This window comes from Mauremys reevesii, linkage group 1 (genome assembly GCF_016161935.1).
Source record: "Mauremys reevesii isolate NIE-2019 linkage group 1, ASM1616193v1, whole genome shotgun sequence".
NCBI classification, from domain to species: domain Eukaryota; kingdom Metazoa; phylum Chordata; order Testudines; family Geoemydidae; genus Mauremys; species Mauremys reevesii.
Genome location: NC_052623.1, coordinates 224,616,775 through 224,738,824, shown reverse-complemented (window position 1 = coordinate 224,738,824; position 122,050 = coordinate 224,616,775). Strand labels below are relative to the sequence as shown.

General features: G+C 50.0%; 3 protein-coding genes and 1 long non-coding RNA gene across 6 annotated transcripts; 1 reads left to right on the top strand and 3 right to left on the bottom strand.

Moving 5' to 3' along the window:
* Positions 1 to 1,189: 1,189 nt before the first annotated feature.
* LOC120372122 (alpha-2-macroglobulin-like protein 1) lies at positions 1,190 to 11,123 on the bottom strand. Its single transcript, XM_039488928.1, has 6 exons — positions 11,034 to 11,123; positions 9,287 to 9,500; positions 7,837 to 8,069; positions 7,451 to 7,519; positions 2,491 to 2,593; positions 1,190 to 1,230 (listed from the first exon to the last, which is right to left on the bottom strand). Exons 3-6 carry the CDS (start codon positions 8,065 to 8,067, stop codon positions 1,190 to 1,192), a joined length of 444 nt encoding a protein of 147 aa, XP_039344862.1. The 5' UTR covers positions 8,068 to 8,069; positions 9,287 to 9,500; positions 11,034 to 11,123.
* Positions 11,124 to 34,372: 23,249 nt separating this feature from the next.
* Positions 34,373 to 43,765, bottom strand: LOC120404397 (alpha-2-macroglobulin-like). 2 transcript variants are annotated; one of them, XM_039536852.1, is made up of 7 exons: positions 43,712 to 43,765; positions 40,271 to 40,323; positions 39,751 to 39,966; positions 38,715 to 38,867; positions 38,063 to 38,147; positions 37,397 to 37,517; positions 34,373 to 34,575 (listed from the first exon to the last, which is right to left on the bottom strand). In XM_039536852.1, exons 3-6 carry the CDS (start codon positions 39,761 to 39,763, stop codon positions 37,445 to 37,447), a joined length of 324 nt encoding a protein of 107 aa, XP_039392786.1. In that variant the 5' UTR covers positions 39,764 to 39,966; positions 40,271 to 40,323; positions 43,712 to 43,765; the 3' UTR covers positions 34,373 to 34,575; positions 37,397 to 37,444. The 2 variants fall into 2 exon arrangements, with proteins under 2 accessions (XP_039392786.1, XP_039392796.1); XM_039536862.1 differs by lacking the exon at positions 38,063 to 38,147.
* A 6,985-nt stretch (positions 43,766 to 50,750) lies between these two features.
* LOC120404367 (alpha-2-macroglobulin-like protein 1) lies at positions 50,751 to 100,304 on the top strand. Of its 2 annotated transcripts, XM_039536763.1 has the most exons (38): positions 50,751 to 50,875; positions 53,617 to 53,800; positions 55,125 to 55,166; positions 55,623 to 55,767; positions 56,489 to 56,541; positions 58,867 to 58,887; positions 59,409 to 59,577; positions 60,255 to 60,339; positions 61,384 to 61,507; positions 63,304 to 63,418; positions 64,745 to 64,854; positions 65,889 to 66,053; positions 69,321 to 69,554; positions 70,071 to 70,134; positions 72,003 to 72,148; positions 72,378 to 72,524; positions 73,618 to 73,797; positions 75,980 to 76,094; positions 79,897 to 80,017; positions 80,625 to 80,850; positions 81,503 to 81,629; positions 81,767 to 81,888; positions 82,217 to 82,268; positions 82,658 to 82,741; positions 84,015 to 84,191; positions 84,987 to 85,068; positions 85,192 to 85,348; positions 88,823 to 88,897; positions 90,685 to 90,847; positions 93,290 to 93,492; positions 93,894 to 94,109; positions 95,909 to 96,033; positions 97,056 to 97,146; positions 97,996 to 98,064; positions 98,298 to 98,400; positions 99,059 to 99,100; positions 99,752 to 99,826; positions 99,928 to 100,304. In XM_039536763.1, the coding sequence occupies exons 1-37, from the start codon at positions 50,808 to 50,810 to the stop codon at positions 99,775 to 99,777; spliced, it is 4,428 nt and encodes a 1,475-aa protein (XP_039392697.1). In that variant the 5' UTR covers positions 50,751 to 50,807; the 3' UTR covers positions 99,778 to 99,826; positions 99,928 to 100,304. The 2 variants fall into 2 exon arrangements, with proteins under 2 accessions (XP_039392697.1, XP_039392690.1); XM_039536756.1 differs by having other exon boundaries at positions 99,752 to 100,304.
* LOC120404400 lies at positions 61,102 to 65,917 on the bottom strand. Its single transcript, XR_005597975.1, has 3 exons — positions 65,793 to 65,917; positions 63,088 to 63,154; positions 61,102 to 61,400 (listed from the first exon to the last, which is right to left on the bottom strand). It is a non-coding gene; the product is annotated as an uncharacterized LOC120404400 (long non-coding RNA).
* Positions 100,305 to 122,050: the final 21,746 nt, after the last annotated feature.

The following is a 122,050-nucleotide window of genomic DNA, read 5'->3' as shown; positions in this document are numbered from 1 at the left end:
TTTTGGCTCCCGAGGACAGCGTTCTATCTGGGTAGAGGTGTATTGCCTATGCATTACACTAACATTTTGTTCATTACAATAACTTTTTGCCCCCGCAGCATCTTTCATCTGAGAATGCTAAAGTGCTTTGCACACATGAATAAGCTGAGCGTCACCTCACCCTTTGGAGACAGGTATCTTCCCACTCCCATGCCCCTTGTACAGATAAGGGGAAAGGAAAGTGCACAGATCAAATTATTTGTCCAGGGTCATCCAGCAGAGCCGAGAACGGGGCCTAGATGTCCAAAATCCAAGTCCAGTTCTCTGCTCATACACAGCCCTGTCTCATGAGGAGGATCCTGAAACAGATGTTCATAGAATATCAGGGTTGGAAGGGACCTCAGGAGGTCATCTAGTCCAACCCCCTGCACAAAGCAGGACCAATCCCCAGACAGCTGTTTGTTTTTTTACCCCAGTTCCCTAAATGACCCCTCAAGGATTGAACTCACAACCCTGGGTTTAACAGGCCAATGCTCTCTCTAAATACAGAGTGATCAGGATCCATTTTGGGACTCAGTAAAATCCTTGCAATAATGACATGGTCCCCTAACAAGTTAACTTGCTACTGAGTTCTGCAGCCACAGAGTAGAGCCATTGTTATGGCAACTGGAGGTGCACGACTCCTACTGACCAACTAACACACGCCCCAGGGCCTGAGCACTCAGGGACCCTGGAGACAGCTCTGCAGCCTTCCGTCATTCCAGCGCCATTTCCAGCCAGCCCCAAGCTGGGTAACTGGATGGCTCGGCGGGATCAGCATTACAGATTCTTTCATCTCCACAGCAACAAGCTCATCACCCCAATTTAAATACTGGCAGAAGCAATCCCCTTAATTACAGTCAAACCCCGTTTATCCGACCCTCCATTAAGCGTTTGTTCGTGCTAACCGGACAACCAGCACACGCAGGTCCAGAAGGGGGCGAGCTCCCCTGTGGCCACTAGAGAGCGCTGCAGCATTGTGCTTCCCCATTCTCCAGTTCTTTGGATTTATGTTGATCAGATAAACAGGGTTCTGCTGTAGGCCAGTTCCCTCCCACCCTCAACATGCTTTTACCCAGACTGGTGTTTTTCTTGAATGAAATTTTCAGGCCTCCCAGCGTGCGCCAGACAGTCACATACAAAGCATGAGCGGCTGCACCACCTACTCACCTCACAGGCAGGGGGCACCGTAGTCTGTCACAGCATTTTCTTCTGTAAGAGGCAGGGGAATTGACTATGAAACACATTTGTCAGAAACCATGAAAGAAGAGCCAAATGCAGTGCCAGCACACTTGCTCATAATAAAAAGAGGGCCTACCAATACCCTAGACTGGCTAGACTCAGAACTGCTCATCTGTGTGTCATAGGCCCTGCACTGGTATCAGCTATTGGAGATTTCCCTTTAGCTTGAGTGGTCAGGGCCTTGGCTTTTGGAGCAGTGCATTCCAAGCATAGTGACCTCCTCGGTGGCCACAGAGTTGGCCCAGAACAACACTACTCCCTGATATGTCTCTAGCTCCTCTCCTCTTGAAGATCCTAGGGCAGATGAGATATATTATTGTCCCTATTACCTAAACCACCCACCATTGTGCATCTGGCCTCTCTGGCTACATTCCCTCACACAAAAGGAAAGCTCCTTTTGGGTTCCATCCTGTTCTTTTGTTGGAAGGGTCAGGCCCCCAGAGGAGACATCATCAATCCATCCATTATGAAAGCACTGGCACTGGCAGCATGCCCTGACATTAGCAAGCTCTGGGCTCAGCTGGCTCCGCATGAAGAGCAAGTTCTACAGCCTTGGGTCTCTGGAGGGAAATCTCTGCCCATGGCCCCGATCTGAGTCACTCTAGCGCTCACTCTGCTGCAGTACCCAGACTGCTCACTGGGACACTGGAGAGCACACTCGACTAGCAAGTGTACAGCAGGGGGCAGGCCTGCCCAGGACGCAGTGCTGCGGGAGGGATTGGCCATTTATTAGCTAGCAGACAGGTCTCGCCAGCAGCTTCGATTTGTAGGACTCTGAAGTTCTGAGCTGCCACTACAAATTGCTCATTAAGGGCCTAATCCTGAGAGGTGCGGAGCTACCATGACAGGCATCTACTTGAAGGGACGCTGTGAGTGCCCAGCGCCTTGCAGGATCAGGCCCCAGACTTCTGCAGTAATCAGGGGCGGCTCTAGCAATTTCACCGCCCCCAAGCACGGCAGCACACCGCGGGGGGCACTTTGGCGGTCACCGGTCCCGCAGCTCTGGTGGACTTCCTGCAGACGTGCCTGCGGAGGGTCCGCTGGTCCTGCAGCTCCGGTGGAGCATCCGCAGGCATGCCTGCGGGAGGTCCACCGGAGCCGCCTGCCGCCCTCCCGGTGACAGGCAGAGCGCCCCCCGCGGCATGCCGCCCCGAGCATGCGCTTGGCGCGCTGGGGTCTGGAGCCAGCCCTGGCAGTAATATAGCCACTGGTCAGCAGTTCTGAGCTCACCCGACATGTAGTAATCATAGACCTTCACATTAGCAGGCTTCAGGTCCTTCACTTGGATGTCTTGCTGCATCACAAGGGTATGGTACTGAGAATCCCAAGTCAGCTAAAGAGCAGAGATGCAAAGGCAGACGTTACAGCCAGAACAAAGATCTTGTGTGATAATCCCTCATGTTCCCCTAGAGCCAGCCTCTACAGGGAGAGGTCACCCACCATGGCAATGCAGGAGTCTCAGGGGAGGAACCGCACTGTCATCCTAGTCCCATTTAGAGAGGCTTCTTTTCACTATACACCATGGTCACCCCTGATCCCAGCTGTAGTCCCATGGGCGCTTTCCCCTTTCTTTATACCTTGATGCTCAAATGGGCAAAAGTGGCCTTGAACTGTGGGTGCCTCTATTTGTGCCAATCTTTAGACACCTGGGGCCTGATTGTCCCCTGACATGCACCTTGTGCAGTCGTCTGAATGTTAGCACCAGTGTGAATGAGTGGAGACTTCAGATCTGGCAGCATGTTACATACTGTGGACTGGTGTAAAACAGAGACAGTGTGCAACTGTCAGAGAGACACAGAGTTTAAAGCCAGAAAGGACACCCCTCACGATCACCTAGTCTGACCTGCTGTATATCACAGGCCACCACCACCACTCAGCACCCACACACTAAACCCAACCAAAATGATACCAAGTATTACAGTCCTCAGGAGACTAGACTATTATGTGCCATAGGCAGAGTCTAGGAGGGACTAAGGTGCACCAGTGACTGAGGATTAAGTGAGATATACCCAGATAATCCTGGCATGTGACTCACACTCTCACACCGCAGACACAGGAGGAAAAAAACCAGGGTCCTTGCCAATCTGACATGGTGATGTTAGACCCTGAGCTTGTGAGCAAGACCCAGCCAGCCCAGCACCTGAGAGAGAGAAAATGCTCATTGCCACGTCAGCTCTGGCCCACCCTCCCCCAGTCTCATCTTCAGCTCCAGCCATCCCTGTTGCTTCAGAGGAAGGCGATTAACAAAACCCCTCCCAAACTACATTGGGGAAAAAAAAATCCCTTCCTGGCCCTTGCAGGTGGTTGGCTGAAGCCCCGAAGCATGAGCTTTAGGAACACAGGACATAAGCCAGAAGTGAGCCACAGGGCTGCTGAGCCCTGCCTCCACCATCACATACACCCCCATCATACAGTTACACTCATAAATTCATCCAGCTCTCTCTTGAAACTAATTCAGTGGTTCCCCCCCCCCCCACAACTACTGGGGGGTTGTTCCAGAACCTCACCCCTCTGATGGTTAGAAAACTTCTCATTTCCAGCCTGAATTTGTTCATGGCTAATTTACATCCATTTGTTCTTGTGCCAGCATTGTACTTTAGCTTAAATTGCTCTTCACCCTCCCTGTCATTTACCCCGATGTATTTATCGTGAACAATCAGCCTTTTTCTTGCTAGAATGAATAAGCCAAGCTCTTCCAGTATCATCTCATAAAATATGCCCTTCATTCCCCTGATCATACTAACAGCTCTTGTCTGCCTCTGTTTCAGTTTAAATTAATTTTTCCTGAAAGTGGACAACCAGAAATTGTACACAATATTCCAGATGAGGTCTTACCAGTGCCTTGAATAATGGCATTATTATTTCTCTGTCTCTACTGGAAATGACTCGCCTGAGACATCACTTCCCTGAGTGTGACACCTGATACATACTAGGATCACATTTGCTCTTTTCTCAACCACATCACATTGGTGTCTCATAGTCATCCTATGGGCAGCCCTCACACCCAGGCCTCTCTCTTTCTGTGCCCATCTAACTGATGAGCCCCCAGCTTGTAGCAGAAATTCTTATTAGAACCTAAGTGCATGTCCTTTCACTTTGTACTATTGAATTTTATTCCATTTCTGTCATTCCAGTCTTCAAAGTCATCCACATGTTCCTGTGTAATATTCCGATCCTCCTCTCTACTGACGATGCCTCCCAACTTTGTATCATCAGCAAATTTCCTTTTTTTGTGCTAAGGTCATTAATAAAATATTGAATAAGATTGGCCCCAAGACCGATCACTGAGGAGCTTTGCTAGTAACCTCACTCCAGTCCGATAATCCACCTTTCAGCATAACTATTGCTTTCTCCCCTTTAGCCAGTTCCTTTTCCACTATACAATGCTTGTACTGACCCTGTCTTCCCTAATTTAACTAGTAACTTCCCATGTGGTACTATGTCAAATGCTTTACTGCAGTCCAAGTATATTAGATCTACTGCACTTCCCTTATCTAAAAAATTAGTTATTTTCCCAAAGAAGGAGATCGGTCTGGGACCTTTGGTACACCCATACTGCATTGCATCCATTTACCTCTATCAGTATAATCATTCTTGCCTTCACAATTTGCTCTAAAACCTTGCATACTACTGAGATCAGGCTATAATTGACCAGATCACTTTTCTTCCCTTTTTAAAATAGAGGTATGATGTTAGCTATTCTCCACTCATATGGTATTACCCCCAAATAGGTGGCTTTATTAAAAATCATTGCTATGAGACTAGGAATCTTGTGCAGTTTTCAGTATTTTGGGATGGATATTATCCAGTCCCCCTGATTTGAGCACATTAAGCTCTTTAAATTTTCCTTCCACCTCAGATGTGGTAATTTTCAATTCTAGACACTCATTTCCAACAACTGTCCTGCCTTCATGCCCAGGTTCCACATTATCATCCTTACTGAAAACCGAGGCCACATCTAGATTAGCTTTGGGCCACATCTAGATTAGCTTTAATATTCTTCCCATCCACACTGCATAATGGCCCAACCTCATCCTTCCTTATTCACTTGTTATTTATATAACAAAACTAATAAGAATAGGCTTTTTTTTTAAATTTCCAAGGTAGGCGCTTGACTTTTAGCAATTCTTACTTTATGCCAACATTTTCTAGACTCCAAGCTGTAGCTTTCTTTACGAGTCAACCCCTTTTTCCATTCCCTATAAGCTCTCCGCTTACTCCTAATAACCCTGTTGAGGTGGTTATTCATTCTTCTGGGTCTATAGCCTTTTTCTACAAGTTTCTTCCCCTTACTTGGGATGCAAAAATGTCATGTAACCCTTCTGCCGGGCCGAAACGATAGCAGCAAGGGCCGGGTTCAATACATAGGGGTCCCTTCCCCACAACATAATGCAAAACCAGCTCGAGCCCCCACCCAGTGACCTGGGAAAATCTTACACTCACCCCTGGGCGCCTCGAAGAGGCAATACTTCCCCTCTCGCAAGCACAGAGTCTAGTGTAGCAGAAAAGGTTTAATTACATGACAAACAACAAGCATTAAACTGTGAAAATACCTCAGCTAGAGTTCATAGATCAAACCGTGAGCAAAGACCCACTCCAGCAAATTGGGCCATGTCCTTCTCTCGGGGCCCTTGAGTCCAGCAACCCCCAAACCACCCACAGTCCCAAAAGTCTCTGTCCCGGGTCAGTGCAGCCCCAGAGCTCAAGAGTCTCTCTGCAGAGGTCCCCCTCCCCAGCCTGGGTAGAAAAGGGGCACCTTACGTGGTTTGGGGCCAACTGTCCTGCCTCTTCGTGGGGTTCTGCTTCCACTAGTCGTCCCCGCAAACAGCTCCGCTCCGCTTGCTCTGTGGGCTGCTCTGGTCCACCAGCTGTCCTATGAGCCACTCCAGCTGTCCTCACAAGCTGCTTGGCTCCACTCACCCAGTGGCTGCACAAACTGCTCCACTCTGCTCTGCCAGCTGCTCTGCTCCACAGTATGGCTTCAGGCTCCCCGACTCATTAGCACAGTACTCAGTGCTCTCAGCTCAGCAAGTCCAGCTCTTCAGTGATTCCAGCTCTTAGTAGGGGAGCCCCAGTACTAGTGAATTCAGCTCAGTAACCTGCATTTAGATTCTTAAGGGAATCAAAAATTAACTCTGACATTCCACAGTGGAGAGAGGCATAGGTGGAACTGGTGCTTCTGGCTCACACAAGAAGCCTATACCACCAAGTACAGATCTCTGTCCCCAGCCTCTCTCTCTTCAATGGGTTTTGGAACCCATGTGCCCCAGCTAGCAAGCGCTATCCAGCTGACAATGAAACCCCCCATCACAAGACAATTTTGTAGTTCCCCATTTACCCAATCAGGGTGACAACATTTCATTCCTCCTGCCCCAATAACAACGAAATTGGGGCTCCCACAGCTATGAAAATAACCATCCCATGCTGCTTTGCGGTATGCTAAGTGGGGTGGGAGTGCCCATGCAAATAACCGAAATACCAATGCAACACTTTCCGCACTCCCCATAATTTACCACCAGATGTCAGGGTGGGGCTCATCCTGACTCTGCTTACAGTCAGATAGGTTTTGTATAGTTGATTTGAAGAAACTCCAAGCCTCTTCCACATTTAAGTCCTTGAGTTCATCAGTCCAGCTGACTTCTTTAACTAACACCCTTAATTTCCCAAAAGCTGCCCTTTTGAAATAAAAAAACCACAGCTCGTGATGACCTGGCATTGATCATCCTTCAATTTCATTTAAAAGGAATCAACTCATGATGACTCGACCCAAGGTTATTTCCTCTACAATGTCCTTACCTCACCACCTACTACAACCAACTGTAAAATTGGATCCCTTCTTGTTGGCAATGACATCCTGGTTGGATTGTGTGTGGGGACTGAATCTGGCATCTCTGGATCTAAAAGCATGAGCCCCTCCTGCTTCAGCTAAAGGATCAGGTCAGGTAACACAAAAGCAGCAAAAGACTCGAACTCTCTACATGGTCCAATCACTAGAGAGGAACAATGAGCTGCACTGGGTTAGTTGGGCCTGGTTCTTTGAGGTGCCGACCATACACTGCTCCAGGTGAAATCAGCAGGCACTATTGGTGCTCAACGCCCTTGCGAATCAGGCTATAGGTGTCTCAGGCTGGCGCTAGAAATTAGAGACTAGTTTATTTTAGAGCTAAAAGGAAGTTTGAGTTGAACTCACCTCATCCAAGTAGAGGGTGACCTGCTCGACTTCTCTTTCAATTTTCTTCACCGCAGGCATTTTATTTAACTGAGAATAGAAAACAAACCCAAACAAAGACTCCAGCATGGAACATCTGTCTCCAGGGAGTCTTGCCTGCATGCAAGCAAGTGTGATACATTCAGGGGAAGGTGATTGTCCTTGGTGACCAGAATCCCACTCCTAGAGTCCTGGGATGGACTGTGTGTGTTGTGGCCCCTGGGAGGAGAAGAGCTAGAACTGGCCATTGGAATGCACACAGACATTTCTTCTTACCACTTTGCAGATAAGCCTCCTCATGGATACAAACCAGTTTTCCCTGCACACAGACTCTATGGAGGCCTGTAGGTGGCTGGGTGCACACTCACCTCTTCCAAGGACTCTGTCACAGGGTTGTAGCCAGACAGCATCTTCGCCTCGATGAGCACCAGGCTGGTGGACACAGTGCCCAGTGTTGCTGCAGCAAGAGCCCAGAGATAGAAGAGAGTAACATCATCCTGTGATCCACGGAGCAGACGGATTCCAGCTTGGCCTTTGGGAGCCCGACAGAGAGATCTGCTTCTCTTTGTAGGCATTCTCCTGCCATCATCCCTCTCCATAACTGCAGTGTAATAAATACACACACTCCTGGATATGTACCCCCCCTATTTACTCTCCATAGCACCTCCCCTACCAACTGTGTGCCAAGTCTCAAGAGAACAATTTCCCAGTAGTTCCTGGTATTTGTTGCTTCCAGTTGGGTCTGGAGATTCACAGCAGGGAGATCTCACCCTCTCGCTGCCATGACGTCAATTCTGACCCTAACCAGGCCTGGGAAGGGCAGAGGAGGCTGGAGTGACAAACAGCTGGGGGTGGGGTGGGGGAGGTCTGAGGTGAATGCCAGGGCTGGTTCAGCCTGTGTGTTGTGCGTGTCCCTACACATTAGTGTTTCAGGGCCTAATCCTGCAAGATGCTAAACACTGCTGGCTTCCTGGGGAGCTGGGGGTGATCAGCACCGCCCATGTCAGGGCCGCAGCCTGGACCGCTTTACATCCCACAAGGTGAGGCTCACCCCAGGGCTAGTAACATCCATGGTGCTTGGGAGGATGGGGGAGGACCCTGTCCTAGGAAGACTGGGTCCGGAGCAGCACTTAGGCCTCCCAAGAGGAATGGGAAAGGGGAACCCTGGCTGTCTGGAGATTGCTACAGAGCTGGAGGCTCACAGAGCCAGAAGCCTCTGAACACAGGAATGGCGAGTGGCAGCTGCGGGTCTCCAATTGGCTGTGAACGGCGACAGGAAAGTGGGCAGCCTTCAGGCCGATGCACTCCGTCCGCAAAGACAGTGCAAAGGTGAGGGCGCTCCTTGGCGGGAGGGATGTTGTATCGCAGGGTGGCCTGTCAGGAGACACAGAGAGAGGCAGACATGGACAGAGAGCCCCAGTGCAGGGGCAGATGTCACAGAGCAAACCATGCTCTCCAGGCCTCCTGCTGTCTCACACAGTCGGGGGAAAGGACCATCCTGAGCATTGGGCAAGTTGGGTGGCTGCACTGTCCCGCTGTGTCTGGCAGTTGGTCACCAGGTCTCCTGGAAGACAGCAGCTTCTCCGGCCTGGTGAGGAGGAACTCCACCATCACTGACTGAGAGACATAAAAACCCCTCTTAGACCCCTAGCTACCCCATCCACCCAGCCCTTGGGACCTGGGGCAGGGTAGTTCCCAATTGCCTGCTCTCCAGTCCAGGCTGAATACCACGGAGTACGCTCGTCTCCTTCCTACACCCATGGCTGGCTCAATGGGGTCTTCCCCCAGAGATGACCCCTGTCCCTTGCCCAGCCTGACCTGGAGGAACAGGCACCCCTGGCCCTGAGCCTGCACTGTGTAGCTGCTGGGGATGTCTGGAAGCTGCGCCGTCTCAGCAGAAGCTGGTTGGTGTTGTTCAACTGGATCTCATGGCTGAAGCCCTCAGAGGAGATGGAAGCATGGAGGTCAGGGCCTCTTTGCTGTAGGTCTTGAGGCCATACAAGGTTAAGGCTTCAAGGGCAACCACAGTGTCCTGGGGAACAGACATAGAATCATAGAACTAAAGATCAGAAGGGACCATTATGATCATCTAATCTGACCTCCCGCAAGATGCAGGCCACAAAAGCTGACCCACCCACTCCTGAAATAATTCTCTCCCTTGACTCAACTGTTGAAGTCCCCAAATCCTGATTTAAAGACTTCAAGTAGCAGATAATCCTCCAGCAAGCGACCCATGCCCCATGCTGCGGAGGAAGGCGAAAAACCTCCAGGGCCACTGCCAATCTACCCTGGAGGAAAATTCCTTCCTGACCCCAAATATGGCGATCAGCTGAACCCCGAGCATAACATAACATAAGAACATAAGAACATAAGAAAGGCCGTACCGGGTCAGACCAAAGGTCCATCTAGCCCAGTATCTGTCTACCGACAGTGGCCAATGCCAGGTGCCCCTGAGGGAGTGAACCTGACAGGCAATGATCAAGTGATCTCTCTCCTGCCATCCATCTCCATCCTCTGACGAACAGAGGCTAGGGACACCATTCTTACCCATCCTGGCTAATAGCATGCGGGCAAGACTCTCCAGCCAGACACTCAGACATATGACGGGGGAAACAGAGTCACATGCTTTCTGTGAACTCCCATCCCTCCTCCTGCTCCACCCCTCACACAACAGCGAGGGACAACGTGGGGAGAGATAGAGGCTTCCCCTAGAACAGACGGCATGAGCTGGAGAAAGATTTCCCTCTCCCACCCCACATGTGCAGGTAGCTCCACGCAGCCTCCCAAACTAGGTAGTTTGTGTGATGAAGTGGGACTGTTCGTACTGGGGGCTGGGAATGCTGGGTGCAGATCTTAAGTATCTAGCAAAGCAAAAGGCCAGTGCAACCGAATGCCTGACACTCTGTCTCCTAGCAACTGATGGGCTGGGCACCTCCCCTGCAAAGGTGCAACTAAAGGTGTTGGAGACAAAGGGGTCAGGTGACCTCCTGGCCCGGGAAAGAAGCTGAGCAGAGAGGAGGGGCCGGAGGGGGTTGGGCAGACTGGAGCTGGCTGGGGAAAGAAGGGAAGCAGAGACAGGGCTCTGATCCCCAATGGGGGCTATGGGGCTCCTGGGGCCCCAAGATGGGCCTAACAGGGGGGATCCTGTTATCGGTGCCTGCAAGACCTGTGTTGGACTGCATTCCTGTCGTCTAAATAAACCTTCTGCTTTACTGGCTGGCTGAGAGTCCTTGTGAATCGCAGGGAGCCCGGGGGGTGCAGGGCCGGACTCCCCCACACTCCGTGACAGTTTGTTTCCCTCGGGACAGCATTACGGCCAACAGCCCATTGCTCTTACAGGCCCCCAGATCAAGGTGGGTTCTCTGCCTGTGAGGGAAGCAGCAGGTCACCTGGGTTGAGGCAAAGCCTCTGTAGGGTTTCTGCTGCTTGGTGAGCCACAGGGCAGGCTATCCAGTGACATGGCTTCCCCAGCAGTGTAGCTGGGCTTTGCTCCTGAAACACAGCTCAGGGGACAGAGTGGGAGGCAACACAGGGAGTCTGGAAAGCAGCTGGGGGTGCGTTGTACCATCAAGTCATTGTTGAAGAGCTTCCCCATGCTCTGGAAGCAGCTGGATGGCATCTGGCTCCAGGTCAGGGCCCTGACAGCATCCTTTATGTTCTGCTCATCTATGTGGATAAAGTGAGGTGCGTGTGTGAGGAGCTGGGAGCAAGAAGTGCAAGGAGCTGAGAGTGAGATGGTGTGCTGCTGGAGGACTAAGGAGTACAAGCGTTATCAGACACCAGGAGGAAGGTCCTGTGATGAGGATAAAGAAGGTGTTTGGAGGAGGCCCTGGGGAAGTAGCCCAGGGAGTTGTAGCTGTCATGCAGCTGTTACAGGAGCACTATAGACAGCTGCAATCCACAGGGCCCTGGGCTGGAACCCGGAGTAGAGGGGGGGGCCCGGGTTCCCCCCAAACCTCCCAACTCCTGATCAGACACAGGAGGAGTTGACCCAGACTGTGGGTTCCACCAGAAGGGAAGATCACTGAGGTGAACAAAATTGCCAATAAGCTCAGGACCCACCAAGGTAGAGGAGGAACTTTGTCACAAGTCCCAGAAGAACTGTTTCTAAAAGGACACAAATGTCATGGCATCTCCCATTGTATTTTGCATGTGGGGCAAAACAAACAGGCTGCCCCCCGATGTAGTATTGGGAGAGTAGGAGGGGGGAAATAGAAGCAACACAGACACAATAAAAAAGATCTGAAGCTTTCAGCCCTGAGCTCAGACACACCCCCTCCCACCAGGACATTTTGGAGCTTCTGAAAATTCAGTAAACAAAACAGGAGTCCTTGTGGCACCTTAGAGACTAACACATTTATTTGAGCATAAGCTTTCATGGGCTACAGCCCACTTCATCGACTGCATAGACTGGAACATACAGTAAGAAGATATTTATACATACAGAGAACATGAAAAGGTGGAAGTATCCATACCAACTGGAAGAGGCTAATTAATTAAGAGAAGCTATTATCAGCAGGGGAGAAAAACTTTTGAAGTGATAATCAAGATGGCCCATTTTGGACAGTTGACACGAAGGTGTGAGGATACTTTAACAGGGGGAAATAGATTCAATTAGTGTCGTAACCGAGCCATTCCCAGTCTCTGTTCAAATAAGTTAATGGTATCACATTAAAGGTGTCACAAGTACTCCTGTTCTTCTTGCTGATACAGACTAACATGGCTGCTACTCTGAAACCTGAAAATTCAGTGTTGTTTCTCTCCTCTGGTCCCTGCTATTCTAACCTCATGCCCCAAGTGCAGGTGGGGCCAGCAGGGCTGAAATCCCAGCTGCAGACCTGAGTCAGACGCTCTGTGTAGTGCAGTATGGACATGTCAGCATGACTGAGGGACCTAACTTGCAAACCAAAGTGTGTAATGCAGCGTGGACGCTTACACACGAGTTTGAAAACACCGAGTCTGCAAGCCAGGGTCCCACAAATCCAGGCTCGGCGTGCAGCTTAGATTTACCCAGAGAGCCATGGGCGTCTTGTGAGAGGATAAAGCATTTGCAGTCAGATTTTCAAAGGTGGTATCTGACGTTGGGATGCCCAGCTTTGGACACTCAAACATGGAGACTCCCCAGATCAGTACATCAGCTCCTGAGTGAGATTTCCCAGTGTCAGTTCAGAGCAGCATCAGAATCTCTGGACCACTTCAGGTTCCCTATACTTAGGACAGTGCTTCCCTGACCCGCTCTGCTCCTCTTTGCCATGCCTGAACTGAGCTAGACCAGCTCTCGGCTCATGCTCTGGGGATCTCTGCCTACCAGGTGTTTCCTGGCCCATGGCCTTCCCCAAAGGCACTATATGAGCCATCAACGTGCTTATAATGGAGCTGCCGCTGGTATCCTGTGGAGAGCCAGACAGACAGTTAAGATGTTTTGCAGCCGTCCCATTCTTTGGGTGAGCGATCTCTCTCCCAGTTCCTCTTTCTAATAATAATGTTCAGAGTTTTGCACCTGAGCAGCTCAGCCAAAGGGATCTGCAGAGGTATGTAAGCATTATTGTCCCCATTGTGTAGATATGGGATAAAGGAGGATTCTGCACTCATTTACACTAAAGTCAATCTGGAGTAACTCTTGTGACATCAGTAGAATTATGCCAGACTCACCCAGCTTGGAATCCAGGAGCAGGACTCTCCTTACAGCTTCATCATGTGATCAGCTTAGGGCTGGTCTAACCTAGAAAATTAGATTGAGCCAGTTTATGTTGCTCTGGGGTGTGAAAAGCCCACACCTCTGAGCAACGTAGTTAAGCCAATCTAAGGCCCCCGTGTAGGCAGCACTAGGTCGACAGAAGAATTCATCCATTGGCTTACCTACTGTCTCTTGGGGAGGTGGAGTACCGCTGCCAATGGGAGAACCTCTCCCAGCAGCATGGGTAGCATCTATACTGAAACACATCAGCAGCACCACTGTAGTGCTCTAGCTGTGCCGCTGCAGTATTTCTGGTGTAGACAAGCCCTTAGTGAACTCTCACAGCTAGCAGCCAAACCTGCATTCAGATCCGCTCACAACTTTCCAGGAAGCCAGCAGCTTTTTGTTGATCTCTGGGGTCAGCTGTCCTGGGCTTCTCTAGGTACCGTGTGATGAAGACATTGGGGGCGAAACGCACCATGTTCTGCTCGCACATCCACTGAACATCTGCAGGAGTCTGTCGATGGTCTGCAGTGCTGTCCCCATGATGTCTCCTGTGAGACTGAACCACACCATAGAGGGCTTTATAGATTTATGTACATAAGAATCCTTTTTGCTGGCATAGCCTGTGAAATAACCTAGAAACATAGAGCCTGATTCACCTCTCCCCTACTCTGGTGTGAATCAGGAGTCATGACATTAAAGCCAATGGAGTTACATCAGGGTAAAATTGGTGATATAGGAGAACCAGGGCCATAGGAGATATCATTACTGTTACAGATTAAGGACCCATCCAGAAGTCTAATGTCACACCTCCTACTGTGCTGAACCAGACCACAAATCCTACTAGTCCAGTATCAGAGGGGCCAAGGCAGGATGAGTTACAGGAAGGTATAAATTCCCCATAACGCATCTCGCTGTGCAAAACTTCCTCTTGGGGGACCGGGGGGGGGGGGATTTTCAATTGATTCCCAGGTGGAGCTCACTTTGTTCACTAGTGCATGAGGTTCCAGAGCCTTGGTCATTGTTATGCTAGCTAACAGCACTACAGATGTTGTTCTCATTCATAGGTCCACTTTTTAACTCTCTAAAGCCATTTTCCTCTAAATCCTGCAGCAAGGAGTTGCACAGGTTAATTACACTTTGCATGAAAAAAGTATTTGAGCAGTGTACTGTCCATTTTATCCTGCTCTCTTAGGAAGTAGCTTCATAATGGGGCTTCTCCTATTCAGATGCTTCCAAACGACATGCGTATATTTTAAATATTCAAAGAGTGTGTGAGAAAGAGGCTCACTGACTGGGCAGTGATCCTGCAGGGAACAATCTTGCATTGGCTAAGGGGATTCAGGGCAGGAGGATGGACAAGAAGGGGGCTCTGGTAACAGAAATCTTCCACCTTTAGCTCATACAATTCTACGAATGCTGATCATCACAGTAAGTGGAATTCCACCAGGGGTGAATTTGCTCCTCTGTGAGAAGATGGCATTAGAAGAAGAAAGTCTCCTGCTTTCCAAGAAGCCCTGGATGAGACAGACAGACAGTCAGTCACTCCTCAGCTAGAGCGAAAATGTGAGCTCTCTCTGACCCTGGCACCACATCCCCCGGTACAGTCAGAGTGATGGTCTCTGAAGTGGTGTTCCCTGAAAACAACAAAATCACTGGCCTGTCAGCATGGTGGAGTAACACGGGAGCCCAACCCACACTAAGCATCCCCATGAGCCCAGCCTCCTCAAAGGGCGAATGATATGTGGGATCCTCTGGCCCTGAATGCGCCAATAGTTGACATCAGAGTTCAAAAGATTCCCTGGACACTGATGATCTCCTGGGACAAAAAAGGCACCGTGAACATTACAGCAAGTTACACTGACAGGCCCGCGTAGGAACTCCCCGCACCTTCCCTGAAGCCGTATTGATGGGGGGATGAAGGTGGAGGGTTTGCCTTCTTCCAGGCCATGGAATGGTGCGGGGTCGTCTGTTATGCTCATGTGGGTAAGTGGATTAATAGCAGAGCAGCACAGTGTTGCTGGGGCCTCGTAACATGGTATCATGATGGCCTGATGGAGTGGATGCAGTTGTGCTGGGGCTTACTGGCAGAATGATATGGCCAGACATGTCTACACTGCAATGTAAGTCTAAGGTTTGAACTCAGGCTCAAGCCAAATCCAGGGCTTGGATCCAGGTGCCCAGGACCCTACAGGATGGAGGGTCCAAGCCTGAGTCAAGCTGGGACTCAGGGTTCAAGCCCTATTGCTTTGCAGTTTAGGTTTGGCCCCACTGGAATCATGCTTTGGGAGTCAGCCAAAAGTATCCCACGATCCCATGGGCTGACTTTCTTTGTCCTCCGGACAATCAACTTTTCCCACACGGCCCAAGAACAAAAGGCCAGAGTGGGCATATTTTGGGAGGGTGCTAGGAAGTCTGGGATAGGGGTGGTTGGACTTGGGCTCTCATAATGTAGTGTAGATGCTGGAGCCCCAGCTTGGGACCCAAGGTTCAACAATTCCTAACCTAGGATGACAAGGGAGTGTAGATGCTCAAGCCCTACGTTAACGAACCCAGGGTCTGCTAACTCGAGTTTTACTAATCCTGAGCTTACCCTGCAGTGTGGACATACCCTTCGAGGCATGGTGGCCCAAGCTGTCAGTGACAGGGTGGCATAGTGGCTCTGTGACATGGTTATTCAATTGTTCAGTGGTACCAGGAGCTTGTGCTGCCATGAAAGACCTTATTGTCTGACAGAAGCCCTCTTCCTGCAAACGTCCCACAGCTCCTGTCTGTCCCCTCTCAACAGGGCTCCTCTTGCCCAGCCCGATATCAGGGGGTTGCTGGTAGATCACATTATTTCTGTTTCACCTCCCATCTCCATGCACACATACGTGTCCAGTAGAACATCAGCCACCTCCCTCCCATTGCCAGTGCCCAGGAGCAACCCCCGCTACCTTTCGGGCATAGGAGGGAGGTGCGGGTGTTCTCCTCTGGCAGTCCCTCTGCCTGGTGGAAGAGTGCAAACAGGCTCAGAAGGGGAAATATTGACAGATAATAAGGCACCATAAGCACCACTGGGTCCCCAGAGCACCTAACCCAGTAACCCTCCTGGGATCCCCAAAATACCTCTCAGAGTGGCCAGGTATCTGTTAGACACCAAACCCTGGGGACTGCACAGGGCAATCTGTGCTCATCAAGAGACCCTAGTCAGCCTCACCACGAGGCATTGGGCAGGCCTGGACTGTCCCTGAGGGGGCTAACCAGGGGTTATCTCCCACCTATTCCCCGCATAAGTCAATGGCTCAGTGTAAGGCTGTGACTGACACAAAGTTTTTCAAACCCCATCCTCAGAGGTCCCCACAGCAGGACCTGACCTTGACTAGCAGGGGTTTAATCACTGTACCTTTCCCTCCTGTCTCTAGCACAACAGTCACGTTCTCTGTGCAAATGTCCTCAATTGCCTCAGCAGTGATGGTGAAATTCACCTCCCCTGTAAAACCAATTGTAAATATATCGAGCTATACCATCTAAAACCTGCACTGGAATTTGGCCAGCTGGATCCTTTCCTCCAGTTCACCCAGGCCTCTCAGTCCTGCCCTGCAGCCCCCTGCCATCCCAGTGCTGGGCTCCCCACACAGCTCTGCCAATGCCCCTCAGTCCGGCCCTGCAGTTCCAGTCACTCACTCCTCCTTACCCAGTTTTGTAGCCTTCACGTTCCAGGAGAAGGTTTTTGCCAAATCATGGCAGAGGCAGGCGGTGAATTCGACATTTGATTGCACAAACTCAAAATCCCCAGAGTCCTTTAGGCTAAGCAGGATCTGGGATGAGACAAAAGGGAAATTGGGATGAGATTTGCTTCTGCTTCTTTGCCTGATCCAGATGTTAGTCAGGCCCCTAGTCCCAGGACAGGGATCATTGGCATCTAGTGTGGCAAATAACCTGGGAGCAATTAATCCCCAGCGGACACCACAATTCCTGTGGAGCTCAGCCGTGCTGGAAAGGGGCAATGGGGGAGACTGGGGTGGGATGGCATTGTGAAGAGCTGTGTGGATCCCCAGAGATCCTGTTTCAAGGTGATTGAAAAGGTCTACCCTTCACTGAGGTAACACCTTGTCTGGATCTCTGTCAATGGGGAAAGTGGTATTAGAGGGCCCTTCCCCACAGATAAGCCACTTACCCCATGCACTGCATTAGGTAGCTGAACACTTTGACCTTTAGGGGGAATGACTCCCCCCGGATCACAGAGTAGGGCAAGGCCATTTCCACAAAGAAGAGCTTGAAGGTCCACAGGCTGATGGTCTCAGAGAATCCCAAACCACTGTGCTCTGAGGTACAGAAACTCATGGCCTTCCAGTCGGTGATTGTGTCAGGGACCGTGAGCGGCAGCTCAGCAGACCCCGAGTCACTGGGGAGAAAAGGAGAGGTGCTGTTCAGAATGGGGCTGCGCAACCCCCTGTCCCATCAGCACCCCACTGTTGCCAATACACTACAGTGGGCGGGGGTGGGGGGAACGTAAGGTTATGAGGGCAATTGCCACTTGATAATTAAGACTGAGGCTAGTGTTCCATTATACGTTTGATTTTCAACAGCTACTTCACTTCACCCGAAAGAACCAGCTGCCCTGAAATGTCACATGCTATAGCTCATCCTAGGGTTTTCCGGGTGATTCGACGGGGATGGGAGGGGAATCAGAAAGGAAGTGATGGTGTTTCAAAAATAACACCCCTGAAGTTGACTTTTTGGAAAATATCCCTGACTTTTATTGGCTCATGATATCTCCAAAACGGCCTGGCCTCCAAAGTCCACGTTTGTTTTGTTGGCCTCATTGAGAAGAGGTGTATTTAAGTGTTATGGGGTTTGTTTGGTTCTAGTGGGGAAATGACAAAGTGTAAGGAGCTTGCGATGGAGTGTACATACTCCACACTAACACAGAGCATGGGTGTAAAGAGAAGCCATAGGGCCCATCTACACTGGAGTTGGAGCTTGAGGAGACATACCCATGCTAGCTCCGATCAAGCCAGTGCACTAAAACAACGTAGCTGCCACAGAGCAAGCAGCAGGAGCGGCTAGCATCTTGAGCCCCAGGTAAATACTCATGTCGGCTAGCCCCTCCTGCTGCTGCACATTTTATCACATTAGTTCAACCAGAGCTAGCGAGGGTATGTCTCTCAGCTGGGAATTACACCTCCAGCTCCAGTGTAGACATCCCCACAGGCAGACTGGAAGTGGGAAGGCTCTCAGCAAGGGGGGCCCACCCAGCAAGGACCATATAGCTGTGATTGTGCCCTGGGCCAGATGCCCACAGACTGGATATCCCATGTACATAGAGCAATATTTAACATTTACACAAAGAAACTGAGCTGATACTTAGCCCAGGTTATGCGGCTGCAGCTGCTGACCTGAGCAGAGGTGAAGGTCTGGATGACGGGGATAGGAGGCCGAGAGAAATGCAGAGGGCTAGGAATCTGGGACTGTGGGTGGGGGAAACAGAGGCTTGGGGGAAGGACATTGAATAGGACACACATGCAAACATTTTGCAAATAGAAATTTGCTTTCAACCAAGACCCCAGCTGAAAATCCTGGCTGGGAGCAGTCTGCCCTCTCAGGCTCACTCCCTGGGATACGTGCAAATGACAAGTGCAACCTCAGCCAGGCCTGCGGTGCTGGGCACTGGAGCACACAGAATGAAAGATAGCACCTGTCCTGAAGTGCTCTCAGTCTAAACAGATCCAGCAGAGAACTGCTGTTAGCCCCATTGTACAGAGGGGAACTGAGCCCAGACCTCCTCAGCCCCAGCTAGTCCCTCAACCACAAGACCACCTTTCCTCTCAAGAGACATAGCAGCAGCAGCATTCCTCTGCCCCTGCTCCCATCCAAGCCCTGTTTGCCTGGCGGGGCTTGTGAGGTCTGAAGAGGAGACAGCCTGTGGCAATACAGCTACTTACTTGATGGGGACCAGACTCCACAGGAAGGTCTCTGGGAACCATGCGCGTGCCTGCACTGCCTCCTGGCTTGTTACTCTGTCTTAACCACGTCCTCCTCAGTGCCTGAAGTGTGGCTCACAGGTACCACCATAGCTAAGGTGAGGTACCTAAACCAGTCAGTGCTGGAAGGCATCACTAGGGTCAAGGGAACACTCAGCTGGGGAAAATAAAGTCACTGCTCTTTCTAGTGCCAATGGCGTTGTCCCACATCACACGCGCTGGGAATGCCACACCCTGACCCTTGGGGTGCTAGTGACCTGTAGTGAGCTCCCCATCTCTCCCTCTTCCCACTCTGATCGCTTCATAGGCCCTTTCCCCTTGAGCCAGGACCCCCTGAACGCAATCCCCACCTCCTCCAACCTTGTCTCCCTCAACAAGACACCTGATCGTAACCCAGCACCCAAACACATGCCCATACTCCCCTCTGAGGGACCAAGCCTCCTTACAGCTGCTTTGTGTTCTGCCTCCCTCAAAGGACCCCAGACTCCCACCAAGTGCTGATCTTTCCTTATTCTGTTTTCTAGACAGAGGATCCTGACCATTCCCACCTCCCAGTTGTTTAACCAAACCCTTCCCTCTTCTACCACTTCTCTCAGACTCTCCTCCCTTGGCCACACACTCACCGGGTTATCCTCCTCCCTGCTGCTGAAGCCCTGCCCCAGTTCCCCAGGCATGTGTATCCCAGGCCATCCACTTCCACACCACCAGAAACTTACCCCGCCCCTCCCGAGCTGCATGCATCCCATGAAACCCACCTGTCCATTTCTGGAAGCCCTCTCCAATATTCTGGACATGGTCCCATGTGACCAACATCTTAAGCCTCTTTCATACTCTCACTTTCCTTGGGCTATCCAGCAGCTCATTATTATCAAAGACAATAGTGATAAAACAAGACGTTCTCCTGAGGACTCCATGGTAAGTGGTCCCAGTGTGGCACTCAATGGGAGACTTGATTTTAAGGTTGGTTAAAAGTTTCAGCCCTGTGTTCTGGGTGTAAAGGAAGAGAAGGGAAATGCCAGGGGGTAGGAGGGGTGGGCAGCCAGTTTTCCTGGGGCACAAACCTGCTTGGTTTGTGTTGTAACAGAGCCACGACTGTCTGGAAGCAGGGCCCACACCATCACCAGTGCCTAGGCAACCAAATGAGCACAGCTGGCTCATAGCAGGCTGCCCGATGGGTGGGAAGGGTCAGCTTGCAGCAAGCCCGCTCTTGAGTCAAGCAGCAACAGCTGCTCAGGAGTAGCTCAAGCCAATTGCCCATGGTTGTGATGTGCCTGCTTGTTTCTAGCCTTTCCCCCAACCTTGCTCCCACTCTGCCTCACTCCAAGTAACCCGAGTCTGACCCTCGGCTCTGATTCTTGATCTCTGATTTTGACCCTGACCTTGATTGGGCTCTGATTCCTGCCTACTGACTCCTGCTGTAACCACTAGATGTGACTGCCCACATCCCAGTCAGGGACAATGACTTCTTAGGATGTCATGGCTGTCCCTCTGCTGCACTCCAGAGCCACTCAGAGCTTTACAGCAACATCTAGGCAAGAACTCAGAGCCTTCTGCACCAAAAGCCCAGGCCTTGACCACTCAAAATGGAGAATCCCCATCAGTTGTCAGCTGTATAGTGCCTATGAATATGAATAGTTCTCATTGCAGTCAACAGAGTGCAGTGGCTCACACATAAACTCATATATGTTCATCACAATAGCCTGACCTTTGTAATCTATTTCCCATATGACCTCTCAGACTTGTGCTCTCTCACTTGATCCATCCTTCATTACTCTCCTTTATCTGTTTCATTTACCTCCATCCCATCTTCCTATTACTCCCTCTTACCTCTCTTCTTCCCCTGTCTTTCCTCTTCTTCTCTCCCTCCTTTCCCCAACCTTCTTTCTTTCTTTCTTTCTTTCTTTCTTTCTTTCTTTCTTTCTCATCCTTCTACATCCCAGCCTTCCCTGCTTCCCTCCCTCCTGTCCAGAAGTCTGAAGGTCTGGCACTTTGAGTTCTGGTGGCCTAGGAGATTGAGATAAAGGGGAACTGGGAGCAGGGAAATATAAGGTTCAAGAGGTCTGTAGGACAATGGGTCTGGAGTTCTGGGGTATTAGAGAGCTGAGAGTGTGGGGCTCCAGTGATCTTAGTCCAGGACCTTAGGATCCAGGGTACTGGGAATTTGGGAATTTGAAGTTCTAAGTACTTGGGAGGCAAGTGATCTGAGAATTTGAGACTGGATGCCTGGGGGACGGGAAGGGCCACAACCTGGGAGTCTGGAGTGTGAGATTCTGGGGTCCTAGGACACCAGTTGAGGGTTGGGAAGAGACTTTACCTTCAAAAGTTCACATAGATCAGGTAGGGATACAGCACAGGAATAGGTGTGATAATATTCATGCATGAAGGGTGGAATAGTAGTTGTAGGAGGAGTTGTAGGAGTCTCAGTCATCCGATAAGGAGAACTAGAGGTCCCTGGAGAAGCAGAAACCTCAGGACTCCTCCTGCAACACCTGTGGCCATCACAGGGGTCATTGTAAGTGTCTCTGATGATGTAGGAGTACTCCTTGGGATAGCTGAACATACTGTATACCTGGAGACAGGGAGGGACACACACACAGGCAGGTGGAAATAGACAATATTAGGGTGGAGAGGCAGAAAACTTTCACACTCTAAGGATAGGATGGGAGAGTCCATCTGGGACCAGGCTATGGTAACAATGACCACACCAAGTTCATAGGTCAAAGCTGAGACCTTAATGCAAACCGAGAGAAGCTGATCTTTCCTATGGCCATAGTATGAGCTCGGACTCCACAGAAGGCATTCAAATTTAACTGACAACTCATTCAGAATCCCCAAAGCCAAGGCCAGGGGATGGCCTGGCTCTGGGAGATCAGGGAATAGTATACATAGCTGTCACCACTAGATCTGACCCAGTCCCGGGTCAGGGGGAGAATATACAAACCCTTTCACTGGGAGGGCCCCAATTCTAACCCAGGCTCAGGGTGAAGGGAGATTGAATGGCTCAGGAGAGCTGGAGACTGGTGTTTGAGCCCTTTCCTGTTTCAGGCATTGTTTCCAATCCAGCCCAGGCTGGGGGCACCTGAATGGAACAGGCTACAGAGTTTTCCACCTTTAGGGTCCCACTCTGGCTGTGCTTTAATGACCGGGTCCTACAGCATTTAATAAAGATGAAACAAAATAGGGTTCAGTCCCTCTGCTAAAGACCTACAGAATGTAACAGAGGATGACAGCCTCTCTGTAGAATGCTGAATTAAATCCCATAGGATGGTTCTTTTATAAGATCTCTCCATAGGAGTAGGCTGGGGGGGTTGGATTTGGGTTGAAGGTCGGGCTTAGCTTTTTTTCCAGACTGTGTCCCCAGTCACATTTCTAGTGACGTATATGGCCCCAGAATCCCCAGCGCCTGCAGCCAGAGGCGACACTGAAATATTTCTAACGTTGGTGCGGTTCAGCCTCTCCAGCATTGGAGTGACACACACTGGCCCTGGACAACTCTGCCTCTGACCTCATTAGAAGGACACTCTGGTCCACAGCACGGACGCTGCACAGGGAGCCTGGGGCAGCCTTCACCTGGAGGCAGACAGCCGATCCCAGGAGAACTATCTTCTGTGAGAAGCATAGCTTCACCTAGAATGGCACAAGGGGCAGGCACTCAGCAACGGAGAGAGAAAGACCAGCAAGGAGAGAGGCTGTTTAGATGGTCCCTGTGGTGACCGTCTTTCCTAGGCAGGTGACAGGCAATGAATTGTCCATTCCATGTGCTTCCATTCCCCATGTTGCACTCCCAACTTACATTGTTCCTGAAGCACTTGGAGACCTTCACATTGGTGCTGTCGGCAGCCACCAGGCCTTGGTGGAAAACACAGTAAACAAGTATGGTAGCTGAGGACCAGATGGTATTGACAGGAAGGCTGATGGTGAAGGTCCCTTTATATTGAGCTGCATGGAGAAGGAGACCCAAAAGAGAGAGGAAAGTTTAAAGAAACCATTATCACGCTGGGAAGTCAGTTATGGCACCAACATTGGTTGTAGCTCAGGCCTCAGCACATAGCTGGTGCAAATGGTCAGAACACCCCTGGACTTGGTCCATGGAATCTTCAGCCTTATATGCTGCTAACTTGAATGCCTAAATATACACAGGCAGAAAACTGTGTTGCATCACCATTAAGTTTACACGAGTAGAACCACCAGCACTACAGTTGTATGCAGAGTTCAAGTTCAGAAGGGACCATGAGATCATCCAGTCTGCCTTCCTGTATGCCACAGGCCACTAAACGCCAGCCAGCACCCACACACCAAGCCCAACAACCGCAAGTAAACCAAAGTGCCACAGCCCTCAGGAGCCTAACTATTGTGTCACAGGCAGAGAATACAAGGGGCTTAGGTGCACTAGTGCCCAAGGCCCCTGCAGTGGTGGGGAAAGGGTCTAATGAGACATACCCAGATGAGCCTGGCGAGTGACCTGTGCCCACATGCTGCAGAGGAAGGTGAAAACAACCCCCAGAGTCACTGCCAAGCTGAGCTGGGGGACAATTCCTTCCCAACCCCACACATGGCCATCAGTGTGGCCCTCAGCATGTGAGCAAGAACCAGCCAAGCACCTGTGAGTGAGAGAATGCTCAGTGCCACTCCGAGCACCAGCCCGCCCCATCCAGTGAACCACCTCCAGTTGTGAGCAGTTCTGATTCTTCAGAGGAAGGAGAACGCCCCCTCTCCCAGAACACATGGAGGAGAAAAGTTCAAAATCAGAGCTATTTTGATTGGACACATAAGTTACATGGTACGTTTCTGTTGGTTGACTGTGTGAGCTAACTCTGCTGGGGCGCAAATGCCTCCCCCATTCACTAGTTCCATTCACTTGTTGCCGAGTCATCCAGTTCTGAGAGATCCTTTTGTAGCCCTTTGCACTCTGCTGGGCCGCACATGCCTGAAATGACAAATTTTGTTGCATTTGTTTAAAATTTGCTTTTGAAATTTGCTTGCTGGGACATTCATGGGAAGTGAACACACGGGGCATGAACAGCTGAAATTAATTCATTAAAAACCCCTAGTGAATATTCCTGGAACATTTTTGTAATAGTCATCACAGTCCTATATAACTTTAGTGCCCTATGCTTTATTATGGCAAATTCTTTCCTCTCTAAGGTTTACTATTAATCATTTTCTTATAATCATGTAGAATACATAGAACAAGGTATATTCCCTTTGCTCACGCTGGCCAGTGCTTTTTTATTGTGGTATTTCACAAGATGTTTCCTCAAAGAATACATGGAGAGAGTTGGACTAGCAGTTTATACACAGGGCCGGCTTTAGCCGGTGTGGGGCACGATTCGTGGGGCATGTACTCTCCGGGTGGCACTTCGGACAGTGGTAGCGGGACTGCGGGGTTGCGGGGCTCTGGCGGGGAGAGCGGGGCTGCGGGGTTGCAGGGCTCCGGCTGGGAGAGCGGGGCTGCGGGGTTATGGGTCTCTGGCCGGGAGAGAGGGGCTACGGGGTTGCGGGGCTCTGGCCGCGGTAGCGGGGCCGCGGGACGTGCCGCGTTCAGATGGGGGAGCGGGACTGCGGGGTTGCGGAGCTCCGGCCGGGGTAGCGGGGCCATGGGAGTTGCCTCTCTTGGCGGGGGAGTGGGACCGCGGGGTTGCGGGGATCCTGCCAGCAGAGCGGGGCTGCGGGGTTGCAGGGCTCTGGCTGGGAGAGCGGGGCTGCGGGGCTCCATCCGGGGGAGCGGGACCGCGGTGTTGCAGGGCTCTGGTCAGGGTAGGCGAGGGGGGTGCCGCAGGACTTTCCAGGCTGCGACCGGGGGAGCGGGACGGCGGAGTTGCGGGGCTCTGGCCGGGAGAGCGGAGCTATGGGGTTGCCTGGTGGCGGGGTTCCGGCCGGGAGAGCAGGGCTGCGGGGTTCCAGGCCTCTGGCCGGGATAGCGGGGCTGTGGGGTTGCAGGACTCTGGCCAGGAGAGGGGGGCTACGGGGTTGCGGGGCTCTGCCCGGGGTAGCAGGGCAACGGGACTTGCCGCGCTCGGACGGGGGAGCGGGACCGTGGGGTTGCGGGGCTCCGGCCGGGGTAGTGGGGCCACGGGAGTTGCCTCTCTGGGCGGGGGAGCGGGACCGCGGGGTTGCGGGGATCCTGCTGGCAGAGCGGGGCTGTGGAGCTCTGTCCGGGAGAGTAGGACTGCGGGGTTGCAGGGCTCCAGCCGGGGGAGCGGGATCACGGGGTTGCGAAGATCCAGCTGGGAGACCGGGGCTGCTGGGTTGTGGGGCTATGGCCAGGATAGTGGGACCGCGGGGTTGCGGGGATCCGGCCGGGAGAGCGGGGCTGCGGGGTTGCAGGGCTCTGGCCAGGGTAGCGGGGCCTCAGGACTTTCCAGGCTGTGACCGGGGGAGCGGGGCTGCGGGGTTGCGGGGCTCCGGCTGGGAGAGCGAGTGTGATGATGCGGTTCTGGCGGGACCCAACTGAGAGTGCCAATTCAGGACCAATTGCTCAAACAGGGCAGTCACAGCCCAAGGCTGAGGTTTTTCCACCTCTAAGGCAAACCAAACCAGACAGACAAAAATGACTTTGGTTTCACCCCACTGGCTAACCACAAGTCACACAAGCAATTTCCTTAGACACTCCAGTCTCCCAGTATCACCACCAGTCCCACTCGTCCTGGGGATGAATGGTTATGAAAACCAACACCCCAATAAAAGGAAAAGGTTCTCTCGATCCCAAAGAATCAAGCCCCAGACCCAGGTCAATATACACATAAGATCTTACCCACAAATCACGCTGTTGCCAATCCTTTAGAATCTAAAATCTAAAGGTTTGTTCATAAAGGGAAAAAGGTAGAGATGAGAGCTAGAATTGGTTAAATGGAATCAATTACATACAGTAATGGCAAAGTTCTTAGTTCAGGCTTATAGCAGTGATGGCATAAACTGCAGGTTCAAATCAAGTCTCTGGAGTACATCCCCCACTGGGATGGGTCATCAGTCCCTTGTGTAGAGCTTCAGCTTTGTAGCAAAGTCCCTCCAGAGGTAAGAAGCAGGATTGAAGACAAGATGGAGATGAGGCATTAGCCTTATATAGGCTTTTTTAGGTGTAAGAACCTCTTTGTTCTTACTGTGGAAAATTACAGCAAAATGGAGTTTGGAGTCACATGGGCAAGTTCCTGCATATTTGCTGAGTTACAAGGCGTATCTGCCTTCTCTCCATGGGTTAATTGTGTAGCTGATGGTCCTTAATGGGCCATCAAGCAGGCTAGTCAGAGCTAATACCAACTTGCCTGGAATGTTTCCAAAAACACAGCATAAATTTGAAATACAGACAGTATAGATTCAATCCTCATAACTTCAACTACAAAAGGATACATACATATAGACAGCATAATCATAACCAGCAACCTATAACCTGGTCTTAGACACCTTATATGACCCCTTTTTACATAAGATTTGGTGCCACTACAGGACCTTGGTTGCAAACCATATTCTATATGGTCCCAGTTTATATCAATAATGTCACAGCGAGGCTGCGGGGTTCCGGGTCTCTGGCCGGGAGAGAGGGGCTACGGAGTTACGGGGCTCTGGCCTGGAGAGCAGGGCTACGGTGTTGCGGGGCTCTGGCCAGGAGAGCGGTGCTACGGGGTTGCCTGGTGGTGGGATTCCGGCCGGGGAAGCGGGGCTACGGGTTTGCGGGGCTCCGGCTGCGGTAGTGGGGCCGTGGGACTTGCCTCGCTGCAACCAGAGTAGCGGGACCGTGGGGTTGTGCGGCTCCAGCCAGGGTAGCGGGGCCACGGGAGTTGCCTCTCTTGGCTGGGGGAGCGGGACCGCCAGGTTGTGGGGATCCTGCAGGGAGAGCGGGACTACGGGGTTGTGGGGCTCTGTCCAGGAGAGCGAGGCTGCTGGGTTGCGGTGCTCTGGCCGGGATAATGGGGCCGCGAGGTTGCGGAGATCCAGCCGGGGTAGCGGGGCTATGGCATTGCAGGGCTCTGGCCGGGAAAGCGGGGCTACAGGGTTGCGGAGTTGCGGGGTTCCGACCGGGAGTGCGGGGCTTCAGGGTTGCAAGACTCTCGCTGGGTTAGCGGGGCCTCGTGGCTCCGGCCGGGAGAGCAGGACCGTGGGGTTACGGAGATCCAGCAGGGAGAGCAGGGCTGCAGGGTTGCGGGGCTCTGTCCGGGGGAGCGGGACCTCGGGGTTGCGGGGATCTGGTTGGGAGAGCGGGGCTGTGGGGTTGCAGGGCTCTGGCTGGGGGAGCGGGACCGTGGGGCTCTGGCCAGGAGAACGGGGCTCCGGGGTTGTGGGACCGCGGGGTTGCGGGACTCCGGGCCAGGAGAGCGGGGCCGTGGTGTTGCTGGGCTCCAGGCCGCAAGAGCAGGACCTCGGGGTTGCGGGGATCCGGCCAGGAGAGCAGGGCTGTGGCCGGGGTAGCGGGGTCATGGGACTTTCCGCGCTCGGCCGGGGGAGTGGGACCGCGGGGTTGCGGGGCTCTGGCCAGGGTATCTGGGCCACCTGGCTCCAACCCAGGGAGCGGGACTGCAGGGTTGCAGGGCTCCGGCAGGGGGAGCAGGACCACAGGATTGCGGGGCTCCGACTGGGAAAGCGGGACCGGGGGGATCTGGTAGGGAGATCAGTGCTGTGGCGTTGCGTGGCTCTGGCTGGGGTAGCGGGGCCATGGGACTTGCTGCGCTGGGACTGGAGTAGGGGGACCGTGGGGTTGCGGGGCTCCGGCCAGGGGAGCAGGACCAAAAGGCACAAGCTGACATTAACATTGTTTCAGTCTGTGTGTTACTTGACATCATGTATTCATTGTCACCACAGAAGGGAAGGGCTCTGCATAGACGGAAATTTGTCTGGGCATCAGTAGAAAATGTTAAGTAAAACTTGCTTTAAAAATTAAACCTGGCACTTTGTCATCTTGTGTCATCATTTTTATTTCTTAGCTTTCAGCTATTTAAGTGAACTCTCAAACTTTCATACTGACTATTTACTATCTGACATTGTGTCTCTCTAATCTCCTTCATAACCATCATTGACTTTTTTCCATTTTAATACTATCCCATAGTATCAGAGACAGTGAGAAAAATAGCAAATAAAGGTACATGACTATCTTTCTATCTCTATAGAGAATGATAGATATACATGCATCTGTCTCACAGAGAGATATGTGATGTATTCCCTGCAGGCACCTTGGGACCAATTTCATGACTTTAGAGGGACTGACTCATGATTGTTTAACTTTTGAGACTGGCAACAATGAAGGCTATTGGGAAAATTGTAGGTTACTCTATGGTTGGTTTAGTAGGTGGACAGCCGCTTGCTAGCATGATAGAGTCCTGTAGTAGTAGAGGGGAGCTGGCCTCCCATTTGCAGCAGTTTGCCTGCAAACTTGAGTTCCACAAAGTGCCCCAGTTCCACAGGATGGATGTTATGCCTGCCCCTGCTTTGGAACAGCCTTCAGTGTGCCAGACCCCCTGGGGAATCTACTGCCTCCTTAGGCTGGACCTCTGGTCCCTCAGCACCCCTGCTTCACACAGTGATCTCTGTTGAGCAAGTCCAGCTGAGACAGACCCCTTGTACAATCTTGGGGAGTAATGCACCTCCTCTGTCAGCATTGCAAGTAGCCTTCAGCCAGTGTTGTAAAACAGACAAGTTTATTAGTGGACTGGATCACAGCATAGAAAGTCCTTGGTTAGCACAGAGCAAAGAAAGTTACAGCACAGTCCATCCTGACTGCTTCCCGCAGCTGACACTTAACTTCCTCCTCATACCCCACAGTCCTTTGATCCCAAGCTGGGAGATGCGGCTCAGCCTCCTGGCAGAGAGACAGGGAATCTATATCACTCTGTGGTGGTGCTTGCTAGGCCATGTCCAGGCAATTGGATTCACCAGTGTCTTCTCAAGAGCTCCATTGATATGGAACCGTAGGCACCATTTACAGCTGGTCTTAGCCTGCCTCGAGAACAAATAGTCCCTTTTCACCCAGTAGGTAACTGCAGCACATAGGGGAAACTGATGCACACAAACTTCCTAAAATTATAGAAAATTCCCAGGTTAGTACTGCTCCAGCAGCACTTAGGATCTCAGCAGGGAGCTCCTAACATAATTTGGTTCTGCAGTGCTCCTGACTGACTCAACTTCTGTGGCACTGTAGATGAACTCTGCTCTTGCAGAGATTAGGTAATAATTGGAGATATACCAATCTCCTAGAACTGGAAGGGACCTTGAAAGGTCATCAACTCCAGCCTCCTGCCTTCACTAGCAGGACCAATTTTTGCCCCAGATCCCTAAGTGGCCTCCTCAAGGATTGAACTTACAACTCTGGGGTTAGTAGGCCAATACTCAAACCACTGAGCTATCCCTCCCTGGGGCATACTGGCTGGCCCTTCTAGCTACCAGCTATAGGAACATTTCCCCAGGCAAAAGGAGTGTTTTTTAGGTGAAGAAAATCCTTGTCCTGCCAGGTTGGGGCAATTCAGGGAGCAGAGCCGGCTTTAGGAGGCGCGGGGCCCGATTCGAACAGTTTCAACGGGGCCCCGGCCGGGATGACTTAAAAAACAAAACAACAACAACAAAACACATGTAAAAAACACATGGGGCTTGTACTCACCAGGCGGTGCTCCAAGTCTTCAGCGGCACTTTGGCGGCGGGTCCTTCACTCACTCCAGGTCTTCAGTGGCACTGAAGGACCCGCCGCCGAAGTGCTGCTGAAGACCCGGAGCGCCGCCAGGTGAGTAAAAATTAAAAAGGCGCCTCTAGCCAGGGAAGGGATTCTCACTGGGCATGGGGGCCTCTTAGGCGTGGGGCCCGATTCAGGAGAATTGGTGGAATAGGCCTAAAGCCGGCCCTGTCAGGGAGTAGGTTGTTCACGACACAACTCAGGTATCTGAATGCAAATGCACACTGGAGTCTTCCTGAAGTGTGAACCAAGCTAGGTTAGCAAAAACATCTGCTGTGCATGTATAATATGCAATTTTCAAATGCTAATGACTCAGCCAAACCTAATTCAATTTCTTCCTATACAAGACTGTACAGGGCTATTGTGATGCCAAATGGCAAACCATATTTAGGCATTGGAGTCAATAATGACTGAGGGGAGAGCTCCCCCTATTGAGTTCCCCCACCCTGCAGCACAGCATCCCCTAGCACCACACTGAGGCATTGGGGTCAGCACAGACTTGATAGGAGAGTGCTTCCTAATGAGTCACCCCCATGAGTTTCTACAGCACGCTGGCGTTCCCCTTTGAGGGCTCTCAGACAAGAACTGACCCAGGCCCTGGCTGCTTAGATCTCACATTCAAACAGGATCAGAGTCCCACAAGTTGGTCGGGGGCGGGGGGGAAGGAGAGAAGAAGAGAACAAAAGGAGACAAGACGGGATATTTCTGCTGCCATGTGGCGTTACAGCTGCCTGTAACTTGCAGTTCACTCTTGAACATCTATGCCCCCCTGCTCTCCCTTGTTGCTCGCAGGCTCTCTGATCTCTGCCCTCTCCTTCCAAATAGCTAAGATGGCCCAGATGGAGGGTTATTTTCTATAAGCTCTCTATTCTGTCACCCAGAAAGTAGCTGGGAGCTTACCTAGCTGGGCATCAAGAGGAAGTGTACTCTGGCCGTGGAGAACAAGGGACCCTCTGGCCAAAACCTGAGAAGAAACATACACAGATGTGGGCTGAGGGTGTCTCGTCTCTATGGTTTGCTGAGGTAGTCTCTGGGCAACCTCAGGGGAGGGATGTGCCCCCACCTCTGCTCACTGCCCCTTTCTGTGCATCCACCAGGTGGTAAAACTGCACCTGGGCAGCTCCCTCTTCCAGCTCCTTTGCCAGGATGTGATAGCAAATGGGGCCTGCTGCATGCTCCCGCAAGGCAGGCAGCATGCCCCGTGTGGGTAGATCTTCACTGAGCTGTTGCTGGAGGAATAGAAGGGCCTCAGTGAGCAGAAGGCCATGCTGTAAGATGGGACCACTTTTGTAAAGCTGTGCCTTGGGATCTCCAGCGTGGACTTTCCCTGGGACAGAGAAAGGGCAGTGGTGTGCTTTGAAGGTACTCCCAGTTCTTGCCCAGCCCCGCCTGATGCTGTCCACAGGGTGAACTCTGCACTGTCTCAAGTATCAGGGCTAGATGTCCACCTGACAAGGCTGGAAGGAGGGCTGTGGGTCTATCACCACCCTTCTGCATAGGGCTGGCATTTCCCACACAGCCCTGTTCAACAAGACACGAGCTGATCCACATCTGGCTGGTATGTAGCCTACTGTCACAATGGGCGGTACCATGGCAGTGTCCCTCCTCCCACTGGAACAGATCAGACCACCTGACTCTGGTATCCTGCCTGAGTTACTGGATGAGACCTCTGGTCCTTCTATGCCTGTCTTGTATATAGAGGCCAAGGCTGGATGCTTATGGGGAAGGTAAAAGCCATCTGTAATCAGGGGCGGCTCCAGGCCCCAGCACGCCAAGCACGTGCTTGGGGCAGCATGCCACAAGGGGCGCTCTGCCGGGTGCTGGGGCATGCCTGCGGAGGGTCCTCTGGTCCCGTGGCTCCGATGGACCTCCTGCAGGCATGCCTTCGGTGGCATGCCTGCGGAGGGTCCTCTGGTCCCGTGGCTCCGATGGACCTCCTGCAGGCATGCCTGCAGGAGGTCCACCGGAGCTGCGAGACCGGTGACCGGCAGAGTACCCCCTGCGGCATGACGCTGTACTTGGAGCGGTGAAATGTCTGGATCTGCCCCTGCCTGTAATGCATTTTTCCGACTCTGCAACAGAGTCAGAACTGCACCCCCCTCTGAGTCCTGAAACAGAACTTACCCACAGGGCCACCTTTCTTCTCCTTCACTGATGGCTTCAGAGCTCTTTACCTTGAGTCTATGTGCAGCAGCAGGTTCCACAGTCTGACCAGACGTTCCAAGAAAAGCTTTGCCTCTGATGTGATCTACACCTTCTGCTTCTTACATCCTAAGTGCCTCCTTGTTCTGCAGTTACAAGGATGGCATAGACTGTACCACCGGTGGGCATCCTCCACCCTGTTCATCATTTCACACACTTCTCCCTGTCTCCCCTTCCCATGCAGGATAGTCCAGCTCCCTCTAATCTCTCCAGCTGGCCAAACCTACAGAGCCCTTCCATGCCAGCCCAGGAGGAGTCACCACCTGGATGCCCCCAAATCACTGACTTGCAGGAGCAGATGTGGTGTCCCCCCCCCGCCCCTGACATTACCCCAAACCCTAGTTTTAGCAATGCCTTCCCATTTAGAGACAGCTTGGCCTATGGCACTGCACATGGAACTAGGGGCCAGGAATTACTCAGTGCTAATGCTGGCTCTGCCATGGACTTCCTCTATAGCCTCCAGCATGTCACTTTACTGCTCTGCCCCTCAGTTTTGTCCTCTGTATAATGCGGCTAATGACACTGGCCTGCCTCACTGTGGGGATCACCAATTAATGCTTGCACAGCCCCATATAAATGCAAAACATTCTTCAGAAGTTGGGCTTCACCTATGATGAAACCTTGTCACTGTCCCTCCATGGTGAAGTGTCCAAGGTGAAAGAGGCCACCCCTGTGTGGTCCATGAGGTAGGTCTCAGTCCGCATTTTGCCCCTGTAGTATAAGCGAGAAAACCCTTTGTGTTCAAGGGCATCCCACTGGCACTGTTGAGCTTCAGCTGCAAGAAGAGAGAACGGAAGCAGGGCATATAAAGGTGTAGACTTGACCAGCTACCCCCTCCCAGCTCATGAGTCACCCTGCAACAAGCCCCATAACCCTCCCCAACAGCTGATCTCCCCTTCTCTCCCCATCCCCCACCCAGGCTGACAACCCCATGAACAAATCCCTAACCCACCCCCACCAGTTTTGAATAATGTGACCAGCCTTAACATCCTCACCGAGGGAGAGAGTGAGAGATAAAGAGGCTACACACGAGGGGCTGTGGCAGCTCAGAGCAAGGTGACCCACTTTAAGGCCCTCATGACAACGGCATTCCCTTAGCACCTGAGGTTGGGCTTGCCTCTTCCTTTCCTAGCATCTTCCTAGCTCACTTACCCTCCCATGGTATGGTGCTCCTGGCTGGTAGTAGATATTATCCAAAAACTGGAGTGTATGATGAAGTTACCCTGCAGGTCTGAGTGGTGGTGTTGAACTCCAACCCTATGAGAACAGAGAACATGGGGGTGCACATCATGTGACTAAGAGAAGGCAGTCAGATTAGATGCACCCAGTATCATGATCTAGGAGATGGTCTGGGGGCTTCTCCATTCACACCTGAGAGTCATTTTCACAAGGCAGCAGAGAGAGCCTGTTCTATGTAAAGCGGGGACAGTGACATGGATCTGTAGGGAAATAAGCCTCGAGAAGGAAGGTGAGTTCATTATTGGAGCTCAAAGCAGGAAAGTTAGAGGGAATGGGATGAAACTGAGCAAGTAGGGAAGATTCTAGGCTGGCTAATCAGGAAACATTCGACCAGTGAGGGAGTCTATGAGATGGAGAAAGAACCTCCCCAAGGGAAGGGGTGGGTGCCCCATTGCTAGGGACATTTAGAACTAGCACACAACGCCCCAGAGAACAGCCTGTAGGGAACAATCCTGCATTATTTATGTGTGTTGGGGGAGGGGAGGGAGGGATAGGCAAAATGCAAGCTCCCAAATAACGCACAGCCAATGTCTGAGGAGTTTGTGGGACTGCTGAAAATATCATGGGTCTCCTGACCCATTCCCTCCCCATCCCATGCCGAAACACCTTTCCCAGATTACAATAAAGAACAAGCATCAGAGGGGTAGCTATATTAGTCTGGATCTGTAAAAGCAGCAAAGATGCATCCGAAGAAGTGGGTATTCACCCACGAAAGCTCATGCACCAATACATCTGTTAGTCTATAAGGGGTCACAGGACTCTGTGGTTAATAAAGAGGGGAGGGATAGCTCGGTGGTTTGAGCATTAGCCTGCTAAACCCAGAGTCGAGAGCTCAATCCTTGAGGGGGCCACTTAGGAATCTAGGGCAAAAAAAAAAAAATCAGTACTTGGTCTTACTAGTGAAGGCAGGGGGCTGGACTTGATGACCTTTCAAGGTCTCTTCCAGCTCTAGGAGATAAGTATATCTCCAATTATACAAAACAATCCAGCTGGGTCTGACCTAGCTTCCTGTGCATTTCTAATGAACCAACACCTCTGTCTGAGCAGAAACATCCTCTCCATTTTGCAGGCTTTGATCCAGTCCTACTCCCCAGGGAATCAATGGTGAAACTTCCATTGGCTTTAATGGGAACAAGCTTGGTTCCCTGGGGAGCCTTGTGGGAGAATATGCAGGGTGAGGAAAAACATTAGGTGAAGAGACCATCAGTGAAGAATCAGAGCCCTTCCTCCAAGTCTGGAATCCTTATACCTGTTCCACTTTCTTCCAGGGAAGCCACAGCATCTAGCCTGAACTGGTAACTCTTCTGAAGAGAGTCAGGTTATAGACCTTAGTGTCCGACATCACAGCGAGGCAGCCCTCCCCTTTCATCTGGGAGACAGAAGAATGTCCTAATCAACCAACCATGAGTGCAATAATCCCAGCACAGCTCACCAGCAGCAATTGAATCTAGGGGCTAGAGTACCAAAAGCCCAAGCCCTAGGCCCGGCACTTGAGTTATTGCAGAGACACCTTCATTTTGTGAAAACAACAAGCTCTTATAAGAACATAAGAGTGGCCATGCTGGGTCATATCATACACAGTATCCTGTAAGACAGTGGCCAATGCCAGTTGCCCCAGAGAGAATGAACAGAACAGGCACTCGTCAAGTGATCCATTCCCTGTCGCTCATTCCCAGCTTCTGGCAAACAGAGGCTAGGGACACCATCCCTGCCCATCCTGGCTAATAGCCATTGATGGACCTATCCTCCATGAATTTATCTGTTTTTTTTTTTTTTAAACCATGTTATAGTCTTCACCAGGGGTGGCCAACCTGTGGCTCCAGAGCTGCATGTGGCTCTTCAGAGGTTAATATGCGGTTCCTTACCTAGGCACCGATTCTGGGGCTAGAGCTATAGATACTAACTTTCCAATGTGCTGCAGGGTTCTCACTGCTTAACCCCCTGCTCTACCCCAATCCCTGCCCCCACTCCACCCCTTCCCCCAAGGCCCCTGTCCCTTCCCCTGAGCCTGTCATGCCCTTGCTCCTCCCCCCATACCCTCCTGCACATGTGAAACAGCAGATTGCAGGGGGAGAGGGGAGTAGGTGCTGATTAGTGGGGGCTGCTAGCAGGCAGGAGGCACTGGAGGCTAGGGAGCGAATGGAGGCTAGTGATGTATTACTGTGGCTCTTCGGCAGTGTACATTTGGAAATTCTGGCTTCTTCTCAGGCTCAGATTGGCCACCCCTGGTCTTGGCCTTCACAACATCCTTGGGAAAGGAGTTCCACAGGTTGACTGTGCGTTGTGTGAAAAATATTTCCTTTGGTTGGTTTTAAACCTGCTGCCTATTAATTTCATTTGGGGACCCCTAGTTATTGTGTTATGAGATGGAGTAAACACTTCCTTATTTACTTTCTCCACACCACTGATGATTTTATAGACCTCTATCATATCCCCTCGTAGTTGTCTCTTTTTCAAGCTGAAAAGTCCCTGTCTTATTAACCTCTCCTCATATGGCAGCCATTCCATACCCGTAATCATTTCTTTTGCCCTTTTCTGAACCTCTCAATTCCAATATATCTTTTTTGAGATGGGACGACCACATCTGCACACAATATTCAAGATGTGGGCATACCACAGATTTATAAAGAGGTAAATGATACGTTCTGTCTTATCTATCCCTTTAAGGATTCCCAATATTCTGTTCACTCTGACTGCCGCTGCACATTGAGTGGATGTTTTCAGAGAACTACCCACAATGACTCCAAAATCTCTAAGTGGTAACAGCTAATTCAGATGCCTTCATTTTATATGTATAGTTGGGATTATGCTTTCCAGTGTGCATTACTTTGCATTTATCAACACTGATTTTCATCTACCATTTTGTTGCCCAGTCACTCAGTTGTGAGATCCTTTTGTAGCTCTTTGCACTCTGCCTGGGACTTATCTTGAGTAGTTTTGTATCATCTGCAAATTTTGCCACCACACTGTTTACCTCTTTTTCCAGATCATTTAAGAATGTTAAAAAGGACTGGGCCCAGTACAGACCCCTGGGGGAAACCACTATTTCTCTCTCCATTCTGAGAATGGACCTTTTAACTAGTTACCAGTCCATGAGAGGACCTTCTCTCTTATCCCCTGAGATATTACTTTGCTTAATAGCCTTTGATGAGGGACCTTGTAAAGGCTTTCTGAAAATCTACATACACTGTCTCCACGCTGTCTGGTCCAGTCACTAGCGGGAGACAATCCCACATGCTTAGCTCATGCCTTACATGTTCACTGAGATGCCACTAGCCAGACATTGGGCACCATCCCTCTGAGTGCATCATTCCTTTCCCTGGGTCAGGATTGATCTTTAAGATGTTTGCTGGACATGTTTAAAAGTGTGTAAATCAATCATTTTGCTCACCCTAAAAGGCAAAGTTTGTGATGAGTCACAGCTGGCAGTGGTTGAGGCCCTCAGGAGTGAGACATAAGTGGGTCATAGAGATTAAAGACTAAGCTCCTCTCAGGACATGTGGTCAGGTCCTCTGCTGCTGTGAATCAGCATATATCAATTGACACCAGCTGGAGGCTGACCCATGGACTCTCCAGGTCAAGGTGGAGGCATGGATGTGGGCAGTGTGTGGGTGGGTAGAGCTTGCATTGGCACAGGCCATTCTTGTATCTGTTTTGTTGTTAAATCTCAGATGAACTCTCCTGGTCCTGGATGATCAGCAGCGGTGGCTCCAGGCACCAGAGCTCCAAGTGTGTGCCTGGGGCAGCAAGCCGCGGGGGGTACCTTGCTGGTCCCTGTGAGGGTGGCAGTCAGGCAGCCTTTGGTGGTGCACCTGCGGGAGGTCCACTGGTCCTGTGGATTCAGTGGCGGGCATGGTGGACGTCCCACAGGCACGCTGCCAAATCTGCAGCACTGAGGACCTCCCGCAGGCATGCTGCCGAAGGCAGCCTGCCCGCTGTGCTTGGGGTGGCAAAAAAGCTAGAGCCTCCCCTGATGACCAAGTCCCTCTTCTGGGCTATAAATGATGATCAGTGGGGCTACTCATAAATTCAGGGATTTCCCTTGAAATCCCACCAGGTTGAGAGTGTCAGATTAATAGATTGTTCCCCCACCCCATTCACTAGTTCTCTCCCTCCCCAATGACACATCTCCCCTCTGTCCTTCTCTCTTTGGCAGAGGCAGTGTTTGCACCACTACTACCTGTGCTCACCTGGCCAGAATGTTCCCGACAAATATCCTGGTTTGTTTTGAGGACACTTCAACTATAGCATATTGGCTTGTGGCACACCATGGCCTGCACTTTGCCCTGGACTGGCTTCCCATACGTGTACCTGGTTTAGAAGAGAGAACAGCAAGACTCATGGATACAGAATCTCAAATCGACAGCCCTGGTGGGCAAACAAACGTCAGTCAATGGCCCTGGCCGACAGCCATGCACTCATCATATCTCAAAGGTAAGCAGGGTCAGAGGAAGGCAGTGATGTAACAGCAGCATGGAAAAAGCCAGCAGATGGTGGCCAGGGTGACTCAATAGTTGATGCTCTCCCCTCTCAGTCAGCACTGACCCCGATGTCCCAGTGAGGTGCTATGCTGCAGGGAGTGAGCTGGGTGACCAGGTGGGAGATGCTCTTCCACCTGCATCAGTACTGACTCCAGGGGGTACAATGCTGCAGGGAATGTCCCTCAGTGGGGGGGGGGATGTGCCTCTATTTTAAGATTTAGATGATTTAGGAACCACAGACAAAGAACTGCACGGTGGAATGGAGAATGGCAGGGTGCTGCAGGGACTATTCTAGCCTTCAGTTTTGAGGGTGCTGGTGTTCAAAGCCTTTCACTGGACAGCTTTAACCAAAGGAAAATATTAACTTCAGCTCACATGCCGCCGACTTGCAAATGGAATTTCTCCTCCAAGATGGTGATCACAGGGGGCATCCGAATTGACACACTGAATTTGGGCAGCACTGTGAGAAGCAAGAGAAGCAGAGTGAAATGGCCCGTGGGTCTGACTCAGAGGGCTTCCCCTCCCACCCCAGCCTCAAGGATCCTGGAGAACGAGTTCCTTTCTCACCTCTCCCCAGCAAGGTGCAATGGGATCCCACAGCAATGTGCCCAAGCAGGAGAGAGATGGGCAGACCTGATGGGAAAGACATCCTGTCTTTTCTCAGGCCCAGCATGCAGATCTCAGGAGGGGAAGCAGAGCAAGTGCCTGTCTGTGTGAGAAAGGGCAGGGGGAGGGAGTGAATGGATCAATGAATGAGCCAGATCTTCCTTCTCGCTCCCAGGAGAGATAGGTCTTCTCCAGGGTACAACTGCAGGCCCCAGTAGTGGGAGAATGAAGACACAGGATTGAGTGAAGGGTGAGAACTAATCCTGAGTTCAGCATGGCTGCTTGTACATTGCTAGTCACTAGTGCACCCAAATAGCTACCTGCCCACATCTGGAAGGTCTCACTCCTCTGGCATGGGGTGGAGGGTGTAAGAAACACTCACTCCCTATTCCCTTCAAATCCCTGCCACAGTGGTCCTTACCATATTCCTCTACACTGAAGGTGTTCTTGAGGCCAGGCATATTGATGGTGTATTTCCCTAAAGATGCTTCTGCAGCCAATGGGAAGAATAGATCCACAATGCCGTGATATAGGGGCATGTTCAACCATTGACCATGCAATTCCCTTTGGAGTCCTGCAGAGATGGGAATAAGGGATGGTTATTGCCAATAACAGTCATGGTTATGATGTACACCAGGGCCCTTGGAACTTCACAGGAGCATCAGGGATAGAAATCATATCCTCCTGCTCCAATCTAAGCAAAAGGAAAATCTCCATTAGCTGCTAGCAGTGCAGGGCCTATGACAAAAATGAGTTCTGGTTCCATCCAACAGAGGGTAGGATTCTCTCTCTCCAGCTCACTCCCACACATACATAGAGCCAGTTTATTACACCATTGTTCTCTGTATTACATGCTTTGTGCAATAATGTAGTCCAGCAGCTAAGGGGGAACCAGGTTCTGGTTTGGAAGCACATGGACTAAACTGGACTAAATGGAAGCGGCTGTGTTACTGTTGCAGGGATGTTCCCATGGTTACTGAAAGGGCAAAGTTAGTTACAACTCCATGTCTGTAGACATTGCTCTAAAATGTTCAAACATGTTTCAGAAACAACTGTTTCTGTAGCGTAATAAACTGTCTAGTGGGTGCAAGTATGGGTGTAATATGCAAAGTGTGTACACTCTACAACCCTCAACTGGCTGGAGTTAGAACTGCTCTAAATTGGTATCATGAGCCTTTTGTTGTTAACAGCAGTTCTCCTTTAGCTCAAGTGAGCAGGTGCCATACTATAAAAAAACAGATAATAAGGAGAAGAGCTGGGAGCTTCTATTGTTTGTCTTACTGAAGTATTAATCTCAAACTCTTTAACTGTTTCTAGGTTAAAGAAAGTTCACCATTTTCTTAATGAAACTCAAGTGGGGAGGGGTTCCTGATTCTCCACAACATATTCAAGAATAAAATGTACATGGTACTCCTGAAATGTTTGCCAACCAATGGCTGCTGCGCAGTGACACTCACCAGTCATTGACATGGTTCAAGAAGAGATGCCTGAATGACACATCTGGATTCCAGACTCTCCCTGCAAAGTTGTGGGTGATGGGGAGGAACTGCAAGAAATCAGGGGCTGTCACTGTGCATCTTGGTATAAGTGGCTGTCTCCATATAGCTCCTTCTGTTCTGATCATTAAAATCTTTCAGAATGGCATCACTTACCTGCAGCTCCACCAGGTGGTGCTATGGAAAGGAAAGAAGGAAGCAATTGATCAGTTGCTTCTGAAATAAATTCCCATCCCCAAATTTTCAGATCTACTGAACATCCATAAGTCTCCCTTGAAATCTTTCAGGTTCTGAGTGACTCAGCTTCATGGCTGAGCTGGACATGCCTGATGAGAGGTTGGAATCACTGAATTATGAGCAAGGGACTGGAGCTACAGATCAGCTCAGCTCTCCTGGAAGTGCAGAACACTAACCCCTGGGGTACTGGACCTGGCCTCCAGTCAGTTTCATGCTTATAAAGATTCTTTCTTCCCAGTCTTACCGGTTCATTGCTGGCAATAAAGTTCTGATCCAAGGTTACAATTTGTGCCTTGACTGCAAATCAAAAGAAAGAGGGATTGGGTGAAATTTAATCATGCAAATTAATAGCTTTTAATGACTAATAAAGAAGGATCCTGAACATCAAAAGGCATTCATGGCTTATCAAGGAGGGAGTGGCAGAGCCAAGACCCACCTCACCTGCTCTCTGGCCTGCATGCAGTTAACCTGACAGGTGACAGAGCCAGTGCCCTGAACTGTCCAAGCTGCTCTGTCAGGAGTATTTGCATCTGCTAGGCCACCACTTGCTGTTCATGCTGGCACTGCAATGGTGTAGCATAATAGTTAGCTTGCTCAGAGAAAAGGCAAGCCCAATATTGGGGTGACTGACTTTGCCCCATTGACAGCAGTTGTGGGTGGGACTGTGGGATAAAAGTGTGCTGAGAGCTGTGATGGTGGGGGTTGCAATGCCATAATTCTCTGAGAGAGTCATTTGGACCTTGCCACCACTGAGGGCCTTAGGGAAATCTTGCGCTGTGGCTTGAGCCCTGTTGCAGCTCTGCCAGTGCTAGCAATTATGCAGCTCTAGTATAGACAGACCACTTACATTACTGGGTGTCTCAGGAAAGATGACAGCAGAGACACCCAAGCCCTGGCCACACTAGCACTCTCATCATTGCTAGCAGTGATAGAGCTGAACATGTGCTACAGCCACAGCGGGGGTGGGGAGCTGAGGGGGTTCCCAAATATCCTCAGAGCAGATATGGCATTGGAGAACCTGAGGGAGACAGCTCTATTGTGGCCTGTGCTGACAGCACAATCAGCCTCACCTGTGACCCAGGCCCTGCTTAGCTGCATGTCAAGGGAGATTGTGGATATGCCATGATGGTAGGGTGAATTTCCTGCTCTCTCACCCAGGCCCCTGGCCACACCTGTCCTTGCCTATGCATTCAGGTTTGTCTGTACGTACAAAGGTCATCTTCATCACAGGCTTGATCAGGACCTTCTGTCTCTCCTGAAACCCTGAGCCAGCCCCAAAGCCTGTGACCTCAACAAAGGCCCTTCCTCTGAACTACCCACAGGAGAAGGGTCTCACAGACAGAGTCAAACCAACCATAGCTAATAGGCAGAACTCTAGAGGTTTCGGTAATACAAATAATAATAAGGAGGACTTTTTTGCTCCAGCTGGTCTCATCCTGGAGCTCACTCTCTACAAAGTCTTTTATTAAGAAGTGAAGAAAATAAGGAAGTGTTTGTAGGGAGACAGTGTAGCATCCACACAGAGGAGGAAGGGGCCACCCCTTGTGCCCAGAGCCAGGCCAGACTTGCCCCTTCTACTGAAAGTGGGAATGCAGGACAGACGGTATAAAAGGCAAAGCCTCCACCTCTGTTGGGCCGAGACAGTGATAGAGACAGATGCATCCTGCTCGCTGCAGGCTGCTGACTTCACTGCTGAGCCAAAGGACACCCTGCTCCCAGAGGAGCCTGCATTCCCAGGTGAGCTGTTGGGACTGTTGCCTACCTACCCAGAGGACATCCACAGAACTGAGGTACCAAATGCAGGGGTAGTAGGAAGTAGCCCAGGGACAGCTGACTCTAGTCTGGCTGCATTGCTGCCCGAATCCAAGTTAGCACATTGTGGCTAGATTCCCTGCTGACCCAGTAGCAGAACACTCCACCACTGTTAGGTGGAGTCGGGGGGTGGGGGGGGGCAGGTCCCCCTACACTGCTGCCGCCAACCCCACCCCTGGGGTGGCAGCTTCCCCACAATAGGCCAAAGGCCTGCATTTCTCTGCTGTGCACCAGAGCTAGAATGACAAACTATGTGGTGCTCTGCCCTGCCTGAGGGCCTGAGCCCATAGACCACTTACTAGCTCTGCTCTGCCTGAGGGCCTGATCTTATAGACTGTTTGGGGTACCACCCCATTAGGATGGTTGGGATGTTAACATCTGGTCTTCTAATGTCCCTTATATGAGGCAGTGATCATGTGAGGTGGTGTGGCCTCCCTCCTACCCAGAGAAGGACCACACCACCACTACAGTGCTTCAGAGCAGAATCAAGGGGTGTTGGAAGTGGTGGGTCAGGAGCTCAGGACTTTAATAGCAGGGGACTGCAGTGCAGGACTGATGTGCATTGGTACAGCTGTCAGGAGGAGCAGAGAGGCTTAGTACTTGAAAAGCAGGAATGCATGGGGAAGGCTGAGGTATCCTCATATACAATCCTTGCCTACCTCCTCCAGCAACAGAAGAACCTAGCTGGTGTTCTCCCAACCCCATGTTACTGTGGTTGCAGCTTCAGTGCATGGTCTCTGTTGCTCACCTGGAAGCTGGTGCAGTCAAAGAAGCTGGACTGGTAGACAGATTGTGTGATCAGTGTCTGATTCCCCGTTTTGGTTTGTAGAGTTAGTCATTTTAGAGAAAACATAGAAACAATCAAAGTCCCTATAGACATGCTAACAGCTCAGAGGTCACCTATCAGCCATATGGGGCTGTAGTAGACTGCAGTCTTTCTCGCCCTTCCCCATGGACAGAAGGCCCTGTTTGCTGGACCAGAAAGAAGGTCCTGAGTCAGTTCAAGCTCATTCTCTTAAAGAAGGGCCTTTTGGTATGTCTCCTAGTCTCTGGGAAACCCAGCCTGAACCAGTCTAAGCAAGCCACTCCAGCGGGTGGCAACTCTCTTGCCGTGACTTGTCTTAATCACCCCCACTGTTTTTAATTCCTGGAGGAGCTGTGGTAACTCTTCCCATAGAGGAAGACAATCATACATAAACCATTCATAGGTTTAATACAACTGATATTGCATGCCATTGTTACATGTCATACCTAAAACTGGGCCACATCTCAAAAAGAATCTCAGACACCTAATCTCCATTTCACCAACAGATGGGAACCACCTGACCTCTCCTTCACCTTCATGCCAGCCACCTCCTCCTGTCAGACCCCAGAACACCCCAGTTGCAACTACAGCCATTGTGTACCTGAGTAGCACTAGAGAAGTATTCAGTGAGTTTACACTGTGGCAGAGCTCTGACCTTGCCCCCATGGGTTCTGCACTTCTCAGTGGTTTATGCTAGCCTCAGTGGCTCACTGTGACCCTCCACATAGCCCTTCTCTCTCTAGGGCCAGGGTTACAGTCTACTGAGCCCTTTTCATCATAGGCCAGCAAGGAGGTTGGTGAGAGAACTCCTACAGTCTCTGTTGTCCCTGGGGGCTTATTTCAGAACAGTTTAGCCTCCAGTCCTTACAGGGGCCTGACTTCCCCTCCCAGGAGATGTTCCTGTAGTGGTGGGTTGGGGGGAAACCCAGGCCCACCCTCTACTCCAGGTTCCAGCCCAGGAACCCTAATGGTAGCAGCTGTTGGCAGCCAACCTTTCACTACCAGAATTGTTACATTTCTCTGGGCCACTTCCCCACAGCTCTCCTGTTTCTCTCTTCTTCCTCTTACCTTCAGGCTCCCTTAACAATGGTTTGAGGGTGTCTTCATTAACCAGCCCTTCAGCCACACTTGCTCTTCTCTGCCTGACTGGAGTGAGCCCTTTTTATAGTATTAGCAGGGCCTTAATTAGAGTCAGGTGGTCACATTAACTTAATGGCCTCACCTGACTCTTTGCAGGCTAATCAGTCAGGTGTTCTCATTAGCCTGGAGCAGCCCCTGCTCTAGTCAGTCAGGGAACAGAAAACTGTTAATCCAGTAGCCAGTATATCTGCCTTCTGCTGTACCCAACTGGCCTGGGTCTATCACAACAGTAAGACTTTTGATGCAATTTAGCAGCAGGGAAGAAGGAGGAGCCAGCACCGTTTGAGCAGTCAGCTTTTCACAGATTGCCAAAAAGTGCTCGATGGACCATAATTTGGGAACTTCTGAACTATCTACCCCAGTATCCTGCCATCTACTGTACCAACTGTGGCCACAGGTACATCTGCTCATGTCACCTGTCTCTGACAATTGCTGGTACTTGATGTTTCAAGAGAAGACATGTAACACTCAGACAGAACACACATGGTTAATTGAGCACTGGTGTATAATGGGTTGGTTTTCTTTCTGACACACAGGCTTACATTGACGCATTAGATTTGATGACACTTCTCTTAGCCTTAATGCCTCCCAGTTACATCTACCAGACTAGATGGGCCAATAGATAGATTTGGGGTAGTAGGAGGGATACTGGCCTAAGCTAGTACTATAGGAGGCCAGGTATATGAGCAGCTGGACCATTGGTCAGTTTGAGTATGACAGCTTTTACATTGTGGCTTAATACCCAGGTAGGAGTGAGCTGCTACCCTGTGTGGCATCAGCCTCAGGAACTGGCACCCAGTTGTTGCCAGTATCTAAGGAGCTGAACTGAGAATGGCTTTCTGTGTTTGTGCCAGGTTTGTTTGTTCTGCTACCCTGGTGGCATTCATGGCCCTCTTCTCTCTGGGCTGTGGGAAGCAAATGTGCAAACAGGAGCTGTTGCATTGATTTGCTGGCTCACATAATCCCTTTGTGACTTCCATTTATTTGGAATCTCTCTTCCCTCCCCGCATCATTATTGAGTCAGTCCTTAGCATGAGATGTAAAACCAAGGTCCTACTCTTGGCTACCTATGCCATTCAAAGATCTCATAGCATTTTCCCCAAGAGAATTGTAAATCCATGGTACACTCACATCTTGACTACTGCATGCAGAAGTGGTTGGCCCATCTCAAAAAAGATATACTAGAATTGGAAAAGTTTCAGAAAAGGGCAACAAAAATTATTACGACTATGGAATGGCTGCCATATGAGGAGAGATTAATAAGATTGGGACTTTTCAGCTTGGAAAAGAGACGAATAATGGGGGATGTGATAGAAGTCTATAAAATCATGAGTGGTGTGGAGAAAGTAAATAAGGAAGTGTTATTTACTCCTTCTCATAACACATGAACTAGGGGTCACCCAATGAAATTAATAGGCAGCAGGTTTTAAACAAATAAAAGGAAGTATTTCTTCACACAAGGCAGAGTTAACCTGTGGAACTCTTTGCCAGAGGATGTTGTGAAGGCCAAGACTATAACAGGGTTCAAAAAATAACTAGATAAGTTCACAGAGAATAGGTCCATCAATGGCCATTAGCCAGGATGGGCAGGAATGGTGTCTCTAGCCTCTATTTGCCAGAAGCTGGGAATGGGTGACAGGGGATGGACCAATTGATGATTACTGTTCATTCCTTCTGGAGCACCTGGTATTGGCCACTGTCAGAAGACAGGATAGTGGGCTAAATCAACCCTTGGTCTGACCCAGTATGGCCATTCTTATGTTCTTAGTAAGCATGTTTCATCCATCAATCTGAATCCTGCTTTGATGAAGTGAGCATTAGCACTCATAAGGGACAGCTGGCAACTTGTCAAAGCTAAGAGTATTAGAACATGCAAGACTCTATTAAAGTAGCTTTTAGACTGAACATCAGCAGAATCTTATCGAACAGTGAGATACAGCAGGTTGTGTGGTAGTCTCCCAGGGGAAGGGGTAGCAGCACTTGGAATATTTACTATTAGACTGGCCAATATGCCAGATGACGCACAGTAAGAAATGATCCTGCACTGGCTGAGACCCAATGTAGGTTTTTCTTCTATAATGCAAGCAGAGCAGTATTTCTGTTCAGAATTACACAAAAGTCTGCCTCTAGGGGCTCTCCAGAGGGCAACCACAACTACACAAAGCCAATAAATTATAGCAGGATCCTGAAAAGCAGGTGGAACTAAGCTTTGTGTTTCCACTAAAGTTGGCTAAGAGACTTGCTGAGCTGCGGCATTTAAGTGTCCCGGTTGAAGATTTAAATGGTGACTTGTGGCTCTCGGAAGAAAAGCACAGCCCAAAATAGAATGTTTCCTGGACAATAATAAAGTGTGTGGAACTTGGAAGATCCAAATGAAACAGACACTTGGCAAGATATGTGAGGTTTCCTAGGACGCAGGAAGCCAATGGAACTCCAGTGAGCCAGAGCAATGCAGCAAACGGAGACCCAGGACTGAATGAAACGGTAGATCAAACACCCTATGGAAATATCCCTTTGGTCCCAGGAATCCCATAACAGGCATCTGCCACTATAGAATTCCCCTGCTTTGACACATTCCCCACTAATCAGCATATAGACATGAAACAACCAGGGCTCTTACGTCATTGCGGCGGTTCCAGCTGTGAGAGGCAGGAGGAGGACACAGCTCCACAGGAAAGCTGAGCTCTTCATAGCTGGGTTCCAGCGGACTCAGACTACTGGGATGTGTTCCTGCTCTACACCTCTCCTTCTCTGGCTCTTCTACTTCTTCCCTTGCTCTCAGTCTATGCTGAAGCACCACCCATGTCCCTCCCTGTTATGGTATCTGTATCTGGCTCTTTGCTTTTAATCCAAAGGGTAGAAATCAGGTGGCATATGACTGCCACTGGGAAGCGGCCAGGTGGACACTGCTAGAACAGTATTTACAAACCAACATCCTAGGCTCACTTGCTTCAAGATTTCTGTTGGGTTTGCTAGTGCTTCTGTGGGAAGATGTCTGCTCTGTTCTTTACTTCCTTGCATCACCATTCATGGCAACAGGAGACACAGTGGGAGCTCCACTAGTGTTATTAAAGGGTGTATTTATTAAAAGAACAGTGGGGAAAATTCATCCTTGGTGACTTCCCTGACTTTTATGGACTTAACTCCAGAGCTGAATTTGTTCAGTCCTATTTTTCTTTCTAAAGAAAATTAACACCAGTGAAAACTCAGACAAATGGAAATAAAGGGGTAAAGTTTTTATGTCTTAATGAAACCCCAATCTTTTCTCTTTCCTCCTCCCACTCAGGTCAGAGGCTCATAGCAGAGTGACTAACCAGAGAAAGGGAGCCAGGGGGAAGGTTTCTGCAGCAGGTCAAGTGCTGATGGCTGTCCACCCTATCCCACTAGTTCAGCCACTCATTGAGGGGAGCGTGAAGTCTAGAATCATCTGAGTCGGCATAAAATGATGCCAGGACACTGATATGCCTCAGGGTCACGGACATACAGAGTTTTGAGCCCATATATTGATCTGCCCTTCTGAGCTAGTTTAAACGTCCGTGTCGGTCTGCTATATCAGGCTATGGGTACAGAGAGTGATTACTACACACTATGTCAAAGTAAAGCCCAGACATTGATTTAATCAGGAGTAAATAGAAGGCAGAGAACTAATTCCTTCAGTACCAGTGTCCCTTAGGGTGGGGTTGGTGGAAAGGCCCTGTAGCGTTGTTGAAAGTATGACTGATATAGAAGGATAGGCAGGCCACGCTGTGGGAGTGGCTCGTGTGGATGGGCAGAGGGAGGCAGCAATGAAGCTACTCTAGGTGGACGAGTGGTGATGCGTTGGTGTGATGATTTGGGGAATCTGTATGATGTATGAATTATTCTGTTTGGAACCATTCTGCCAGATGCAATCAGCAGCAACACAGGCTGGGCTCCTCTTACTGATACAAACCAGAACCAGCTCAATCCCCACCCAGTGCCCTGGGAAAACTAAACCCTCCTGGGCACCTCTAAGAGGCAATACTTCACCTCTCACAAGCATTGAGTCTGTATCACAAAAGAAAACTTTGATTAAAAGGGAAAAGGGGAGCCAGCCTTAACCTGGGAAAACACCACAACAATGATTCAAAAGCATGTGACCATAAGCGACACCTATCCCACAGTACACTTAGCAGTGTCCTTTGCCTCAGTTTCTCACCTTGTGGTGTGAAAGTCCAATGAACAAAGGTTCCTTTAACATGCCACTCCCCTCTCCCTGCACTATGCCCCATTCCCAGTTGGCTGTTCTTGGTCAGCAAAGACCCAGAGTTCAGAGATGGATTTGCCTCCCACCCCTGAGGGGGCAGTGATCAAGCAATGCCTCTACTATTGCTGCCTTCTGCAAATGGCTCACAACTACTGCTATTTTCTCTGTTGCCACTGGTGCTGTTGCTCTGCCATTATTATCACTGCTGCTTGTTGCTGCTTCTGCAATGCCCAGTCTGAGGTTCTACCACTTAACCCAACTGCTCAGCACATAACAGGAAACCTCACTGCTAGTACAGGCTCTGCAGTGCCTTTCACAGCAACAGTGTCCCCATATCCGGGCTAAGGCTTAACCCTGCTCACCAGCACTATCAGCTCTAGTAATCACTAAGCAGCAACAAGGACTCACAAGTGAGTTTGGTCAGCTGTCTTTAAACACTGGAGAGACATATGTGTCAAATAGCGCACGCACACCCCACTCATTAGATAACCCCACTCCCAGCCTCACTGGTCTTTGGCACCCCTACCCCCTCCTTAGCAAGTGAGGTTTAGTGTAAGGTGACCCCTTCTATCCATGCATGCTAAGTATAGTTCTGCTGTCCTTTACTCATACAATAAGAATAACAACATTTAATTACCCCTGCATTCAAAAGCTACAGTGATTTATAACCCACAGCCAGCCAAAATTGATCGCATTGGCAAAACAGCTCCATCTGCTGCACATCTAGATAGAGTAAGTGTGTATATGCAAATACAGTCTGCTTTTGAAGTCTTTTCCCTCAGCTCACCACGAGATGTCAGGGGAGAGCTCACCTAGACCCTGGTTACATGTTTGACACCAGGGGCCGTTTGTATCTGTGACAGATGGCAGAACTCCATTTTGGATGTGCAGTTCCTTACCCTCTCTGTTGCTTCTTCACCTCCATGTTGGACTGATGTCCCAACGGGGCAGTGGCACAAGGCTGAGAAAAGAGGGTCATTAAGTCCATTGAAATAAAACATGCTAGATAATGGACTCACTTGCTTCATGGGGAGAGGTCACCTAGTAACAAGACTACTGGTAGGACGCTTGTTGAGGCTGATCAGGAAGTGACCTGACAGAGGAGACTGGAAGGTTCTAAAGGACTGCAGCAGCTTTGTGCATGGGGCATGGAGACAATTTGGCCATTTCCCACTAGTTTAAGTTGAGGGAAGCAGGTGCAGGAACCAGATGAAGCCAGGGGGTACCCCGCCTACTTGACTACAGAGAGTTCCCCAAGGACTCCCCAGGGAAGGGTGAGATAGTGAGGGACATCGTCTTCAATGTGTGTGCGTTGTTTTCTAAATGATCTCTACTCTCGTGCTTTATTGCAGAAGTGAAGAGCAATGGTGTTAGAACCCGATGCAGTGTCTGTGCGCTATGTGCCACACCTGAAGAGGTAACACACAAGGCTCACACCTTTGGGCAAGATTCTGAATGAGGATATGTTTAGCTATGAGGAGTCTGAGAAGGCAGCACTGAACTCAGGGACAGCAGCTGGGCCATATGTTCCCAGCTCTCAGGATGGGGTGCCAGACAGAGGGCTACTGAGTCACAGAGTTTAAAGCCAGAAGGGACCATTAGCTCACCGAGTCTGACCTCCTGGACCACACAGGCTGCTGACATCCCCCAACTCCCACACACTAAGTCCAAAAACTGAAATGAGACCCACAGGAGATTAGACTATTATGTGCTACAGGCAGAGAATAGGAGGGATTAAGGCAGTGGCAGGGAAATGATTAAGTGAGATATACCCAAATAATCCTGGCAAGTGACCTGCACCCACACCCTGCAGAGGAAGGCAAACCCCCTTCCCTCCAAGGTCCCCACTAATCTGGCCTGGGGGGAAATTCCTTCCCAACCCCACACATGGTGAGTGGTTAGACCCTGAGCATGTGAGCAAGACCCAGCCAGCCCAGCCCCTGAGAGAGAGAATGCTCGGTGCCACCTCAGAGCCCCTGGCCCACCCTGCCCAGTGTCCCATTTCCAGCCATGGCCAGATGCTTCAGAAGCAGGAGATAAAAAACCTTCCAGAATACATTACAGGAAGGGGAATCTTTTGCTGAGAGTGTGCCTAGAGACCCAAAACTGCAATAGTGCCTGGGCTTCTGTTCAGCCTCCGGGAGATTAAAACACCCAGGGATGCAGCCACTGTCTCCTCACAGCAATCTGGTGGGCCGCCAGCAGGGGCAGCCTGACCAGATCTGTGACAGAGGGGAGTGCTGAGATAGATGACACCCTGCAGCGGATCTAAAGGTGCCATCTCCCTGAGGTGAGCATGAGGTGCGTGAAGGGTGAATCGTTGTGAAGGTGAACGGACAGTGGTAGCGCTCAAGATGCCTTCCCCATGCGGAGGGGCTGAGAACAGGGGATAGGGACTGGCGCATGACCTTAACTTTCACTGCATGCTATAGTCACGTGCCATGCCAGACACATGTGAAGATTCTCACTCTCATGATACCTACTCAGTCTGTATTACAGCTCACCAGATCCATAACTCGCTATCAAAGTCTTTTTACACACTTGGTCACAGACACATTCCAGAATGGGTTGGGAGGACATCTGGGCCTATGTGGCTTTTGCCAAGTTCCTAGTGGAGGTGGGTAAATATTGTCAATGTCATTAGCCCAGGGGAGATGAGATACTTACACCGCATGGGTCAAGCACCCTTTGGACTTAGGAGTCTCTGGGGGGATATTTAGGACTCAACCCCTGGAGCTGATAGCCAGCTGCTCTAGACTTAAGTGTGGATCTCACCAGCGGGCCGTCCCAGCCCAAGCAATGCAGGGAGTATCGCTCCTCTGGGCCCTGGCTCTGCTCCCAGTTGCAGCTCCAGCAACTCTGAATCCGTAAGGTTTTCCACTTTTGTTTGCTGGGGCTCAGTAGACAGGAATGTCATTGCAGGGAGAGGAGGGGAGGTGGCTGAATTGGCTAGAATCCCAGTGCTGAGCTTCTGGGAGCCTTATCTTCAGGGGTGCCAAGCACCTGCAGCTCCCAGTGACTTTAATGGGAGTTGTGGCACCTATGAAAATGAGCACAGCTGTAACTAGGCATTTTAGCATCCGGGACAAGCAAGCATATTTGCACCACCTATTGGGGGGGGGAGGGAGGGGTCATTTTTCTGTCCCACAGCTTTATACCCTGGGCGGCTGCCCCACTTGCCTAACCCTGGTCATGGCCCTGAAAATTAGATCTTTGGTGTTGGCCTTGTTCTCTTTTTTCACACCATTCATGATTTTATAGACCTCTATCATATCCACCTTTAGCTGTCTCTTTTCTAAGCTGAAAAGTCCCAGTCTTTTTAATATTTCCTCACATTGAATCAGTTCCATTCCCTTAATCATTTTCATTGTCCTTCTTTGCACCTTTCCAATTCTAGTATATCTTTATTGAGATGGGGCAACCAGATCTGCACGCAGTATTCAAGATGTGGGCGTACCATGGATTTATATAGAGGCATTATGATATTTTCTGTTTTATTATTTATCCCTTTCCTAATGGTTCCTAACATGCTGTTAGCTTTTTTGGACTACTGCTGCACATTGAGCAGATGTTTTCAGGGAGCTAACCACAATGATGCCAATATCTCTTTCTTGATGGGTAACACCTAATTTAGACTCCATCATTTTGGATGTATAGTTGGGATCTTTTTTCCAATGTGCATTACTTTGCATTTATCAATATTGAATTTCATCTGCCATTTTGTCACCTTATCACCTAGTTTACAGTCAGCTTTGAACTTAACAATCTTGAGTAATTTATTATTGTCTGAAAATGTTGCCACCTCACAGTTCACCCCCTTTTCCAGATCATTTATAAATATGTTGAACAACACATGTCCCAGTACAGATCCCTGGGGGACCCAGCTCCATTCCTCTCTCCCTTCTGAAAACTGAACATTTATTCCTACCCTTTGTTTCCTATCTTTTAACCAGTTACTGATCCGTGAAAGGACCTTCTGGCTTATCCCATGACAACTTACTTTGCTTAAGAACCTTTGGTGAGGGACCTTGTCAAAGGCTTTCTGAAAATCTAAGTACACAATATCCACTGGATCCCCCTTGTCCACATGCTTGGTGACCCCCTCAAAGCATTCTAATAGATTGGTGGGGCATGATTTCCCTTTACAAAAGCCATATTGACTCTTTCCCAACATATTGTGTTCATCTATGTGTCTGATAACTCTATTCTTTACTATAATTTTAGCCAATTTACCTAGTACTGAAGTTAGGCTTACCAGTCTGGAATTGCCAGGATCACTTCTGGAGTCTTCTTTACAAATAAGTGTTATATTAGCAATCCTCCAGTCATTTGATACAGAGGCTGATTTAAGGAATAGGTTACATACCACAGTTAGTAGTTCTGCAATTTCACATTTGAGTTCCTTCAGAACTCTTGGGTGAATATCATCTGGTCCTGGTGACTCATTACTGTTTGATTTATACATTTGTTTCAAAACCTCCTCTAACGACACCTCAATCTGGGACAGTTCCTCAGACTTGTCACCTAAAAAGAATGGCTCAGGCGTGAGGATCTCCCTCACATCCTCTGCTGTGAAGACTGATGGAAAAAAATTTATTTAGCTTCTCCACAACGGCCTTGTCTTCCTTGAGTGCTTCTTTAGCACTGTGATCATCCAGTGGCCCCCAGGATTCCTGCTTCTGATGTACTGGAAAATTGTTTTGCTGTTAGATTTTGTGTTCTTAGCTAGTTGTCCTTCAATTTCATTCTTGGCTGATCTAATTATACTTTTACACTTGACTTGCCACAGTTTATGTTCCTTTCTATTTTCCTCATTAGGATTTGACTTCCAATTTTTCAGTGATGCCTTTTTGCCTCTAATCCTCTCTTTAACTCTGCTGCTCAGCCATGGTGGCATTTTTTGGTCCTCTTACTGTTTTGTTTTGTTTTTTGGTGAGGACCTGAGGAATGAACTAGAGCAGTGATGTGTAAACTGGGGGTGGGGGGGAGTGGGAAGAGGTTCTTGGGGGGTGAGAGGAGGAAAAAACTGGGATCTCGTGCTTCCCACAGGACCCAGTGACATAATAGCAGAAGTAGGATAAAATTAGAGTGGGTATTGCGAGGACGGAAGTGGGATTAAAACAATAGTTCTCCCATGCTGCAAACAATATGAATGCCCTGGCCAGCAGCTGCTGCTCTCTGGCCACCCATATCTGAAGGCAGCACCACCGCCAGTAGCAGCACAGATGTAAGGAATTAATTCAAATTACAAGTAATGGGGTGGGGGGACATGACAAATTCTGTGAATGGTAAGAGGGATGCAACTGGAAAAGTTTGCACACACTGGACTAGATTACTCCTGCCCTGAATCAGACACTCATCTCCTAGGTATGATAGATCTATGCCAGTGTATTGTGCCATGTTCTGATTCCATACTGGGCACGCTGCCTCCTCCTGTCTGGGATGGGAAGGAAATTGCACCACAAATTCCCCCACTCAGGGTCTATGAAATCTCTCTGATCCATGGTGTCTTCCTCAATTGGAGCAGTAGACAGTCCTCCCTTGGCTTGCCCACCTGAGACAATGAATTACCCATTCCTCATTTTCCCCATCTCCTCCTCTCTCCTAGTTACTATGTGGTAGTAATCCCAGCCATCATTCACCATCCTGGCCATGAGAAGGTCTGCATCCACCTCAGCTCCCTCCCTGAGACTGTCCACCTGGCTGTCACCTTGGAGATTCAAAGCCAGAATCACACCCTGGTGGAGAAGGATGTAGAGAAGCCAGGAATCTTTGAGTGCATCAGCTTCAAGGTGAGCCCAGGTGCTGCTCCTGATTCTATAGGGGGCGCTCTCGCCTCCAAGTCAGAAAAGAGCCCTGTGCCCCTAGTGCACACTGTGTTATACCCCACTGCTGTGTGTGATGCTACCCTGAGTTCTGTAACCAAGCAGGTTCAGTCCATCCCCACCACCGCTGGGCAGAACATCCAACAGTCTAACAGACTAGAAAATATTTCCATTATTTAAACCAAAATTTACTACTTTGCTCAGTTTCATGCCATTTAATCCTAGTTAAACCCTGCAGGAAAACCAGCCCTCTTCTTCCTTGGTGTTTACACTGTTCAAATATTTGTAATTCATTAACCAAACTAATGTATATGGACTAAGTTCTTTTCATCTTTCCTCATAAATCAGTCACTCTAGTTTGTTAAGAGTGTGGTTCTGCCCTAAAGTGTGACTAGGTAAAACGGTTCCCTTCATATGCAGTAACACACAAGCTTCTGTGTGCATTCAGGTTCATGGTTCCTGACTCTCCTGACACGCTGCTTTTGCTCCCTTTCACTCCTGATCTCCCCACAGAGTCAGCCCAGCCCAGTGAGAGGGAGCTGGAGTCTGGTCTGGTCTGGGTATCAACAAAAGAATTACTAAGTTCTCATTGCAGAACCTTTATTGCAGGTAATGATGTGGGTGAAGGAAAGAGCCCAGTGTGACTCTCAGAGCCCAGGGGGAGTATGCAGTTAGTAAAGATCTTTCTACTTGGAAGCTGAGTCCCTTCAATCTAGCCTGAGAGACGATAAACATGGAGCCCAACACAGCCATTCTTACAGCGTCACTTTTCAGAGTAGAACTGCTCTCTACCCATTTGTGGTGCTCATCACTGGATGTCCCCAGGCTTTATTGACATCACCCTGGTACTGAGGTGCACCGAACTGTGCACAGTATAATAGTCGTACCAAGCTGTGTTAGTTGGCTGTACATCAGACGACACATGGCCTCTCTTAGTCCAAGAATACTGTCTGCAGGGTCCCGCTTACAGATTGGTCTTCAAGTGGTGCAACCCTACAATAGCAAATCAAGAGTCATCATTGCACGTGGGTGAGTGCCCCACCTCCCACCATGCCCTCTCCTGCTCCTTATCCTTCCAAATGTTCCTTGTAGGATCAGGTTGGCTAGAAATCGGTTCCAGCCACAGAATTTGGAGCCAGATCTCCAATGTCCTGCAGTTTCGGGGTTGTTTAGCTCTGAGGCCATTTACCATCCTGGGTGTGAGAAATAAAATCTCACTGATGTATTTGTTTTCTTTTTTCCTCTTGCCTCAACTCACCTCTTCTCCCCCCTCCCACCCCCCATTCTGCAGGTGCCAGCCTTGGTTCCTAGTGGAAAACAGTTTGATGAACCAGTAAGTCTCACCTCTTCCAACCCCCTTTGTTCCCACAAACCAGAGGGCTCCAATCCTCCCCCCTCCCAGGGACTAGCACAGCTAAATGAAGAGAGGAGGAGAAGATATGGAGGCTGAGATGAGACAGCAAAAAAGGAGGAGGAGGGAAAATGGAGACTTAGACAATAGGAGGAGGCTGGGCAGAGGAGGGGGAAGGGGGAACAAGGGGAGCCTAAGAATGGGTATGGGAGGGAGAAGAGGAGGAGGAAAAAGCCTATTGAGGGGGGGGATGGAGAGAGATAAGAGGAATGGGGATTTTTTTTAATCCATCATCTCCTGGGAACATAGGAGATGGCAGATAAAGGCCTGTCTCCTAGGACCTACCCTGGGTGGGTTGGCAGAGTAGCTTCCCCACACAAAGTGGCATCCGGTTCTCAGTCCTGCCACCGAGGCACCAGTTTCCTTTGCATCTCTCAGGCAGAAGTAGCGGCCTTTGTGTATGCAGTGATCCACAGGGGGGAGAGGGTGAGCTACGAGGGCTACAAGAAGGTGCTGGTAAGAAGACAGAATCCAAGGATTGTCATCGACACAGACAAGCCCTTCTATAAACCTGGAGAGACAGGTATGAATGGCAAGAGGCACATGGAGCTTGGGGGTGGAGACTCTGTGGCTGTCCACAGCAGGGCATGGTGATCTCCTCAGATATAACCAGCTATGCAGGACAGGGCCTGAGGGAAAACAGGTGCTGCAGGGAGTGGGGTGAGTGTGTCACTACAAGGTGTTCTCCCCTCTGAGTCAGCATTGATCCCAGAGGCACTATGGTGGTGGAAGGTACTGTCTCTCAGGTGGGACCTGAAAGCAAGGCCATGGCTACTCAGGTCATGGGACATCCCCTGGAGCTTTTGCCAGGGTATTATGGTCTGTATTAGAGCAGCACCTAGAAACACCACACCAGATGTCCATTGTATTAGCTGCTGGGGAAACACACAGTGAGAGACTGTGAGAGTCCCTGCCTGCAAAAGTTTACAGTTTAAATAGACCAGACAGACAACAGGTGGGAGGGGCCAAGAAGAGCTGCTGTTTTATAATAATAAATAAAATAAATAAATACAATTAAATTATTATTATTATTCCAGGACACATGTAATGCGTTTGCCGGGCCTCATCTCTGTATAAACCATCATAGGCAGGTGTGTGTTATTGCAGGGGCTCTTCGGGAAAGGGTCGGCAGCCCTGAAGATAAGAACAGGGAGAGGATATCTGAGAATAGGAAGGGAGGTATAGAGCTATCCAGGGGTCTGTTGCACACTCAGTAACTTGCTGTGCTTTCTATATTTCTTCAGTGAAGTTTCGAATTGTGACCCTTGATCAGGATTTTAAGGCCATTGATAATGTGGTGAGTATCCTTCTGGCTTTCCAGGAAGTAGGGGCCATCAGTGTGCTGAGTGTGCCAAGTTTCAGCAGATAAACAGAGTGATACCCACAGGAATGACACTTGTGAGAGACACCTAACCTGCCCCATGTGCCCCCTATTAACAGAGAACAGGGCTGGGATAGCTCCTGTTGTTTTAATTTAACTGGAACAAAGGGGCCCAGAGAGCCGAAGGTGTTAGCATAAACAGTGTCAAACAAGGTTCAGGGTTTGGCATACAGACAGCTCAGCTTGCTTATTACCAAGGCAAAAACACCATTAAAAATCCTGCCAACCTTTCATTAAAGATCCAGAAAAGAAGGCAAGACAGTTAATGCCTTTGAGATGTAAAGTATTAAGTAAGGCTTTCGTTTAAATAATATCCTTTGTTCCCTTTCCCTTTAGCTGTAAAGAGTTTTTAGAAGGAAACCCCCCTTCTGACAGGCTTTTAGGTAGCATCAAAGATGGTAATAGCTGTTCTTTTTGGGGGAAAGAGAAGTTAGTTGAAATGGGCTGGAGCTGTTGCTGCTGCTGTTGTTAAGAAGACAAAACAAGACAAACACACACAGGAAGGGAAGAGAAAAGACCAGCAAGACAGAAAATGCAGCTTCTGTCTCTGAGGTTGACTTTCACTTGCAACCTCACTGCTGGAAAAGCACGGGAGCAGCTGACAAACCCATGTGCCGTGCCTAAGACCTGGCAAACTTTTATCAACATCGGGCTGGTTAGGGCATTGCTTTTAGTTGCCTCTTTCTGGTCATAGGCTTACAGCAGTGCTGTAAAAGATACAGTCTTGGCCAGTTAAGCCAGACTCTGAGGCAGGGGCGGCTCTACAAATTTGGCCGCCCCAAGCAATCATGCCCGGGAGGCGCCCCCGAGCCGCGGGAGCAGCGGACCTGCCGCGGGCATGACTGCGGAGGGTCCGCTGGTCGCGCGGCTCAGCTGGACCTCCCGCAGCTGCGGACGGTTCGCTGGTCCGGCGGCTCCGGTTGAGCTGCCGCAGTCATGCCTGCGGGAGGTTCAGCCGAGCCGCGGGACCAGCGAACCGTCCGCAGTCGTGCCTGCGGCAGGTCCGCTCGTCCCGGGGCTCTGGTGGACCTCCCGCAGGCATGACTGCGGCAGGTCCACCGGCCCAGCCTGCCGCCCCCTGGGAAAGGGCCGCCCCAGGCGGGTGCTTGCCCCGCTGGGCTCTAGAGCCGCCCCTGCTCTGAGGGTGAGTCTATGCTGCAATAAAAGACCCATGAAACAGCCACAGCTGGCCCAGGTCAGCTGATTTGAGCTCGCAGGGCTTGGCCTGTGGAGTTATAAAACTGCAGTGTAGACACTCAGGCTTGGGCTGGAGCCTAGGCTTTGAGACCCTGCGAGAGGGTGAGGGTCAGAGCCTGGGCTACAGCCTGAGCCAAATGTCTACATTGGTATTGTTAGCCCATGAGCCTGAGCCCGAGTCAGCTGACCTGTGCTCTGTGACTCAGTGCCATGAGGAGAGGGGTAGGAAAGAGAAGAAATAAGGTGGGGAAGGAAAAGAGCACACACTGGGGGGGGAGGTTGTGTGGTCTCACATCCTAGGTGGTCTGTTGGATTCAGCTGAAGCTGGTAGGGGTGACACTGTCATCTGGCTTCCCTTTCTGTCCCAGTCTGGTTAGGACATCTCTCAGGACTAGAATAAAGAAGGTCCAGGGTTCCAGGGGACAGTGAGGATGGCACTCATGATGGTGAAGCTCGCTCCAGTCACCAATTTTTCTCTCCAAAAAGGAACGAGAGATGGAGTAGCCTGTCCCCTATTATTCTGTCCACCAGTTAGGCTGAATTTCCAACATATCAATTTCGGTTCATTGATTTTCAGTCTCACTGTCTTGTTTACCAAGCATGATCTTAACACAGTGCCTGAATCACTTTACAGTTGAGCTCACAATTAGGGTACATTTGTAGGCACAATGACCACAACAGGGCCTGGGACTCCATGGGAAACACACCTCTGGGGGTCACCTCCCCAGCACCCTCCATTCCCGTGGCAAAGGGAGCAGAGACCTTGGTGTGAAATGGGGACTGAGTTTGGGTCTGGTGTGAAATGGGTCTGAGTTTAGGTAGGCTCTCCTGAGGTGGGGCCGGTGTCTGGGTGTTAACGATGCTGGGGCACGTGAACATTGTTGCTCTCTACATACCTGGAACCAGCTAGAGCGAATGGCCCAGGATAGAAGACTATGGAGATCTGTGGTTGGCGGCCCATACCCCGGTTGGGGTGACGGGCATGAATGATGATGAATGATGATGATGACATAAGTGATGTTGTTTCTCTCTTGTGTTTTGCAGCATCCCCTGGTGCTGATGCAGGTGAGTGACCAGGAGCTGATCTCCGGGAGCTTTCTTTTCTGCTCCATCATGCCATTTGTGCTCCAGGGGGGCGCCATGCCCTAAATTGCTACCTCAGAGATAAGATATCTGCATCTTGGCTGTACCCTGCCCCAACACCCTGCCCCTGCCGTGTTATCAGTGGTTAATGGCCCAGGGCGAAAGTAGAGGCATGACTTGAATCAACAGTAAATGAGGGGAATATCCAGCTATCCAAAAAAAATCCCCCAGAAAACAAAGAGGATGAGGCGACTCAGGGTGGACTGTGACCCCTCAGACAGCCTGTGCATTGGGGCAATGCATGGGGCTGTGACCCCTCAGACAGGCTGACCACCGGGGCAATGCATGGGGCTGTGATCCCTGGTACTGTCCTCACTCATTCTGTGTGTGTGTGTGTGTGTGTGTGTGTGTGACTGTGCTTCTGAGAGGCTGTGCATGCATACATGACTGTTCGCAGCAGTGCACATTTGAACACGTGGTTATGCATGTGTGTTCCCGCACAGGATCCCAATGGGAACCGGATTAGCCAGTGGGTGGACGTGAAGCCAAGACAAGGCATTGTGGATCTGTCCTTCCCCTTGGCCTCTGAAGCAGCCCTGGGGACATATCAGATCAAAGTGGGCAAGAATATGCCTCAAGGGCTTGAGGCAACCTTCAAGGTGGAGGAATATGGTGAGTCTCAGAAGGAAGTGTGAGACAGCATTAGGAGCTGGGGAATGGAGCCTGTAATGGGAGCCTCCCTGCTAGAGTCCAAGTTTCTATTCATTAGATTTCTCTGCTTAGGTAAACTGCAGTTTTGGGGTACAGAATCCCCTCCCCCCATCCAGTCCCTAGTGCTTTCCATCCTGTGCTTCATTCACACAGCCACACACTTCTTCCCTGGTGGCACCCCAGTCCCACTCTGGAGGGAGAGAGTGGAATTCAGCTCCAATGTGCATTCAGTCCTGAGTTCCAACTACTTATAGGTACCAGTGCACAGACCTCCACAGTGGGGCCCTAACCCTGTGCTGACAGCTCCTCCAGCAATTTAGTCTCCATGTTCATTCAGGCCAGGACTTCACTTTCACACAATCAGTGCTCCCCTAGTCTGGAGGTATCCCAGTCTCCTGGGAGTGAGGAGGAATTCACTCCCCATGTTAACTCAGTCCTGACTTCCTGCTCCCTTCCACCCTTCAACTGCTCTCTCCCTGGGACCCCTGGCCTGATGGTACCTATTCCCTCCTAAGGGTGAGTTACTCTCCATATCCATCTAGTGCTGGGTCAGTGTTTCAGAGATTCTGCTGTGGATGCAGTGGGTGAGTTCCCCTATTTGGATTATTCCCTCAACCTGCCCCAACTCTCTTCTGCAGAGCTGCCCAAGTTTGAGCTGGTGTTTAATGTTCCACCACTGGTCACCACTTCAGAAGAGGAATTTCACTTCACGGTTTGTGGCAGGTGAGTGGCACTGCTCTGTCACTGTCCCATCCCCCACATCGGAGAGTGACCTCTTGCTGCCAATGTACTGGCAGGAGTGTAAGGACCTCCAGTGGTGTCTTCTCTCTCCTAGTGCTGGGGGCCCAAATCACAGCAAGGAAAAGATTCCTCCAACACCCAATCATTAGACATGTCTGAAGAACCACAAGGTAGAGGTGTTCGGAACCTGGAATTCCTGTTCTGTGAGAAATTCCTGAATTAAAAACAAACAAACAAAAAAACTCATTGCTCCAAAACAGAACAAAAACAATCTGAATTTACCACAGGACCACAGCTCCCAAATTTGGTTTTGACCATTTTGAAACGTTTCCAAGACTCCCCACCCTGCCCTGAGCCCTGACAACCTGCCAGGTAGGGAGCCAGACAGCTTAGAGATGCTGGGAGCTTGGAAACTGGGGCTTCCAGGGCTTCTGGGCTGCTTATGAGCCAGAAGCTTGGAAACCCCGGTAACCCCAGGTCTGCAGCAGTCCACCTAGCAGATGTCTCTGGAGCTGGGGAGCTGGAGCCTAGAAGGCTGCCCTTGGCAGCTTGCCAGGTGGGCTGCAAAGAAGTGGGGGAGCCAAAATGCTGGGAATGACTTTCCAGTGGAAAATCAAAATATTCCTGACAAAATTGAAAATTTTCCACAGAAAATGCCTTTATTTGTAGAAAGTGAATTTTCCATCAGCAAAACATTCTGACAGAACTGCCGACTAGCTCTGCCACAAGGGCTATGTGGGGAAAGCCCAGACCTCAGTGGAGATACTGATTGAGGAGGATCCTTTTATACAAACCCTGTTCCCCATTTAAAGAGGATACAGTGCAAGTGAGGTGACTTCCAGGGGTGTATATCCTGCAGACATCTCAGGCCCTCTTCCTTATTTCAACGGGGGTGCAGTGGCTCGAGAGGTAGACGCTTTTAATATCCGTCTTCTCCCTCAGAAGGGTTTGCTGGTGCCCTTCATTCTAATCTTTTTGCTGAAGTATCTGATCCATCTGTCAGTGTTTTCTGTCCTTCTGATCCAGGTACACCTATGGGAAACCTGTGCAGGGGACGATACAGGTTGCTTTGGTTCGGCAAATAGTCTATCTCCATCAAAGAGAAGAAAACATAACATCGTCTGTGAAAACTGTGAAGCATAAGAACCAGGTGAGCAGATGAGGAAGGGGAGATGACAGTCATCTGCAAGAACAGAATGTCGGTTCATCTAATGTATCTAGGCATTTCTAACGTGCCCTGGTCCAGCTAGTCTGATTATTATTATTTCTCCTGCCTCACCCAAGCAGATCATAAGTCGAGCTGCCCTGTTATCTTGCCACCTAACTTACTACATTAAAGCACTGGTCTTGCTCCTCCTGTCTCCCATATCTGACAGAAGCCAATGCTGAATGGTTGGGGCGGGGGGTGGGGGAGGAGTATTGTAGGGCTGGCTTGACCTGAGTAACTGGAGATGGGTGAGGTCTCATTTCTTGGGAGACAGGATTAGGGAAGTAATGGATCAACAGCCTGGAAACAGAATGTCTGTGTTAGCTAAGCCCTCTAGAATGCGCAACACTATCCGACAGCAGGAATTTCTTCTTCCAGTACCCTCCGTCATATCACATGGAATCAGATCACTGGTCTCTCGCAGATCACCTCTCATTAAACCAGATCAGACCACCAATTGTTCCATCTATTCCAGCGGTCTGTTTCCTCCCATAATCAAACAGATTAGTGATCCATCTCGGCTGTCTGGTATCCTGGTTCTGACAGGGGCCAGCACTGGATACTTCATAGCTAACCCCCATACACAATGCACCTAAATATGCAATTTGTTCTATATACTTCTTCTCCCAATGACTCCAGATTCTCCTCACTCAATCTACAAGTCAAACCAGGATTTTCTAAATGTCAGCACTCAAAGCTGAGACCTGAAAGTCCAGCTGGGTTTTTGCAGTGCTAACAACCCAACCAGCAGTAAAGGTTCTGCAGCTGGAACCCCGTCACAGTTCTGCCAAGGAGGCACAAGGCAGGTTGGATTCCAGCTCTCTGCTGTATGGACTCTGCAGTGTTAACAGAAGCAAAACTATGTGTGTTAGACACAGACCACAATAACAACACTTCTTTGCCCTCTCTCCTGCATCGGAGAGGCTGAACATACCCTCAGAGAGGTCAGAGATTTCCAAGACCAGACGGGATCACCAGATCATTTAGTCTGATGTCCTGTCTATCAAAGGCCACCAGCACCACCCAGCACATGCATACTAAGCTCAACAACTGTACTGGAACCAAAGTATTTTGGCCTTAAGAGACTAAACTATTATGTGCCACAGGCAGAGAATAGGAGAGACCCTCTACCAATACTACCTGGCTGAACTCGGCCTAGCTCAAGTTGTCAAAGCCTGTGTTTTTACAGCTAAAGGCATGGGATCTGGTCCCAGTTCTCTCTAGGAATGTGTGTCAAGTATTAGAGGGGTAGCCGTGTTAGTCTGGTTCTGTAAAAGCAGCAAAGAATCCTGTGGCACCTTATAGACTAACAGACGTTTTGCAGCATGAGCTTTCGTGGGTGAATACCCACTTCATCGGATGCAAGTAGTGGAAATTTCCAGGGGCAGGTATATATAAGCAAGCAAGAAGCAAGCTAGAGATAACGAGGTTAGATCAATCAGAGAGGAGGAGGCCCTGTTCTAGCAGTTGAGGTGTGAAAACCAAGGGAGGAGAAATGTGTGTGATTTCTCTAATAAACGTACCTTTTGTCTGCAGCCACGGATATATCATTAATCGGTGCCTCTCTAATCGGTGTCATTTGTCCTCTCCCTAAGCGATAAGATGTACATGGGTTTGAACTTCTAAGCAGTCATGGGACAGAGGGGAGGATTTTTAGGACTACTCAACTTCTATAAACCCCAGCCTCACTAACGTGTCTCTTTCTCTCTTTCTTTCTCTCCATCCATCTGTGTCCCCAGACGAACAAGCAAGGCTGTGCCATTTTTACAGCAGATTTGGCTGAGCTAGAAATAAACAGCACTGTCTACGGGAACACTATTATCATTGCAGCAGAACTGGAAGAAGAAGGAACAGGTGCGGGGGGATGGCAGGAGGGGAAGAGGAGAGGGGAGACACAGCCATCAGCTACCCTTTTTACGTGAAACCTCTGACTAACTGCATTTGTGTTTGGTTGCCTCCACACTTCTCCATTTCCAGTACAGGTTGTTTTTTAACCTCAGCCACCTCCAGTTTCTGGTATCTTCAGGGGGACTGAATTCCATTGTGTCTTGGTTATGGGGTTTATTAGGGGTCAGTAGTCTTCTGCCACACCAGTGATTAGAATTCCTTTTTCTAGTGTCCCTGCTCACTAGATTTCTTAGTTCCCCAAAGAGTGTCTAACAACACTCACCAGCCAGTCACTAAAGTAAGCTCCAGCTCCACAAAATGTGACTCTCAATCAGCCACAGAACCATAGCTAGCCGTAGGCTAAGCAGCATCTTATCATTATGTCCCCAGTCAGTCATAAGACTCTTTCCCCCACAGTTAGTCCTTCACCACAGTCTCTTTGATAAGTTCCTATGATAAGGATTAGGTAGTCTTGTTCATATATTCCTGTCCTGCTTCTGCTCTCTGGCATCCCCAATACCATCTGCTCCAAATGCCTCCTCATCCATCAGACCATAGCACGCCGTGCTTCAAACCCCCACCAGCTGCCCCTTGCTCACTGTATCGAGCTCTAGCTTTTCTCCCCTGCCTTCAGGGCTTGACACAGCTCCACCCCAGCCTATGTCACCTCCTATTGTGTCCTTCTTTGTTCTGTCTCAGCCCTCCATGTCCCACCTCTTCCATCTCCATGCCTTTCTCTGTGCTGTCCCCTGGGCTTGGAATAACGTCCCAATCCCTGTCTGGTTGCCTCCCAACCCTCTCCTCAGTCAGGTCCCTCCTGAAGACTTGCTTCTTCTGCGTGGTCTGCAAACACTAATCTTCATCAGTCATAAGTCCTCTCTAGGCCAACCGCACATGGGAGGGAAGACGTGGGAGAGTAAATGGAGCTTGACATGTTTTACTAAAGTAACACAGTCCCTTGGCTCTCCCAATGCATCTTATCAGCCAGTAATCAACTGCCTTAGTTGGTGTGACAAAGTGTCCCCATAGTGGCTGGCTGCAGTGACCAGAGCAGCCTCCTACCTACCCCCAAGTAACATAGTTGCTCCTTTTGCTCTAGTAATAGTGGCTGGTGCTGAAAGTTGTGGGTTCAAGTCTCAATGTCCAAATGGTTGTGGCTCAGGCTTGTTATGTAGCTGACATTTAGACTGTAAGCTTCATGGGGAGGACACTCGCCTTATTTTTTGTCTCCTCTAGTGTTGAGTGCTTAACAAATGAGTCAGTTTTTAACAGATGTCTCCTCTCTCCACCCAGGAGCCACGAACACAGGATTAGTCACAGTTGCTATCGCTACCAAGATAGTGGAGGTGAACTTTGTCAATCTCAACCCCTTTTACAAACTTGGATTTCCATACACGGGAAAGGTAACGCACATTCCCCCCTTCCCTTACCAAGGCAGTGACCTCTCTTCATACTTGGGAGGCAGGCATGGGGGAGAGGAGAGAATAATATTGCTGGTAATAAACTATGTGGAAAATACTTAGCTGGTGTAAGTTGGTGTAGCTCCACTGAAGTCAATGGTGCTATGCTGATTTATGCCAGGTGAGGATTGGCTCCTCTGTGTCCACCTGTATGAGAAATTCTGACACCCCGCCCCCATTCCCTCCTCTCTCCCAGCCTAGTCACCAAGTTAACTGGGGAGTTAACTGTTTGGAAGATGGATTCTGTGGTCTTTGGAGGGCTTGTAGGCACATTTCTCAATGTTCTCCAACAGGGATGTACTCTTCTGCTCTTAAAAATCTGTCTCTGTAAAGACGTACCTGCAAGGGATGGTGTTACCTTTGGAAAGGTCTCGCACATTCACTTAAGACCTAGCATAGGCTACTGTGTAGTGATTTGACAGCAATCACTTCTGACCCCAATGCCCTAGTGTGGTGCTAGAGAGCATGGTACTGCAGTGAGTAGTGTCGTGGCTCAATAGGGGATGCTTTCCTCTCTGGGTCAGTATTGACCTAATGCCCCAATGTGGGCTAGGAAGAATTATGCTGCTGGAGTTTCTGATGAGATTTAAAATTGAAGTCCGAACCGTTTCTAATCTTTAAGGACTAACACTATACTATTATGCAAAGGAAAAGACGTGTTAAACTCAGTAGCCAAGATAATTATTTTTCTTGTCCTTAAAATCCCTTCAGTAGTCTCCCCCTTTCCTTCTTGTCCTAAATTCTTGCATATTGTTTCTCTGGCACAGCGGCTGATGTTGTTTCAGCAATGGATATTAGGACCCCTATATCCTGCCTGTAACCTGTCAAGCACTTTATGATCCTTTACATGGAAAGGGTTAGTATTAAGTGCCAGAACTCACCTGATTTCCAGCATGTAGATGGTATCACGTCTCCCAAACCCCCAAGCACAGCAATTATTGGAACAGGAGGTGTTTATTTCCCTTTCTTCTCTGCAGATGACCTTTACCATCAATAATGTTCCCATAAAAAACCACACTGTCTACCTGACTGTGGATGTCAATGATGTGGAGACGCACCTGCCATATGTCACAGATGAGAAGGGCGAAGTCCACTTCTCACTAGACACTGCGGAATGGAACAATACTCTGGTTTCTCTGAGGGTGAGTCACACAGGTGGACAAGCAGGGTCAGATCTAGGGGCAGGGCCAGCTCTAGGCACCAGCAAAGCAAGCAGGTGCTTGGGTGGCACATTTGCAGGAGCGGCAGGGATGCAGCATGGGAGCTGAGAACCAACAGGGGGCCCTGGGAGCTGTAGTTCCTTGGTTAGCTCCCTGCCTATAGAGCCAGCCCTGGAGCAGGGAAAGAACTATGTTTCCCAGCATTCCCTTGGCAGTGATCAACAGGAAAGGGAGGGGGAGGGAGGGAGGCAGCTGAGACCTCATGCTGCAGCTTGCTGTGAATGGAGAGCTCACTGCTAGAGCGGGGTGGCACTGTGAATGGGGGAACAAGTGTGCCCAAGGAGTAGAAGGCTTTGGCCCAGATCTCCCCTTCAGAAGACATCCCCAGAGTGGATTAGGGATACTGGTGTGACCTCACCTTGCAGCCCCCAAAGAAGGAATTGGGTGGACTAAATGGACAGTGCATCTCTCTATCTGAAGCTTAGCAAGAGAGGTATCAAAGAATCCTGTGGCACCTTATAGACTAACAGACGTTTTGCAGCATGAGCTTTCGTGGGTGAATACCCACTTCTTCGGATGCAAGCAGTGGAAATTTCCAGGGGCAGGTGTGTATATATAAGCCAGCAAGAAGCAGGCTAGAGAGGATTTCCAGATCTGAGCCAGGAGGCAGAAATTGGCTTTTCCTGTTCCAGCATTTAGCTAAAACCAAGGGAGGAGAAACTGGTTCTGTAATTGGCAAGCCATTCACAGTCTTTGTTTAGTCCTAAACTGATGGTGTTAAATTTGCAAATGAATTGGAGCTCAGCAGTTTCTCTCTCAAGTCTGATCCTATAAGTTTTTGCTGGAGGATGGCCACCTTAAAATCTGCTATTGTGGCCAGGGAGGTTGAAGTGTTCTCCTACAGGTTTTGTATATTGCCATTCCTAATGTCTGATTTGTGTCCATTTATCCTTTCCTTAAAAGAGACTGATATTGCAGTTTGGCAATGTACATAGAAAGAATTGCTGGCAAAAGAATAATAAAGGCACCTCATATATTACATTGGTTTATGTGCAGGACAATTTTATAATATGCATCCAGTGATTCTTCAGTCACACAAGCTGAAAATTGTTGCACTTTACTGCAGTTCTGTAACCATATGGGAACCAATCCTGTCTGTGTTCTGTGCACATCCAAAATTCCTGCTGAATGACCTGCCCTGGGAGCGAATTACCAGTGACCCAGGGCTGGGGCAGCTGTGAGGTGCAGGGGGGCAGAACTGGGGCGGCAGGGGGTAGGGTGGGGGAGAGCCCAGGGCTGGTGCAGCAAGGGGGTGTGGGAGGGAGCCCAGGGCTGGGGTGGGGGGCAGTTGAACAGGGGATTACTGGGACTTTTGGCACCTGGCAAGGTGGAGAAGGTAGGCTGGGATTCTGGGACAAGTACATTAGCTGGATATTTCTGCAGCGAAATAGTTAACAATGTTGCCATGTAACTGTTATCTGTAGGTTTCCAAGTTAACACATTATTGCAATGAATGGCCAGTTCATACCTTTCTGGCTGTCTGCAAACTCAAGCAGGCATTACTGACTGCATGTAGTTCACCTTTTTAAAGTTTTATCTGAAATCACAAGTGTTCAAAACAATGTTGAAAAGAAAAAGAAAACTCATATTCTGGAGTTCAAGTCTGCAGCTGGGGCTAGATTCTGCTGTAATTTCTGACTCCGTGGATTACATGGGGCTGTGGACATATAATTCTGGTGATCGCACTGAGTGTTTCCAGCAGGTACCCCATTTGTAGGCTCCTCCATTGGTTAATTCTGACTGCTTGCCATGCATTTTTGCTCTGAAGGGCAGATACTCCATTGTGAGCGTGCGGAGGAGGGTCTCTCGCCTTTTAGTAGCACAACAGGAGGCTTACAACTGGCTGAAACCCTTCTACTCTGAGAGCAACAGCTTCCTAGAGATCCAGCAGGTGGAGGAGGAGCTACCCTGTGACCAGGAACAGGAAGTGCGGGTGGATTATATCCTGGACCGGAGGCTCTACTAGAGGACCTGGGCAGCTTTAGATACAGTACCAGGCAGGTAGGAGGATTTCCACTTCTGAGCCATGGAAGCAGAAATTGACTTTTCCTTTCCAGATTTAGCTAATATTCTGAAAGGGAATCTAGCACCTGCCTTCCAGATTTGAACACCCTCAAAATTCAGGAGTGCTCAAGCTCAATTTGGGCAGCTGTTACTTCATTTCTCCCAAATCAAATATACTGATCCAGTATAAGTTACTGCAGAAAAAGTAGGATAAAATTGAGCAAGAAATGCTTCCCAGTGTTATTAGGACTGGAATTCCTATTTTCAACAGCCATTGCCTTTTTTTTTTTAAGTTTTATTTGTTTAAAAGGAAGATAGTGATATTGCATTGGCAAATTCCCCATAGAAAGAAAGAGTGGAACAAAAGAATAATAAAGGCACCTCATTTATTTCTTCATTTATGTAGGACAATTTTATAATATGCATCCAGATATTCTTCAGTCACACAAGCTGAAAATTGTTGCACTTTACTGCAGTTCTGTAACCATATGGGAACCAATCCTGTCTGTGTTCTGTGCACATCCAAAATTCCTGCTGAATGACCTGCCCTGGGAGCGAGTTACCAGTGACCCAGGGCTGGGGCAGCTGTGGGGTGCAGGTGGGGGGGGCAGAACTGGGGCGGCCGGGGGTAGGGTGTGGGGGAGAGCCCAGGGCTGGTGCAGCAAGGGGGTGTGGGAGGGAGCCCAGGGCTGGGGTGGGGGGCAGTTGAACAGGGGATTACTGGGACTTTTGGCACCTGGCAAGGTGGAGAAGGTAGGCTGGGATTCTGGGACAAGTACATTAGCTGGATATTTCTGCAGCGAAATAGTTAACAATGTTGCCATGTAACTGTTATCTGTAGGTTTCCAAGTTAACACATTATTGCAATGAATGGCCAGTTCATACCTTTCTGGCTGTCTGCAAACTCAAGCAGGCATTACTGACTGCATGTAGTTCACCTTTTTAAAGTTTTATCTGAAATCACAAGTGTTCAAAACAATGTTGAAAAGAAAAAGAAAACTCATATTCTGGAGTTCAAGTCTGCAGCTGGGGCTAGATTCTGCTGTAATTTCTGACTCCGTGGATTACATGGGGCTGTGGACATATAATTCTGGTGATCGCACTGAGTGTTTCCAGCAGGTACCCCATTTGTAGGCTCCTCCACTGGTTAATTCTGACTGCTTGCCATGCATTTTTGCTCTGAAGGGCAGATACTCCATTGTGAACGTAACGGAGGAGGGTCTCTACGCCTTTTTAGTAGCACAACAGGAGGCTTACAACTGGCTGAAACCCTTCTACTCCGAGAGCAACAGCTTCCTAGAGATCCAGCAGGTGGAGGAGGAGCTACCCTGTGACCAGGAACAGGAAGTGCGGGTGGATTATATCCTGGACCGGAATGAGCTGGCCCCTGGGGCAGATCACGTGGATTTCTATTATTTGGTGAGCACCCAGGGCAGTTGGATCACATGATATTTATACAACACTGGCACCTACAGACTCGTGCAAGAGGCGTAACTATTCATGGGTCTATAGACCAATTTGTGGGTTCCATTTTAGGCTTCGCTTTGTAGATATCTTGGTACCTGGAATGCATGTCTCTGAATCTCCCTCAACAGCCTCCCAGCCCCACAGCATTTGACAGCCATCCCAGATAGCTCATCCAGCTAGGAATGTCTTGAACCTTGGGGGACAGGCTATTTCCCCCTGTTGCCAGTCTGGCCTGACTCTGTGGGTGGTACCAGAAGGTATGGCTGCCTGGGGAGCACCTTGGCAGCCTGGCCTTGGATTTCCTACGGGTCCCATTGTTCAGAGGAAGTCTCCGAGGCAGCTGGGCCCTTGTCCATTCAGAGTTTAAAGATAAAGCACCTGTGATTGTCTCTGCCATACTCTCCCTGCCCTGCATTTTCTCTCCTCAGAACCCTGGTCCCCTGACAGGCTGTTCTATCTCCTCCGCAGGTTGTCTCAAGTGGCAGGATTGTTCTCAATGGACAGACTCAGGTGCCAGTTGGTCAAGATGAGAGTAAGTGGGAAAACCTAAGATGCACCTGAAATAAACTCCATGGAAATCATCACAATGGATCAGGCTATTGGGATATCTTAGTATGGTAGGCAGGCTCCTGCCATGCCAGGCTATAGACAATCTAGTCCAGTGTCCCACCTCCTGCCTTGGTCTATCTAATCTAGTATCCTTCCCATCACTGGAGGTTCTTAAGAACAGGTTGGACAAACACCTGTCAGGGATGGTCTAAGTTTAGTTGGTCCTGCCTTGGTGCAGGGGGATGGACTAAATGACCTCTTGATGTCCCTTCCCATCCTACATTTGTATGATTCCTTGACTGGCCCAGGGCAGATGCTTCATAGGGAGGCATAAAACGCACACACTACACCTGTTCAGTAGTCTTCCATGAGGGAGGAAGGTTTCTTGACCCTGAGACAATGAGGGGTAAGTATATCCTGGGGGGTCAATTTTATCCTAGTGAATATCTCTGTTCTTATCCACATGTCACACTGTCTAGTGTGGCTCACAACCATGAGTGCCAACTGCAGGGCAGACTGCCAAAAAGCAGGGCAAACACACCAAAATGATAGTATGTTCTGTGATTAGATTTCACCAAGCTAGGGCTGACCCATGCCAAGCAGCATGGGGATCTCTTGCTTATGTTTAGGAATCTTTGCTTCTCTCAATCCAGAGAGCATAAAAAGACGGGTTTCTCCTTGTCAGGGATTTTTATCCCCTTCGTCCCAGAATCCAAGTGATGGGATGAGTTCATGCACAGGTTTCCTCTTCCTGGAGTGTAAGTAAGGAATGGAATCAACAAGGTCTCTGTCCTTTGGCTCTACACAATCCCTCATTTGCCTTCAATGGGCCTTCCTGTGTGCAGGACAAGCAGTTTACCTTAATTAGTGCTTCTTTTCCTGTTTGGTGAGTGAGACAGAGTGCGACTCACCACTGCAGTGCTTCCAGCTGTCTGTCTGGTGAATTAGCTCTGCACCCTCTGCTGGTGGTGTCTCGCCCACTGTCACTTCTGTTCCTGGACCCATGTCACTCCCAGGACCACGGCATCCTCTTCATGACACTGCCCTCCAGCTGTGTCATACTCCATGTTCCCCCCTTTCTGGGGGACCTGCAGTCCACTGTCCAGCCACTTCCTTCAGTGGCCCCAGCACCCTACTTGCTCTTGCATCAGGGCCTCAGTCTGCAGATCTGTGCAGCCTGCTAGGAGCTGCCTTTAGCTTCTTGGGTCTCTGCCTACAGTACTGCTTTGCCCAGGGTACTTGCTACCTTCTGCCTAAAAGGCAGTCAGTCCTCTTCCCTTTTCAAGCTCTAGGGAGTAACTAACCCTGCTTTGCTCTTCAGCCCTTCTTATACAGGCCCGCCCGTCCCTGATTGGCTACTTTTATAAGCCCTTCTATGATTGGCTACCTCCTGCATGGCCTCCCTAGGGCTGCTTTTAACCCCCTTTCTGCCAGTGTGGGGCAGATGCCCCATCACAGTGAGTTACACAATTAGAGAGGTTTACAATGCAAACACTCAATATAACTGTATACCATGGAATACAGATATTATAAGTAGGATTAATACATGCAGTGTTCTACAAGCATTCCGTAAAATCTAAACACAAAACCCATTCTTATAACACTAGTATCTATTTTAATGATACGATCCCACAGGTAAGCCAGACTAGTTTCCAGCTGTGCATTTGTCAGTGTTCAGTGAGACCCGTGGCCTTGGCATGAGTTGGCACTGGTCTGCCAATGTCACACCAGATGCAGGAACTATGAAATCCTGTGCCTCAATAACATCCAGCAACAGTAAGTTCCACACGTTTTTTCTGTTTCACATGGATCTAAATAACCATTTCCTTCACTTCCTGCTCCCTCATACAGCACTGAAGGGCTCCTTCTCGTTGACTCTGCCCATCAGCTCTGAACTTGCACCCTCTGCCACGCTTTTGCTTTATGCCATATTCGCGGATGGAGAGGTGGCAGCCGATGTGGATGTGTTCACAGTCAGCAAGTGCTTCAAACACAAGGTGAGAGTCGCACAGGAGGTGGGGGAAATAGGATGTGTGGCAGAGGGGTGGTCTGGCTGGGATGACATACACGCGACAATCCCTGTGCCCTTCTGTCTGTGTTTCTAGCAGGCTCTTTCTCCCTCCCTCTCCCAGTCTCTCTCTCCCTCTCTGTCGTTTGTGGCTCACATACCGTCATTGTCTTGTGCCCTTCTTCCATTTGATAAACACATCCCGTCTCCTCCCAAAGGTGACACTGGGCTTCTCGGCGGAGGAGGACCTCCCAGGGTCGAAGGTCAATCTGCACCTGAAGGCCGACCCTGGCTCCCTGTGCTCTGTCCGCACCGTGGACAAGAGCGTCCTGCTGAAGGATGATAAAGTCATGACACCAGAGAGTGTGAGTAAACCTGCTGTGTCCCAGCCACACCCTGGCCAAACTAACCCTGCAGGAGGTACCAGGCGAGAGAAGCACGCTGATGTACTGGAACAGGGCTGTCACACAAGGTGGGTGAACCCAGCCACCACCAGCTTCTCTGACCCCTTACATTATGCACAGGGCCGGCTCCAGGCACCAGCGGAGGAAGCACGTGCCTGGGGTGGCACATGCTAAGGTGTGGTATTCCGTCCATTCTTGGGGCAGCACAGTCCGGGCAGCTTTTTTTTTGCTTAGGGCGGCAAAAATGGTAGAGCCGGCCCTAATTATGCACTGGTTGCCAGCAGACCTTTACCTCAGTCTGTCCTCTTGCCAGGCAGGTGGCTGATTCCTCCTTGTTCCTACAATGGCTGCTCATGGGGCCACCCTTGGAATAAAGGCTGTGGGGGCGGAAGGTAGAGAGGTGGAAGGGGCAGCTTCACAGGAGCAGTGGGAGCTCCCTCCAGGGAAGGTGTGGTTTGGCAGTGGGTTCGCTGCTGGTCCTCTGCTCGCCCTCCTGGTACCTCCTGCTATTTCACCTATGCCACTTTTCTCTACCCATCTGGGCTAATGGTTCAGTCAGGGGGCTAGGAGCCAGGACTCTTGGGTTCTAGTCCAAGTTCTGCCACTGACTTGCAGGGTGACCTTGGCCCTTAGGTCACTGGACCTCTCTGTGCCTCAGTTTCCCTTTCATCTGGCATGCAGGTTGTGAGACTTAATTCACTGATGTTCATATGCTTCTGTGAGACCCTTGTGTGAACAGCTTTGGAGATAGGCAAAATATTATTATAGAGTAACAAAACTGCGCTACCTAGGACTTTCTTTGGCACTATGCTGCAGACTGTGGCTCCTCAAAACTTCATTCTGATAGCAGGGATAGAATTTAGATCTGCTCCAAAAGGTCTTGAGGGAAAGGAGAATCACCATGAGCTTTTAGCAGTATGGGGCTTATGATGCAAAAGTTTAGCTGCCCTGCTCCTTGCCAGTAGAAGGCTATGGTTCACACACACACACACACACACACTCTCCCTCTCTCTCTAACCAGTTCAGTACAGTAACCTCTGTTTTCCCACTCCAGGTGTACGAGCTGGGATCTGAAGACGATTATATGATTGGCGGCCGAGGATTTGTTTATCGCTTGGAAGACTTTGAGCCATATCCTTGTCTGCCCCCTGTCCTCCCCACTCTCCGGAACAGACGCTCCTTGATGGGAGCTCCCTGGTATCAAAGCGAGGCTGATGTCTATAGTCTGTTTAAGGTGGGTATCAAAGCCAAATACTCTATTTTTAAATTACTGTGGTTATTTCAGTCCCGGTTTTGAAATGTGCTATACTAATTGTAAAGCTGAATGAAAATTAAAACAAATGAAACCATTTTAATTCCAGCACTTACTGATAGTAATACACATGGTGATGTATGGCGTTAATTTGCGAATTCCCTATAGCAGTGGTATTCACTTACTTTTTCTGTAAGGCCGGATAAGGCTATGTCCAAATCTTGGCGGTAAAAGGGTGCTCTCTAGGGCTTTTTAGTGAGCCTGCCACCAGACAGGGGTTGCAACCTTCCAAGGGTGGAGTGCCAGATTGCATTTATTAATCACAGAATAAAAGGTTAAGAGTGCTGGTAGAAAATATTCCAGCAACATATGGCAAACAAATAGCTGTACAAATTCACTGTTGTGTTATTAAAACAGCATCCAATAAATATTAATTCTGTTGAAACGATGACATTACAATTAGAAGTTAAACTCAAAAGGAATGAAGAGCCATCTAATTCCCTTTCTCATTGCCTGAAATTTAACTGACGCTCGCTCACTCCATCTTGTTTTCCTGGAGAAGTACAGTGCCACACTCGGTCACGTTAACCCATGAAAGCACGTCACTTAGGGCTTGAGTGTACCCCACAGGGAGGAATGCCCAAGTGCTCCTTCCAGGGTCCAAGGGTGGTGGGTTTTTTTGCATTTGAGTGGTGGCAGTGTTTACCAAGCCAAGGTCAAAGAAAAGCTTTAACCCTTGGGAATGTAATACAAGCCTGAGGTGGCCAGTATTAATTTTTTTAAACCTTCCAGGCCCCCACCTTCTGCACTCGAAGTGCCAGAGTGGGGATCAGCCTTGACACACACAACACTGCTGTTAATACACCCCAGAATGATATTAGCCTTTTTAGCAACTGCTTCATATCATTGACTCATATTCAGTTTGTGATCCACTGTAGCTGTCCCCACCACTTGGAAGGGTAAGAGGGGGACCCTGCTTCAGCCCCCGCAACCCAGCCTGGGATAGCAGGGGTGATGAACCCCATAAGCAGCAGAGGGAGGCTGGGGGAGGCACAGCTGACAGGAGCTGGGCAAATGGCAAAGCGAGAGGCAGAACTGATGTGGGGGCTGAGCCAATGCAGGGGCTACAGAGCAGAACTGATGAGGACTTGGGGACTGAATTGATGGGGGCTGGGCAGATGCACTTCAGTTTATTTTCCCTCTGTTTACGGTTGTGCCACATATTTAGCTCAGAAACTTTTCCTTTATGTTTAAACACACTGGAGTTAGACTGGGTTGATACATTTCGATGTAGTGGTACACTTCTAATAATGATCTTTGGAGGAATGGTAGGGAAATGACCTTTCAAATCAAGGGTTTTTCTCTGTATACAGGGACCCATAATGAATGACTGTGTACCAAATGGCAAGACTCTAACTCGTCAGGAACGTGTATACTCTACAGATGCTTATACCTTACATGAATGATTACGGCACTTTTCAAAAGGTTATTACATAGCTAGAGGAGTTGTGCACTAACTAGCCAGTTTTGTCATGTATAAAAGCGACTGTTACACATAAAGACTGACATTCATCCCTCCCGAAGGGTGTGCATTCAGCCCAACATTTCATCCTTTCCTGGGGTCAAACCCTGGAGTCTTTATTCAAACCAATGGGCCACATGCTTAATTAAGACCCTATTCAGATAAGTTGCCAGTAACTTGCATGGGAGCTTTCCATGAGTTAGGACTGAGTAATAAATTGCACAAGAATCCTAGGGTCTGGCCTCGTGTTCCGATACTGCATGGTCCAATTTTTGAACAGATTTATAACATAGTAAAGTTGGTTTTCTTCATGAATTGTTTTTTAATAGATTTAGTGGAGCTGATTCTGAGCTCATTGTTATCAAGGGTAAAACCTGGGTAATTCCACTGATTTAGGTATAGCTGAACTTGGTTTACTCCCATGAGAGAAAAGAATCAGCTCCAATATTTATCACAAATTTGTCTGCATTTTGTCACACATTTTCCTGGGCCTGACGGTGTGAAATTTGGATTCTATATGAACATACATCATTTTGCCACACTTTGGCTGCCACTGTCTCACTAATTAGAATATGTTGTGATGGTTTTTCTTTCATTGTTCCCCCTTCCCTCCTATTTTTTCATTCTCTCTATTTCTTACAGAAATTGAGAATGAAAATTTTAACCAACACCAAAGTGAAGAAGCCCGTTTCCTGTGAACGGCCAACCTTTGAGAGAAAAATGTTGCATGCTGACAGAATCCAGGACAGTGAGAATGGTGAGAACTGAATAATCTTCTGCTGACTCCCTGCCAGAATGTGTCTGACTGAGGGAGGCTAATCCTCACCTGACACTCCCCTTTCTCCTCTCTGAACTTGCTGCCATCCTCTCTCCTGTTGCACCTTTTGTTCTATACACAAAAAACATAATATGAAGGACCCATGGGGCAAAGAGTGGTCCAGCTAACTATGTTTATTAACTATGTGCAACATGCAAGGCCAGCTACATATACACATTGCTGCTTTGTGTGGGTTCTTGTGGCTCCTGAATCATACAACACAATGAACACTACCAGAAGTCTAACAAACTCCATCCAACACAAACAAGTGGAACCAATTACAACTACTCCACAGCACGCAGAACACCACCTCTGGGAGAAACCGTGGCACCAGTACCCACCACATGAACTCTACCAGAACATCATCAATTTATCAAGACTGCTCTAAACTAGAGCTGAATTATCTGTTCTCCCTAAGGGACTGAACTTCTGCACCATCACAGAACCTGATACCATACTAATGTGGAGAATTCTTCTGCCAACTCCACCTCAAAGAATTCCTTCATAACAGTGATGACACCACTCACAATTACCATGTCCCTTCCAACAATGACCAGAAAAAAAGAATCATCTGACAGGACACCACAGAGCGGACAAAACCATACTCTTGATCATGACATTGATTGCTCCAGGAAAAAAATGACTGTGAAGTACTTAGCAAACATCACATCCACCACAATGTCTCCACCATCAAGAGGACAGCTATACAGTATCAAGAGGACAGCTATACAGTATCAAGAGGACAGCTATACAGTATCTGAAATCTAACCACCAGATAGTGGCTGAACAGGCAAACAAAGAGGAAGCCATCATAGTCCTTAACCATGTTGGTTATTAGGGCCCTATCAAATTCACGGTCTATTTTGGTCAATTTCACAGTCATAGGATTTTAAAAATAATAAATTCCATGGTTTCAGATATTTGAATCTGAAATTTCATGGTGGTGTAATTGTAGGGGTCCAGACCCAAAAAGGAGTTGGGAGGGGTCACAAGGTTATTGTGGGAAGGGGTTGCAGTACTGCTACCCTTACCTCTGCACTGCTGCTCGTGGCAATGCTGCCTTCAGAGCTGGGCAGCTGGAGAGCGGCAACTGCTGGCCGAGATCCAGCTCTGAAGGCAGAGCTGTCACCAGCACAGCACAGAAGTAAGGGTGGTATGGTCTGATATTGCCACTCTATGGGATGCTGCCTTCAGAGCTGGATGGCTGGAAAGGAGTGGCTGATGGCTGGGCGCTCAGCTCTAAAGGTGGTGCCCCACCAGCAGTAGTACAGAAGTAAGGGTGGCAATACCACCGTCCCTCTAAAATAACCTTCTGACCCTTCCTACAATTCCTTTTTGGGCTAGGAACTCCAATTTGAGAATTGCTGGTCTCTCCCACTAAATCTGTATAGTAAAGGGTAAAAGCACACAAAATACCAGATTTCACTGTGGGAGACCAGATTTAATGGTCCGTGATGCGTTTTTCATGTCTGTGAATTTGGTGGGGCCCTATTGATTATGTTAACAAGGCCAACCAAGAACCCTCTGACACTATCTACTATTATGAACTCAAAGAAGACCTCACACCACAATTTATCCATGAATTTAAGGGTATCATTAAATCCTTCCCCAGACAACTCCAAGAGAAACTCTACAGACTCATCCCCATGAACCTCCTGCGGGGATGTTCTACATGCTTCCAAAGGTACACAAACAAGGGAACTGAGGCAGACCCATTATATGTGGCCACGGCACTCTTACTGATGGAATATCATGACTCATAGAAACCACCCTCAAACCAGTGAAAGGGCCACCTTCCTCCAGGACACAACCAACATCCTTCAGAAACTCTGCAACATTAACAACATCCCTCAAAACACCATCCTTGCCGCCACGGATGTCACCTCTCTACACACCAGCATAACAGACTACCTCAAATATTTACAGACAGCGGACACTGCTCAGATATCCACCCCAAACACATCTCCAAACTCATCCATTTCATCCTCCCCATAACAATTTTACATCCAACAACAAACACTTTGTCCAAACCATGCAAACAGCTGTGGGTACTAGAATGGCTCCCCAATATGCCAACCTTCTTGTAAACGACTTTGAAGAAGAATTTTTGACAAATGCACCATGATATATCTGAGATACATTGATGATATTTTCATCCTCTGGACAGACAACTTAAACTATCTCATAGATGTCCCCCAAAATTTCAACAACCACCATCTGTCCATTAAACTCTCTCTGAAACACTCCCATACCAGCAGCAACTTCCTGGACACCACGATCAGCTGCAACAATGGAACCCTACAGACAACTATATATTAAAAACCCATGGATCACCTTCATAAACCCAGAAGCCACCCCAAATACACCAAGAAATCTGTTATCTACAGCCACTACTCAGATACCACAGAATATGCTCCGAGGAGAAAGTTCAGGATATACACCTTAGCTTAGCACAATCAAAATCACCTTCACCAAACAAAGACACTCCACCAGAGAAGTAGATTGCATCATGGAATTGGTCAACCAAATACCCCAGGAGAACCTGCTTCAATACAGAATTAAAACCCCCTCTGACTACACAGCACACACCCTAATTATCACTTACCATCCCACACTGGAACCCATATGGGGTATCATCAAATTACAACCTATACTCAGTGGGGACTCCATGCTGAAAGAAATCTTTCATGAACCCTCTCTTCTGGCCTTCGAACAACCCTCCAGCTTCTCCAAGCTCATCATTAGAAGCAAACTCCCCAAAGACCAGGACACAACAACTCAAAGCAAAACCAGACCCTGCCAGAACAACAGATGCAACACCTACAGACATAGCTCCACTGCTACAATGATCAATACTCCCCACATCACCTTTCAAGATCCATAGGTCCTACACATACCTATCACAACATATGGTGTACCTCCTCCAGTGCACTAAATGCCCCAATAACAACTATGTGGTTGAAACCAGACAATCACTAGGCTCTCGAATGAACTCACACAAGAAAATGATAAAAGACAAAAACACAAAGCGATCACTCCGTATCTGACCTCTCAGTCCTTGTCCTCAAAGGAAACCTGCACAGCACTTTCTGAAGAAGAGCCTGGGAGCTTAAATTCAAAACTTTGCTAGACAATAAAAATCATGGTCTTATTAAAGACACTGGATTTTTGGCTCATTACAGCAATCTGTAACCCACTAGCCCCCCTTTTTTGTCCTATGACTAGAGGGGTGTTAACAGGCCCTTCACGTTGAATGTTCCCTTAGAATATGTGCTGACTACTCCTGGTAAACCCTCTGTTCAACCCTGTATGTAGCTGTGACACCGAGTACCTTTCCCAGACCTGAAGAAGAAGAGCTCTATGTAAGCTGGTCTCTCCCCAACAGAAGTTGGTCCAATAAAAGATATCACCTCACCCACCTTGTCTCTCTAAACTCTGTAAAGGAATACTCTATTCCTATATGCTACACCCTCAACACCCATCCTCAACCTGCTGGCTCCATGCTAGGCTATGTGCTCCTGAGGGCTGATCTCCCACTGATGCCTTCTTTCTCTCCCTGAAGTCATTGTCCTGGTGTCAGACTGTCCAACTGAGGGGCTGATGCCCTCGCACACCCCTCTCCTCTGCCAGAACTTGATGTCCAAGTGCTGGGCTGTCTGTGACTGAGGGGCTAATCTCCCCCTGAAACACTCAACACAGTAGCCCGTACATCTTTACTGACCTGCCACTTTACTCCCCACAGTCATTCCCTTGCCTGTTCCTCAACCGCCTGATGGTGTGGCGCCAAGCCCTGAGAAGGAAGAGAAGACAAAACCACGGACACATTTTCCAGAGACCTGGATCTGGGATCTGGTCCCTGTTGGGTGAGTGACCCCCCCCCACAGATCCACCTAGGAAGAAAATCACTGAGCATGAAAACCTGTGCCATCTCCAGTAGGTGCTGCGCCTCACTTCGCAGTGCCTCATGATGGGATTCAAATACTCCTCCAGCACAAGGGCTGAGGAGAGCCTTTGCTGGAAAATCCCTATCTTCGTGATTTGTGCAGTCCCACTGTAGGGAGTGGAACCTTCTGTCTATACCCAGCGGGCCTCTCATGTTTCCCAAGCAATATATCATAGTCACACATACACAACAGGCACCCAAAATTTGACTGAAACATTTAGTCCCCTCTATGAGTCTTCAAAATTCATTTCCTCCCCGCCAGTCTCTGGTCCCGGTCTTTTATCTGGGGGGTTATGAAGAGAGCTATATGAAATAATTTGCATTAAAGAAACTGGTGCCCTAGAGATGAAAGGTTTTGTACCCAATTGCCCTATCTCCCTGAGTCAGCCAATACCCCAGAGCTGGCACTGGATGGAAACCAGTGCCCTAGAGGTGAGAGGCTCCATGCCCCATTCCCCAGTGCACTGGCTTCCCCAGTCTGGTTTGCGGTGGTGCTGAAGGATCTGCTGTCTCTATCCATTCTGCAGTGAGGAGGGGAAGGCATCTCTTCAGGCTACTGCTCCTGACACCATCACAGAGTGGCAAGCCAACATGTTCTGCGTTGCAGATAGTGGCTTTGGACTCTCACAGCCGGCCAAGTTCAGGGTCTTCCAACCCTTCTTTGTGGATGTGACACTGCCATACTCTGTGGTCCGGGAAGAGACCTTCACCCTGACTGCCAGCGTCTTCAACTACCTGAAGGACTGTATCCAGGTGAGTTCTCTCCACCCCACCCCACCCCACATGCCCTAGCAAGGACATACCCACAGCTCTTGGTCCAGAGACTGAGTACACTAGACTCTGAAGTGCCCCGGTCATGCACATCTGGTTCACACCATGTAGACTGATGTCTCATAGTACCAGAGGTTCCTTCGTCCTTGGATAGCTGCCAGGTGCCCACAGTGGCGCTGGAACACTTTTTGGAGTGAGGGTGCGGAGCTGCACCCCTCTTACCCCGTCTGCACTCTCACCACCCCCTAGAGCTTGGGCCAGGAGCAGAGATGGGGTAAGGCGGCCAGGATCCTGCATGTGGGGCCAGTGGCTGGGACACCATGGCTGAGTGGGACCCTGGGCCAGCAGCGAGGCCCCAGGCATGGGGCTGGTGGCTGAGTGGGACCAGTGGCTAAGCAGGACCCAGGGCTGGCAGTGAGCCACCAGGCAGTAGCGGGGCCAGCAGACGGGACCCTGGGCAGCAGGGGTGCGGAGCTGGTGGCCGGGACCCTGGGCGGCAGGGGCATGAGGCCGGCAGCTGGGATCCCAGGTGAAAAACTTGGGGTGCTGCAGCCCCCCCCGCACCCCTACTTCCCACACAGATGGGTGCCCAGTACTAACATGCTGCTCCTGTGTTTGTTCCCCTCATGCTCAGGTGCACACCAGCCTGGCAGAGTCTCCTGAGTTCCAGGTGGAGTCTTGCTCAGACTGCCAATACACCAGCTGCCTCTGTGCCAATGAAGCCAAGACCTTCTCCTGGAATGTGACAGCCACCAAACTGGGTGAGGCAGTTGAGAGGGCAGTAGGGGCAGGGGGAAATTTGAATGTCCATCTCTCTGCCCATGTGTTTCTCTCGCCCCCTCCCCTTTGCCAGTCTTGGCTCTGAGCCCTCAGTGATGCTCTCCTGTTGCCTCCTCAGGCAAGGTGAATGTCACCATGAGCTGCGAGGCACAGGAGTCACATGATCTGTGTGGCAATGAGATCGCCGTGACGCCCCCACGGGGACGGACCGACACGGTGATACGATCTCTGCTTGTCAAGGTCAGTCAGGCTTGAAAGGCAACAGGAGGGTCTGGCCCTGGGACAGCAGGGTCAGAGAGGGAAGTGGGGCTGCAGGGGGACATCAGCCCCTCAAGCACAGATAGACCAGCACCAGGACAGCAGGGCCAGGGAGGGGAAACGAGGTGGTGGGGCGAGATTAGTTCTCCTTGGGCACAGATACAGTGGCACTCAGGCAGTGGGGTTACGGAGGGGAAATGAGGTATCAGGGGGTGAGTAGCCCCCCTCAGGCACAGACAGGCTGGCATTGGGACAGCGGTTTGCCTTTCTGTCATCTCCTTTCAGACTCACACTCCTTTTCCTTCCATAGCCGGGTGGTGTTCTCAAAGAGAAGACTCACAATGTCTTCCTGTGTGCTACAGGTATGGATGGACTAGTCCCCTGATTGCTTTGGCTTGTAATGGAGGCTTCTATGTTATTTCTGGGCCCCAAATAGTGGAGGCAACTGTTCAGAAAGTAAGCACCGTGAGCACCATCCCCTTTCGAGAGACAGGCGCTCTCAGGCATGAGTACCATGCCCATGCCGTGGTTACACTCCACGCTGACTCCGTGCTGTGAGGAGCAGCTCCCCAGGGTGAGAAGTGCATGCTGTTTGTATGCGCAGGTCATGTTGCCAGGACCTTCACTATCTCGATTGGGGTCTTCCTTCTTCACACTCTCTGAGTGGTGCCTCCTCCTGCTGTCTTGGGCCCTTGATTACCACTTTCCCCAATCTCCCACATTGTTAATTTTTGGGTTTTGTCTCTCTCAGAGGACCCAGTTACTGATGAAGTTTCCCTGAAGCTGCCAGAAGGAGTCTTGGAAGGATCAGGCCGAGCCACTGTCTCTGTCATTGGTGAAGACCCTTTCCCTATTCCCTTGCTCTCGGGGGAAGATATCATGCAGCATCTGGCACTAATGCTGCACCAACCTCAGGCCTCCATCAGACATGGCTGAAGCTTATAGCTCCTGAAAGCTATATCAAAAACCAGAATCCTTTTCTGGAGCCACTGCCCTCCCGGAAGAACTATCCAGAACGAAAAGGACCCCAAACGGTTAGACTGGGAAAGGCAGTCTTTTGGGGAGACCATGCCACGGATCTCAACATTAGGAAAGATTTCTTGAAACCGAGCCTGAGAATTCCACCCTTTGCACAAATTTCATCCCAGTTTCAGTCTCTGGCAATCCCTGCCACAAATAAATCCTCTCTCTCTCCTCGGCATTGCCACCCTACAGATAACTGTAGAGGGTTTTCATCTCTCCACTCCCCTTAGTTATTGCTTAGCCAAAGGAAACAGACTTAGTTCTTTTAGTATCTCCTTATACATAATCCCTCAAACCCCATAATCAGTGTATTTCTTTCTCCGGGGGCTGCTCTAGTGTGGGTTCATGGGTTCAACTGCACCCACAGAAATCATGAAAACCAGGGTGGGAAAACAGGCAAACATACACTTCTCCTGGCCTGGTCTGGAGTGCGGGTCCTGGAGTGTGGTGTGGTTTTGAGAGCCACACTCACTCGGCAGTGGTAGCTCCTGTCCCACGAAGCTTGATCCACTCCCAGGTCACGACGCCCCGAGCAGAGAGCTGGGCAAAGCCCCATGGAACAGGAGTTGCTGCTGTGAGGGGAGTGCAGGGCTGGCTCGTGCTCCAGCCCTGCTCCCTCCAGGGACCTCCCCTCTGCACCAGGCTGGGATTAGGATTGGGGTGCCAGGGTGGCATGTGCTGCTGCAGGTGTTCAGTGCCCCACAGCAGTTTAGTATAGTGCATCCCCTGAATCAGGAGGCTACATCCACCCCTGCTTTTCACTGAATTCCCTGCAGAGTATTGGTGTATTACTAGTGCTGTGGGCCCAGATCCTCAAAGGTATTTAGGCCCCTAACTTGCTTCAAAATCAATGGAAGTTGGGAGAACCGAATACCTCTGAGGACCTAGGCCGTGGTGTCCAGAGCTAAACTCAGTATACCAGGGAAGAGCCACACCAGGTCCATAGAGAGAGCGATTATCAACTCTCTGTTCCGTGATGTGATGTCAGGGCATATCCAGATTCCCTTCATGGTTTAGAAGCGTTAGGAACAACACTGGATGATAGAGCTGCTCTCACGTGTTTTCTCTCCATCCTCAACTTCCAGGGGATATCATGGGCGCAGCCTTACAGAACTTACACCAGCTACTTCGTTTGCCCTTTGGCTGCGGTGAACAGAACATGGTCTTGTTTGCTCCAAACATCTTTGTACTCCAATACTTGGAGAAGACAAAACAGGATACCCCGGAGATCAGAAACAAGGCACTAGGATTCATGAAGACCGGTAAGCAGTGCCCTTCTCTCTCCTCCTCTGGTATAAGGAAGATGCTCTACATCATGGCTGAGGGGCATTGGCAGAGCTGTGTGAGGAGCCCAGGACTGGAATAGCATGGAGCTGCAGCAGGGCAGGACTGAGGGGCATTGGGAGAACTGTGAGGATCTGTTCCATAACAAGATGCCACAAGGAATAAGCCTCATGGAAGGAAAGACCATGCTTTTTAACAAACAGCACTTATACAGAATGATAACTCCTCTATAGTTAAAATTAAGACCAGCTTTCTGCTTAAAGCTTGACTGTTCTAAGTGCTCTAAAATCCATACAGTTATGCAGACTGCCTTGAAAACTGGTGTACCTCATGGGGATTTGGTGTAAGGTCAGTGATCCAAATTTGGGGCCATTTGACGAAGGGGTTCCTGAGATACAGCTACCAGAATAAAACCAGCCCTTCTGAAAATTCACATGTTCTGGCAACATTTTTTTGCTCACAGTTAGAGCTCAAACCATGGCTTAGATCACTGCACCAGGGTCTCCCACACACGAGGGTTATCCCAACAGTGCATGGTACCTACCAGCCCTTTGGAGGAAATAAGATTTAAATGTGTTTTGAAAAAGAATTTGCTTCTCCAGTGGGATGTGCTAAGGCTCAGGCACCTGTTCAAGCTGCCAGGATCTGATAGGGAACGAGATGCTCTCTGTAGGTGTGGGGCAATCCTGCGGAATTCACCTCCTGGCTATAATTCAGGGGGTGCTGCAAGTCCTCAGAATTGAGAGACCATCACATTCCTCCTGTCTCCCCAGGTTACCAGCACCAGCTGCTCTACAAACATGACAATGGCTCCTACAGTGCCTTTGGGAAGCATGATGCCAACGGCAACACCTGGTGAGTGAGCAGAACTGGGGCCACCCAGCCACGCCTATGGCCAGGAGTATGAATGGTATGAGCCTTCCTGCTTCTGAGGCCAATAGATACAAAGATCCTTTCTCCTCTGCTCTCTGTTTGCAGGCTGACGGCTTTTGTGGCCCGGTCCTTTGGCCAGGCCAGCCCCTACCTGTACATCGATGAGCAGCACATACAGGATGCTGTCCGCTGGCTGGGACAGAACCAGCTGCCCAACGGCTGCTTCCGGAGTGTGGGGAAGCTCTTCAACAATGCCCTGAAGGTATGGACAGTGGAGGAGTGGGAGAAACCCTAGTAGTGAGGAGGAGAGCTGGGTACCCGGCAGCTCCCACAGAACAGCTCTCTGCTCCCACTTGCCACAGGGAAGCACTCTCCCACCACACTGCTAGCTAGAATGAACTGTAATTGAAACGAGTGTGTTATAACATCAGTGTCCTCTCTCTTGCTGATTTGATCTCCTCTGGACCGCCTCAGGGGATTGCCTCTGAATCTGAAAAGTGACTATTAGAACGGCACCCTGGGGTGCCATGTTCATTGTCTCTGGGAGAATCCACATCAAATGGGCTCTGTTTATAAAATACAGATACTATTTTCTAACTAATGCCCCAGAAAGCCCACTTTAGTCTCGAAGAGTCAGTCTGGGCTCTTTTCTTCTCTCACATCATCACCGGCCATAAAGGTTCTGCAGAGCACGTTACATTCTCATTGACACCTGTGCAGCCCCTTTTCGTTAAGTTTGCCTGGCTGTAAATGATAGAGACTCAGAAAATTATTCTGCTGATGACACACAGGCAGGAATAGAGCCCAGCTCTCTCTCTGGGCTATGCTAGCTCTACAGGGCTATTCTGACTGAGGACACACAGGAAGCCAGTCGAAGAAAGGGCCATTTTTACATGGTCACTTTTCAGAATAGAACCGCACTTGTAGTAGAACAACTGACTGCAGATTGGTGGAGGGAAGCAGCAAATAAGCCTTGTGCAAAGTGAGATTTTCCTCCCTGAGGCTGTATTTCCTGAGCCTTAAACCTGGGTTTTACTCTCGGTTACTCCTGGGTGAGTGTGGAGCCCTGCATTGATGTTAGTGGAGTGAGTTACTGCAGATTTGTGCCGGTCTCACTGATCGGAGAATCTAGTCTTTACTGTGCGCAGCTTGTAACAAAAGATATGAAAGTTTTTTCTAATCAGCTAGAATTCCTTGAGTCTGTCAAAGAGAAAAGGCCCAGCTCAGGCTCCAAGCCAGCTTTCTATCAATGAGATGGGGAGCTCCACTCTCCCTCTCTGAGTACCATGGAGCTATAACTGTCACATTCCCTGGCTCTCCTCTGAATGCCAGATTGGCCCTGCAGGCTCAGCCCTGCCTTGCTCCTTTACCCTTGGAGATACCTGAGTGAGTAGTTCCCTGTCTGGTAGTTCAGGTAGTGTGGTTGCACCCAGCCACAAAGAGATCTAAATCTCCAATCTCCTTTCTCCATACGTCCCCAAGAGGAAGCAGAAACTCCTGTAAGCCATAAATTGCTGTGATGCTTCCTGGAGTATACAGAGTTGTGAAGCATCTCTCTACTACCTGCCCTTAGCATGAGGAAGCCTTGTCTGTGCCTGCCATTGGTCAGCTCCCAGCTCCACTGGCAACACAAGAATTCCGCTTCGCAGGGCTCACTGTCACACTACAGGTTGGCGATAGGCACACAGTAGCCCACCGAGCATCGCCCTGGAGTGTCCAGCCCCTGGTCCACTGGGCACACAGAATTCACAGATACATTGCTTCCAAAGAAGCAGTATGCTCCAGCTTACCAGTTCCACCTCAGATGCCCACTCCACTTAACACACAGCACTTAGACATGTTTACAGTGAAAACGAGAGAAAGTTTATTTAATGAAGAGAAGAGACTGGACTGACAGCAAGCAGGAGTACTGGAAATACAAGGTTATATCTAAAATAAAATCATAACACCCATTTGAGAATATAGGCTTGACTGACAACTCTTACAGAGCAATGATCGACCCCAAAGTCCTTCCAGCATTTTTCAGCCAGGCTCAGCTGGGATCTTCCATTCATGAGACAAGTCATGCTGCCAGTTCGCCTCCTAGGTGAAAGATGCCAGGTGTACCTCTGCACCCCCAGTTATCCTCAAAGAATTCATTGCCTTTACCGATGAACAGGATGCTCCCCACCCCCCCAAACTGGTTGTTTCTTCCTGTATGTTCCTTTCTTGTTGATTGCACAATCTATTGATTAGCATTTGGCTCAGTCTGTAGATTGGCCTCAACTGCGACGCGGACAATACATTCTATACATATATTTTGACAGAGAGATAAGCGTCCTTTACCTCCTGCCTAACAGGAACCTGTCTGTTACTTTCTGGTGACCAGCCCTAAGTCACAGACTTTAAAAACATAATTTTCAGTGTACATACACATAACTCCTTAAATATTATCCATGCATACATTTTGTAACGATTATGTCAACCAGTGGGTTACTGACTTGCAGAAGAGCATGCACCCCCTTATCTGCACAGTGAGACAAGTCGCGCTGTTCACAGTGAGAATGATGACCACTGGTTTGCTGGCTTTCAGCAGGAACCTTACATATCACCATTGTTGTGCTATTCGGTAGATATCAGACCCAGGGGATCCCTGTAACTCTTATGCATCCCTTATGCCCTCTGCCAGTTGGCACCAAGGGGTCCTTGGGTCACCCAGGCTCAATTCACCTGAGATGACATCTCTGAGCTGGAGGTCAATGAGGGAAGGATAGATGACTGAGGCTAAAGTATCTTTCTTTTGCCTCCCCTGATAGTCACCTCTTCATCCTCGCACCCACATGAATAGTGCTTCAAGCTACGAGGGCATCTTTGGCTCAAGTACTGGCCACTTCTGTATCATGAGGCCAGCAGAAGGCTCACCCCCAGTAGAAATACATATAGATGCCATTAGAAAACTTCCATTGGTCTCTGTTGGTATCTTCTGGTTTCTTCCAGAGGACCAGTAGTCCAAGAACATTCCTTGGCTCTATTCTGAAACTTAGTTGACCAAATGGAACAAATAAAAACTGGATGGAGATTTTTCAGTAGAATTTTGACTTAGGAGATGTCCTGTGATAAGGGCAAAATAGTTCTGATCAGCCAGGCCCTACCAGGAGTTATGGTTACAGCCTGCCTTGGACTGTCAGTGGTAATGAAGTCAGGCCAACTCCTTCAAGCCCCTCAACAGAGCTTTGGCTTCTTCTTTACTCATCCTAGGTGGCATAGACAGCCCCAGGCACATACAGAGGAGGAAATTCTTTCAGATCTGCTTCTCAGGAGAGGGAGTTGAGGAGGCTCAGGTAAATGGAGAAAGAAGGTTTAAGGCTCAGCTGTATTGTTTATGAGCCTAGCAAATCTCCAAGCTGCAATGGATGGAGCATTGTGTGAATCTTTGGAGCCAAATCCTTTCTGGGATCCCATAGACCAAGAAAATCCAAATCTGGGGAGATCAGGACCTGGAATTGAGACAGGGTCTCTGCACCTCCTCTCATTAACCTCTCTGGCTAAAGATTTCTCTAACCCAATTTGCAGAGCATGAAAATTTGGCCACAGTGCCGGTTGCTTCTCACTGCTCCCTCTGTGCCAGCATTAATCTGACAAAGGGATGTCTCTTACTGAGGGATGTCTGGAAGCAGTTTCCACATGGTAAGGAAGTAATGCATGCCCCTCTGCTCTCGTTTCACCTCTTTCTCCTGCTTCTCTGTGCACCCCACAGGGTGGCGTGGACGATGAGATCTCGCTGACGGCTTACATCACTGCCGCACTGCTGGAGCTCCATCTGGAGAAGAATGTGAGTAGCTCCTGAACGTTCACAGGGGTTGGGGGAACCCTCCACCCAGCCTCCTTCCAGAGCCGTAGGGTACAGGGAATGGTGGGCCCAAGTTAGGGAAATCCACTGCCACTTCATTTCTGCTTTGTATGTCATGGAGAAAGCAAAGGGCTGGTGATTCAGAAGTGAAGAGCATCTCTTTGAGGAAGAATCTGCCAATCCCGTGCTGGGTGGATGTTGTGTGAAATTCAAAGTCCCAGGTTCTTATTTCCCCCCAAAGCTGCTGACTGTCACCATGGGACTGGAGGACCAAGATAATTTGATCTTCTTTTGCCTGGGTCACTTGATTGAAATATCAGGTTATAGTGATAACACATTGTACAGCCCAAACCATGTTCCACCTATGAATCAAGCCTCAGAATCCCCCGCTGAGGCAGGCAAGTACAATCTGCTTTTTATAGATGGGAAACTGGCACAGAGAGAAAGCATGTGACTTGCCCAAGATTGTACAAGAAGTCAGTGGCAGAGTCAGGAAATGAACCCAGTGGCCTTATCTCACAGTTCTGTGCTTGAGCCATAAGAAATCCCCCATCCCTAATAAACATCAGGGCCCTCACTGGAAACCAGGCTCTGTGTGTGAAAGTCAACCTTCCTTGGGAAATAACATAACATACAAATAGTATCCACCTACCCAATGCAAGATGCAGTATCTGATCCACGCTTCCTAGGGAAATACCTTAATTAAATATGGGAACTGTTAGTATCCTACATTATTGGGAGACTGGAATTAATAGGCCATGAGTAAGATTGTCAGCACTGGCCTTCATTCTTGCACCTGTAAATTGTGGTGTAAATAATCAGAGGTGTAGTTTTGCACCTACAGTTATGTGGGGGGCGCATGTTCGGCTATCATTTAACTATCTAGCTACTGGTTTCATGGGTGCTATCAGGTGCTTAGAGTGCGCCTGCAAAGCTGCAGATAGAAAACCAGAAACTCAGTTAATGCTGACTTGAAAATCTGACCCTGGGACTCAATATTAAAGAGCCAAGCAGCAGAACGTCCAAACCTGGGTGCTGAACGTTAGGGTCCTTAATAAAACAAGGCTCCGTTTTCCAAGCTGCAGTACTCCCACCACTCCCATTGACTTCAAAGGGAACAGGGAGTGCTCAATGCCTCTGAAAATCAGGTCATTTCTATTTAGGAGCCGCATCTTAGACATGCAGGTTTGAAAACATTTTTCCAGGAGCATTACTGGGTACATCCACCTGACATGAATGCTGTACAGAAGTGACCACACATGGCCATGTCCCAGGTTACAATGTTTCTCATGGAAAATCCAGGATGATTCTTTGTGAGCTGTGTCTCTGGGTATGTCTAGTCTACATGGAGCTGGTGGTGTGATTCCCACTCGAGCAGACATACCTGGCTGGCTCTGATCAAGCTAGTGTGCTAAAAATAGAAGTGTTGCCATGGTGACATGGGCAGCACTCTGCATGTGCTTCACATGTGATCCTGTCTGAAACCCATGATACAGACTTGGGCACCACTTATGCCTCCGTGGCTACACTGCTGTTTTTGGTGTGCTCACTCAGTGAGAGCTAGTAAGAGTACATCTACCCAAATAGGAAATTACACCTCCAACTCCAACAGAGACATACTCTACTTCGGTTGTTTCCAAGCTCGACTTGGGGCCATGAGGGGAGATCCTTCCAGGACATGTTCCTTGGATGTATTAGAATGACTGGGGGATTGAGAACAGTTCCTGGAAGCTATACGTGGCCTAACCATCTTCATGTTCCTTTCTAAGGGCACCATGGTGGATGACGCTTTACTTTGCCTCAAGAAGGCATCACACGATGTGAACAGCACCTACGCCCAGGCCTTGATGGCTTATGTCTTCACACTGGCCAAGGATATGGAGACAAGGCAGCAGCTCCTGGAGCCGCTAGACCAACAGGCTGACCAGCTTGGTATGGTGGCTTCTTTTAGTAGCTACTTGTTCCCAAAGGGAATTACTCTGGCTGTTGGTAACACCTGATCCTGACAAGTTCTGAGCACTGCCAACTTCCTGGGATGTCCATGGGCCAAATCCTGAGGTCCTTATTCAGTTTGTTTTGCTATTAGTCGGGCACCACCCCCCCCCCCCATTGAAGTGAAGTCAGTAGGAGTTCTGCCTGAGTAAGAACTAAGAGCTGGAGAATTTCAGTTAGATTTCTGTGTTCCTGATTAGGTGCTTCTGAGAATCCCACCCAGTAAGAACTGAACAAAGACCTCAGGATGTGGCACACTGTAAATATACACCATATAATTAATGAGCGATGGGTTCACTCAGCTTCATTTGCACTGAACTAAATTGGGAGTATCTCCACCGAGAACAATGGAGTTACACCAGAGTCAAACAGATGTGAGAGGAGAAAATCATAGCTCTCTGGCTGTGCATTCTGCCTAGTCTATCCAAGCATTTTAATGCTCCCTGAGTAATTTTTAGAGATCTTAGACTACATTTGAGGGCTGTATCCACTGCTGTCCTGAAACAGAACTTTTTTTCTCTTCCTCCCTTGGTTTCACTCGCTGGTGGTTTCTGTTCACTTAATGAATATAGTTACAATTGGCACCCAAGTACTTGAAGCCAGAGCCTCTTATTGAAAGAGCTCAGAGATAAACTGTGGGTCAGATGGAGTTGTATTGACTCCAGAAAACCCTCTGCTACTTCTTGGAAAAACTGTTCTGCTTGTGTCACCTTGGAAGTAGCTAATCACAAATCTTTCCTGCCAGAACATTATTGGTTGCCATGGTAAATATCCCATATAAATATAATTAAGCAAATTACAGAACCTAGAGTCAGTGGGCCAAACCCTATTGTCTTTACTTGGTTTTTACTTAGTCTTTGCACCATCAGATTCTCAGTAAAGCCAGTGGGAGGTTTGCCTGAATGAAAACGTTAGGATTAGAAGGTGGCAATTAGAAGGTAGAGAGGGCCCTCAACTTCTGTCAGCTTTAATGGTGGCCAGGGTACTCTGCACATTGCAGAGTCAGTTCTTTAGGATTCTGTCCTTTCCGTGTGAACAAAGGCCACATGGAAATCATGTTGGGGATGTGTTGCTATATGGACCTGCAGGCTGATTAAAATCTCTGGTATGTTCTGTTAGTTTAAAATCAAATTCTATGTCTTGTCCGAGGTGCGATTACAGTTACTGACCCCAAAGACCTTCCAGTTAACGATGTCCAGATATAGGTGTTACCAGTTTCCATATGTTCTTACCTTACCCACATGAAGTTCTTGAAGCGTTCCTTAGGAGTGAGGGGAGAGCTGGTAAGAGGGACTTAGACTACTGGGCTTTCCTATAAAACAGCCAGCCTGAGCTCTGAGACCCCACAAGGTGAGAGGGTCCCAGAGCCTGGGCTCCAGCCCAAGCCCAAACATTTACACCGCAGTTTTACAGCCCCACACTCCGAGCCCAGCTCGAGTCAGCTGACCCAGGCAAGCTGCACGTGTTTAATTGTGGTGCAGACGTACCCTGAGACCACAATGTGGCCCAGAGAGCTACCAGCTTCTGCCCTTTCTAGCGCTGTTTTCTAGCCTGTCATAGAGCGGTGTGCACAGCCTTCACCTAAATGAGTCACTGTAAAAGCTTTTTTCTTGTTTTGTATCTCTTCCTTAAAGTGCATGGCCTGCTCTGAATAATGACTCTACTGTTCGCATTGTAGGTTCCCATGTCTTTCTCTCAGTGATTAAGCATTACATGGGTTCCGTTTCAAAGTTTTTGTTTCAACCTGCCAGCCCTGCAAACACCCTCATGGCTTTGAGAGTCAAGTTGGGCCCTTTCCTTCTCTCACATCATCATCTGCTACGAAGATCCAGTGAGGCAAACTCTGCCCTCACTGATGCCAGGGCAGCTCCCTAGTCTTCTGTGGGTTTGTTCTCATGTCCCTGATGGGACCTTACTGAATAATTCCATGGATGCACAGGAAGGACTGGAATCCTGCTCTCTCCGTCTGAGCCGTGCTGGCTCTGCAGAGCAGACGGGGTTGAAAAACGTGTTATTGTTACCACTGAAGCCATGGAGCAAAGCTCCTGAGTGAGAAGAGGCCATTTTCACATAGTCACTGTTCAGAGGGGAACTGCACTTTAAATACAAACAACCCTCCGTTGAAAGGCCACTATCATCTGGATTTGGGGGCCACAGCAGTTACCTGCGTGTCCCTAGAAATGAAGGGATCGGTGCTCTCAAGGGAGAAATGAAACCAGGCCCAGTAGCGTGTAATGTAATAAAGAGGTTCAGAAGCAGTTACAGTCACTGCACTAGGAAGTGCCCCAGACGGGTGTGAAGTGGACTCTCAGCCCCCAGAACATAGTGAGCTGCTGTTCTGTCAGACGTATGTTCTCCTCCACTGTTTTCCTCCCACCTCAGGAGAGGACTCGCCCCAGGAAGATGATGAGGAGGACTCTGAAGAGGTGGTGGAAGATTCTTCATTAATTGAGACAGTGGCCTACATCCTCCTAGCTCACATTTCCAAGCCAGAGGTGTCAGCTGCAGAAATCGCAGCTACCTCCCGGATTGTGCGCTGGCTCACCAAACAACAGAACCCCTATGGGGGCTTTGCCTCCACTCAGGTACCACCTGGCTCCCTCAGAAATGGAGGGAGAGAGAGACCCTGCATGCTTGGGGAATCCGGGGCCATGAGCCTAACCTGGCAATGAAACCCTAAAGGGAGGGTTACAAGTAACCTGCCGTGCTTGGAGGATTGGAGTGTCAGTCCCCATGCTGCTGACCTGTGGTGAGGATCATGCTGTAATGAGAGCTGGGGGTGGGAATCTGGCAGCTTGTGGCCTGGATGATGTACATCTTGTTTGTTTGTGAGCCGAGAGTTGGGATCTTGGCACTGGAATCAGGGCTGGAGTGTGCATGCTGGTGCAAGTGCCCCACAGTGCACAGACCCCGTCACTCCAAAGTGTTGACTCTTGATTGCAAAGACGTGACACACACAGCGAGGTGCCTGTCTCTCTTTCCCCAGGACACGGTGGTTGCCCTTCAGGCCTTGGCCAGATACGCAGCCCTGACGTACCACGAAGCAGAAGGGGTAAAGGTGACGGTGAAATCCAAGGAGGGCTTCCCGCAGGAGTTCCACGTGGATAAGAAGAACCAGCTGGTGCTGCAGCAGGCATCGCTCCATCAAGTCCCAGGGGAGTACGTGGTGCAGGCAGTCGGGAATGGCTGTGTGTACGTGCAGGTGAGTGACGGCCCATTGGAATCAATAGGAGTTTTGCCCTGTCTCCCAGGGGAGCAGGATTTGGCCCAACTCTGTATCTGTCGGTCTTTATTCTGTGTCTGGGTCTGCCTTTGACCCTGTCTATACTAAAGATTGAGCCTCAGGGGGCTTTGGCATGGTCACTAGCAGTAGTTACAACAAACACGGCTTGAGTGCCTCCACACAACAGCATTTCCCTGCAGGAGCATGTGTCAGCCCTGCTGGCCCATCCACAACTACTATGCTGTGCCCTGGTATGTTCTGGGAGAATATGAGCGGTTCTTTGTTCCTAGATTCTATGCAGCTATGATAAACCTCCTGCAGAATACACGCCATATAATTTCACCCTTGGTTCCTGCATCAAGTCCCAATAATCCTTGTAACAGCTGATGGGGTGAGGACTGTGGCTACCTGCCCCATGATGCATGTCCCTTGGGGATGTCATCCCATACAGAGATGGGGAAGGGAGGAGAATTGTCTAACCCTGATACACTGAGAGACAAGGTGGGCGAGATAATATCTTTAGTTGTGTAGCACCCCCACAACACACCTTTCAAGACCCCTGGGTCCTACATATGGCTATCACAGCATGTGATGTACCTCGTCCAGTGCACTAAACGCCCCAATAACAACTATGTGGGTGAAACCAGACAATCACTACACTCTCAAATGAACTCACAAGGAAAATGATAAAAGACAAAACACCCTAACATCCGTGGGAGAACACCTTTCACAAAGCAGTCACTCCATATCTGACCTCTCAGTCCTTGTCCTCAAAGGAAATCTGCACACTTTCTGAAATGAGCCTGGGAGATTAACCTCATAACTTGGCTTTGCTAGATGCTAAAAAACAAACATGGAATCAAAATACTAGATTTATGCCTTATTACAACAATCTATAACCCCTAATCCTCCCCTTCCTCCCATCTTTTTTTCCCTTTCCCGTCTATGACTAGAGAGGTGTTAACTGGCCGCTTCACCTTGAATGGTCCCTTGAAATATGTGTTAAGTACTTAGTTTAAACTATCTGTTCAACCTTGTATTTAGCTGACACTCTGAGGGCTTGTCCACACTTAAAACACTACAGCTGTGCTGCTATAGCGTGTCAGTGAAGATGCTACCTATGCGGACAGGAAAGGTTCTCCTGTCAGCGTAGGTACTCCTTGTCCCTGAGATGCAGTACCTATGTCAACAGGAGAATTCTTCCATCGATATAGCACTGTCTATACCGGGGCTTAGATCAGTTTACCTGCATCGCTCAGGGTGTGGATTTTTTCACACCCCTGAGCAACCTAATAATACCGACCTAATTTCCTAGTGTAGACCGGGCCTGAGTACATTTCCCAGACTTTAAGAAGAGCTCTATGTACCTCAGAATCTTGTCTCTCACCAACAGGAGTTGGTCCAATAAAAGATATTACCTCACCCACCTTATCTCTAATATCCTGGGGCCAGCATGGCTGCAACAACGCCTGATACACTAACACAGTTAGTCCTGCCTATATCCTTAGAACCCAGCTACCATCTGACAGCTGTGCAAAGCCAGGCTCATGAGCAGCTTCCCCACAGAGTTATCCCTGGTGTAACCATTGAAGTCAAAGGCCTTATGCCAGGGATGCATTTGGCTCCATAGGTTAACCATGTTGTATTTGGACACAAACCCTTGTGTGGGGTCAGCCAGGTACCAGCTGGTGACAAACTGGTGAGAAGCCTGTGGTGTAGATGGGTCTGTTTACGTAGCAAGCCCTCAGGGCACTACATAGACAAATTCTTCCCCCCAGACGACACTGCGCTATAATGTCCCGCCCCCAGAGAGCAAAGCAACCTTTGTCCTGGATGTGAAGACAGTACCTGAGGAGTGCAACTGGGCTGCCAGGAAACGCTTTGAGCTCCACGTGCAAGTCAGGTATGGGATCCCTGCCTGTGCTGTTTCTGTGCTGTCTCTCCCCTGGCTCCCTTTTCTGCAACAGGGCTGGGGCAACATTGGCAACGCCATGAAAAGCTGCCCAATGGAGCTCTGTGGCAGTGGGGACTGAGATGCACTGTCTGACCTTCTCCTCTTCCCGTGCTTCTTCCATATTGTCCCAGCCCTTAATATGTCCAGAACTGGGGGGAAGGGAGGGAGGAGGGGACTAAGAGACAGCAGCTGCAGATTTTCTTTTACTCAGGAGAAGGGGGCAACTTGCATCATGCTCAGGGTCTCAAGCAACCTCCCAGAGATCTCAGTCAGCATGAAGCAGCTCATGGGGTCATAAGCAGTGAGCATCACACTCATAATGGGCCTCTGGGAGCAGGAGCTCCCCTGCTGCTGCAGGCTTGTGGCAATATGGGCTGGAGCAGCCCAGAGTCTATAGGCAGGACATGGCTGTTCAGGACAGTCCTCATGCAACCCCTCTGCTCTGTGTGAGAACCACGAGAGCGTTGTGGAAGAGGGGGAACACATGGAGGGAGGAGAGAGTCCAGTTCCACCCGTGTTCAATCTTCTGGATGGGGATTATCCTGGTCCATACTTTCCATGCTCCTGAGACCACTGGCTGCTCTGACCTCAAACAGCTTCACCCATTCTCCCTCCTGAGGCCTAATGGCAAGAGGTGAGAGGCTGGGGACCAGGCCTATCACCAGCTATGGAGCCTAAGATCTTTTATCACTTCTTGCTCAGTGACCTCATCCCTGGGAAATGGCAATTGGGACGGGGGAGAGTGAAACATGAACCCTGACTGACCAGTTACTTCAAGATGGACAAACCCTCTCCCACGCTGACAAGGCAGGGTAGAGAGTACGAGGGAGGGGTTTCTTGCTCTCTCTTCCATTGGCTGGAGGGGACTCAGCTTTTCTGGAACTGGGTGATAGGGGGTGTTCATCACCCACTCCAAGGACTGCTACACTGACCATCCCTCTCATTGCACCTTCTCTCCCATCTTCCTTCAGCTACATCGGAGATCGGGAGAGTAGCAACATGGCCCTGATAGAGGTGACGATGCTCTCAGGGTTCATCCCCGTGAAGAAGTCCTTGAAGAAGGTGAGATGTCCCCACCCCAACCGTCCTTCCCCAATCATACAGGGACCCTATGTTCCGTGCATGACTCAGTCAGAAACCACCAGTGCTTCAGGACAGTTTATGGAGAGAGCTCCACCCATGGAGCTGTATACTGGAGTCTCAATACTGTATATTGAGACTCCACTAAATGCAGAGATTGGCCATGTTCTCAGTTACATCACGAGGCAACATTGAATCCAAAGGAGTTGCACCACGACACATCCCAGTATATCTCAAAACAGCACTGCCATGCGGTCTGTCACGATGTCTAGGGTTATATCCTAAGGCAACACTTAGTCCAAGGAAGTCACTATGGGACATGTCACACGATACCAGAAGGAAACCAGGCAGCTCTGTTGTGTGTTCCTGCTGAAGAGATCGAGCTGGCCTGCATTTGGTTATGGGGGTATGTTCTAAACCTGACAGAGGCCCCCACCTTGTAGCCTATGTTCTCCCGGCAAACCCAGTACTGTCGTAATCAGGAAGGCCACATTCCGCCTCATGGATGGGGAGGGGGCAGCAAGTTTTCCAGCACTCTCATGTGCTGGAAAACTTGCTACCCCCTCCCACATCCATGAGGCAGAATTTGTTTATCTAATGGAGCAAAGGGATTTGTGAAATACAGTCATGGGAGGAGGGGGGTCTGTAGAGTGTGACACCCTCCCTAGGCCGGGGCCATGAGACTCATTGGGCCTGGCTCTGATGTCACTCACCACAGTTTTACACGGATGTAACACCATGGGCCCCTCACCGACACTGGCATGGGTGAGTTCACAGTAAAGTCCAATGAGCTGATGCTAAACTGCGCTCATCTCTCCTGCTCCCTGGCAGCTGGAGAGGATGCCCCTGGTGAAGAAGACGGAGATCGAGCCCAGCAAACTCACCATCTACCTGGAGGAGGTGAGTGCAGTGCAGGGCTCTATCAGTTCAACACGGAATAGGCGGGTGCACGTGAGACAACCAGGGTGCACAGGGTGGTGGGTACAGCTGGGGCTAAGGGCAAGCAGGAGAGAGTGAATGGGAGACCTGACACTGTGGAGACAGGGGAATTACTGGGGGGTGGGGGAGATACAGTTGGGATTGGGGTGAGCATGATCATAATCTTCCTCGTTCCCTTCACTGTTCTTCCTTAGCTGGACAAGTCGCCAGTCAGCTTCAAAATCTCTGTGAAAAAAGAGATCAAAGTGCAGAACCTGAAGCCAGCGACAGTGACGGTCTATGATTATTACCAGCCAGGTAGGATCTCACTGTCAGAGAGATAAGTCACCAGCCTCTCCTCTGCCCACACACACAGCTCTGCCCCTTCCTCTCTGTCCTGCGCCCCCCCCCCCCGTTATTCCAGTCCTGGGGCTCCCACATACAACCTCCCAGACTTGACTTGCATAATGCCTTGATCATGCCTTTTTCCTCTCTTGAGCAGAGGCAGGCTGTCACCATGTTGGTTTTGTGATGTGGAGAAAACCAAATTCAATGCAATTGTGGCCTGCTCTGGCTCTTAACTCAGGTCTTGGTAGAAATGGGGCTTTTTTGTTAATCTACTCTGCCACCTCCAGCTCCTCAAGTCTCCTGGCAATATTTGGCTCTTGTTTAATGAGATAGGAATGGGACTTTACCCCAGCTATACATTTAAAGGAGCCTTTAACGCTACAAACCCTGACCAATCTGGAGGCAGAATTTAAGTTTATGCCTCTCATGAGTATTGTAGTAACCCCAGTGGCCATTGGTCACTCTCCTTTCCCAAGGGATGTTGGGAAGATGCTTGTCCTGCCAATCTAGGCACTGAAGAGAATGTGGCAGGGAACTGAAGTCACTAGAGATTGCTGTCCTAAAGGGGAGCAAGCTCCAGGTCTTGTGCAGTTCTGCATTTCACAGCAAATTCTCCTCCCTCATACAGGTGACAGTGCGATTACAGAATACAACGCTCCCTGCAGCTCAGGTAGGTGTGGCATGGATACACCCTCGTAGGGGCAGCATATTGAATGGTTAGAGCAGGGGCCCGTAAGTAGAACTATGATGTACTATTCCTTGCTCTGCCACTGACCTGTTGTGTGACACTGGACACATCACTGCACCTCCTGCTGCTCGGTTTCCCCATGTGCTGTGTACCCTAGTGGTACAAAGTTCCACATCTCATTCCTGCACAACTCTAGGCATTCAGTCCTCTCTGATGTAGGACTGAATTTCAACCAGTGATGGAGAGGTTATGGGATCTGTATCCAAGCCCCTGAGACCTGGTTAATGGGCTGGATCTAAACATGCCACCTAGAGATGAAAGACTATGTCCCCCATTTCCAATCCACTTTAATGATGCAGTCCCACACCATCCCAATTTAGCCCAGGACTGGAACTGACCACATGGATATTAGTGAAGACGGAGTATCTCATTCCCTGAGTCCTTTAAATTCATCCAGCATCGTGGATGTTCTTATTCTTTTAAAAACAACGAGGAAGAAGTGGATTTTTTACCCACAAAAGCTCATGCCCAAATAAATCTGTTAGTCTTTAAGGTGCCACCGGACTCCTTGTTGTTTTTGTGGATACAGACTAACACAGCTACCCCTCTGATACTTATTCTTTTGTTCTGCAGATGTCAAGGAGGAGGATTCCCAGTAAAGCCCTCTGGCTCTGGGCCCTGAATTCCTCAATCTGGGCATCACTGCTGGTAGGGGAAGAACTTCCCAGCTTTGGCCTCTTTTCTATGAGGCTCATTTCTGTTCCCCTTCGCTTTTTCTCCTTCTTTTGATCTGCACTCATCTTCTCAAGGGGAAACGTGGCTTGAGGCGCAATAGCATGGAACTGGGCTGTAACCCAGGAGAGCCAAATTAATGGGTCAGGACATGCAAAGAGGAGAGCAAAGCCATTGGGGGTCACATCCAGGTGGGATCCATCTGCTGGAAGCAAGGAGGTAAGAAAGAAGGAGGAAGAGCTGGAGAAAACGGTCCCCTCAAGTTGTGCTGGGACCTCTATGATCTCTTCCTTGCCTTGGTTTCTTCCTTTGCGTGGGATTTCTTTAGGACTCAAGGAAAGGCCTGACCTACAAAGTTCAGATTTGGATCCTGATTCCCCAGAGCAGCAGGGAGTTTGCTTCCACGGTTTTGGTTCAGTTCCTACTGTATTAAAAGCAAAATGAATAAACTGTACTATGGATGCCTGTGTGCTGTGCGCCTATGGAACCCGTGTCTCCTGGTCCTTGTCTCGAATTTCTTCTCTTCCTAGAGCAGATTGAACGTCTTTACATCCGCGAGGTTCTAGTTTTTGTTTTAAAACATAGCACTGGTAAATGCTGCCAGATTGACAGCCTGGGGCACTAATGGCTTCTCTTTAACCTCAGACCAAGCAGAGCAAGGACAGTAGCAAGGGCCAGCTTCCTACACATGCACACCCTGGGTCACCAGCATGCATCACTCTGTCCTGAGGGAACTCGTCTGGGATGACAGGCAGTTCAGTGGCCGTGGTCTGTCCATCACTGCTGTGATGAGACAGTAAACAAGAGGGTAATATCCTGATGGTGGTTCTAGGGAGCACCTGTCCCATTAGGTACTGGACTGAGACAGGTCATTAGAAGCCAGAAAATTGAAATCATCTTCAATTCGAATGACAGTTTTTCCCACAATGCTGGTCCACCCTGACACACTCAGCAAAGAGCAGGAGCTCATGCAGAGCAGAACCAAGGTGCATGGGCAGAGCTGTGAAGAACTCAGCACTGGAATAGCAGGGGGACTCCAGAGCAGGACTGAGGGGCATTGGCAGAGCTGTGTGGGGAGCCCCAGGCTGGAATAGCAGGAGGGTTGCAGGGAAGGACTGAGGGGCACAGGCAGAGCTGTGGGGGGAGTCCAGCATTGGAATAGAAGGGGGCTGCACATCAGGATTGAGGGGCATTGGTGGTCAGCTCTATCTGGCATCCAGGGACCACCCAGAATGGTCACATCAGCAAGCGCCTCTGCTTGGCCTCCACCCAACAGCAAGGAGATTCTGTTCCAGCACCATTTTACTGCAATGGCCTTTTCCTGCCCATGGCACCATGTCAGAAAAGGAAGCACAGTCACATCTAATAATTGTTGGTTGCTATTTTCATGCAGCATGTTTAGCTATTGGTTGGTCTCTCTCTTCTGGGCCTCATCTCCCTTAGCTCCTATGCAATAGCGCTGCCCCCCCCCCCCGCACTTGCATCACTCCAGTCGTGGAGGGAGAGGTCTCCTACTCCTCCTGTAGGTGCTGCTGCCTCAGTCATGACAGTCTGGGATCTGCAGCACGGGCTACTGCTCCACTACTGCAGTGCTCTTAGCACAGCAGCCAATGCCTGGGATTTCATGGCTAGTGACACAATTTTGGCCCCAGCTGGAACCAGTCTGGGAATGACTCAAGGTTCCAGCTCTTGTGCATTTCAAATCCTGCCCTGGGGAAATCCCTCTGATTGGCTGCATTCCCCACTTAGAATCATAGAATACCAGGGTTGGAAGGGACCTCACCTCAGGAGGTCATCTACTCCAACCCCCTGCTCAAAGCAGGACCAATCCCCAGACAGGTTTTTACCCCAGATCCCTAAATGGCCCCCTCAAGGATTGAACTCACAACTCTGGGTTTAGCAGGCCAATGCTCAAACCACTGAGCTATTCCCACCCCCCCTTGATCCCTTCCTGGGGAATAGCAGCCAACCAGGGCTGCTGCAGGTGTCTGACAAAGCTGTCCCCCCTCCCATCAGGGGCCAGAGCTGTTTTTGGGTAGGGGAGTGGGAGCGGGAGCAGCTGACACCATCCTCACAGAAGCGGGGCGGGGGGAGGCCAGAAAGAGCAGCTCAGGGTGAACCTGCTCCCCCTTCTTGTGAACAATGGGTCAACTTGCTCCCTGCTCCTCCCCTCTGCATCCCTGCAGCACCCAATCTGGGAAGGGGCAGAGGGGAGTGAAGACCCTGTGATACTGCAGGAGGAAAGAGGTGCACTGAGGGACAATGGGTAAACATGGGGCTGGGCCAGCTGTGGCACTAATTGCTGGGACCTGGGTGGGGGGGGGTGGCCAATGTGGGACTGGGACTGGGACTGGGAGGCAGAACTGATGTGGGGACTAGTGGGTGCAAAATACAATATAATGTTGAAAAATCTCATGAATGTTGAGCCAATGCCATGAGTTTTGATCAGACTCCTGATTTCTGAACCTTGGGAGTTGGCGAGACCACAGCCACTGGAGATGGGCTGGGTCCAGAGGGTTTTATCCTGCCCCTGGTGGTGAAAGCAGGTTTGTTTATTCCAATTTTGAGCAATTCAAACAGGGGGGCTTCCCCCAGCTTCCATGGGGCTGGGCCCTGTGTCCACAGAAAAAGCAGGGGTTGTAGGAATGTTTGCAGAGTTCACCTTTAGAGTGACCAGACAGCAAATGTGAAAAATCGGGACAGGGAGTGGGGGTAATAGGAGCCTATATAAGAAAAAGACCCCAAAATCAGGACTGTTCCTATAAAATTGGGACATCTGGTCACCCTATTCACCTTTCACTAAGGGCCTGCGTAAATCTCTCTAGGTGCCTTTGAAGGGGTCTGCGTCCCACAGGTGCCACCTAGTGGTCAGGCAAGGGAGTGGTGGGTGCTCTTCTGTCTTGGCACTCTCTGTTGACAGCCATCCTGCCCTGCAGTAGGCTTTCCCCTTCTGTGACTCGGTCCTCCAGCTGGGACACAAGTTGTTTCCACCCTTCCAGGTTATCTAAAGAGTCCAACAAAGGCTGGTTCTGCTGTCCAGCCAGGAGCTTCAGGCCTCACCCAGCCAAAGACCCTGAGTTGGACTCTCTGGGATATGGGGGCTCCCTAGTGCTGGGTCTCTGGTACCAGGTATAGGCTTTTCACCTCCAGCCCTGGTGATTAGGGGAACCCAGCCCCACCAGGGCCCAAAGTTAGGCAGCTGAGTCCTGCCTCCTAGAGTGCTATGTGCTGCCCCCCGGATCACTTCCTACCAGCCTCCCCACACAAGAGGGAAAAGCAAAAGCCAGTAAATGAAATAAATCAAAGAATAAATCTCCAACATTACAAATGGCCCGAGTTCTTTTCCCTCAGCAGGTCGGCTAGACCATCAGTAGTCAGGACCCCAGCAGCTGGGCCTCCCATCATGCTCCTTTGCAGAGCCTGTCCGCTCATCTCCCCTGGCTTCCTGCTACTCCGCTTCCTTCCGTGCCCCCTTTCAGCTCCTCCCCCCAGCCTGGGCATGCACTGCAGGTGGAGCGGGCCCAGAGTTGTTCCTTAACCCCTTCCTCTCCTGCATGGGGTTTTTACTCCCCATCACAGAGCCACGTACAACATAGTCCCAGAAATGACCATTTCCCTCTGACTCTCAGCTGCTCAGTGTGGCCCTCCTCTGTTTACAGAGCTCCACTGCTGGGGGAGGGTTCATCTGGCAGGGACTGCTGGAGGAGAAGCCAGGCACAAAACCAAACACCCCTGACCCACCCCTTCTCCGAGGCCCCTCCCATGCCCCACCCCTTCCACCCACTTGCTCCATTCCCCCCCCATCACTCACTCTTCCCCACCCTCATTCACTTTCACTGGGCTGGGGCAGGGAGTTGGGCTGCGGGACAGGGTATGGGCTCTGGGCCAGTGGCGTAGCCAGGGTTTCAGTGTAGGGGGAGCAAAAAACAAAAAAGGCGCCCCCCCTTGGCTCCTCCTCTGGCCACGCCCCCAGACCGGACCCCCTGCCGCTCACCTTCCCTCCTGCACTGCCGCCTGTCCCCGGCGCCTGTCCCAGTGCTTGGCTGTGCCTGCACCGGCCGGTGTACCGACAGAAACATGAACCGCTCCGATTCGCTACTTTGGCTGCACGGAGCATGCGCGTCCGAACTGAGCATGCCCAGTAACCTCCGCTGTCGCCGCTGCCCTCTCTCTGCCCTCACTGCTACTCACCATTTGCTGCCTGCTCTTTGGGGGCGTTTAAAATGCTCAAGGGGGCAAATCGCAGCGGGGGGGCTGCCAGGGTCTGAGCGGGGGACAGAAATTTACTGGCCAGGGGGGTCAAGCTGCTGTAGGCAGCGGCAGGAGAGAGGCTGAAGGGGAAAAATTGGAGGTGGGGGGTGGTAGCCGGGGTTAAGCGGGGGGGGGGGGGAGACGCTGCCAGACCCTGTGCGGGGACAAAACCCCCGTTTAGGGAGGGGGAGGGGGGGAAGTGGCCCCTCGGGATGAGCCACCTGCTGGGCTCGCAGATCTGGGGGTGTCGGGGTTGTGGTGGGGGGCACAGGCTGTTTTCAGTTGTGCCCCGTGTCAGCCCCGGAGCAGGGGGCGGGTTCCTGGGGCTGGGTCTTAAAGGCACCGGCAGCCCAATTCTTAGACTGTCAAAGCTCAGACACCGCAGCTCCTCTCTAGCCTATACAAGTGCTGCAGGGCTCTTACTGCTCCAGCCAGGAGACTGAATGCGGGGAAATATTGTACAGATGCCCCCTCCCTCCCTCAAACTCTGCCTCTCACATTTTGACTATGTAAAAGTGTCTTCTATCATTTTCTATGTCTATATGAAATCACTGCAGCTCCTTTCTCTTATACAACGTGCTGATTTGGTAACTCCCTCCCAGAGCCCACATGTCTGTACCCCCTCCTGTACCCGAATTCCCTGCCCCAGGTCAGAGCCTGCACCCGTCACTCAAACTCTACATAGCCTGCAACCCTCCTGCACCCCCAACTCCATCCCAGAGCCTGCACCCCAAACAGGGCTGGATTAACCTGTTGTGGGCCCGGTGCTAAACATATTTGTGGGTCCCCATGGGGGAAATGGGGACATGAGGCATGGGGCAGAGGCCTCAGAGCGAGGGGCTGACTGGGGGCAATGGGATATGAGTCATGGCACGGCAGGGACAGCCCCACTCCACCCAGCCCAGTACAAGGGCACTGTTTACAAACCAGGAGCTGCCAGACACACGCTGTCCAGCCCAGCCCTGCACTGCCATTATGCTTCTTCCCCTTGGGGGTGGGCCCATGCTGCACCATGCTACCCCCTGCCCAGCACCCCTCTGGCTCCCTATGCGCAGTGCCACACCACCCAGAGACCCCCACAAACCCCCTGCCCAGCACCCCTCCGGCTCCCTATGCCCAGTGCCACACCACCCAGAGACCCCCACAAACCCCCTGCCCTGTACCCCTCTGACTCCCTTCGCCCAGTGCCCCCCCACCCAGAGACCCCCCCCAACCCACTGTCCAGCACCCCTCCGACTCCCTATGCCCAGTGCCACACCACCCAGAGACCCCCACAAATCCCCTGCCCTGCACCCCTCTGACTCCCTTCGCCCAGTGCTGCACCATCCAGAGACCCCCACAAACCCACCTGCCCAGTGCACTCCCAGATCACTCCCCCACCCACTCAGAACCCCCCCACAGATCCTCTCACTGACCAGTGCCCCCCAGCTGAAGACCACCCCACAGCCCTCCCACAACTGCACAGTGCCCCACACCTTCCCACCCAGAGGCCCCTACAGATCCCCTCACTGTCCAGTGCCCCCCATCACCACAACTGCAGTGACCCGCACAGACGCCCCACACTTCCCAGCGCCCACACACACACAATCTCCCCCACTGACAGCCCCCCAACACATAGATCTCCCCACCCCCCCCAGTGCCCAGCACCTACCCAGACCCAGGGGCGGCTCTAGACCCCAGCGCACCAAGCAGGCGCTTGGGGCGGCCGTTTCCCGGGGGGGCGGCATTTGGCTCCGGTTGAGCTCCCGCCGTCATGCCTGCGGCAGGTCCACCGGAGCCCGGAACAAGCGGACCTGCCGCAGGCATGACTGCGGCGGGTCCCGTCTTCCCGCGGCTCCGGTTGAGCTCTCGCAGGCATGACTGCGGCAGGTCCGCTGGTCCCGGGCTCCGGTGGACCTGCCGCAGGCATGCCGGCAGGAGCTCAACCGGAGCTGCGGGAAGAGGGGACCCGCCGCGGGACCGGGGAAGGGCGGCGCAGCGCTCCGCGCTGCTTGGGGCAGCGTGATTTGTAGAGCCGCCCCTGCCCAGACCCCCTAGAGACCTACTCTCCCACACCCTAACCCCCAGCCACAGTAGCCGGCCCTGATGGGAGGTGACTGTGGCTGCGAGGCTGAGATGGCAGCGCAGCCAGAACTGGTCCTGGGGCAGGATAACTCTGGCCTCTTGGGAATGGTGGAAGCAACCAGGCTGGAGCAGGAGCAGAGCCTACCCGGGCCAGGCTCTCTCAGGACCCAGCTGAGCCTCCCCCCTCCCCGACTGTTCCCTGTGAGTGGCTGAGACTGGCCCAGCCTCTGCACCAGTCCCAGGCGGCTCTTCCCCCAGGGAGGCAGGTGGGGCCCCACAGGTCCCAGGCAGTGGAGACAGCTCAGAGCTGGAGCAGTGCTGGGTAGTGGGGCAGATCCCTGAGACGTGACTCCCGTGATCCTACCCAGCCCACCCACAACCATTGGCCCTGTGGCCAGCAGCCTTGCAGAGCACACACCTCTCTCTCTCCCTGCTTTCCTATCACCAGTTATGTTACTACAGGAATGAAATCGAGACATCCCGTAAAACAGCTAGTTCCACATTGTTATAACAGATAATTACAAAGACTAAAGTACATGCTTTACTATAATTAGGACCAGGCAACCCAAGATGAAAACTACACCGTGGCAGAGTCCTACAACCAGGTATTTGAGGCCAATCCCTTTATCAATGGAATCCTCAACCAAAATATGAGGAAGGAGACGAGTCACCCTCAAACTTTCGACAATAGCTCAAGGTCAGACACCAAGAAGACCAGTGCCATTTGTATTCTGGTTTTGGATAAAATACTTGATCTTGCCTACATCATAGAAACCTTCCTCTCTCCAAGTCTACACCCCACTACACCCTTTAGCGATAAAGTAACCATTAAAGAAGTTCTGAATCAGTCGTCTTTCTTCCCAATTTAGGTTTAACAATAAAGCTGTAACCTAAGTAGCTATGGGAGATGACAGTACAACTACTAGGTATTGGTGGGGGAAAAGTGTGCTACTAATGTCCTGGATATACTGGCAGGGCCGGCTTTAGGATAATTCAACCAATTCCCCTGAATCGGGCCCTGCCCCTAAGAGGGTCCCGCACCCAAGCCCCAGTTCGGTGTATTGGCAAGAGTCAGTGCACTGTACCAGGGTGGCCCGGCTTCTCCAGGGGACAATTTAAAGGTCCTGGGGGCCCTTTAAATTGCCACCACTGCCACACTGCTGGAGCCATGGGGTAGGGCTGTTGGGATCTGTGGGCTACTTAAAAAGTCTGTGGCTCCCTTTGCTTCTATCGCCCCAGCCCTTTAAATAGCCACTGGAGCCCCGCCGCTTCCCCAGGGCTCCGGCAGCTGTGTACATGGCCAGGGCTGTGGAAGCAGGGGAGCCCCAGGTGGCTGCTGCTACTCTGGTGGGGGAGGGAGGAGGAGGAGGGAGCACTTACCATACCGGGTGGTCTGTACCCCCTGTACCTGCACCCCGTGCCCTGTCTCCAGCCAACCCCTGCTGCACCCCCCCTGCCTGAAGCCAGCCATTCCTGCACTCCTCTGTCTTCAGCACTGCCAATCTATGCCACACACCCCCTATGGCCCTGCTTGAAGCCAGCCAGCCCACCCCACCCCACCCCACACACCCCTGTCTCCAGCCATTGCTGCACCCCTTGCCCTGCCTGCAGCCAGCCCCATGTCCACTGGTGTCCTGCAATTCCCTGGGCAGTAACCCTGCACACCTGCTTCAATGATGGGAGAAGAGAGCAGCTGGTATCCATGTGCACACCCTAGGGTGACCAGACATCAAGTGTGAAAAATCAGGATGGGGTGGAGGTTAATAGGATCCTATATAAGAAAAAGACCCCAAGATTGGGACTGTCTCTATAAAATCGGGACATCTGGTCACCCTAGCACACTCCCAGGGAGTGGCGGGGACCCACACATGTGAAGCGGAGCTCATTTCTAGTTCAGTCCCATCTTTTTAAAAAAGAACTGTAGGTAGTGTTAACATACAGCCATATTTTCCCGGACATGTCAGACTTTTTGGTTCTTAAATTGCTGTCCAGGAGGAATTTTTAAATCTGGAAATATAGTAACCCTATTGGTACCAGAAATACATATTCTGGCACATCCCTTAAATCAGAACTTTTTATAGGGAACCGGTTGCTAAGAAAGGAAAGGCTTTTTTTTCCCCACCTTTTTTTCCTTTTTTTTTAAAGTCATCCCTGCTGGGGCCCCGCCGAAAATATTTGAATTGGGTGGGCCCCAAACTTCCTAAAGCCAGCCCTAACTAGTCTGTTCAGTGTTATAGCTTTTAATTTGCTACTGCAAACACTGTAATAGAGCATTAATGTCCCAATGTACTGTAGCTTGTTTTAACTTACTGTAATACTAGAAGTGGTGCATGTGACTATTGCCGTAACGAGGGCAAGGAGAGTGAGGCACTTGCCTCGGGCACAGAAAGTGAGGGGCTCAGAAAGTCTCTCCTTCAGCGGCAATTCGGCAGCAAGTCCTTCCCTCTGAGAGGGACTGTGGTACTCGTTGCCGAAGTGCCGCTGGTCGTCTTCAACGGAGATGGGCGGCGCATACGGCTCTTTTGCAGAAATTCGTTGGTGGATCCTTCCCTCCAATAGGGAAGAGCCAGACATGCTGCCTCTGTTCCTTGCCTTGTGTGCCAAAAATCCCTAGTTACAGCTCTGCATGTGAAGCTCTCTTAAAAGCTGACACTACAGTAGTGATATTCTCAAGCCAGCATGCATAAGGCTGGGAGTGGGGAAGGGGAGTGCATTTAGGTATACCCCCAAACCTTACCTCCGTTTTCACGTACTCACACACAAACGAGTGAAAGAGCGTGCCTCACTCATCCAATAGGTCAATTTGGCACATTAGCCAGGAGGAAGCAGATCGTGAGCATTTTTGACCGCAAAGCCCATCCCTCCAGATTTGCAACCATCCCCGGAACAGTGACAGGTGCACAACCGTCCCCGGAACAGTGACAGGTGCACAACCATCCCTGGACCAGTGACATGTGCATAGGGAGCCAAGTCATTGGAAATAATCAAGGAGGAAGCCAGTGGAAAAAATGAATGGGGCCACTCTGGTTACCACCTTGGGGTCAGGGGCGTCCTCTGTACCCCCAAACCTTACCTCCCTTTTCACTTATTCACACTGTGACGAGGCAGTTCTGGCGGTACCAAAGTGAGAGTGCCAGTTCAGGACAAATTGCTCAAACAGGGCAGTTACAGCCCTCGGCTGGGGGTTTTCCACCTCTAAGGCAACCCAAACCAGCCAGACAAAAAGGACTTTGGTTTCACCGCACTGGGTAACACAAGTCACACAAACAATGTCCTTAGACACTCCAGCTCCCAGTATCACCACCAGACCCACTCGTCCTGGGGATGAATGGTTATGAAAACCAACACCCCAATAAAAGAAAACGGTTCTCTCGATCCCAAAGGACCAAGCCCCAGCCCCAGGTCAATATACACATCTGATCTTACCCACAAATCACGCTGTTGCCAATCCTTTAGAATATAAAATCTAAAGGTTTATTCATAAAGGGAAAAAGGTAGAGATGAGAGCTAGAATTGGTTAAATGGAATCAATTACATAGAGACAAAGTTCTTAGTTTAGGCTTGTAACAGTGATGGAGTAAACTGCAGGTTCAAATCAAGTCTCCGGAGAACATCCCTCGCTGGGATGGGTCACTAGTCCCTTGTGTAGAGCTTCATTTCCTAGCAAAATCCCTCCAGAGGTAAGAAGCAGGACTGAAGACAAGATGGAGATGAGGCATTAGCCTTATATAGGCTTTTCCAGGTGTAAGAACCTCTTTGTCCTTACTGTGGAACATTACAGCAAAATGGAGTCTAGAGTCACATGGGCAAGTCCCTGCATACTTTGCTCAGTTACAAGGCGTATCTGCCTTCTCTCCATGGGTCGATTGTGTAGCTGATGGTCCTTAATAGGCCATCAAGCGAACTTATCAGAGCTAACACCAACTTGTCTGCGGTGTCACCCAGAAGCAGAGCACAAATACAAAATACAGACAGTACAGAGCCAATACTTATAACTTCAACTACAAAATGATACAGACAGCATAATCATAACCACCAACCCATAACCTGGTCTTAGCCACCGTATATGACCACCTTTACCTAAGATTTGGTGCCACTACAGGACCTTGGTTGCAAACTATGTTCTACATGGTCCCAGTTTATATCAATAATGTCACACACACACAAACGAGTGAAAGAGTGCGCCTCACTCATACAATAGGTCAATTTGGCACATTAGCCAGGAGGAAGCAAATCGTGAGTGTTTTCGACCACAAACCCCATCCCTCCAGATTTGCAACCATCCCTGGACCAGTGACAGGGGCATAGGCAGCCAAGTCACTGGAAATAATCAAGGAGGAAGCCAGTGGAAAAAATGAAAGGGGCCATTCTGGTTATTACCTTGGGCTCAGGGGGCGTCCTCTGAACCCCCAAACCTTACCTCCCTTTTCACGTATTCACACACAAAAAAGTGAAAGTGCGCGCCTCACTCATCCAATAGGTAAATTTGGCACATTAGCCAGGAGGAAGCAAATCGTGAGCGTTTTCGACCACAAATACCTTCCCTCCAGATTTGCAACCATCCCTGGACCAGTGACAGGTGCACAACCATCCCTGGACCAGTGACACATGCATAACCATCCCTGGACCAGTGACAGGTGCATAGGCAGCCAAGTCACTGGAAATAATCAAGGAGGAAGCCAGTGGAAAAAATGAATGGGGCCACTCTGGTTATCACCTTGGGGTCTGGGGCGTGCTCTGTACCCACAAACCTTACCTCCCCTTTTCACGTATTCACACACAAATGAGTGGAAGCGCGCACCTCAATCATCCAATAGGTCAATTTTGCACATTAGCCAGGAGGAAGCAAATCGTGAGCATTTTCGACCACAAATACCTTCCCTCCAGATTTGCAACCATCCCTGGACCAGTGACAGGGACATAGGCAGCCAAGTCATTGGAAATAATCAAGGAGGAAGCCAGTGGAGAAAATGAATGGGGCCACTCTGGTTACCACCTTGGGGTCAGGGGAGTGCTCTGTACCCACAAACCTTACCTCCCTATTCACGTATTCACACATAAAAAAGTGAAAGAGCATGCCTCAAGCATCCAAAAGATCAGGGTTCAGCAACCTTTCAGAAGAGCTGTGCCGAGTCTTCATTTTGTCTCTCTGATTTAAGGTTTCGCATGCCAGTAATACATTTAAATAATTTTAGAAGGTCTCTTTTTATGGCTATAATATATAACTAAACTATTGTTGTATATAAAGTATATAAGTTTTTTAACATGCTTAAAACGCTTCATTTAAAATTAAATTAAAATGCAGAAACCCCCAGAACCCTGCAATAGGTCAATTTGGCACATTAGCCAGGAGGAAGCAGAATGTGTGTGTTTTCGACCACAAACCCTGTCCCTCCTGATTTGCAACCCCATGGATTAGGCGGCAGCAAGTCCTGAGCAGGAGCCCAGATGGTTACGTTGTGCGGCAGAAACTGCAACTGGTTGCAAAACGAGAGGGTTTCGAAATGTGTCGGTACACCCTGGCCCTGCTGGGGTAGGGTGACCAGGTGTCCTGATTTTATAGGGACAATCCTGATATCTGGGGCTTTGTCTTGTATAGACACCTATTACCCCCCCCCCCCCGCCTGTCCCGATTTTTCACACTTGCTATCTGGTCACCCTATGCTGGGGGCACACTTCACTCCAGGCTAGCAGCAGGGCTCAGCTGGCTTCAGGCCCTGCTCCTCGCCTGCACTGCGTGGGGCAAAGCAGCCTTCAGGCTCCCAACCCCTTTCTGAGGCTTGGCACTTCCAGGCACCGCGTGGGGAGGGACAGGGAATTCTTACCAGGCGGGGAACGCCCCCAGGCTGTATGGGGCAGCGGGGGAGGGGGATGAGGCACGCTGCAAGGTGAAGCAGCTCGCCCTGCCATTCCCATTCCGGCCCCCACGAGCGGAAACAAATGCCCAGGCCTGGGAGCGCGCTGCCAAAGCTGGCCCGCCGCCAAGGTGATTCCCCATAAACCACATGCTCCGGAGCGGCAGTATAAGGGCCGAGCCCAGGAGAAGGGAGGCAGGAGACAGCCACCTCCTTCTCTTGGCGCTGCACGAAGTGCAACTTCCTCCCAGCTCCCCGGGGCAGCCGCGATGACTGCAGCGCCCAGCGCCGCGCTCCCCGAGCCCCGCGCCAAGGAGGTGGAAGCCCAGCGGGCGGCGGTGCCCATGCCCCGGCTCGGCCCCAAGGTAGGGGCGCTGTGCGTGCAATGCAAGGGACCCGCTGCCTGGCTCCGCGGCGAGCCGTCCGCGCTGGGAGATCTGCGCTGCAGCTGGCGGCGGCACGTGTTGCTTTTCTGCGCTCCCTGCTCTGCCTTCGCTGCTGCTTCTTCCCCCGCCAGCCCGGCTGCGCTCCAGTCATTCGGCCGCGCTTTGCTGACAGCCCCGGCGCAGCTACGCAGCCTGCAAAAAGCCTGGGATGCACCAAGGGCGTTAGGCGCCTCGCTCCAGTCCGCCAAGGTATTGAAGCACCTAAGTCCCTTTGTGATGCCCGCCTCATCGTGTGCTGCTGTTATGAGCGATTCTGGTCATTTGGTCCCGTTTTGGTTTTGTAAGGATGGTCCTGGCTGGCTGAGTGCAATCCTGCAGGAGCAAACTCAGAGCAGCTCTCTCTGCCTTCGCCCGACACTCCTTCTTTTTGCCCTTTTCTTGCTCCTTCGCTCTGCTGGGCTTTGCCTTTGGATGGAGACAACAGGTCCTCTCCCGTGCGCGCTCTCCCTGTTGCACTGTGTGCTGGCAGGGCAGAGGCTAGAAGCGAGGTTGGGGCAAATTTTCCTCTGTGCCTTGTTTTGTAAAATGCACCGGGCACTAAGCCAAAACAGAGCTCTTCATACCGGGGAGCGGGAGCGGGTGTACGCAGGAGCATGCCCAGAGCCGGGAAGACTGTGCAGCGCTCCTTGTCACCTGCCTGGGAAGCTTGTCACAGCCTGGGCCTCACAAGGAGCTTGGGGATGGTTTGGAGAGAACGCGTCCCAGAGGACTGTGTTTGACCCCTTTGAGTGGGCTGCTTGCCTGGGATCCCCTCAGCCTGTTGGAACATAGCGCTAAAGACCAAGTCTATCTATCTAGCTAACTAACTATCCTTGGATACTGATTCATCAAATGATCTAGCTAGCTAGCTAGATCAGAATACTAAGATCTAGGAGGATTGATAGGTAGCTAACTAGAACAGTATACTAAATTATCTATCTGTCTGTTTAGCTATGCTCTTAGGTCTTCGTATTCTGATCAATCTAGACTGGTATATTAAAATCTAGGAGGATCAATAAGTAGTTAGCTAGCTAGATAAGTATTTTAAGATCTAGTCAGACAGTTAGCAAGATAGGATTCCGATCGGTCAATTGATCTAGCTAGCTAGCTAACTCTCTTCCTAGATCTTAATGTATTTAGCTAGCTAGCTACCAATCCATCCTCCTAGATCTTAGTATATTGATCTAGCTAGTTAGCTAGATTAATTAATCGGTATTCTAAGATCTAGGAGGATAGTTAGCTAGACAAATATATCTTAGTATTCTCATCTGTCTACCTAGATCTTAGATCAATCAGTATACTATGATCTGTCTCTCTATCTATCCCCATACACCACATCAACCTATCCCCATAACCACATCTCTCTCTCATTATTATTATACAGTACATAGATTGGATGGCTATTTTCCACTTCTCTCATTTACCCATCCATTTATATCCCATTGGTTTCAAGGGAGTCACACTAGGGTTGCCCTGTGTTTTCTCTGTAGCCCTTGGAAGTTGGAGTGCCCTGGCTGAGGAATCCTCTGCCATGTCCTTCAAGAGCACGGCCAGGATCACTCCTGACAGCATGTGGATCACAGTGCAGGAGGTCCCATGCCCTGCTTGGAGAAGGCATTGCTGTACCGTTCTGGGCCTGTTCCTAAGCCCACTGGAGTTAATGGAAGGGTCCATGGATCCAGCTCCCTGAAAACATTGGAGTTCCAGGGCGGGAGGTTACAGCTAATGCCATAGGACCATAAGAACGGCCCTCTAGCCCAGGATCCTGTGTCAAACTGTGACACACACCAGCTGCTTCAGAGGAACGTGCAAGGAACCCTCCACTCCTGGGTTAACCTTCCCCTGGGAATGACCCCAGTCAGTTCGAGGATGGTTGTGCCATGTAGCAGGCAGGTTTATAGCCCTTCCCAGCCTCTTGGTTATTTATTTAGCATTTGCCTTTGTGAGTCTGGGTGTTCTCGTTATCCACATAAATGTCCAATTCCTTTTGGAATCCTGCTAAGATTCTGGCCTCTCTGCTACATTGTGGCAATGAGTTCCACAGGCTAACTGCACTGTGTGCAAAAGAGTTCATGGCGTTAACGCCTAGCCTCAGCTTACACGGAGAGACATGACTCAGTGATGGGGCAATGTAAAAGGAGGTGCAAAGAGAAGCTCAAGGCTGGGGCAGAGTGGCAGTGAGGGGTCCTGGAAAGGGAGGACATATTTGCAGCTGGCTCTGAGATGGATGGATTTGAGGAGGTCAATGAATTAAGATTCTTCTCAGGAGAGGAGAAAGGGAAGGGAGAGATTGCAGGGACGAGTGAGAGCTGGAGGGGCGGTGGGAAAGAGAGCTGGAGGAGATGAGAAAAGGGGGTGCAGAAGAGGGGTTGGAGGAGGGAGGAAGAAGGGGTGCAATCGTTGGGAGGTGGAGCATGAGAGCGGGGTGAGAAAAGGAGCCTGAGGATGCAAAGAGCAATGGAGAGAGTGGGAAGTGATGGATAAGTGATGGGGTGATGGAGACAGGACAAGATAGCGACTGGTGGAGGCACAGGTGGCAGCAGCCGCGGTTTCCTGCTCTGCACGGAGGGGTTGTACACACTTGCGTCTGTCAGCAGCCTGGCTCTGAGAGAGCAGGGCTGGGGAATTCCCAGCAGGGGCGGCTCAGCTGACCTGCTCCTCTAATAACAGCAGACCTGGAGGGGGAGAGAGCGGGGAGGGGAGAAGTGTTCACAGACTGAACGGCAGGTGCCCACTAAAAAGGATTCATGGCCCGAGCTACTGGCACAGCAACTCAGGCAGATCAGTACAGCTTTTACCCTTCCAGTGGAGTGCTACACAATGCCCGCCTACCATGCCATGCCCTCAGCGCCCATGTTTCTTAGCCATCTCTGCATTGCTAATGGTGCTAACTCCAGAGGGAGAGAAAGATTTGTATGGCAGAGAGACAGACAAACCAGGCAGTTCCTTGGGACGTGCCATAGATCGGGAATCCATAGGGCTCTCCATGGGGGCTGGCAGCATCGTTCTACGTCCACTGAGTGGCACAAAGAGATCCACAGCAAAGGCTTCAGAGTAGCAGTCGTGTTAGTCTGTATCTGCAAAAAGAACAGGAGTACTTGTGGCACCTTAGAGACTAACAAATTTATTTGAGCATAAGCTTTCGAAGGCAAGGGGATAGCCACAGGAAACAGCTCTGGGATACTGCCCTGGAGCCTGCTAGCCATAGGGGCAGCAGGGAGCCCAGGGACATGGATTCTCTGATGGCAGATGTTCCTGACAACTTCTCCCTTCCTCAGGCATGCCCGGTCTCCTGCAGCCTGCTGACTTTCTTCCTCCTCGCCGCCTGCAGCATCTGTGAAACGGAGCAGAAAGGCTACTGTGAGAATATCATCACCAAAAAGCACCTGGATAAGCTGCAGGAGCTGGTAAGTATCATGCCCAGCTAGCATGGCTGGTGGGATGGGATCTAGAACATTAGAGGGTGAGGCTGGGGCCTGGTCCTAGCCAGGTGTCCATGCAATGCGAGTGCGTGGTGTCCTTCAGGTCCACACTCAACAAGACCAATGCCTCTGCCAGGTGAGAATGGTACCTGCTGAGTTTGATGCCTGAGCCAGGTAGTCATGCCATGGACTCTAGAGTGACTCTAGTGGGCCAGATTAGCTGGGGCAGCAGATCCGACTAGCCCCTGCCCCAGGTGAGATCAGTGTTTGTGCCCCACATGAATGAGACCGATGATAGGCCATCCAGAAGCAAAGAACCCACACGGAGCAAAAAATCCAGAGGAGAGACCTATCAGAACAAAGTGGGAGGTGGGCAGTGGTGATAGCTGCGGGAAGCAGAGTCTCCTGGACGGCCTCTCTGCTCACCGGCATAGATTGGGATTTGCTGTTGATGAGCATTAGCTCCAGTGTAGAGGATGGGCTGGATCACTAGGATGGGGATGTGAGCCTGCAGTCACTGGCAGGGAAGGAGTGAGGATGGAAGAGAAAGGGAAGGCGAATGTGGGAGAGATTGCAGAAGTAAGGAAAGAGAAGGATAGACAGGAGACAGATGTAGATATCTACCCATTTGTCATCAGCTGGAGGATAGATAAAACGTTGGAGTGGGGTAGGAATGCCTTTCTACCCGCATAAAACCCTACTGACACAGTTTGCAGGGTTATGGGTTGTGTGTAGGTGCATTCCAAGCTGTGCTGATTGCAGGCTGGTCCTTTAAGTCTGGGATCTCCTGTAGCTCCAGCCCCACATTCCTCTCTTCTGCATTGGAAGGGAGAGGGAGACTTTCTAGCCCTTCCTTGAAATGAACCCTGGCTCAGTCCGGATTGCGAACCTTGTGAGCATTTAGGAGGAGGATGGAGCGCTTGAGATCTGCAGCTGCCGAAGGGTTAACCTTGGGAATCTGGCAGTCCCCCGGCAGGATTAGTTGCAAGGGGACTGACCCGGGAACCTTCCTGGTCTTCCAGTACTGGGAGGAATTCCCCAGCCTTGTTTCTTGCACAGCTGCTGCACAGGTTAACGGCTGAATACTGGTGGATGCTGCCAGGGCATCAGTGGCTGAAGGCAAGTACAAAGAGGGCACACAGGGCCAGTCAGGGTTTGGCAGGCACAGTTTTTTCACCTCGGATCACAAATAAGTTGTGAGTGGATCCAGCTGATTCGGGGTCAGAAATCAAAGGAAATTCCTGCGATGGCTCCAGCTCCCCCTCCTGATTCTCCCTGGCTGCTGCAGCGCCAGCACTGCAGCCCTTGGGGTGACTGGCTGGTGCGCTGAGCCCCTCTGACACTGCTCCTGAGCCCAGATAGCCACCCCTAACCCGAGGCTGGGATCACGGCCCATGGTGCCCAGGGACGTGGTATCCCCAGGGTGCTCTGGGTTGAGGCCCCACAGCCCAAGGTCACCACTGTAATAAGCTGCACCCTTTGGGGAGTCACCTGATGTGCTGGGAAATGACTGAGTTCCCCCATTTTCTGCCAACCTAGGCTCCCTATTACCTGATCTTCCTGGGTCAGGCTCACAAATGTCTCCCAGACAAGCACGGCCACACCCAGCTGCACAGACAGAGACCAGCTTTAGGGCTTATTACAGCACCCAGATGCCTTCTCCCTTTAAGGGGTGCAGACCCAAAGGTTTTATGAAAGTCGCCCTCCCCTCCATGTGGAGAGAGATGTGCACAGCTCCCTGCCCCTACCCAGATATATTAATTGCACAAACTGGCTTATAGCATAAACAAGAAAAGTGTCTTATCTAAGAGAAGGTAGATTTTAAGTGGTTATAAGTGGTAACAAGCAGAACAAAGAAGATACTTCAGTAAATAAACAAAACACGCTTGCTATCCTTAGTACACTACAGAAATGGCTACAACTAATATTTCTCACCCTAAATTTTGTTCCAGGCAGATTCTGTCACAGGCCAGAAAGATCTTTCTAGCCTGGGTCAGCAGCTGTTTCCTCCCTCAGTCCAGTTTTTTGTTCTCAGATGTTTTCCAGTGTCTCTTTGGGTGGGAGGTAGGGGAGGAAGAACTGAAAACCCTGATTTCTTTCCTTCCCCACCTTAAATAGAATTGGCATAAAGTGGGAACTCTTTGTTTGGTTCCTCCCACCTCCCAGTGGAAAAGTTTGGTATTCCAAGATGGAGTCCAGTATCAGGTGACCAAACTACCTGACCCTATAGCATCACAGAGTCCCTGAGCCCAGGCAAGTCCACAGGAAGGCTAGGCCTTTCCACCGGCTATTGTCCTCAGCGCTGCCTGGCTTCTCCATTGTTATGCCTGAAGTGTTAGCAGGCAGTGTCACCCAAGGTAGCAAAGTTTGAAATATAGATAAATAATAGTCTTAACTTCAGGTGCAAGGCTGTTACGTGCATACAAATAGGATAACCATATTCAGTAAAACGTGATCTTTCCAATGATACCTTACATGAGTTATCTTGCTGCAGTCCGTTGGGGGGAGTGGCTCCTCCCCCTCTGGGTCTGTGGGCAGCCAATCTGCCCCACTGTGTCTCCAGGGGCCGCCTGACGTGGGGAATCGGGGGGGGGGGGGGGCGACGGGAGACATGAGCTCGGGCCCATGGTCAGGGCTGAACAACAAACAGTTACGGAGCCCCAGCCCCTGGTTGGAGTGGGGCAGCAAAGAGTCTCTGGCTCAGGCCTGCACTCAGCCTAGGCAGCAAAAGGTCGGGCCTCCTAGCTCTGGTGAGGGGCCAACAAACGCAGGCGTGTTGCCTAAGGGACGGGGAGGCTGCCACCCATGGCTTGGGGTGGCAGGGTGACGCAGGCACACCCACTCCACTGCGTCCCAGCCCAGGGCCCTAGCAGCGGCGGAGTGGTCTGCCACTGGATCAGCAGGGATCCTGACCGTAACACGCTGACTCACTCGCTGGCAGCGTTGCAGCCAGACAGGGGTCGGCTACCCCTGGGCCACTTCCCAGCTCCCCCTCAGGGTGTACCTGGCTCTGGAGAGGGTCATCCTGGTCCTCGGGGATGAAGGCCCCTGTCAGCTTTGTCAAAGTTAGACTCAGGACTCACAGTTTGTCAGACCACTCAGTTTGAGTCTTGCATGGGGCTCACATTATCTGGCTGTTATTAGCACAGCGCTCTGCTAATAACACCCAGATAATGTGAGCCCCATGCAAGACACAAACTATCTTATTTATACAGATAAAGGAGTGAGAACTTAACAAGATAACAAAGGAAGCAGAAGCAGATAAGTTTACATGCATATCTTATTTTCTTACTATTACCGATCTTCTGTTAATGTTTTGCCATTAGCACCATTGTTTATGCCTAATTTTTCTTTTCCTGGCACCTGTATTTCAACATTTCTTATTTCTGCTTAAAGGTACATACAACATTTCTTCAATCCATTCTTATTTTTACAATATAATTCATTCTACTTTCACAATCCCTCCTTTTGGTCAAGCTCACGCCATGACCAACGTTTTACTGGGTTCCACATATTAACCATTCTTTATCTGTTTGTTCATCAGCAATATTCAAAATCATCATATTAGCACTCTGTTTGGGGGCAGTCACCTGGGTGGCATGCCTTATACGATTTTGGGTACAACAGGAGACTAACTGAAAACATACAAAAATTATTAGGATTCCAAACAAGATAGTCAGGGCTCCCTGAAGCAACCAGTTTCCTATGCCAGAGAAATTGAACAGGTTACTTAGCCATTTCCATAAAGAACTTGGCTCTTCATGGGGAAGATATGTGATTTGTTCTAAGTGGCTAGCGTGATCTATTACCTCATTGGTATCGTCAGGTATAAACACACAACATTGTTTTCCAATGAGAGCACGGGTCCCTCCTTTGGCCGCCAGCACTATGTACAATGCCTGATGGTTTTGGAGGGCCACCTGTCGGATCGCCCCTGTTTCTTTGGCCAGGGCTCTTAAACTTTCTCCAGTTATATTTGCCATAATTTTAACTACTGCTTGTAACCTCAGGAGCCTTTTTGCCTGGTGTATTACTCCCCCAAGTGGTATAAAGGAACTGCCAATAGTCTCTTCCCAGGTGTTATTACTGTTCCATATTGTGTTAAACAGATGAGGTCCTCCAGTGAGGTCTGGGGAATTGAGTAGGATAGCCAGGGCAGGAACACCAGTCTGAGAGTGGGCTGGGATGTGGCTGCAGACCCAGCATTTAGAAATATTAAGGGTCTGAGCTATCCACACTTGCTGCTGGATAAAAGAATTGTCACTGTGGATTCCCCAGACCTTAAGACACCAGCAGCTGAGGAACAGGCGCCACCAAAGGCGCATATTGGAGGCAGGGCCCTTCTGGTTCTGATAAACTCAACTGAGGGAACCGCAGTCACGGTTTTACGTCCACCAGGCAGCAGGCGCTAGGCTCACTACTGCTTCTTCTTGGGCCTTGCTTTAGGTCGTCGTCTGCTTCTGGCAATCCTTACGAGAGCGTAGATTGTAAGGTATTGCAGGCTGTTCCTCTACATCTTCTTCTGGAGTCAAAATTGACTCTGCGTGGTCCCGAGGTGATGATTGGTTCACTGGGGGTGGTACATTCTTACACTGCGAAGCATGTATCCACTCTGCAATGCCAGACAGTTTAACAGCTGTCTGGCTAGTAAGCAGTGCCTGATGATTCTCTGATGTTCTTTAAGTCTCTTTACTACTTCTTCCTTGACTCTGGCTATAACCATGGCCTTCACACCTTATCTTTTCCTGATGCAGACATTCCTCATTCACACAAACAGACTGAGAATACAAACAGTAGTATTTTATATCCAACAAAAAGGCATTGCACATTAAACCTTGCTAAGTTTTACAGTTAATAACCAAGACAATTTACATTGAGACCAAGACCTTCAATGTTTCTCTAATTTACTTAAACATAGGTCTGGTCTACACTACGGTGGGGGGTGGTGGTGTCGAACTAAGGTACGCGACTTCAGCTACGCGAATAGCGTAGCTGAAGTCGAACTACCTTAGTTCGACTGACTTACCCGTCCAGACGCGGCGGGGTCGAACTCCATGGTTCCAAGGTCGACTCCGCCACCGCTGTTCGCGGTGGTGGAGTTCCGGAGTCGACTGGAGCGCGTGGGGAGTTTGAACTATTGCGTCTTGATTAGACGCGATAGTTCAAACTCCGAGAAGTCGAACTCACCACGTCGACCCGCGTGGTAAGTATGGACCTACCCATAGATACAACAGAGAATCCTGTCTCTTGCTACCTAAATCTTAAAACAAAGAGTTAGAGAGGGCCCAATTTGTAATGCATATGGGAAAACAGAATCTTATAGTCCCAGAGGGTCATTTCTTTCTGCTATTTGAAAAGGATGGCTAGCAGGATGAAATCAAATTATACTTTAATTCTTATGGGACATTATAAAATCCTGCTCCTACATATCCCCCTTTTGACACTAAGATTATTAATCGCCAGTGTCACTTCTTATTTAGTCCATGTAATAGAAAATAGTGGGAGGTGATTTGGGCCTGTGGCTTTAGCTTTGTTTTATCCACCAGCACATTTTAACATTTTAATTAAACACATACAATTTAAAACCAAAAACAATTAGGGGTAGTAACATTAGTATGCCAGTAGTTGTGGGAGACCATCCAGAAAATATGTTATACCAATGGTAAGCTGTTATGTTTTTCTGCAGTGGCAATTCTTAACATGTCCCCATTTGCGTGTATAATATGAATGGTTCTGTTTCCCACATTGTTTTGTTTGTTTTTGTTTTTAGGAACTATGTTCCCTTTTTACCTTTTTTAAACAGATGATTGGTAACTGTTTGCCATTCAATGCCAAGATTGATAGAGAACTCAGCAAAATCAGTGCACACAGTAAGCTGAGACTTTTTGGTTGTGGCAAATAGTAAATGTGATTATTGGTAAACACAGTACTTACATTACATGTACATTTATCTACTGGTGGGTTGCTAACACTTTTATCCTTTTAAAACACTTCTTTCCAAGAATTAACACACACATTGCCCGCTATACAATACTTTGGTCTAATTATTAATTTTATCCCACATACAGGACCCTAGTGAGATGTCTTTACTACAGGGCTTTGGAGCAACAGGCATGGAAAAGCATACTCACTTTTGAGGAGTCCACTTGGTACAACCTCTAGTGTCCAATAGTTTCCCTTCCT

What these genes read in the sequence shown, in the direction of transcription:
- LOC120372122 (XM_039488928.1), bottom strand. Translation starts at nt 8,067, where the DNA reads ATGGAGAGGGATGATGGCAGGAGAATGCCTACAAAGAGAAGCAGATCT. An exon ending in TGACAGAGTCCTTGGAAGAG is followed by an intron (nt 7,520 to 7,836) that starts GTGAGTGTGCAC and finishes TTCTATTCTCAG; the next exon opens with TTAAATAAAATGCCTGCGGT. An exon ending in TCACCCTCTACTTGGATGAG is followed by an intron (nt 2,594 to 7,450) that starts GTGAGTTCAACT and finishes TCTGCTCTTTAG; the next exon opens with CTGACTTGGGATTCTCAGTA.
- LOC120404397 (XM_039536852.1), bottom strand. An exon ending in CTTCAGTGTAGAGGAATATG is followed by an intron (nt 38,148 to 38,714) that starts GTAAGGACCACT and finishes TGCTTCTCACAG; the next exon opens with TGCTGCCCAAATTCAGTGTG. An exon ending in CATTTGCAAGTCGGCGGCAT is followed by an intron (nt 37,518 to 38,062) that starts GTGAGCTGAAGT and finishes CTTCTAAACCAG; the next exon opens with GTACACGTATGGGAAGCCAG.
- LOC120404367 (XM_039536763.1), top strand. Translation starts at nt 50,808, where the DNA reads ATGCAGGGAGTATCGCTCCTCTGGGCCCTGGCTCTGCTCCCAGTTGCA. An exon ending in GCTCCAGCAACTCTGAATCC is followed by an intron (nt 50,876 to 53,616) that starts GTAAGGTTTTCC and finishes CCTCTCTCCTAG; the next exon opens with TTACTATGTGGTAGTAATCC. An exon ending in GCAAGTGCTTCAAACACAAG is followed by an intron (nt 72,149 to 72,377) that starts GTGAGAGTCGCA and finishes CTCCTCCCAAAG; the next exon opens with GTGACACTGGGCTTCTCGGC.